This window comes from Antechinus flavipes, chromosome 5, assembly GCF_016432865.1.
Source record: "Antechinus flavipes isolate AdamAnt ecotype Samford, QLD, Australia chromosome 5, AdamAnt_v2, whole genome shotgun sequence".
In the NCBI taxonomy this organism is placed as follows: domain Eukaryota; kingdom Metazoa; phylum Chordata; class Mammalia; order Dasyuromorphia; family Dasyuridae; genus Antechinus; species Antechinus flavipes.
Genome location: NC_067402.1, coordinates 167,216,296 through 167,360,474, shown reverse-complemented (window position 1 = coordinate 167,360,474; position 144,179 = coordinate 167,216,296).

The window sequence follows — 144,179 nt, the reverse complement described above, 5'->3', positions numbered from 1 at the left end:
GGAAAAGATAGGAAACACGACATTAAAAAACAAACATTTTTTTTTTTTGTTATAAGATGAGATCAATCAATTAATTAGCAAGAAGTTATTAAGCAAAAACTAGATGCCAAGCACTGTGTTAGCTAACAGAAGCATACATACCAGATTAAAACAACCCTTGCTCTAAAGGAGCTTGTGTTCTAATTATGAAGGTTAAGCACTTTGAAAAGTATGTGTATATATATATTAAAGGATTAAATGCAAATATAAAGCATTTGATGAAAAGCAAATTTGGGAAGAGAGGGCATTAGCAATTGAGCATTTCAGGAAAAGTTTCATGTCAAAGGTAAAATTAAACTCAATCTCAGAGGAGGAGGCAAATTCTTTGTGGTAAAAGCAAAATAGGAGTGCATGCTAGTTTTAGGAATAAGTCAGTGCAAGGTACAGGCCTGAAGCATGGAGTACCATGAACACAAAAGGGTAGTTTAGCTGAATTCAGAGGATAGGAAGGCAGAAATATAAAATTTGACTATGAAAACAGATTGGGGGCCAGACTATGGAAGGCATAAAAAAGCTCAACAGAAGACTTTATGTTTGATTCTAGTAGCAATGAAAAAATACTAGAGTAGATTGATCAGAGTAGTGATGTGTTTAGAACTATACTTAAGGAAAATTAGTCACACAATAGTATATAGAATGTATTAGAGTTGTGAAACATGAGGAAAACAGAGCAATTAGGAGGCTATTACAATACTCTAGGCAAGAGGTAAGGAAAGCCTGAATTAAGGGGATGGCTATCTCAGTATCCCCAAAGCATAAAATCAATTATTATCCTTCTCTCTGGGCTTTCCCTCACTTGACATTTACATTTCTGTTAGAATATCACTGTCTTTGAATGAAATAGAAAAGTTAAAAAAAAAAAAGTTTTGGGACAAAGATGTGGAGTTCTCTTTTGGCCATGCTTTTTGTCTGGGCTGTAAGGCAGATGGTGGAAAGATAACTGACAAGTAAAGGTAACAAAAACATGAAGGATTTCTCTTCATATTCTTTAACAACTATTGCAGGTGACAAAGAAGTTTGGACTATAATAATATAATAAAAATGATGACACTACTGAAATTAATTTACAAGTTTAGTATAACACTATTCAAAGTACCACAGGGATACTTTGTAGAGCTACACAAGGTTATAACAAAATTCATTTGGAGAAACAAAAGGTTTAGAATCTCAAAGGAAATAAAATTAAAAAAAAAAAAGAAATGGAGAATAGTGCTTCTGGATCTCTTATAATAATATAAAAGATTAATGATTGCAAATATGTATTACTCAAAAAAGAAATGGTAATATCAGTGGAATAACTCAGATAGGGAAACATTAACATTAATTAAGCTCAATATTTTTTAATTTATATTTTTATGCATATATATATATATTTATGCAGATGATGCATAGCTCTGATAAGAGAAATACAACACATAAAACAAATAACAAATGTAGAAAACATATGAAATGGGAAGTTTTAATATTCTTGTCTTCCTCTTGCCACTTCCAAGCTCACCCTCTACTGTCATCACTTAGTAACCTCTCTCCTCCTTTCAGGTTCACCCAATCCATATCTATCAAAATTCAGCTATTTATTATTTGCCAAAATTTGGGACATTCCCCTTCTTTTTTACCAGTGAGTTCAGTGGCTGGTTCACAATCTTTCTTTCCTCAATTCATTCTTTGTGCAAACAGAAATGTTGTAGGGTGTGTGTGTGTGTGTGTGTGTGTATGTGTGTATGTTTGTGGGTGGGAGATGGGTGGAGATGGGACTAGAACATAGGAATAACCAGAATATTATGAAAAGTATCACAGATTTTAATTTGTATAATACTAGAAAAATAGAAAAATCAAGCTTAAGAAGTGAGAAATAAGGTTGTGCCTTGATATTTAAAAAAAAAAAAAAAAGCTTAGAAAGGAACAGTTTAAAATTTAAAAAAGAGTTTATGACTTTTCTAGAAATCATGAGTCAGAATCAGTTTACTCTAATCTTTTCCAATTTTTTTCCACTTAACCTACTTATAAATTTGCACATTTATTTGCTGTGGTATGTCTGGGTCCAAATGACTTCTTTAGGTACTTAATTTCAATCAAGAAATATCACTTATTATAGAAAAAATTAAAAGTATCTATCTTGGATGTCTGTGTTTTGGTCCATAGCATCTATTCTTGATAGTTAAAGATATTATGAAATCTACACCAAGAGCAGTGGTGTAGTAATCTTGAGTCAAATAACATGTTTTCTTTTTATCTACACATTATAACAAATTATCAATAAATGGAAGAAAAGTCTATGTCTGTTACAATCAGCATTATAGCCTTTTCCAAAAGATTTAGTATACTTTAAGTTTTAATAATCTTGAAACTTAATGATTTAGACTTACACCAAGAGTTTTTGGGATATACTATATTCTACGTTACATCCTAAATGAAAAGAGTATCAAATTGTACTGAACTTTTTTGAGTGATAGAAATTTTGGAGGGTATGGATCTCAAGTAACTGTGGTGATAAAGTAAGAAAACCAGAAAGAGGAAATAGAAATTTATGTTTCTGCAGTTACATCCTTTTTATAATTAAGTGATCCTGTAATTATGAATTCATTGACATCCTTAGATAAATGGAAATGGAAAACATAGCAAAATAGAGAAGTTAACAAAACTTGTGCAAATTTGAATTATATAAAAAAGAGCTAATCTAAAATCTAGGTAAGTCAGTTAAGTATATCATTTTATAGGATTTTCTTTAAAAAATATATATTCTAGCATCTCAGATTCATATGTGCTATAGTACATCTAGGATCACTGAAAATCAGATAAGAGTGTTAACTCTATGCCCACAAAGAAATTTTTATTTGAAGGTTTGTGTATTATGTGTGGGATATAAGGGATCATGGATATTGAAAATAATTTACTTTACTTATTAAACAACTTGTAGCAGTGAAAAGGGGGAAGGAAAAGAAAGAAGAATCAAAATAAGATAAAACAGTGATTACAAAAAGAAACATTTAGGGACGTTCAGAGAGCCCAAATTTCATGCCAAGCTCTTGGAGTCTTTGAAATTCATTGTCATATTAATGATCAAAATTTCTGAATTCTCTTTTTCATTATTATTATTATTGCTATTAATATTAGTGACAGCAATGGTGATGATAAATAAGCTACATATATATATATATATATATAATTTCCCATATAATTAAGTTAGATTCAGTTAGTTTGCCTATATCTTAGAAAGGTCAAATCATAATGATCATCTGCCTCCAATTTTTCCTTTTAATCGTGTGTCCTTATATATTATCAAAAATTGTAAATAAATCGAGGAGAAATATTTCTTCTTTTACGTGGTGTCCTTATGTAACTCTGGCAGATTAGCTGTCAACATTAAAATGGTAACATTTAAAACTTTGGGGGGGAATTTTGATTAATGTCTGTGCCAAATAAGTGTATCTTGGCAAGTCTGCTTTGGTTTCCATGGAGAAGAAAAATATAATCATCTGGGTACTTTTTCTCCAGTCTCCCCCTTCAATCTGTTTTGTCAAAGAGGAAGCATAGAAACCACCCCCTCCTATTGGCACTTGAAAATGGTGACTAACTAATACAATGAATACTTTCTGAGACTAAGCTGTTGGTTGAAAAGGAATATTTTTAGTATACCAGTATTAATAGCTTGTGAGTTGTTTTTCATCTTGTCTCTGAGATTTGAACAGATGATCTCAACTGTAACTATTACAGAAATCAGAGAGTCTACTGGAATGTTCATACAATGGAACAATCTGGAAGTAAGTACATAATCTGTGCTATAGCCTTGATAAAAAGAGAAGCATGAATTTATTAAAAATCTAAAATGTACAAGATACTGTGCCAAATTTTGGAGATACAAAGAAAAGGAAAAAAAAAAAAAAACTGTCCCTGCTCTCAATGATGGCACAATCAAATGGGGCAGACAATATTTAAACCATGTACAAACAAGATTTTACAAATATATAATATTGCTCTATTTTATAGATAATATATAGACACATATTCTGATACATATTATATATGTATCAGAGATAATCTCAGAGGGAAGGCACAATAATGAAGGAGGAATCAGAAAGGCTCTTTCAGAAAGTGGGACTATGGAATTATGAGGGCACCATTCCAAGAAAGCACCAAATGGAAAAATTGAATAAAGAATATGTATATATTCACAAACATACACACATATGAATAGATATATGTATATATAATATAAATTAACAACTATTGGCCCAGTTCAACAGGATTTTAATTCTTTAAAAATTTTGAAAAAAAAGTATTATTTTACAGAAGATAAACTCACATATATGCACATGTACACCCACCCACCCACACATACACACACACATACACACATTTCTAATTTATAATTATTTAAGTGATATATAATTCATAGTGAACAAGCCTTGGAGAAAGAAAGATCTTAGTTCAAATCCTGATTTGACATGTATGAGTTGCATTTTTATAATCAAGTCCAATGATCAAGGCAACTTTCTAAGTTTAATTTTTGATAAACTTCTCTTCTGTATCAAAGAATATATGTCAATGTTGACTTTTTATCAGAGAGGACTCATAAATGTTCTTAATACCAAATCCAAAGCATTTTGTCTCTTAAAAATATAAATCATGCCTTCTAATTTGAGAGAGAGAGGGAGGGAAAAAAGGAGGGAGGGAGAGAGAAAGAGAGAGACAGAGAGAGACAGAGGCAGAGACAGAGACAGAGAGACAGAGACAGAGACAGAAACAGACAGAGATAGTGTCAGAGACAGATAGAGAAAAACAGAGAGAGAGAGAAAGAGGGAGGGAAGGGGAGAGAGAGAGTGTTGTGGGAAAAGTAAAGACTGAATTATAAAAAGCATAAAAAATTAGGGACAAAGTTGGAAATTGTCACTCTTTAGAGTGATATTAGTAAGAATCAACACAAAATAGATGAACTTATCCATCTATGACAATCTTAGAAAATTAAAAACAACAATAACAAAAAACCAGTATAAGACTTGTTATTGTGATCTTGAATATCTAAGAGCATTTCTTGAAATTATATCTGGGAGACTAATGGGACAGAACTCTGGAGAAATATACTTGAAGCAAGGATTCTTACAACAAGGTGTTAACTCAATGGAATTGATAAGACAATGGTTATCTAGTTTAGCATGATGATTAATAGTTCTCTAGTTCAGTATGATTGTTTTAATCTTACAACAAATAATGGTTCCCTAATGATTGGCTTATACTCAGTGTGATGAATTAATTTAATTGTAATAAAGTATATAAATTGGGAACAAAGGGCCATGGAGGAGAAGACTTGACCAGCTTCATGGTGGCTCTCCTACCTTTATCTCTTCTAAGACCAAGGACTTGGGCTGGTCTTGAGATCCTCCAGAGAGATAGTCTGGACACTATATTTTAATCTATCCCAGTGTGGGGGCTCTAGAAAGCAATGGTATGTTTTGTCACTCCAATTTGGGGGCTCTAGAAAGCAAGGCATTACATTTGGATATATAGACTGCTGACTGGCTGATTGACTGAGATTGCTGATGCAGACTGGGAGACTGAAGGAGACAATAAAGACTTAGGATTTTATCCTTCACTATTGTCTTGGTTATTATTCTGCTGAGACCAAAGCTGGTTCACAGGACCTCCAGAAAGCTAACTAGAACATTACAGGAGATATCAATCCAGATGTGATTAATTTAAGATAAACTCTAATTTTGGAACTAGAACGTTTAATGACAGATATGAACACAAAGATAGTTGTTAGTGCTAAGTCTATAAATTGGAGAATGATGCTTTATGGCTATATTCAGTACCATCTGAAAAGGAAATTGATAATGTATTGGACTAAGAATAGAGTTCAGACTATTAGACCTATAGAAGAGTAAGAATTTTTTTCCCCTGAGGCAATTGAGGTTAAGTGACTTGCCCAGGGTCACACAACTAGGCAGTGTTAAGTACCTGAGCTCAGATTTGAACTCAGGTCCTCCTGACTTCAGGGCTGGTGCTCTATCCATTGCACCATCTAGCTTTCCCTAGAATTCTTTTTTCTTCTGTCACAACCTGAATAAAAATAATTGATAACTTTATAACAGTAATTAATAACAGAAACATGTAGAATGTAATGGATTGCAAAGTACTCTAAATATACACTTCCTTATTTTAATTATTAAATGCCTCTGTAAGGAAGGTACTTGTATAATTCATAATGAAATAGGTTATTGCTGACTAGGTTGATGTGTTTTTCTTTGTTGGATTAAAATAAAATAATCTTATCCAAAAGAGGTCTAATTATTTATAACAAGAAACTGATATTTAAAAAGAATATTCAGCAAGGACATTGTCTCAATGCAGTTGAACCTATGTTCATCTGTCTTCCTTGTTTTTCTATTGCCTATAATGTTTCCTGTATTAAAGAAAAGCCATATTTCCTTTTAGCTTTTTTTTTTTAATAGGTGACAATGAAACCACAAATTATAAGTCTTAAACAACTGAATCAATTAAAAGTTGAAAATAGTTTCAATACACTTTAAGTAAAAATTAACCTAACTTGCATGGTAAAGAGGAGTTGACCCTCAAGTTATTATCCCCACCATGCCACACACTGAAAGACAATATCCAAAGGGTCAGCTAGAGGACCTTGTACCCTTAAATTATTTTAGGACTTTTGATGGACAACAACAAAAATAAAACAACAACTAGCATTTGTATAACTACTACTACATGCCACTTGCTGTGCTAAACACTTTACAAATATATCATTACTATTATTATTCCCCTTTAGAGATAAGGAAACTAAAACAAACAGGTTAAATGAATTGCCCACAGTCACAGAGCTAGCAGATGTGAATCTGGATTTGAACACAGCTTTTCCTCACTCTAAGCTCAACACTCCATCCGCTTTGTCCCCTAACTTTCTACAAGCCTGATTCAGAATATATGAGAACCTGACCCTGGTGTATAGAAGGAGCTAAAACAAAATGCAGTAAACAATGTAATGGCCTCTGAAAGAGTGGGAAATCAAATATGAGAGATCAAAACCCAGAAATTCTGAGCTTCACCACTCTTCTGAAGTCCTGGAGCTAAAATTTATAACCCATAAAGTTGATAAGTTATATCTTTGAATTGCAGTGATTCCTCCCATGTAAAGAGGGAATCATGAGGAAGAGCATCACCAAAACAATCTGGGGGCATAGTAAAATCGATGACACTTCCTGTAATCCAATCTTTCTTATTATGGAATATGGCCATCTATATTAAGGAACCTAAAAATTCATTACCCTTTCAAATGTGGCTTATCCTACTGTCAGGATCAATATTAAAAAATTATTCCTCTCTTTCTCTCTTTCTCTCACTTTCTTCCAGGATACTTGGGTTGATATAGGTGACTTTGGCAATAATAGGAAGTTTAGCAGAGCTATAGGTTTAAAGGAGAAACTAATTAGTCATGTTTTGCAGTTTTGAGTTTCAGATATCTCTGAGATAGTGACTTTGAAAAACTTAATAATGGGAAATTTAGGATAGAACTTAGAAGATTGAGAAAGAATCTCCAGATGCATAAAAGGAAGTAATTATCATGAAAATTCAGAGAAAAGATAGAGTCTAGAAATAGAAGGAGGTCAGCAGTGACAAAATCTGCAAAGATGTCCAGCAAATGAAGCTAGAGAAGAGGACATTTTATTAAAACATCAGTCAAGACTTTGTAAAAAATAGTTTCATTTAAGTGCAAAATTTGAAATTCAGATTTTTTGGAGGGGAAAAAGAAGACCATTTGGGGGAAGGAAATGAAAGCACCAAGTATAGACATCTTTTAAAAAGATATTTGGCAGAGAAAGGCATCTATATATATATAATTGCTAACAGGAAAGATGTAATCTGATGGGGAATCTTTGAAGGAAGGAGTAGACATGAGAGGATGGATAGGCTGAAGAAAAGGAGTTAAGGAGACAGTGAAGATTAGAGGAAGGGATAAATGTGAAAGGAGGGAAATCTCTTAGAAAAATAGGGAGCAATGGAATCATCTTCTATGGCTTCAAATTTAGGAGTGGGCTTCAATGAAGAAGAGGGATATCAGGGGTTGAGAAAAGATGAAGAGAATGAGATTTTAAAAATTTTAATAGTATTTTATTTTTCCACATACACGCAAAGATAGTTTTCAACATTTGCCTTTTCAAATTCTGGTGTTCCATTTTTTTCTCCCTCTCCTTTCCCCTCTCTCTCCTGAAGACAACATGAGGAATTCTTCTAAATATATTTTCATATTTGTTATGTTGTGCATTAAAAAATAGTTCAAAAAGGAAAAAATACACAAGAAAGAAAAAAAAAAAAGCAAGCAAACAACAACAATAGCTGAGGTGAAAACTCTATGGGTTGATCCATATTAAATTTCCATAGTTCTCTTTCTGAATGTGAATGATCCATCACAAATATGTTATAATTGCATTGAATCACCTTATTGTTGAAGAGAGCCAAGTCCATTCTCGTTGATCATCACATAATCTTATTGTTTCTATGTCAATGTTCTCTTGGTTTTGCTCATTTCTCTTAGCACCAGTTTATTAATCTTTCCAGGCTTTTCTGAAATCAGCCTGCTCATTTCTTATTTAGTCATTTTCCAACCTATGAACATCCACTCAATTTCCAGTTCATTGACACTACAAAAAGGGCTACTATAAGCCTTTTTTGTTTTGTTTTGTTTTGTTTTGCATATATGGATTCTTTTCCTTCTTTTATGATTTCTTCGGAATAGAGACCCAGTAGAGACACTGTTAAATCAAAAGGTATGCAGTTTATAGCTCTTTGGGCATAGTTTCAGATTATTCTCCAGAATGGTTGAAATATTTCACAACTCCACCAACTATGGATTAGTGTCCCAATTTTGCTACATCCCCTACAACATTTATTATTATCTTTTCCTATTATCATAGTCCATCTGATAGGGGTAAGGTAGTACCTCAGAAGCGTTTTAATTTGTATTTCTCCACAGTGATTTAGAGTAGTTTTATATGGCTATAGACAGCTTTAATTTATTTATCTGAATTTTTTCCATGCATAACTTTTGACCACTTATCAATTGAGAAATGGCTTGTGAAAATGAGAACTGTTTTAAAGGAATTATGGCATTAGAAGAGGAGAAGAAAGAATTCATGATAAATGACCTCTATATTCACAGTGACTACTGAAGAATCAGGCAGAAGGCACCACTAGGAAATTGAAGAGAAAAGATGTTTAGAATAGTGTAATGTTCAGCTAGCTTTCTGGAGGATCTTGGGATCACCTGAGTCCTTGGTCTTAGTGGAGAAGTGATGAAGACAAAGAGAGCCACCATGAGGTTGGTCAAAAATGGAATGTCTCATTTCCAGTCCTTTCAGCCCTTAAATACCTTGATATGATTACATCATTACAGCACACTATGTATGTGTGAACTAGAGAACCATTACATCACCCTGCTAAGTACTAAGTTTATGTATACTAAAGAACCATCATCTCATCAATTCCACTGAGTTAACATCTTCTTGTAAGTATCCTTGTTTCAAGTATATTTTTCCAAAGTTCCTGCCCTTTATAGAATAGATTTTGTAGAGAGAGGGATAAAGAAATAGTGAGAAAGGAGAAGAATTGATGTTATGCAATGCATGCACAGTTGAGATTTGATAACAAAATATTTTATTAGAATCTGTAAGCATAGTTAGAAGATTTTCTCTAGTTCTGTTCTGCTGAAAGGGTACAGAAGTAAAAGGAGTTAATAATGGAGTAACCAATTTGGGGGCATGACAAAGTGTTTTAGGTGTATTAAGAATAGATAATAAGCCAAAATTAGCTAGTTCACAAAGATATTAAGATGGTATAGGAAGGTATAGATAGCCAGAATAAAGGTTAAGGATAGGAGGCATGAACATGTAAAAATATGAGAGCAAATAAAAATAAAAACTTGAAACTATCCCATATGCTATTTTCTTTTTATTATTACTTGATATTTTAAAGATATTCTGTCCTTAAAAGATGCAAATTCACAAGAGCTAACAATAAATTCTTAATACAAATAATTTACAAATAAATGTGTTGTCAGTGGTTTGTTTTTAAGAAATAGCTGTAATTTGGAACTAAAAGTACATTTATCCATAGGAACATTATAAATAGTATAAATGTATACACAATATTGTTGCACTAATAGCAAAAAAAAAAAAAAAAAAACCAAAATAAAGATTATTTAATTGAACTAGAGACAATAACAATGTTTTTATTGTCTATCTTGATTGCTATTTAAGAAAAACAGGTTTAATTAGAGAAGGAAGAGAACACACAGAGATTCATGAAGGATTCTGAAAAGAACTTCTGAGTATCTTCAAAGATTGTAGAAGTTGTTGATTATTTTGCTTAATTTTAGTTGAAAACTTATGAATTTCCTCTCACTTGGCATAGGCCTAACTATTAGGAAGTTTCTTATGCTTATAAGTTCTGGGAAGAATTGTTTTAGAGCTCAAAAAGGAATGAAAGAAGAAAGAGGTTATGATTGTTTGCAGTGGGACCAAAGAGAATCATATGTCAAAATGTTTAGTTGACATTCTCTAGTTTGATCCTTTACATTCAAGTTAGAATAAACAGAATAGAAAGTGAGAACAAAAGAAAAGGGAAGAATAGTGAAGTAACTTTTAGGTATGTTGAAAGAGGGGAAAGAAGTAGGCGACATGTAATTTGTCTTTATAAAGCACATTTCTAAATCTTCCATTCATAAATTAAAGGCCTTTCATATTGGAAGCAGGACCATTTTTACAGAGTGTATCTACATATCCCCTGCAGCACCCTGCATCAGCCTGATTGGTAAAATGTTATTGAATTGGTGTGCACTCTGCGGGACAGTCTGTATCATTCCTGTCCCCCACAAATTTGGAAATATTGCACCATACAGACCAGTGAATCATGATGAAAACAGGATGCAAAGAACTAGTAAAATATGTCTTTGTTTTTCTATGAGAGTTTCCACTGAACAAGCAACTAGACAACTTATTTGCAAAGTATTGTAAATGCCAGATTTTTCTTCTATGAAGGCAATTAAAAAACAGAACACCCATTTTACCTCACAGATCAAAATCAAATCAAAAATTTGTAACTTATCCCATTAATTTGTTGGTCCCAAGTATGTTCCCATCCCAACTTACTCTCAATTAAATTTTCCTAAAATATAGGTCTTATCACATTACCCACAACAACGTACACACACATCTCAAAAAGCTCTGACTTTACATTACTACTATGATCAAATAGAAACTCCTAGCATTGAAAACTCTTCCCAGCCTGATGATACCTTCTTAATGATGGGGTGAAAAAGACCCCAATAAAAGACCAGGTCCTTGGAAGATAGGTGAGACAAAGAGAAGGGATATTGGTGGGAGAGTGTCTTTGTGGAATTTAAGTGGGCCTGAAATGAACTTTTTTTGCAGTAGTCCTTAATTGAATTCCCACAGTTACTGTATAACAATCAGGAAATTTAGCTACTCTCTGAGGGAAGCTGATTGGGGCTTTGAAAGTATTATTATCTTGTCCTTAAGTGGGCCTTTATTGCAGTGGGCCATTGTTGAATTTTTTGCTTGTTCAGAATTATCTTGCCAGTATTATCCCACTGTATCAACATAGAGGCTAGACTATAGATGTCAACCCCCAAAGTTATTTCTCCTCTATATAAACCCCTCTCCTCCGCCTAATTAATGACTAGTTCTTTAGAAATTTAGTCTGCCTTATGGAGTCAGGTCATTTCTCTCATCTTTTCCCTTGTTGCTATCAAGTTCTTTAGGGACTTTGTCTGCTTACTAAGCATTGCAGTCTTGGGTTCATTAGGAACGTAGAATGTCTTTCCACTTGTTAATTGTGAACTCCCTTTTGAAACTTAGCCCACTACTAATAGTACATTAAAATCTTTGCCTCTTGATTTGGAGGTCTAAACCTAAAAATTATTTTGAGACACCTTGTGACATCAGTCCAGAATCCCAATATATATTTTTTTGGTTTAAATATTGTACCCTATCACTGCCTTTCTAGTCTGACACATAATGCTCCTTTATGAACTCATATTGTCATATTGGCCTATTTGTTGTTTTTCATACACTATTCTCTCTTTTTTAACTCCATGACCTTTGACTGGTTGCCTCTACTCCCATTCCTGCAAAATGTTCCTTCTTCATCTTTTCCTACTAGAAGCTCTGTCTTCCTGTAAGTTTTACTTCAAATGCCATTCTCTGCAAGAAATCTTTCTGCCCTATCTACCTGCCAGTGCTTCCCCAGGAAAGTGATCTTCCATTTGCTCTTTATATTTCATATGCCCATTTATGGACATGTCTCTCCCATTAATATGTAAGCACCTTGCTGGCAAGGACTATTTTTGAATTTTCTTGTATCTTTAGAACCTAAAATAAGTATGTGCTCAACAAAATGCTTATAAGATGATTTTTTTTTTTTAATGGAGAAATTTCCAATGGAAACCTCCCAAAGAACTATTCCTTAAAAACAAGTTTTAGAGAAAGATCAGAAAGGGACAAAAGCATCCTTTCCTATATGAAAGACAGACTAGATACCTTAATACTTCTTTTCAATCTCTATTTTTCATAATGATACTATTCTTAACAAACCAAATCTAAAAGAAACAGTCTGTAATCTAAACACCAGGTTCAGCAGGAACATTTAATTGCCTTTCATCCTTAGAAATGTATTTTTCAACAGTTTGTGATTAAAAGATACAATTAGAATGCTTATCTTTCTCTTTCTCAAAGAGAAGGTCATATTTCTGGCAGGGAGGAACTGTAATGATTTTGCTTTCCTTTGCATCTGTAGTATGTTTCACCTCCTACCGACATCTAATTGCAAACAAAGCTATCTTTGGAATGCATTATGGGCCAGAAAATTGGTTGGAACATGAATCCTCTTTGGTGATGACTGTATTCAAGGATAGCTGAGACCTCTGAGATATGTAGAAACAATGTTTAATAGGGAAATTTTTGCTGCAGTGTAGCATTTTGAAAATTAATACATGTTGTGGGCATGAATTTATTCAGTGTAGTTAAGTTTGTAATCCTGTAATATCTTATAATTTTTTGCCTCTGTTATTTTTAACATAATAATTTTTCATTTTTATTTTTAAGATGAGATAAATCAAACACAAAACAATTTTTTTTGCCTGAACAATTCACAATAAAAATTGGAAGAAAGAAAAAAATGTCTCAAAGAGCATAGATTGTGTGTGTGTGTGTGTGTGTGTGTGTGTGTGTGTGTGTGGTTGTAGTAGTAGCAGTAACAACAAAAACAACAATAAAAGATAATATAGGCAAGGGAATGTAGTTTATTTCTACAGCCAGTGTCCAAGGCAATGTAGTTGCACTCTTTTATTAACTGTTTCAGTAATAACAAAGCCAAACAATCTCCAATCTTTGTGCAGTTGGAATGTAGCTGGAATATCTTTTAAAACAAGAAGCAGACATCAAATGAGTAAAATCCTATATTTTAATGGATATTTATCCATTAATTCTTGTATTTATTTATTCATTTGTAAATTAATCTATTAATCTATGTAAAGAGAAATATGCTAAATCCTTCAGATTATATGTAGAGAATTAAGATATGAATCTTTTGCTCTGAAACAAAACAAAAAATACAATGAGAAAGGGATACAAATGACCATATGCAATGTTAGACAATAACTATATTTTTATATTTCAGAATTCTTACACCACCTATATGGATATTTCTTTCTCCAGCAGCTGTAAAAATCATGGTGGAAGATGTTTAATGAGTTATGAGTGAAAGAAAATCATGCTCTAATACAAATCTTCTAAACTCTCTGCCTCTTTTTTTGTTGTTGTTGAGTTAGTAGGTAACTAACCTCTGATCTACTCATGATTCTTCTTCACTCTCATTTTTCTAATAAATCTAATAAATGGCAAAATTTTGATTCTACTCATACATTGTAATGCCGGAGAAACTGAGGCAGGAGAGAGATTAGAGAGTTTTTAATATTTTATTAATGGGAGAGTAAGATTGACTGGACAGGACTCTCGTCTCAGATTATCCAGTCAGACAGAGATAAGTATACTGGGACCAAGGAATCCATATTGGTCCCAGGGCTGGAGGACCCAAAGAATCCAGCGTCCAGCATACAGCTGCCAGATGCCATTCTCCAGCAATGAATGGAGGAACAACAACTTCTTAAATACCTTTTTGGAGACAAAGAAGAGAAAGGAAGGGTCAGGGAGGGGAAGCCATAAAACCTAAAAATTCCAGAGACAAAGAAGTAAAGATATCATGGGTTGGTCTTGGAATATTCTAAAGGAATATTGTAAATCCATAAAAGAATCAGGAGAGCTACTCTTTTATCTTGCTAATTTACAACCCGAGAGCGAATAATCCTTAGTTTTACTGGGTCAGAGACAGAACAGTTAAGGTAACTGAGACAGGGAAACTGAGTCAGGACAGTTAAAGAGAACTGTGGCATAACAACATCTCTAGCATCTTTCTTTCTGTTTACATTCATGTGACAAGAAACCCAATTCCATTATTATTATCAGAAGCACTTTGTTTCCTTCTTCCCTTGATCATTATAAGGACTTTCTATTTGTTCCCCTGTAGACTCTCCTCTACAATGTACCTTCCACACAGCTGCCAAACCTATTTTCCTATAGCAGAGTTCTGATCATGTCAGTCCTCAGTTCAAAAAGTTTCAAAGTTCTTTTATTACCTCTTAAATAAAAAAAAACTGTTCCGTTTAAAGCAGTTTGCAATGGAACTCCACTTAATTTGCAAGACAAATTCACATTATTCACCACAATATGTTACACTTACATTATCTTTCTTATCAATAGTACACTTTTAATGAGGTCCTGGGTACCTAGGTGGAGTTAGCTGAGAAAGGCTCAAGTACTGATAAGATTATTCCCTGAGGGAAACAGGAAAGGGCAATAGGGAATTAGTTCAACCTAACAGTCCCATCTCTATGTAGGTTTTGGGTAACCCCACTTTACTGTATCCAATCAGAAAGGCAAGTTATGATGTCAGTCCCCCGAGGTTAAATATCCCCTATAAATTTTCCATAGTCTATGCCATCTTTGCTGAATCTTTGCTTACCTTTTGGGTAAGCCCAACAAAATTCTGCCTCATGGCATCTTTCTTCTTATTATAGCTAACTCTTTTAGGTATTAAATCCCTCTTAGAATTTAGTCTGCCAATAAAGGGCATATTCCTACCTCATAGTTTCTTCTCTTTCTCCTGGTTAATCATGAGTTCCACTGGGGAATTTGCTTTTTCCATTGTTAATTGTTAAAAACCCTTTCCTTACTAACTATATGCTCTACCAAATCTGTTTCATATTTACCCCTTCTAGAGTCTGTTTTACCTCTTCATTTTATCTGTCTCATAAATAAATCTATTTTTTAGCAAAGAGTAAAGTTATTGTGAGTTCTTCATATGTGAATTACTACCAGAACCTGTTATTTGGTGCCAATTGTTCTCTTCAATCTCATCTTTTGAGCCTCTCATGATATTTTACCATCTCTTATAGTATTCTTTCATTTCATGATTTCCTATTAAACCTATATATAGCATGTTTGTATATATTTGCTTTCTTATAGTTTTGCTATTAGATTATAAACTTTATGCTATCTCTAAGAAGCTATAAAACATGCATACATCTTGGACTAGCAATAACACTACGAGGCCTAGTTAAAAAAAAAAAAAAGGAACAGGATCTTTAATATAGCAGCTCTTTTCTGGGGCAAAGAATTAGAAGTTGAGAAGATGCCTATAAACTGGGGAATGACTGACGAATTGTAGTATATGAATATAATAGAATATTATTGTGCTATAAGAAATGATGAGCAAAATGCTCTCAAAAAAAAAAAAAAAAAACTTGGAAAGACTTCCATGTACTGATGCAAAGTGGTACAGTGTACCAAAGTAACACCAATATTGTAAAATAATCAGTGATGAATGACTTAGCTATTTTCAGCAATACAATGATCCAATGAAGGACTTATGATGAAAAGAGGTATCCATATCCAGAGAAAGAAGTGATGGTATCTGAATAGAGATTGAAGCATTTTTTTTTTAAAGATTGTGAGTTCCTTAGGGGCAGTAACTTTTTTTGGTTCTTTTTTATATCCCCAGTGCTTGGCACATATAGGTACTTAAAAATATTTATTGATTGTTTGTTTAGAGAACATCACTCATTTTTTATTGCTTTCTTTCTTTAACTATTATTATTTTCTAATTCTTTTTAAAATCTCATCTCAAATGCCACCTTTTATAATTTTTCAGATCCCCTTATATATCTATTAATGTTTTCTTCCTAAGGGAATGAGTGCAAATTTCTTGAGGACAGAAGCTATTTTTTTTTTTTTTTTACTTTGCATCACTAATCCCCAGCAAGTTGTCTGAGGCATAAAAGGCATTTAATAAATTCTTGTTGACTTGAAATGAGTCAAATAAGGGATAGTAGAGTCATACACTTAAATTGTATTATACATATTATAAATTAATGAGCAATGAGATCTGAAGGTTAGATCAGAAGGTTGAAAGTTGAAAATAACGTCAATTAATTTTCAAAGCAATTTTGGACCAGATATTTCAGTTCTCAATGCCTTGAATCATTCATGCATGAAACAAATCTCAAACCACTTACCTTTCTCCATAGGATGCTGAGAAATTTGCTTAATTAACAGTTATAAATCACTATTATATCTTTCTAAAATAGTCTATTGGAATGTTATTAGTAAAATAGATTTGATATTGAATGTTTTATGATTTCTTTAAAGTATTTCATCATTAAAAGAAAATTTATTCTGTAGCAAAATGTTTGAGTCTTCTCATTCTCGGGAATGATTTTTCTTAATCAGATTATCTCCCACTGTGTTTCCAAGATTTTAGGTTTTCTTACTGTGGGTATTCCTTGTATTAATATAGACTGAAGTCTTCAGGAATTACTATAGCCAAAAACTCATTCAATTGGCCCCAATCTGGTGAAGTGTTTTTTGTTTGTTTTTCTCCCTAAAATTAGTTAGAATAACTCTGTGATAAGAAACAAAATATTCTTCAAATTGTGTAAGACAAAAAGTTCTTAAGATAACAAAAATACAAAATAGTACATCTTATATTCTTTTAAAGAGAAATATATACATAGCAAGGGTTATCAAGAAAATAACACAGAATCTGGTAAGTTTTTTCCCCTATTGAATAGGATTACAGGTTGTTGTTATTTGTAAAGGGTTGATGTGATATGAAATGGATATAAGTCAGGGATTCTTGCTGAAGAATCTATAGGGCTTATTGGAAGGAAGGAGAAAGTAAAGGAGGCATGTTGAACTCTTTGGATTGGTCCCCAGTGACTGAGGTTTTATTAAAGATAATTGGTGGCTGAGAATCCAGGAGATAGATTTTGGATAGCACACTTGTCCCATTTGTCTAATATTGTCTTTGTACTAGACTTCCGTGAGGGTGAGATCAAGGCAGGAGATTACTACCAACCTTTCTAGGAGCAAAAGTGTTTTGCCCCAGAAAAATAAGGCAATTGAAGACATGATTTCCCCAATGGGCATAAGATTGGGGGCTCTAAATCTTATAGTTCTGACTGTCTTCTTCCTTTCTGTTTCCTTTTCCCACAGACCATTTTCTCTTAAAGGCATTTAGTTGACATTTTATGATTTTAGAAATTATTTTGTATTTATTTACTTATGGGCACATTGTTTCCCTCCTTCCCTCCCCCCCCAATAGTGATCATTTTGCTTCATTTTTGTTTGCAACTTCATCTCCTATAGTGCCTTGTATGTAGTGGATTCACTCTAAATAGTCATTGAATAAAGTAATGACATATTGCTGTCTCTCTCTATTCTAAACTCATACACATATTGCCAAAGATAACTAATTTCATTTTTTAAAGCATGATACAATATGCAAAGATTAATGGCATTAAATTCTGATAGGAAGTAGACTCTGCTTTAATCAGAATACATTAATTTGTAAATAATTTAGTATCTTTTTAGCCAAAAATAGAGTCTCCATGAGCTAGGGGACAAGAAATAATAATGCTATTCTAGAAATGGAACAATCAAATTAATAGAGAGATCAATTCAGAGACTGTAGGAAGAGGCTTGTTTTACAGTTGTATCCGACTTTTCTTAAACGCCTTTGGGATTTTCTTGGCAAATGTACTGGAATGGTTTATTTCCTTTTCCAGATGAGGAAACTAAGGCAAACTGGGTTAAGTGACCAATCCAGGGTAACACAGAAAGTAGTAAGTGCCTGAGATCATATTTGAAGGCAGGAAAATGAGCCTTTCAGAGTCTAAGACCAACATTCTATGCACTGTTCCACCTAATTGCCCAGAATAGTCTTGATGATGACTAATAAGAAACAGAACCAGGGTAGACAGTATGAAAAGAGAATACGAGTTGAATGTGAGAGACTTTGGGGAAGTAGAATTAAGAATTGTTGGAAATTTTCAATACAAAGTTTGAAGACAAGTCAGCCATAACTTGAAGTGTGTGACCCTCAATATCTGGAAAAAAATTAAAGTACATAATATACACTTACACACAAACATTTAGTTACTCTGAAATCTTTAATAATAGCTAACATTTATGTAATGGTTTAAAATTTGCAAGGCATTTTACATACATAATTTCATTTGATCCTCACATCATCAAATTTGTTCTTTCCAACAGTCATTACTCAGAATTTAGTTTCTTTTGGCAAAGGAGCAATCATCTATGTGGTCGAATACCAACAAGTAATGCTGCAAGTTTTGCCAATTTGCATGATGTGATAAAAATTTGATGGCTTTAGTAATTTTCCCTATGCTATGAAACAAGGGTAGTTGCTCTTTAATAGGTTTGTGCAGAAGCCACTTTTCATTCATTAAATACCTGAGCCAATGGTCTAAGAAAAAACCATGTAGCAATTTAGCCTACAAGCTGAGGTTTGCCCCTGGGATGACTGATCACATGAAAATGACTCCAGGATATAATATGTCTTTGTTTCTGTGTGCTTGTTTGTGAAAGGCCTATTACTGAAGCATATGCCAGTAATGCCTATTTTGTGGCGAGGTATATACTGGATTCCAGACCTTAAAAAAAAAACAGATGGTACAAATTTGGCTTTATTTCAGTTTGCTTAGAGGTAATTTGCAAATTAAAAGGCTAACCTGAATGTACCTTTTAGGGAAAATGATTTGTATTACTACATCAACCAAACAGAAAATTTCTCTGCAGTGTATAGATATTTCACTAACTTTTTTTTTTTTTTTGGCAAGGTGGTTAGGGTTAAGTGACTTGCCCAGGGTCATACAGCTAGTATGTGTTAAGTGTCTGAGGCTGGAGTTGAATTCAGGTCCACCTGACTCCAGGACTGATGCTCTACCCATTGCCCCATCCAGCTGTCCCTATTTTGCTAAATTTTATATACAGGAGAAAATTCCAGATATAATCAGATTATCTTAAAGAGATACTTTTGTTAATAATATGGGCTTGGTATCTATTGCCATAAGACTTGCATTGCCAATAAGGCCCTTTGGACAAATTTATCTTCATAGATTACCTCCAGAAACTTATCTATTATGTTGGACAAATCAAACTCCAGGATTTTGATAAGATGAAGATACCGTAACATAAAATACCCATACTAGTTGAAGAATAGGGAAAATTCATGATTCGATATTTATTTTCCTAATTCTATTTTGGACTGAACTTAAAAATAAATGTTATTACTTCATAGGTTACAAATATTCACTAAATTTCTATTAGAGTGAAAGACACTATGTTATATATAAGAAAGGATGGGGATGATATCCTGATTTTACAATCTTTCATTGTTGCTCAATGACTTCAGTCATGTTAAACTCTTCATGAACTAATTCAGGATTATATTGGTAAAGATACTATAAGAGTTTGCCATTTCTTTCTCCACTACATTTTACAGATAGGAAAACTGAAGCAAATAAGATTAAGTTGCCCATAGTCATGCAGCCAATAAGTCTCTGAGGTCACATTTGAACTTATGTCTCCTCACTCCCAGCCTGGTGCTTTATCCACTGTCACCTAGCTGCCCTTACAATGTCATTCAAGTTAATATAATGTATGTTGCTTGACAAACTTTAAATAGAGTTTATTCTAATCCCAATCTTAGTTCTTTTCCTGGATACAGATGGCTTAATTTTCTATCACCTACTTGTAGGTATCAGGCAGTGATTGGACTAGAAAAACTCTGAGACTCTTCTAATTCTGTCAGGTTAGGATCTAGTATATGCTATTGAATTGTTTCAGAACTTTCCCTGATTTGAAAGAAAGGCTCAAATCAGAGAAACCTGATTAAGTGGTTTTGTGTTCAAGTAGATTATGTTTGTCTGATATAAATCCAACCTAAAAAGAGTCAGTCCAACAGTCACTTGATTGAGAGACCCTTAAAATCTAACTAGGATTCTTTATTAAGAATTTATTAAGAATTGCACCTAGCATTTTAGAATTTCATTTGTAATTCTACCTACAGTAGGATTGTATGTAAAGCAAAAATATAAGTAAAGCTCTACCTCTTTCTTGTCTCTCTGAATCTTTCTCTCTCCTTCTCTCTCTTGCTTTCAAAAAGAACTAAATTGGATAATTAGACATGAATTCAAATCTCAGTTCTGCTACTTAACATTACCTATGGGGTCATGAAAAAGCCATATAGACACTCCAGATTTCCTTTTACTCATTTGTAAAATGATATTGGATTAGTCGACATCCAAGAGCTCTTTCAGGTCTATAACTATGATCCAATCATCTTTCAAAAACATAATTTCAATATTATATTCTGAAGTCTTTTGCAAAAAAGCCCCAGTGGCTCCTCAATTGTACCTGGCATTAGAAAAAGCTGAATTAAAACATGGCCTCAAAAACTGCCTGTATGACTGTTTTTGTCTGTTTGTTTCAATTTCCTTATATGTAATACCATGCCTATTACATAACAGACATATAAAATTTAGTTTCTAATTCTAATTCTTCTTCTTCTTCTTCTTCTTCTTCTTCTTCTTCTTCTTCTTCTTCTTCTTCTTCTTCCTTCTGCTTTTACTTCTTCTTCCATTTCTTCTTTCTCCTCTCCCTTCTATCTTCTCTTATATATATCAAACATTGGTTCCAGAACCTGATTATTTTTGTTGTTCCTCATTCATTCTTTCTCTTGCTTTCTCTTTTTTTAAATACATATTTCTTTATGAATCATGTTGATAGAAAAAAATCACAACAAAAGAAAAAAAAAAAAAAACAAGAGAGAGGAAACAAATAAACAAAAAAGTGAACAGAGCATGTGTCAATTTACATTCAATATCCTTACTTCTTTTCCTGGATACAGATGGCATTTTCTATCCAAAGTCTATTGGGATTGCTTTGACTACCAAACCACTGAGAAGAACCAAGTCTTTCATAGGCAATAACAGCACATTCTTGCTGTATTGTGTACAATGTATTTCTGATTATGCTTGTTTTGCTCAGCATCAGTTCATGTAAATCTTTCAAGGCCTTTTTATAATAAGCTTATTCATCATTTTTAATAGAACAATAATATTTCATTACTTTCATATACCACAATTTATTTAACCATGTCCCAATTGATGGGCATTTATTCAATTCTTTGCCACCACCGAAAGAGCTGCTACAAATATTTTTGCACATATAAATTGCATATATAAAATTTCCTTGGGATATAGATGCTGTCATGGCACTGCTGGGTCAAAGAGTTGGCACAAACTTATAGCTCTTTTGAAATAATTTCAAATTGCTCTCCAGAATGGTTGCATCATTTTGCAATGTATTAATATCCCAGTTTTCCCACATCCGCTCCAACATTTATCATTATCTTTTCCTGTCATCTTAGATAATCTGAGAGGTATGAAGGATTACTTCAGAATTCTTTTAATTCGTATTTCTCTAATCAGTAGTGACTTATAGCATTTTTTCATATGATTATAGATGGCTTTAATTTTGTCATCTAAAAATTATCTTTTCATATCCTTTGACCATTTATTAATTGGGGAATGACTTGAGTTCTTATAAATTTGAGACAATGAAATTTCTTTATATATTGTAGAAATAATAACTTGATGAGAAACACTGGCTATAATCCCCTCCCCCCACCAGCTTTGTACTTCTCTTTTAACCTTGTTTTTTTTGTGCAAAAACTTTTTAATATAATATAATCAAAACTGTCCATTTTGCATTTCCTAGTGTTCTCTAGTTCTTCTTTGGTAATACATTCCTCCCTTCTTCAAAGACCTGATAGATAAATTATTCTTTGCTCTCCATATTAGATAAAATTATTTTGGTATGAAGTGTGAGATTTAGGTCTACGCCAAGTTTCTGACATATTATTTTCCAGTTTGCCCAGCAATTTTTGTCAAATAGTGAGTTTTTATTCCACAAGCTGGAATTTGGGAGTTTATCAAATGTAAGAGTACTCTAGGCATTGATTATTGTTTTGTGAGTATCTAACCTATTCCCTGATCCACCATTCTATTTCTTTAAAGGCTTGTTCAATTTCTTTTTTTCTAAAATGGGACTATTTAAGTAATTTATTTCTTCTTCTGTTACCTGATTCTTTATTGTAGAAGCTGCCACATCCTAGGTATTCCTGACTGTTGCTCCCTGATACTTGAATTGCTTTGGTCTAGCAGATTGCAATATATTTCCTTGAGATTATAGTTCTAGAGTTTCACAGCAATGTTCCTTAGGATTTTTCTTGTGAGATCTTTTTTTCTGGAAGTGATTGATGGATTTTTTCAATAACTACTTCCCCTTTTGATTCAATTATGTCAGGGAAATTTTTCTTGGTGATCTCTTCAAGAATGTTGTAAAAGGTTTTTTTTTTTTTTTTTTTTTTTTTATTATGTCATTCAGGTAGACCAATCATTTTTCATTTGTCTCTTCTGGATCTATTTTTCAGGTTGGTTGTTTTTTCTTCCATTATTTCATTCTTTTTAGTTTCTTTGATTGATTCTTGTTGTCTTATTGAGTCATTTACCTCCATTTGTCCCATTCTAGCTTTGAATGTGTGATTTTCTTCAGAGATCAGTAACATATTGTTTCTTATTCTGACTTTTCACCATAGTGAAGTTAGCTTTTGAATTACTTTTTCTATTTCATTAATTTTACTTTTGAAGATGCTGTTTTCTTCAATGGATTTTTTTTTTTTTTTTACATTTGGTGAATTGTAATTTTTAAGGAATACCTTTTTTTTTCCAAGCTGTTGACTCTTGCATATTTCTGCTTTCTTTTTTTTTTTTTTTTTTTTCATTTTTTTTCTTCTCTCTTATTTGCCTTTTAAAGTCTTTTAGAAGCACTTCCAAGAAGCCTCTTTAGGCTTCAGACCAATTCATATATTACTCTTTGAGATTTCCCACTGTGAATATTTTACCCATTACTGAATTGGTTTTTTGGTCTTTCCTCTCACCATAAAAACTTTCTATGATCAAAGGTCTTTTCTGATTTTGCTTGTTTTCTTTTCTTTTCTTTTTGTATTTCCTCTTTTTTGGTTTTTGAAGTCAATCTCTGCTCCTGGATAAAGGGGGAGTTGTCCTCAGCTTCCTGGGCTTAAAGTTCTTAAAGTTCTTTCAATCTTGAGCTTGATAGTGGTTTCATTCCATCAGACTCTGTTCAGAGGCTTGGTTTCATGAGGTTTTCTAGGGAAAATGAGAGAGCTCAAGCAGTTTTCTGGCTTCACTCCATCATCTTGGCTCCAACCCAAATAGTCCTCCTCTTTCAATCTCAAACTACACCTTTTGACCTGACTAAAAAGGAATTGGGAAATTTTTTTTTTAAATAAATAAAAATATAATAGAACATAAATCATATTCATATGTAATTTTCTAAGTCAATATACAGCCAATAAGGTTGTTTGTGTATGATTTACTGAATCCTATTTCTATTTGAGCTTAATACCAGTGCTTTGCGCTAAAAGCAGATCTCCATCTTTTCTCAAGACTTGGAATACTTCCTAACTAAGCTGAGCTGAGTTTATGAGTAGAATTAAACTAGAAGCATAGATTACAAGGATGTTCTAATATGATACCCTAGAGAGAAAGGCATCCTATTTGGTAATTTGATGATTGCCATGATATGTGCCTAAGTAAAATATTTACTTCATTAATCTAGTAATTTGGAGGAGGGGGAAAGGACATAGACCCTGACATACAACAAACTGATAGTAACCAAAAAGGTTTACTAAGAGTAGACTGAAAAGTGATGGACTCCAGTTTCTTTCTAATTTCTGGAAGAAAAAAGAACTCAAGAATTTCAGCTCCTACTATGTGTTAGGTACTATACTAAATGGCTTACATATGTTATCTCATTTTATCCTTACAACAAATAGGTAGGTGTTATTATTACGCTCGTTTTACAATTGAGGAAAAACAAGGAAGTCAGGAGTTAAGAATTAAGGATCACATAGTAAGTTTCAGGATAGATTTGAACTCAGATCATTCTTCAGGCTCAATATTCTATTCATTGTATCATCTACATATTGTTTCTTATTCTGTGACTTCACCATAGTGAAAACAATGATTTACAAATATTGCTACATAAAGGAAATATAAACAAGTATTATTTTTTTTATTAATTGGAGTATGAAAGAGATGCTTAATCAAAATAATCAGCATTTTAATTATGATTTATGTAAGAAAACATCCTAAATATAGTCATTTAACAATTTGGTATTATGTCCAATTGTATGGGAATTCCTTCCCTCTATTTCACATCTACTGCTTATCTTCCAGTTCTTCTTCAGACCTGAAATAAAATATCAATATGATTTTAATAGTGTTTGAAATAAGTCTTAAAAATTCCATTGATTTCATATAGAAAACAACATGGTTTGGAATTTCACTTTCCAAATGACTTTTTCCATTATCTTTCCCAGTATTTTTAGAAAAATAATACATTGTTTTACATGTATATTGTCATCATTTCCCTCCCCTTCTTTTTGAATTTCTATGGAAAATAATGACATCTCCAAAGAAAGCCCAGAGAATCTCCAAAATAACCAAGAAGGAATATCTAAGTTTTTTTATAAGTCCTTATGAAAAAACATTTTTTTATTATTATAATTGATGGAAAGAATCTTTACTTGAGAATTAATTCTGCACCACTGTAAAACAGAGACAACTTCTCTATATGAAATAAAATGCAGACTGGACTAGGCCCAATAGAGTAAATGAGTAAATCTTGTATATTACAGCAACATTGATACATTAATATTGGGGGGTGTATATATATGTGTGTGTGTTAAATCTCATTAGCCCCTTATCTTATGGAGCACTTAAAGGTAATCAACAAAAGAAGAGGGTATTCTAATGCAATTAGTGGCTGTTAAATTTAGAGAAAATTACCAGGGCTACCTCTACTTCTAATCCATAGTCAACCTTGAGTCACATACTGAGGCTGAATGTTTTTGAACGCCTGGTTCATTAAGGAGAAACCCCCATGAGTATAGTTTTCCATGTTAAGATAAGAGCTCAGTTATTTTATGCCTCCAGGCAAAACGGTGAGCCATGAAGGCATTCTTTCCTTGAACCACACAGTTGGTTGGGTTTCTCATTTTCGTCTAACACCTAGAAGATGAGGGTTTAGACTTGTTATTAAGCATTTATGTAGTTTGAGATGTTTCTTAGGTGGTCTGCAATTATTTTTGTTGCCTTTCTTTACAACATTCTAATGAGGTGGATAAATACTGCAGTCCCTACTATATTTACCCAAGTAGTAAAACAAAGTAAAACAATAAGACAAAAAACTTTTGAGCTTTCTGAAATCATATATGGAAAAAAAAATTATAAAACAATTTCATTTGAAATTACTCTACAGACTCTGAGTCTTATGACCAGGTAAGCTCTTTTACTTCCCTAACTCTTGATTTCTTTAAAATAACAAATTTGGAGAAGATGGTCTCAAAGGTTCCCTTCTAGTTGTAGAGCTATAATTTTATGCATCTTCAAAAGGGACAAAGAAAGACAGACAATATATTGAGTTAACTTCCTTTGAAACACAGTTGGTGTGAAAAGGATCATGTCATCTTTTTTCACCCATTTTCCACAAGGGCAACAAAACTTTTTAGGGTCACTTTATGAGAAATAAATGGTCTGTCCATTTCCATTCAAGTTATACTTTATATTTCCAGTCAGACTTTGAGTTTAAAATTCCAAGGTTGGCTGCTTATTAATTATTCAAAAATGTTCATTTATTTGTGTTTTAGGTAGATTCATGTTTTCTTCTTCGTTTTTCTTCTTCAGTGATCTTAAATCATTTATTCCTCAGTATGATTGCCTATGAGCTATCAAAGAAGGGGAAATCAATACTAGATCAGCTAATTACTACTATATATTTAGTGATAATTATAAAGATTTGGTAAGAAAAGTGATTGATGTAAATAGTTGAATTAACTGTGTATCACAGATCATTGTTTAGAAAATAACATATGTCCAAAACAGATTTGTTATTTTTCCTATGAGTCCTAAATATTCTCTTAACCTCTTTACTCTTGTTAATGAAAATGTTTTTGTCTGTTTGCTCCACTTTTTTTTTTTCAGAATCAGAATCATCTTTGACTTTTTAATGTTTCTCACTACTCACCTACATGCAATCAGTTACCCAAGTTTTCTCAATTCTATCTTCATAATGCCCTTTACGTATATCCATTTTTTTCTACACATGAAGTTACCACCCTAATGCAGGTCTATTAAGCCTTAATTATTATCTCTGTATTGCAACTAGAATCTTATATCTGGCCATAAAATTTCCATCAAATATTTACAGTGGTTCTTTTGTTTTTTGTTTTTTTTTTTCCTTAAATTATTGTATTTGACATTTAATATCCTTGCAAATATAACTTTAACTTATTTCATTACTGCCACTCCTATAAGTTGCCAAGCTTCTCTTACCTTTTCGGGCTTTGTTTTCCTCCTCTGAAAATTAAAATGTTAGAAATATTAACTTCAAGATTCCTTATAATTCTAAATCAATTAATTAAAGATGCCATGATTCTGTCTTTCTAGAATGATTTTACGTTATTCCTTCTCACTCACTCTAGTCTCTGGCTGAATTGCTGCTGGTAAGACAATCCATTATTTTCCTCCCATATAAAATAGGCCTATGCCTTTACCCTCACTTCTTCCCTTATGCATTAGGCACACTGTTGAGAACCTCAGCAACTTCTCCATCAAATGAAGGAGCCCCAGGGAAGTTCAAAAACTCCCCAGTCCCCCATTTGAAAAAAAACAACAACGATGGCTGAAATTTCCTTTCTTGCTTGTGGGGAGTTGGAATATCATTTCATTCAGAGCTATAATCCTTATCCACGCTATCCTACTCTTCACCGGCATGAAGCACCATTAATCTCCAGGCTCCTAGATTCTCACTTTTGCTCAATACTAGGTACTACTTAATGCAAATAAAAGTAAATGCTTTTCAATGTCTAAAATTATTTTCATTTCTGATATTTAGAAGATATTTAATAAATATTTGTTGAACTGAACTGAATTGACTATAATTATTATTGACATGATATTTTTGAAATTATGAGAAAAAGAGGGAAAAATAGGCAAGACATCTATGTCCAGAACCTCTGTACTTTCCAGCTATCTCTTATCACCACAATCCTTTACAATCTTGATTCTGCATCTGGTTCTTTCGAAGGAAAATTCACTCTAAAGTTTCTGGTGATCTTCTAATTATCTAATTTACTTGTGTTTTGTTTTAGTCACTTTTGAATCTTTGATTTAGAGTTTGACATGATTATACTGATGAGGATGATGATGATGATGATGACAAGGATAATAGCATTTACATAGTTTCAAGATTTGCAAAGCAATATACACACATACAGTGATATCTCAGCATTTGTCTACTTCTATGAGGAAAAAAAAAATGCTTCAGCACTTGATATTTGCCTGGTACTCAATGCACTTAGTTGTCTTGTGTGAGCAGTAAAGATTGGCCAGACATACAACCCAGCCCCCAATGCTGTTGTTATGCCATCAGTCTTGGGCAGCTCCTACCCAGTGAAGACAGTGGTACCCAGGATTGTTAGGGTGGAGCCAGGATGTTGAGGCTGTGCACATCACAGGCAGGTGTCCTGCCAATTACTGCAGGATTTTGTGGCTGCAGCATATAATCTCCTGGCTCCCAAAACAATAATCCCAGAAAGGGTACAAAGCAACTGGTAAAATTAACAGGAGGAGAAGTAGTGGGAGTAGTGGTTAGTAGCACAAGCATCAGGAGTGGGAGCCCAGGAGGAGGTAGAGGAGGCTGCTGCAGCTGAGGACCCTGAACCCCTACATAGTAGTCTGAGCCCAGGAAGTTTGGATGGGATGGGAGGACAGTATAAAGGTAGTGGTTCCTCCAGAAAGTGAGTGGGGTCAAGAAAGGAGGAACCAGGCTGGGCTGGATTGAGATAGGATGACTTGTTTCTCTTTAGCTAGAGGACCCACTTTTCCCCTTGGAAAACTGGGTCAGGAGGGATGATTAAGCTATGGACTGGAGATATACTCCTTGTGGGAAAAAATCATTCAGTTTTAGTCATTTTTGTCATTCCAGATGCCTTCTGGAACCAATTAATGACAACTACCAAGAGAGGTGTGTATATGTTTGTGTGTGTGTGTGTGTATACACAATGACCAAAATATAGTAGCTGTCTCAAAAATACTTGTGAACTTCACTTGACTTCTTGACTATAAGTCATTGAGCTATTTAGCTACTGTCCTCAATGATTCCATGTTCTTCTGTTGTCCTGTTACCCTTAACTAGTAAGGATCATTGAATCCCTGCTGGGGATTCCCATTCATACACAATTTCTAGGAAAACTTGCTTCTTCATTTTAATTACTCATGAAACTCTTGAAATTATTCAAAGGATGGTGTATAAGCATTTAGAAATGATTGCTAAGACTTAGCATTGCATAAAGAACAGAAATTTCTAGGTTGACCCTTTTTTATTACTTCCTCCAAAATCTTGTTATTAGCTCAATAGATTAGGAAAATTCCAATTAGTCATTTGGCAAACTCATTTTATCCTTGTGGGGAAAAAAGAGGCACTGCTTAGATAATTGTGCAATCAAGTTCCTTAATAACTAGTTGAATCCTGGACATTAAAGACAATTATTAAGGAACACCTGTCAGTTCAAAGGAAAATAGGTTTTAGAAAAACTGAAGAATCTTTGAAAAGGCTTGTGAAGCTTAGTATTTTTTATGAAAGAATTGAAGAAAGTTTACTAGGTATGCTTATTTAATTTGTGGCTGGACAGTGACCCAGCTGGGTAAACTAATATTTGTGAATAGAATTAGGATCCAAAAAGATCTCACACATATTTTACTGGAATCACATAAAAATAAATTTAGTAGGGATCAATGAAATAAATTAAATCAACTGTAATTAAATCAACTTCACAAATACAGATGGAGGCAAAATGGCTAAGGATGAAAAAAAAAAGATCTGGGAATTTTCTCAGATTGTAAACTCAATGTGAGTGAACAGAATGTTTGAAAATCCCCAAATCCAAATGTCCCATATTTAATGAATTAAATAATACAAGTGATCTTTCTCATATATACTGTATAAGATAAACAAACAATTACAAACTCAAAGCAAAACAAAACTAATAACATCAACAACAATAAAGCACAACCTAGAGACCATATCATATAATCACTGGGAACAAAGACTGTAAATAACTAATCAAGAGGAGCAGAGATGGAGGGATATGAAAAATGTCTTAAGGAATGTAAAGGTTTGAAGTAAAACAAAACTTCTTTAAAAATTATGTGTCTAAAAATGAAATAAACCACTACTAGAAGTCTTTAAACAAAACAAAACAAAAAAAAAAATAGGAGTAAACACTTTTTAAAGAATATTGCAAATGGGATCCTTTTATAAATATAGATTTATGGCACCTAGGGTCTCTTACTACTTAGATTCTTGGAATTCAGAATCTGATTCTAAAACTAATGTTTTTGCACTAGACCCTCAAGAGAAGGTTAGTTTCACAAGGCTATGGACTTTTTAGGTTTTGTCATGAAATTCTCAGGGCTTACCACAGTGTCATTCCTAACTTCTTAACATTCCCAATATACACTCCCTTCTCTCTAACAACCAACAGTTTGGTGCATCACATATACAGCCTGTGGCTAAAGAGTATGGCTTGGCATCCTTGCATGTCAATTTTTTTCTTCCCATGCCAATTCATCTTCTCTTCAGAGGGGAAATTTATCTTCTTTAAGGAAGATCTGATCATGTCACCTTCACATCTATCCAATAAACTCTAGTGCTTAGTTTATGTTTGTGTTCAAACTTGATTATATACAAATATAACATGTTCATATGCAAATATTAAATCCGGTTTGGCTTTTAAAGTTCTTTATAACTTGGTTCCCTTCCTACCTTTCCAGCTGTCTTACATCTTACTCTCCTCCATTAACTTCCTTGCTTTTCCTCTAATATGATAATCCTGACTTTGTAGTGACTGTTTCCGATGCCTAGAACTCTGCCTCTCTTCAGTTCCTCTTCCTAAATGGACAAACAGAAAGACAGTGAGTTAATTGTTTGCATATTATTTCTCCCATTAGACTGTGAGACCTTTGAAAGAAGTTACTGTTCTTCTACTTTCTATGCCTCTTGAGTACTATATGTCTGACACATAGCAGGTGGTCAATAATTGTTAGTTGGCTTTTTTTTTTTTTTTTGAAATTTTTGAAATTAAATTTAATTGAAATCATGGCTACCTCTTCATGGCTGTGCAGGAATCAAATATAATTTGTAATTACACTTTTCTCCTAACCAGGTTTCACCACTCTTTCCTAAAGACTGATGACAAAATATATAAAGCTTTCTGCTCTGGTCAGGAAGATTCAAGTTCAAATACTACCTCAGATACTTAACTAGTTTTATGTTGCTAGGCAAGTTGTAATTGTTGTCTCCCTTTGTTTCCTTAACTATAAAAAAAGAAGCATAATTGTACTTCTCTCCAAGGTTTGTTGAGAGGATCAAATGAGATAAAATTCGTTAAGTATTTAGCCTATTACCTGACTCATATTTAGTGCTTAGTAAATATTTCCTTCCTTCCTTCCTTCTTTCCTCCCTAATTTCCCTCATTTTTTTCTTTTCTACTGACCTCTTAATAGCTTCATAATAACATCTCTTCTTCCTTGCCTTCTTCTTTTCTCCCTCCTTATCTCTCTCTGTCTGTCTCTCTTTTTCTGTCTCTTTCCTCCCTTACTCACTCCTTTCTCTCCTTCAATTTATCCTTCCTTCCTTTTATCCTTTCTTCCATCTTCTTTCCTTCATTCTTTTCTTCCTTCTTTCCCCTGCCTAGTACTTTATCATAAAGGCAGAGATTGACTGCATGTCTACTTACAAATCATTCAATTTTATCATCAGGGGACATTTCTACCCAATCTGATAGGCATACAACAGTTTCAAAACACTGTCTCTCCCTTTCGGTATATTTATTTCCTTAGGTAATGTCAGATTTTGTTGGCATGAGTGCTGATAGAGTGTTGACAGCAAACTCTGTATTATGTCCAATATCTTCAGTGAGGAGAGATAGATACTTCTTCAGTACTGTCAGTGTTTTGGCAGTTGCCATGCCACATTTGCTCTCCTTAATAGGTAAAGGATCTGCTGCAAAAGTCTTGCCAACTAGGTTGCTTGCAGGTTTGGAAGCAAAACTAAAAACTGTGGTAAGCAAGGTTTTCTTTCCATCAGTTTTGCTAATACAAGAACTGATGAAGCATAATTTTAATTTAATAATTAAATTTAGTGAGCATTTATAAGTGCCTACTACATGTTAGGAACTCAAAAATATGAGAATTACAAAATCTTAACATTTCTTAGTTCCATGCTCGTTAAATTCACTTAACTGAATAGAAAATAATATGACTGAATATAGCATGCTGGGTAAACATTTCTCTAAATCAATTTTACTAATAGTAGAAAAACTAGGGAGTTCTTTCCATAATTACAGGAAAATAGAAGGTGACTTTTATTATGCACCTACTTTGTGCTTGGCACTATACTAAATGCCTTTGAAGTTCTCTCCTATGATTCTCACAATAACTCTGGAAAGTAGTCATAGGCCCAATTCTATATAAAATTACAAATATAAAAGTAAGTATTTTCATCAGATTCAGTGTTCTTTAGTCAATGCAAGCTCATTCCCTTGAGTTCATCATGAAATACTTGATAAAGACTGATTTCTGGGGAAAGGTCAGATACATCTAAAAGAAAATAAACAATCTTCCTGTTTTTTTTTTTTTTTAGTTTGATGAATAAAACAAACAAACAAAAATGTCCTATGTGATTGAGTATTTGGCAAAGATTTGGTTTAAAAAAATGAAATTCTCTAGGTCCACACCCTAATTAAAGCTATATCTTGCACATACCTTTGAATACTTATAAAATACCTGGCTATTCTTAGAATGTGGTACAAATGTCTATTGCCATCATTGTCATCATCATTTTCTCATCTTATGGTCAATGAAGTTCATATAGTCTTAGCACAAGTCACTATATTTATATTATTCTTTTATATTAAATGGTTTTTCTACTATTATAAATTTCTTTCTGGCTTCCAAAGTTCCAGAATATAATCAATTATTATATTAATAATTATTCTGGTGCTAAAGAAATTCCAGGACTTATGAAAACAGGTACTGATATTTAAATTGGAAATTCTCAGTCTATTATCAAATCAGAGATTAATCCTGTCTTATCAGGAGATAAGATTTCATCAAAAATATATATTAATTCATTCGAAGTTAAAGCTGGCCTCTGAATTTTTGTGGTGTCATAGAAAGCTGTTACTATGATTGGTTGGGACTTGTGATTTTGATTGCATAAGAAACTTCCTGCATAAAGGCAGATTTGTAGCTGATGTGAAACTTGTGATCTTAAAGAATTTTCAGAGGTTACTGAGAGATCAATTGACTTGATCAATCACACAATCAATGTATGTAAGACACAGGACTTGACCCTTGAACATAGCAGGGGCTTAATAAATGTTTGTTGATTAATTAAAGGGATCAAGAACCAAATTATGATCAAGAGTGAATTAATGCAAGTATAAACTATGCTCTTGTGACAAAGTAAATAGAGGATTGTCCTCAATATCAAGACCATCTGAGTTGAGTTCTATGTCTGACAATATATATGTGTACTAAGCACTAGGGATTCAAAGAGAAGTAGAGTGGCAGTCCTTGCCTTTACAGAGCTTATAATCCATAGAACCCAAATCAATCTCTGCTTGCTTATTTCTACTGAATGAAGCACCATAATTTTCATGTTGTTTTTCTTGAGGCTATTTGGGCAAGGGTTGCAAGCTACATTACTTTATTTATTTATTTTTCCTTGAGGGTCATATCAAATAATAGTTGTTGAAAGATGGGAACACTGCAGAAATGTTCTCTCCACTTTGTCATCTCCAGGTGTACTCAAGGTTTCTCAGGATAAACAGTTGATAAGAGAGGATTGAGAGAACTGGCTGAAAATATTTTTAGTGAGAAAATTTGTGGAGATGTGGAGTATTGGCAATTTTAGTTACATTTAAAGGTCAAATTTCTGTATCAGGTAAATAGAAACTAAAGATATGTGACCTGGAAGATAGGAAGATAGTCCTAGAAAGTTCAGGAAATAATGCTGAGTCACATTTCAGGAATCTTAAAGGAATCAGCAAAGATATCTAGGATTCATGTAGGTAATTAAACTGTAATGGGCCAGAACTCTGAAAACCAGGATTCTTAAAAAGTATTAACTAAGTGGAATTGATAAGACAAGGGGATTATCTAGTTTAATATGGTGATTAATAGTTCTCTAGTTCATTACATGTACTTAGTACTTAATATAATACTAAAAGCTTCACATCTATGATGATGTAATTATAATAAGTGTATATAAGCTGGGACAAAATCAGGCAGAGATATTCATTCCATCCCCCATCTTTGTGTGGCTGGAGGCTGGAGCACAAGCTCCCGGATTCAGACGTTCATTCCATCTCCCACCACTGTGGGACTGGAACAGACTCAGGGAAGACAGAGGACTGGAGCCTGGACACAAACTCCTGGGGTAAGGGAGACTTCAAGACAGAGACTGTCGTGGTGGTCCTCCTGCCTCCTCCACAGAAACCAAGTCACCTTCCAGAGGATCTCTAGCAAGCTAGCCCAGACCCCAGGCAAGGAGACAAGACTGTGAAAGAGACAATAACGGTTTTTGGATTTATCTCTGGCTATTCTCGTGGTGATTACTCTGCTGAAACAAAGACTGGTCCAGAGACCTCCAGAAAACCAACCAGAACACTACATACTACTGCATTTTTTCTAGTGTTAAGGGAGAAACTACATTTCTAAATCTGGTTTAGATTGCTAACATTTTCAATACTGAGCAGATACAAACAAGGAAATATTCTAACGCTCAGATGACATGAATTAATTAGGAAGAGATTAAGGCAAGAGCTCTAAATTTTTGGTTACAACTGGACAGCTTCAGCTATGACTATGTATACATATACACTCATACACACACACTACACACACATATATAGAGACATACACACACATACATATACATGTTCATGTATACATAAGTATCATTTACATCTATATTCAAATCCATCCATTTATTTTTGTATATGTTGATTCAAAGTCATTCCCTAATAAATAGTCAATTAATAGAAACAAACATTTCAAAAAATGATAATTTTACATGCTAAATAATCATATAAAAAGATAAGAAAATAACTATTTATATAAGAAATGCAAATTTAAATAAATTTAGGATTTCATTTTATAACCAGCAAAATAGAAACAACAACAGATAGAAATAACTGGTGTTGGAAGAGATGCATACTAGTGAAAGAGAGGCACACTAGTACTAGTGAATCAGTACAATCAATTTAAAAATTGAAATTATGCAACAAATGACTAAAATTCCCAAATAGTTCATTACTAGATATAATATGTACAAGGAGATCAAAGGTAAAAGGAAAATTCCCATATGCTCTTAGAGTAACACTGACTGTATTAAGAAAAAAAATAAAATAAATTTTCATCAAATAGGGAATGGGAAAGAAATTGTTATAACTCTATATATGAAATTACTATATTCTGTTATATTAAATGACAAAATTATAAGTACAGAGAAGCATATAAAGACATGAACTGATACAGATTAAAGTAAGCAGAGCTAAGAAAGCAATATATATATATATATATATATAAAATGCATATAATAATTTAAATGGAAGAAAGAACTAATTATAAAATAGTTGAAAGCTATCATTGACAAATAACAATTCTCAAAGAAAACATGTGAAAAGACATTCCCTCCCAACACTTTTACAGAGGTGAAAGGTCCATGGGTATAGAGCACTGTAGATTTTCAGACTTTTTAATGTATGGATTTACTTTGTTGATTTTTTTTTTTTTACTCTTCCATTTTTTCCTTTAATTTTCTTTTACAATTTTGTTTGTGGAATGGCTTTCTGAAAAAGGGAAAGATACATTGAGAAAGAAGCAATAGAAAACAAAGATGTGTATGTGTGTGTGTGTGTGTGTGTGTGTGTATACAGTATACATATATATCCATACAAAATAGTATGTGTATATGTGTAATTAATTTATTATTATATACCATTATATTAGATCACAGATGGCCCTCCCATCTCCAAGAAAGGATAGAAAGGTCTTCTCATATTTTTTCATTTGAGACCCATTTGACCTTTACAATTTTAATACATTTACATTTTTTTTTTTTTGATGTGTGTCATCATCCTTTCCGTTAACATTGCTATGGTTTCTATGTATATTGTTTCTTGGCTCCTCCTTACTTCCTTCTTTATCATTTTATATAGATCTTCCAGTGCTTCTCTTTATTTATTATATACATCATTTCTAACAACCCAATAAATATTCCCTTACATTCTTATGTCAAAATTGGTTTAGCTATTACACCAATTGATAGGCATTTATTCTTTTTCCAATTTTTAACAATCACAAAAAGTGTTGACACATATTTTTGAGTATATAGGACATTTTTCTTATTGATAGCTTTCTTGCCATTTAAATCCAGAATGGGTGTTGATAAAAAGAATATGAACATTTTAGTCACTTTGCACAATTCCAAACTGCTTTACATCAATCAATATTTAAATCAATTCAGGCTATTTAATGGAAGTTCAAATACTGAGGTAGAAGCTTATATATTTTAGTCACTTGTGAATGAGAAAGGAATCCATAGAGAAGACTAATATTGGGGAGGTTGAAGACAAAAGAAAAAAAAAAACAACAAAGAAAGGAGGAGTTGGATAGCTAGTGTTGTTATGAAGCAATGAACATGATTTGGATAGACTGTGAAAGTCCTAGGAGGACTTGGTGTGCTGTGGTCCATGGGATCACAATGAACTGGACATAACTGAACTACAACAACAAAACTGTTTTATCAAATGGTTGTAGCATTTCACAATTCCACCAATTATTTAATATGCTTACATGTCTATAACTTGTACAATATTTGGTTATTTTTTTTCCAATGTGCATGTTATGAGATTAAACCTTGGGGCTTTTTGATTTTCATGCCTCTCTCTCTCTCTCTCTCTCTCTCTCTCTCTCTCTCTCTCTATCTATCTATATATACACACAAATATGTAAATATCTACGTGTGAATGATATGATATGATATGAATGACAACTTAAATACCAAAACCCTCATCAGAAAAATTTGATAGAAAGAGTTTTTTTTTAACCCTTATTTGACTACTTCCCTTCTTATCATGTAAAGATGCATTATTTTCTGTATCGTTTTGGGGTTTTAAAGTTACTTACTTTGATTTTGGAAATTTTATCTAGCTCTTGTTTGATTAAGAAAACATTTCCCCCTCAGACATCTAAGAGACAGATGATTTATTTATCATCATATATGAAGAGAAGCTATAGGTATAATGGACAGAGAGTAACTAGATGAACCAAATTTAAGCCTCTCTTTTGGCGACATAATAGCTGTATGACGCTGGGTAAGTCACATAAAATCCAGGGCTGTAGGTAGTTAAACTGCATTTGCCAAGAAATTGTTGACCTTAATTGGCAGGGATATTTCAACATCTGGGAGTTATCTTTATCAATAAAATCATAGGTCCAATCTCTATCCCTTTTATAATAAAGTATGTTTTGATAAACTAAACATTAAATGGGTCTTGAATAAAAAGATATTTGAAAATCATCTATGACAATATTTGAAATATAAACCACTAATAGGGGAATTAAAGAGAAGTAAAAGAGACTAGTTTGAAGGATTTACTTCCTTTTGCCTTTGATTGTGCATGCATATTGCTTCCTAGAGAGCATTGGATTCCATTCAGCTTTGACTTAGGGGATAAATGGTTTTAAAGAATGGGAGGAATGTGTTGTTTTTCCCCTCCAGTTCAAATCAGGAGATTGTAAAGTTTTTGCAGCTGTGTTTCTTTGTTTAAATTAATTCCTATTGAAAAAACATTAACAGGATTTATAAGTCTAATGACAGAGGTTTGACTTCCCAAGGATGACTTTTGACTAGAGGAATTACAGCTGTGGAATTCCAGGATGTATGGAAATGGCTTAGAGAAAAGATGGAATGACGCATACAATACTAGTGAGAACTGTTTGGCATGCCAACTTGGAAGTTTGCATTTTCCCATCTGGATTATAGGCCAAAAGGGAAGACAGCTATATCCTTCTCTTCAGGATATTGATGGTACTTTGGCTGTTCATCAAATGTACTGTTTACAAGATTACCAGATGGCGAGAAGAAATCTATGTAGTTGTTTATGTATTACCTATAGAAAATTTCATATTTTATACTCAATTTATTAAATTTCTTCTTTAACAATTCAGAGATAGAGGTACCACTAGATTCTTGAGCCTATGACAATAAAGCACAATCTCTCGTATGTTCTTTTAACCTAGAGTGATTTGAGTATGAGTCTGACTGTACTCAAATACTTAGATAGATAAGTGATCTTATCAATGTGGACTTTATTTCCACTGATGCAGCTTGCATACCATGATCTCTACATATCTTATGCAATTATTTTCCATGTAAATTTTCCATGGTGAAGGCTTGAGGAAATGATCAATTTATTCTAAGAGGAGTTTCCCTCAATTTCTTTATATCATCATGAAAACAACAAAAAATGTTTAGTTGCATGTTAGCTAACCTTTTCTCTCGCAATATCAGAAAATCTTTTTGATAATGTATTTGATAGTATTCTTTATCCCAGTTCTCATTTGTAATTATTTGTTATGTTTTGCACCTTACCATTGTCCACTATGTATCTCTTCATTGTCCTCTTAGTGGTACCAATTTTTAATTCTTCAGAATTGTTGTGGTATAGTAATACTAATAGAGCAGGAAAAATTTAAAATGGACCTATTATTTTTAGTTTTTTCACTTTTTACCTTAAAACTAATGAACTAATTTGTAACCATATATGACTCATTCATATAGCTGTGGAGTGTCTAGAGAGATAGTGGGGGTTGAGTAGGAAAGGACAGAAAAGAAAAGACAAAAAAGTTGTTAGATAAGATTTTCACCCTCCAAAGAAGGGAAGAATTCAGGAGTGCCAGAAGGAAGATGATACCCAACATCATACACTAAGGGTAGAAACAAATGTGATTCAAGAGGACTTGATTCCATGCTTTTAGAGAAGGAAGATTGGTGTGGAAAGGTACAAGTGATATCTAATGGTGACAGATGTGTAAAAATACTAGAAATAGATTAAAATGGCAAGGTTGGGAAAATTTAAATGCCAAGCAGAAGAATTAATAATGAGAGCCTTTTGAGATCAGGGACTAAAATTTTGTTCTTCATTCTCCATAGCTTGGCACACTATATAGAAGCCACTGAAATTCTTTCACTCTTCTATTAATACACATACCATAATTAGGAAGAGTGAATCTCTATGTACATAGAGGTACAAATAGGAAACATGTATGACCAGGATGCAAGCATAGATAGGACAGTTCATGTCTCCCACTCAGTAGCTTTGTTGTCAAGGCAATTTTTGTACTTTTGCTCCTACCAGGTTTTCTCCTAGCTCGTTTTATATCATCAGTATTCTCTACTGATTATGTGATCTCTGGTGGGCATTGTTCATCAATCTTAGTCTTCCTCCCTTGTTCTTTTGATTGCTACTGGTGGCTAACAGGTATGACTCATTGGGCATGTGGTTGTAAAAAATCATTGCTTCCAGCTTCTGGCTTTGAGTAGAGAGCTTTCTGGTGTGCTCTTTCTTCTTCACACAAGGGTAAGTGGACTTTGCCATGCCTGAGTTTAAAGCTCCAAAGATTTATTTGCTCCATGCCTGAGTTTAAAGCTCCAAAGATTTATTTGCTACTACAATAGAGTAGGACAGGAGTTTCTAACCTTGATGTTTAGTTTTAACAAAAGTTATTCTGATTATGATTTCAATATAAGAGTTTTCTTTTGTAATCTATGAATTTTATTTGTTCTAAGAAGAATCCATGGGCCTCACAAAATTGTCAAAAGTCTGTAAGATGGACAAAACATTTAAGAACCTTTTGACTAAAGGGGAAAAACATTTCCTGAGACATGGATGGAGGGATGGGGACTTTCTTAGATTTTTTCCAATTAGATTCATAAGATAAGAGGCTTAGTGAGAACTTGACCTAAGAGATTATTTATATCAACTTTCATTTGCAGAGAAGGAATGGAGACCAAGTGATGTTAATTAATTTATTCAAAATCTGACATTCAAATCTTGGGTTTCAGTGGCATATCTCTTTTCAAAAAGATATAAAGTAGAGCCCATTTCCTCCCTCAACCCCTTCTTTCTCCCCATCCCCTAATGTTTCTTACTTCCTAAATTCTATAATTTTATTGAGAAAAATCCTTCCAGGCCCCCAAGGCTTACAAATTAGAATCCTCCTTTATCCTTCTTAATTTTTCACATCCCATGCTTGATCAGGTGTGAAGTCTTATCAATTCTCTTTGCATAATATACATATGAATTTCACATTTATCACCTTTCCACTTTCCAAAGTACCACCCTTTCCTACCCTCATCACTTCTTTCCTTGACTAATTGTTGTACCAGTCTCTCCCTCTGTAATTAATTCTCCATAGAGCTGACAAAATTAGTGTTTCCAAAGCACAGGTCTAACCATATCAATTTCCTCAAGATGCTTCTTCTTGCCTTCAGAATAAAATACAAATTCTTCTTTTCAGTGTTTAAATCCCTTAATAATATACTTCCAGTCTATCTTTTCCAACTTTTTAGATACCATTTAACTTTACATCCTCTATGTTCCAAGCAAACTGGTATGCCTACTGCTCCCCATATATAATATTTAATCTTTAATAACCATGCCTTTTCAAATTCTGTTCTATATGCCTAGAATTTACTCCTCCTGTATATATTTCCATTTTTAAAAAGCTTTTTATTTTCAAAACATATATGCATGGATCATTTTTCAACACTGACCCTTGCAAAAGCTTGTGCTCCAAATTTTCCCCTCCTTTTTCCCATCCCCTTCCCTAGATGGATAGCAATCCAATATATATTAAACATGTTAAAATATATATTAAATCCAATATATATATATACATATTTCCACAAATATGTTGCACAAGAAAAATCAGATTAAAAAAATGAAAAAGAAAACAAAATGCAAGTAAACAGCAAGAGTGAAAATACTATGCTGTGATCCACACTCAGTTCCCACTATTCTCTCTCTGGGTGAAGATAGCTTTCTTTATAACAAGACCATTGGAATTAATCTGAATAACCTCATTGTTGATGATAGCCACATCCTTAGAATTGATCATCATATAATCTTGCTGTTGCCATGTATAATGATCTCCTGGTTTTGCTCATTTCACTTATCATCAGTTCATGTAAGTCTCTTCAGACCTCTCTGGAATCTTCCTGCTGATCATTTCTTATAGAAGAATAATATTTAATAATATTTATATACCATAACTTGTTCAGCCATTCTTCAACTGATGGGTATCCACTCAGTTTCTCTCCTTTGTGATCTCTTTAGGATACAAGCTCAATAGAAACACTGTTGGATCAAAGAGTATGCACAGTTTGATAGCCCTTTGAGCATAGGTCCAAATTGTTTTTCAAAATGTTTGAATCCATTCACAACTCCACCAACAATGTATTAGTGTCCCAATTTTCTCATTTTCTCTCCAACATTCGTCATTATCTTTTTTTGTCATTTTAGACAATCTAAGAGGTAAGTTATCTGAGAGTTGTCTTAATTTGCATTTCTCTGATCAATAATGATTTAGAGCACCTTTTCATATGACTAGAAATGATTTTAATTTCTTCATCTAAAATTTTCTATTCATATTCTTTGACTATTTATCAATTGGAGAATGGCTTGAATTCTTATAAATTTGAGTGAATTCTCTGTATATTTTAGAAATGATGCCTTTATCAGAATGCTTGAATGTAAAAAATGTTACCTCTTTATTACTTCCCTTCTAATTTTGTCTGCATTAATTTTATTTTTCAAAAACTTTTAACTTAATATAATCAAAATTATCCATTTTGTATTTGATAATGTACTCAACTTCTTCTTTGGCCACAAATTTCTTCTTTCTCCACAGATCTGAAAGGTAAACTATTCTTTGTTCTTCTAATTTGCTTATAATATCTCTCTTTATTTCTAAATCATGAACCTATTTCAATCTTATCTTGGTATAGGATATTAGATGTGGGTCAATGCCTCATTTCTGTCATACTAATTTTCAATTTGCCCAGGAGTTTTTGTCAAACTGTGAGTTCTTATCCTAAAAGCTGGGGTCTTTGGCTTTGTGAAACACTAGATTACTATAGTCATTGACTATTTTGTCCTGTGAACCTAATCTACTCCATTGATAGATTACTCTATTTGTAATCCAGTACCAGATGATTTTGATGACTGTTGCTTTATAATATAGTTTTAGGTCTGGTACAGCTAGACCACCTTCATTTGCATTTTGTTTCATTAATTCCCTTGAAATTCTTCACCTTTTATTTTTCCAGATGAACATTGTTCTTATTTTTTTCTAGTTCTGTGAAGTAATTTCTTGGAAATTTGATTGGCATGGCACTGAATAAGTAGATTAATTTAAGTAGTATTGTCATTTTTATTATATCAGCTTGGCCTACCCATGAACATTTGATATTTTCCCAAGAGATTAGATTAGATTTGACTTTATTTGTGTGGGAAGTGTTTTGTAATTGTGTTCACATAGTTCTCGATTTTTCCTTGGCAAGTAGACACTCAAATATTTTATGTTATCTACAGTTATTTTTAATGGAATGTCTCTTTGTATCTCTTGCTGTTGGATTTTGTTAGTAATATTTAAAAATGCTGATGATTTATGTGGATTTATTTTGTATCCTGCAACTTTGCTAAACCAAATGTAAATAGTTAATAGTACTCAGTGCTATCTCTTCCCCCAGAAGTTACTATAAATAAATTACTATAATTGAACTCTCTATTATTGAACTCTGTAATAATTTATGGGTATGTTATTTTAACCACAACAAAATTAAATCTTCTTGATGACAGGAACAAGTTTGTTTTTTTTTTTGGGGGGGGTCTTTATATACCTGACCACTAGCCCAATGCTTGGCACAGAATAGACACTTAATAGATGCTTATTGACTAGAAATTAATTGAATTTCCTCTCCAGGAAAATATTTTTTTTATCTTGGATGCCAAATATTTTGAAATAGGAATAGACACACTCCTGGTAGACTAGTGCATTCAAATAAGTTAAATTTTTTGAACTCTTTTATAATGTCATTGAGACCTGTATCGCTGCTGGAAAATTGCCTTGCAGTCATTCTGTCTGTCTGTCTGTTTCTATCTATCTCCTTCTCTTGGTCTTTGTCTCTTTCCCTTTATTCCCCATTCTCGGTCTTTGTCTTCATTTTCTTTTCTCTTTTCTGTCTCTTTGTGTGACTCTGTCTCTTTCTGTCTCTCAATCTCTATCTCTTTCTTTCTGTCTCTGTCTTTTGCTCCCTTTCTGTCTCTCTTCTCCCTCTTTGTCTCTATTTTTCTCTCTTTGTTTCTCTTTATCTCTTTCCATCTCTGTCTTCATTTCTATCTCTGTCTCTGTGTATACACACACACACACACACACACACACACACAAATGCACATATCTTGGCATCTCTTTCTTTTCTCTCTTATTTAGGGATAGAAAGTATATGTATTTCCCTGTTTAATTCCCCAATGGGGTTCCTATACTCTTAACTTCATCCAAGGGAAATTCTGCTGCAGCAACATCACAGATATGTATGGGTCCTTCCATTAACTTTAGGAAGCTAAAATACTTTGTGCCACCCATTCAAATAAATTCAAGAAACAACCTGAATAAGTAATCCCCTGGGATTATCTGTGGATATATATAACAAGTTCTTGGGTTTTATACTTGCTAGAAAAAAATCTTTTCAATCTTTGAAGTTCTCTTATATTGATATCATTATGATTTCCCTTTTACTTTAAACAATGTTAATGTTCCTTCAGATACAATATCTTTCCTAGGTTGTTAATAAATTGAGTTTTTGTCCTTTGTACTATATTGCCTACAATTTGTTATAATTTTCCAGAGATGATTACCGTCTTTTGTTATCAAGTTAAATTAAAACGTTTATTAACCTTTTACTGAATTGAAATGAAATCCTAATTTAATAAAATAAATAAAATCCTGTTTACTTAAACAAGTAAGACTTATTTCTAGAAATTCTTACATAAATAAATAACCACCTACTATGCCAGGCACTTTACTAGCAACTGGGGATAAAAAGAAAGACAAAAAAAAGTATATGTCCTCAAGGATCTTGCAATTTAATGGAAGAGACAAAATGCAAGGAAATATATTATAGAAATAAAATTATATAGGGCAAATTGAAGATAACCTCAGAGGAAAGGCCCTAAATTTGAAGGGTTTAATAAAGGGCTTCTTGCAGAAAGTTGACTTTTACCTAAAACATGAAGGAAACCAGGGATCCAAGAAGGTGGAAATGATGAGAAGAGAATTCCAGGCATAAGAACAAGCCAGAGGAAAAACAAAGTTGCAAGATGCATCCTCAGAAGAACAAGTTGGTCAATATTATTGGATTTTAGAGGAAATAGAGGGTACTAAGGTATGAGAAGATTACAAAGGTAGGAAAGGGAGAAGTTAAAAAAAGTTTTAAAAGCCAGACATAGGGTTTTATTAATGATCTTTAATAAGTTACCAGTGGAGTTTATTGAAAATGAACAGAGGCATGGTTTAAGACCATTTTTATGACAGTGGAAAATGAGCTGAAAAGTGTAGATCCTTAAGACAAAGAGACCAAACAACAGACAATAGCACTAGTCCAGCTGATGAGGTTCCCTACAATAATGTTAGAATTATCAGGGGGAAAGGTTCCTATACAAGAGCTATTGAGAAGATAGAATCAGAAGAATTTAGCTAAAGATTAGACATGTTGGGAATGAGAGAGTAATGAATAAGAGATCATATGTAGGCTATTATCTTCATTTGATTCAGAAAATGTTGTGATCCTGATAGTAATAAATAACTTAAGAAGAAGAGCAAATTTTGGGAAACAGATAATGAGTCTATTTTAAGATGTCTATAGGAAATATCCAAATAGGAAATATCCAAAACATAGTAGGAGATGAAAGATAAGAGATCAGTAAAAAGGTTGGATTCAGAAATATAGGAATCATTTACGTAGAAATAATTGAATCTATGAAATCTGATAAGATCAACAAGCAAAATAGTAGAGTGAAAGCAAAGAAGTATTTGACAGAAAGGATAGTGTCAAAAGTTGCAGAGAAGTCAAGGGAAATAAGAATTAAGAAAAGGTCCATAGATTTTCCTTGAAAAGTCCTTAAAAACCTCCCAGAAGTGAGAAACTTAAAAATAATTAGAAATACATAATAGAGAAGTGTACTTAGCCTTCCACAGGCATATGTAGATAATCAGATTAAGTGCCTACTAAGTTGTTACCTGGGAGAAATAAGCCTAATGTGCTTCCTTGGGAAAGTTCAGTTGATTATTAGGATAAATAAAGTTCAATGTGATCACTTTGATTCTTGCTTATGCCATACTGACATTAAAATATGGCTAACAAATTCCTTATCAATCTACTATTAGGTATCACTTAATACTTTCTTTTTGTTGATAACATTTTCTCCAAGTACAGGGAAAAGTGCAAAAAGCGAGCTTATAATTTGTTAGAAAATCCTATTACTTGCTCATATTGGAGAAATAATTTTAAAATTAAATTTATTCTACTTTCACTTATAAAATTTTTTACCTCTCCTCTTTACTTTCATTTTATCCTCCCTTTGAAACTTAACATATGTACCAGGTTTGCTTTGTATACTGATTCATTAACATTTCCTTCCACCATTAAGAAATATCATTAACATCAACACAATTTTGCATTGGAGACACCAAGTCTTTACTTTTTATTTGTTTGTTCATAAGGGAATGATGTCTTGACTCATGTATGAATTGGATTTAAGCTAGGTAGAATTGTAAAAAGTTGTCAACCTCATTCTCTTTTCCAGAGTTATCACAGTCCAATAATGAGGTAAAAGTCATGATAATTGGTGATGGCCTGGGATGGCAGATCCCAGCAGATGATCTTTGAAATTTAACCGAGGCTCCATAGTGCCTGCTTCAGCTGCCTTTATAGCTATTGGAAAAAAAAAAAATCTCATTCATCCATTTTTCTGGGAGATGTCTTCATATATTTGGGATAGATGCTCCCTTAACTCACTGTTAGATATTGTGAGGGATGTAGAAGACCCTTACCCAAAATGGCTACTCAGAGATCACTCAGTAGAAGGCAGAAAAGTTGTTTATTGAAAACCTCTGGAGGATGAGCCGTCCTATCTCAAGATAAGAAAGAGAAAGCTCGCAAGCTCGTGGAAGGAGGGCTAAAGAAGTAGTAAAGATACATAGCTTTTATACAAGAAATTACATCACAAGTAAGAGAGCATTGAGAAGGGGAGGGGGAGGCAGCTAATTGGTTGTTGCTATTTGGGGAGATTGGAATGGAAGGTTTCTGTTTCCCTGAAATCTCCTGATTTCTAGGAAACAGAAAGTCAGGCCTTCAGGCTTAATCAAGCAGACAGTGGTCCAGCTAATAGACTAAATATTGATAAATGTCAAATACCAATAAATGTCATCAGTTCAGGTTAAGTAAATATGTTTCTAGCTGGCCAAGGCTCAAGTAGATATGAGCCTGCACATATTATACAGGTCATAGGGGAGACACAGAAATAATAAAATACAGAAAAAGAATTCATACATTCCTGTAAGTTCTTCACCTTATCTATTCCCCACAATATGAAGGCTGGCAATTACCCTCAGTGTGGGTTAGCCTAGTTGCTGAAATAATTTACCAATGTATGGTCCTTGTATTTCCTGGAGCTACAGATGAGAGTTAAGTGTCAGGTAGATGCCAAAAGTAGATGAGCAATCCTGAAAAAGAACTCAAGAAGTTTCACTTCAGAGTTGCTAGTTCTACTTGGGCACCCCATACATCTTTTTTATCATATGGAAAAGCAAATTAGAGACTTCAATAATAGAAGATAGATTGAAAACAATGTGTCCTAGTATTTATAAAAAATGTGATATCTTTTTTTCCCCAGGAAGAAACATTAGAATAAATAACAAAGGCTTCACAGTTCAAGGAGAAGGATTAGAAACACTCTCATTGGCTTATTGAGTCAAATGAATGAGATTTGAATGCTTAAGGAAATTCTCTAAGTCTAGTATCTCTAATGAAGAGATATCAAAGAGTATGATTTTCAGGAAGAACTCCAGGACCTCTTCAAATTGCCACAAGAGTAATTTAAAAATATATTTTCCTCCTTCACAACTGAATATCAACTGCTGCTATATAAATATTAAAATTCTGAAAGAAAAAAAAAACTATCATGGGACTGTACTTTCATAACCTTGAGAATAATGCAAATTATTGCATTAATTAACCTCAATGTTCCCCAGTTTCCTCATCTGTATAATGAGTTTGTACAGGGTTGTTGTAAGGTTCCTGTGAAATGTCCTGAGGATCTTATATGGAATCTGGTCAAATTCCTTAACTGCTTGGTACTTTAGGTATTTCTCTGTAAAGTATCCAGAGTTGTGAATCTGAAATTTCAGGTCTTATCCTGTCTTCCATTTTGTTTTGTTCCACTTCCCTTTCTTCTTCCTTATTCTTCTCCTTTCTCCCTTTCTCTTCTTTTTGCCTTTACTCTTCCCTTCTTTTCTCTCTTTTATTCTGTTCTTTTGAGTGAGTCTCCTTATCTTCCTGGAGAAACAGTAACTACTTAAAATTTCATTACATGGCTAATCTTCATTGAAATTTTAACCTATTTCCAAGTTGAGCTGATTTACCCTTCCATATATATCCTGGTGGGAGGCAGCCAGGAACTTTAGTATCTAGAGATTTGGGCCTATAGTTAAGAAGACCTTAGTTTAAATCTTGCCTCAGTTTCCTCAACTATTAAATAGGATAATAGTTCTTCTCTCTCAGGGTTCTTGTAAAGATCAAATGAGAAAAAAAATATTTTAAATTGGATGGCACATAGTAGATATTATATAAATGTTTCTCCCCTGTTTTCACTTTTAAGCTATATCTATTCTCTAATGCCACACTATCTTCCTGGGAAGTTCTAAAAATTGAAGAAAGTATATACCTCTCAATGATCACTTAAAGTAAAATAAGCTTTTGATTGAACTAAATGCTTGGCATAAAATAGACTGTTCAAATCCAGAAATGTCTTTAGAACTGAATGCAGAGAAAAAAAGATTGGCACAATTAAATCATTTAGGGTCTCATACAAAAGAGCTTTGACTTTTATCACTACTAGTCATGATGTTTTTCTGTCTCTTTTGAGAGCTACCACAATAAATAAATGTCCCCTGCATAAATGTTATTATCTTTAATGTGTCCCTTATATTTAATAATAATTATGTTAGCTGTTTAATGGAAACTAAAATAAGATCACTGGACCAAAATCTTCTCCAAAGAATCCTATTACTATCAATATTAATAGTATATACATCTTGAAATATGAAGATCGAATCTTTATACAAAATTATTGATAAAAACTTCCTCTCCCCTTGCCCCCAACAAAAGTCCTAATGATGTCAAGAGCAAAGACATAAAAAGCACCTTTCCTTCTCACCCATCCAGGCAAGTCTACAATTTTTAAAATATTTGACTATCATATTTCCCCCACACATTGAGATCATATTTTAGTTCTAATCTACTTATCAATGGCCTAAGAAAAATTGCTGCTAGTATATTTCTGCTGCCACCTCAAACATACCAGTCCAAAAGACAATCTACCATTTTGCCATTCTAGCTTTCTTGCTTCTTGTGATTGTAATTCTAAAATCTCCATATATCATAATCAGTCTATAACTTCAAATCTTACTTTATTAAGAAGGCCTGAGTTTATCTGCATGTTTATCTGCATGATCCCTTTCATTGTGCTTACACATCTCTTTTTTCTCTTCTCCTCTTCTCTCTTCTCTTCTCTTCTCTTCTTTTCTCTTCTTTTCATTTCCAACTTGAGCTGATTTACTCTTCTGTGTACCTCTTCTCCTAGGGCTCATCATATTGTGCTCATTCCTCCATTTCTCATCCTACCTTTTTCCCTTTCTCCTCTCTCTCTCTCTCTCTCTCATTTTCTCTGAGTTAAGCAGGTAGAGAACTTCATTAAAAAACAACAACCTTAAAACACTAGACTGCATCAGACAAGACTGAAGAAATACCAGGCAATTGCATGATGAAGAACCAACCAAAATTTTCAACATTCTACACATCTACCTCTAGCAGAAATCCTTATTCTTTTATATTCCACTAGTATTTAGTTTCTAATGGTTAACCCAACAAAGCAAGAAATGGATTTTTATAGAGTAATGGTGCTGATCATATCACAAGATAAATTTTGAGATTATAAGAAGTTTGCTAACTAGCATAGATTCACCAAAGATAGCCAAAAAGGAGAACTGAATGGAGTAGACATTTTTAGGGAAAAGATATATATATATATATATATATATTCATGGTTCAATGTTTTGTTCTGCTTCCTTTTGGCTACTTATTGGCTGATTTTTATTGTATGTTTTCACTAGTCATGCTGATCTGCTGTTGTTATAATGATTTCCATGGGGCTTGGAGCTGTGGGCAACAATTAGAATCCCATAAGATGACATATATTCTATATCAAAACCAAGTTTTTGTCACATGTTCAGGGTCATAGAACTAACAAAAATGTGAAGCAGGATTTAAACTTTGATATTCATGATTCCATGATTTCATAGTGATATTCACTTTGTAACCCATCAGCTAAGGGAGAAGGCTTTTTTAAAAAGTCTGACATACATTTTAGATTTTGAAAAAGCTGATTTCAAAGAGTGCAAAAAAAAAAAAACCGCATAGATAGGAGTCTATGGACTGAATTTCTCTAGGGGAAGTTCTTTTCAGGTGAAATCAGAAAATCAAGAACAATAACCTCCAAGCAGAAAAGGGAAAAAAAAAACTTTTGAAAAGGAAAAATATGAGTTGTCTGAAGATATTGATCCAAATGCTCATCATTCCTCTTTCTATAGTAAAGAATTTATATTTTAAAACTTTTATGTGTACAGAAGATAAAAGCAAAATCAAATAAGAAGAGTGTATCTATGTGATGGTTCTATAATATTTACATAGAATTTTAAGGTTTTCAAAGTGCTTATGAATATTATTTCATTGTGTCCTGACAAAAATTCTGGGAAGTAGATGTTATTTTTATCCTTATATAATAGATGAGGAAAGGTGAAGCTTGACTTATCCAGAGTCAAACAGATAGTGGAAATGTGAGATTGGATTTAAACTCAGTGTTTCCAACTTTAGGTCCAAGGATATATAGCTGCCCTCAATATGAAAAATAGTATCATAAATTCTAAAACTCAGAGAAAGTTGAAGTTCACAAAAAAAAAAAAAAAAAAAAAAAAGCCAAGAACAAATAGGCTGCTTTTTTGTTATTAAACAATGTTGAGAGAAAGGAGTAAAATCAAAGTAAGGATGAGACCACTCTTTGAAGAGAATGAAATGACAATAATCAATACCACAGAAAGATACTCATTATTTTAACTATTTTTTTCTATTAAAGAAAAATACTTTTCTTTTGATCTTTGATCTTAGAAATGAAGAAATAGAAATGATGATTAGGGAATTGATAACAAAAATAAATAGGGAGAATAAGAAAGTTTCTTTTTTTCTTGATGATTTAGTCACTAGATTCACAAAAAAAGCATCTTATAATACTGAAATAACTAGTTAAATACGATTTTGAGCCATGTAGGTAAGAAAAAATACATTTCGATTGCTAGGAAAATTATGTAATAATTTACAAAAAGGAATAGTTGTATAAATAGCCATAATGGTTTCATCAAGAACAAGTGATTTCAGATTAAACTTGCTCCTTCCATCCCTTTTTTAAGTAGTTAGATCTCAGGACACATTGGCTATAGTTAATCTACATTTTAGAAAAAAAATGTTTGATAAAGAATATTTTTGTGGGAGAAAGGAAGAAGCATAAACAGGAAATGATATAGTTATGTGCTACTTGACCTAATTTAGTAGTTGAACTTAAAAAAAAAAAAATCATTGGTACCATGTCAACTTGAAAGGAAGTTTATAATTGAGTACCACAAAGATCTGTTTTTGTTCCTCCAAATTCTATTCTGGTCAAATTGTGTCTGCAGTATTATATTCAATTCTGAGTGATATAATTCTAAAAGTGCATTGATAGGCTGGAAAGCATGCAGAAAATAGAAGTCAAGAGAGAAAACATCAAGGATATTGGGTAAATATTTAATAACCAACTTTTTCAGAAAAAAATGAAATAATGTAAACAAAACTCATTCTTAAGTTAAATCTGCTTCATTAATATTTTATTCATTACTTTATTGTTGAGCCAATCAACAAAACATGAAGTAGATCCCTATTTTGTAGTATTTTCTAATTTTAAATTTATAAGTGTTTACACTGAAAATTTATCAGTCAGGTCATATTAACATGTTCCAGATGAATTCCCCATGCTCTTGAGTAAGCATTTTGATTCTCCGTCATATGAAGATGTACTGAAGGAACCTGGAGTGTTTAACTTTTGAGATAAGAACAATTCAGAGGAACATAATTAGCTACATTTGAAAAGCTATAATAAGAATGAAGGATTTACTTTTTTGGTTATTTTCCCGTGGATTATTTCCCAAAAGGAATGAGAATACATGGTGGTTACAGGGGAAAAAAAAAATAGGTTTCATGTTAAAAAAAAAAAAAAAAAAAAACAACTTTCATACATTAGAGCTACCGATAAATGAAATAGGGAGTTACTTTGAGAAGTTGTGGGTTTCCCTCTCTGGAGGTCTCTAATAAGAGCCTGTATAACCATTTATTGGATTTTAAGTGTGTTGTGGAATAAATGAATTAAATGATCCCTTTCAAATTCAGGGATTCTTTGATGATATTTCAGGCAGTTAGAAAAAATATATTAGGAACATTAGTTCCTGTGAGCCTTGGACTGGCTTTTCTGGGAACTATATGTTCTAAAATAGTTCTAGCTGCTTTTTTTGTGATGACAAGAACTGAAAATTCCAGCTCACCCTCACTCTCTTTGACTACTCTTTCTTTAAAATTCATTTAAAGTGCCATATCTTACATGAAGCCATCCATGATCTATCTTGTCAGTAAGAATCTTTTCCCTAAGATATCACAAATTTCTGTTTTGTCAGTATAAAATGCATATTTCAAATGAGTATCAATGTTAATAGTCTTCCTCCACCCAAGATCAAAAAGAAAGGGCTTGACTCATAAAATCTCCGCCACCACCCCTTTCCATTCTCTCAAAAATTATTAGCACAAGGCAAGAGGAGCCAAGAAACTTTACCAATTCTTACCCTTTACTTGTTTTGAAGTTTTGTCCTTGGTTCATTTCTACTGGATTTCCTATCTCTTAAATGTCAACTAGGCTTCCAGGACTACATTTCTGCCCTAATCTCATTACTAAAAGGAGAAAAAATTAATTTGGGCTCTAGTCTATGAGGTCATCACTAATAGGGAGATGGAAGAAGAAGAATATTTTTAAATATTTAGCATACAAACATAAATCTGTCATAAAACAGGCAATTTTATTCCTAAATGTATAAATCAGAATACTAAGCAAAAAATATATATATATATATATATATGGAGTAATCACAATCAGGTAAGAAGCTCTGGAGATCATTTCTAAGACTTTCCTCTATGTTCTGCTTATTTAGGAAAGTGTTATGAAGGTAGTAAATCATTTATATATTTTTTTAAATGAAGGAATAAGGAACTGTGAAATAAAATCAAAAAGATGAAATTTCAATAAAGAGATTGTAATATCCTGTCCCTGAGTTTTTTTTATTTAAAAATCTGTAGCTCAATGGTGACAACTGTGTGTTTTTATGCATGTTTTCAATTTCTGAATGCTTAAGAAGAACCAAAATTGTGACATGATTGGCAAAAAAATAATAATTTAATTTTCATTGGGTTTGCACTTATAATTTTATTGACCTAAGACCTTCAGTGAGGGAACTTTATCTTTTTAAAAAATGAAGATCAGCAACATATTTGTCATTTTCCTTTTCAATCACTTTAGCCAAATTGATAAGTATAAAATTATCTACCATTTGCTAAAGTTGTTAATTGTTTCTAGCAATTTTTAAATTGTTTTTCTAGGATTTCCTAAGTATACCATCATATCATCTGCAAAGAGTGATAATTTGGTTTTCTCATTACCTATTCTAATTCCTTTAATTTCTTTTTCTCTTCTTATTGCTAAAGCTCACATTTTTAGAACAATATTGAATAGTAATGGTTAGAGTAGGAATCTTGTTTCACCCTGATCTTATTGAGAATGCTTCTGCTTTATCTCTATAACATATGATGTTTGCTGATGGTTTTAAATAGATGCTACTGATACTTTTAAGGAAAAGTCCATTTATTCCTATAGATATATGCATGCACACACACACACACACACACACATAAACATTCCTAGTGTTTTTAATAGGAATGAGTATTGGATTTTGTCAAATGCTTTTTCTGCATCTATTGAAATAATCATATGATTTCTGTTAGTTTGATTAATGATATAGTAAATCATGCTAATAGTTTTCCTTATATTGTACCTACCCTGTTTTCCTGGTATAAATCCTATTTTGTTATGGCATATTATCCTGGTGATAACTTGCTGTAATCTCTTTGCTAATCTTTTATTTAAGATTTTTGCAACAATATTCATTAGAAAAATTGGTCTATGATTTTCTTTCTCTGTCTTGACCCTACCTGATTTTGATAAAAGCCCCATATCTGTGTCATAAAAGAAATTTGGAAGAACTCCTTCTTTCTCTATTTTTCCAAATAGTGTGCATAGTATTGGAATTAATTGCTCTTTAAATGTTTGGTAGAATTCACATATAAATCTATCTTGACCTGGAGATTTTTTCTTAGGGAGCTGACTAATAGTTTGTTCAATTTCTTTTTCTAAAAGGCGACTATTTAAGCAACTTATTTCCTCCTCTGTTAAGCTGGGCAATCTATATTTTTATAATTATTCATCCATTTCACTTAGATTATCAGATTTATTGGCTTACAGTTGGGCAAAACACCTCCTGATTATTGCTCTTGTGTCTTCTTCATTGGTTCATTTTTTGTTTTTGATTTTATTTTTGATATTAACAATTTGATTTTCTTCTTTCCTTTAATCAAATTAGCAAAAGGTTTACATATTTTGTTGGTGTTTTCATAAAACCAATTCTCAATTTTCTTTATTAGTTCAATAGTTTACTTCCTTTCAATTTTATTAATTTCCCCTTTTATTTTCAGAATTTAATTGGAGATTTTTAATTTGTTCTGTTTCTAGCTTTTTTAGTTGCATTCCCAGTTCATTGATCTTCTCTTTATTTTTTGCAATTAAGCATCTAGCGCTATAAAACTTCCCCTAAGAACTGCTTTGGCTGCATCTCATAAAATTTGGTATGTTGTCTCATTGTTGTCATTCTCTTGGATGAAATTATTGATTGTATCTATGATTTGTTGTTTCACCCACTAATTGCTTAGGATTAGATTACTTAGTTTCCAATTACTTTTTTGTTATTTTTCCCTTGGCCCTTTATTACATGTAATTTTTATTGCATCATGATCTGAAAAAAAAAAAGATGCATTTACTATTTCTTCTTTTCTGTATTTGATTTTTAGGCACATGGTCAGTTTTTGTGTAGGTTCCTTTCTATCTCCATTCAATTCTCTTCAAAGATCTACCATGCCTAACTAAAATTCTATTTAGCTTCTTAACTTATTTCTTATTTATTTGGGGTTTTGATTTGTCTAGTTCTGATAGAATAAGATTGAGATTCCCCAGTATTACAGTTCTGCTGTTTAATTCGTTCAACTCTCATAACTCCTCCTCTAAGAATCTGGATGATGCACTATTTGGTACATATTTTCTGTGGTACCTTTTAGCAAAATTTAGTTTCCTTCCTTATCTCTGTTAATTATATCTATTTTTGCTTTTTCTTGATTCCAGCTAATTTTACATATGAGCAAAATGAGGCACACAAGGTCAAGTGACTTGTCCAAGGTCATTCAGTTAGGAAGTGTGTGAGGCAAGATTTAAATACCTTAAAATTAATCTTTCTCTTTCCAAGCTTAATGCTCTATCCACTGTGCCACCTCTTTAGTTTATAGCATATTACTTTTACATTGATATTGTCCTAAAATGCAATTCTTATTCAATAAACTCCAACAGCTCTTTATCACCACTAGAATCAAATATAAAATTCTCTGTTCAGCTCTTAAACCTTTTCCTATCCTGGTTCCTTCCTACCTTTTCAGTCTTTTTATTCCTTACTTCAATTATTTAATCCAATGACTGTTCATTGATTATCTCCCATGCCTGAGACTCTGACATTTTTTGTCTCTGTTTCTCTGTTTTTCGGTTTGTTTTTCTCTGTCTCTGTCTGTTTCTGGCCCTCTCTCTTCCTTTTCATTTCTGCCTCAGAGCCTCTCTGACTTACTTCAAGTTTTATCTTCCAATCTCACCTCAGGTAAGAAGTTTTTCCCACTTCTTTATCTTACTGTCATCTCTCATCACTACACACACAGAAACACACACAGAAACACACTCACACATATTACACATACATGTATGTATGTATATTATTACTCAATAATTTTTTGGATGAGTAAACTAAGGCCTATAAAATATAAATAACTTATACGAAGGCACAAAGATAGTACATAACAAGAGACAAGATTTAAATTCAAACTCTTTGTAATCATCTAAAAAATTAGGGTGTAAGATTCAATGGTCTGGAAGAGAATTGTTTCTTTCCAATTATTCTCTTTTGTCTCCATAACTCTTTTGCTGTGGACTATATATGGATATTCACAGTTCTGTTCAGTTGAACCCCATCAGTGGATTAAAAATATATCATCCACAAAGAAATGCTTAATAACTCAAAAAAGTTGGTAGCCATTCCTCTGCTTCCCATCATATAATTATATTTTATCTCCTAACCTGAAAATAAACACTACAATTTAGCTATGTTTTCTAGGGAGGAGATATTAAAAGATGTGGATAATAATTGATTGGGACTAAAAGAAGTATAAATGGGAGCAGTTAGTTGGTGAAGTGGTTAAAGCACCAGTCCTGAAGAGGATTTGAGTTCAAATTTGGCCTCAGACACTTAACACTTCTTAGCTATGTGACCCTGGGCAAGTCACTTAACCCCAGTTGCCTCAGTCATAATAATAATAATAAAGTAAGTATAAAGGTTTACAGTTTATACTAGTAGATATAGTATAGATGGAAAAACTATTTAAATTGGTAGTACATATAGATAGAATAACAGATTTATGAAAATAATGAGGAGACTATTATTTGATACAGTGGATGGAATGTCAGACTTGGAATCAGGAAGAACTGAGTTTAAATGCTATATCAGACACTAGGTGTGTGATGCTTGTCAAATCATTTCATCATTCAGCTTCAGTTTCCTTATCTGTAAAGTAGTGATAACAACAGTACAAAACTCAGAAGAGTATTATTAGAATCCAACAAGATAATATGTGTAAAGTGCTTTGCAAACTTTGAAATATTATATAAATGCTAATTGTCTTCCTCCCCCCAGCACTTCCTCATCTTCATCATCATCATTGTTACAAACTTGCACCTGGGACAGAATATTGGCAATTGGATAGATTTTAGTTGACATTTAAAAAATATTTTTTTATTACAGGCTCTGGGACAGAGCAATTCATTCATTACTAGGAAGAATGAAACTAATATGATAAAAATGAAACATTTTTATTCAAGGCTGTACATTATACATTATATATAATTTTGTATTAAAAAATTGGTATTTGTTCTAAAGTGGTTTCATATTATTAAAAGATGTTTTTCATTATTGGGGAAAAATTGCATGTTATATTTCAACAAAAAGCATGAACTTGCCTGGAAACATAACTAGCTATGAGATAACTAAAATATATTCTGAGTTTCAGACTCAGAAATAATTGAGAGAAGACAATTTAATTATTTCATGTCTAACAAGAATTGAAGTATGAGAATTTTCAGGATGGTTCATAAGAGCTAAGCTAAGCTTGTGGAGGTTATCTTTGAACTCAAAAGATTTTCCCTAAGTGTGTGTCCTGATTCATCTGGTTTTTGGTCATCTTGAATGTCCAATTCCCCTTGCCTGACCAGGCTCCAATTAAATTGTTTTGGATTGGTCTCTGTGCTCTGCTTTCTCAAAGAATTTTGGGTCCTTACTTGAATCCAAAATGCAGAAGAAATGTCTGTAGCTTCGATGTTTCAAAGACATACTTGAGAAGGAAACAGAAAATCCAAAGAAACTTATAATGCTAATTAATATTCCTGTTCTACCCAACCCTGATTTATTTTGAATCTCAATTTATTATTCTATAATGATCAGTATGATAATTCCTTGTACATAGTCTGTTCTACCTGATTTTAATCCATTCTATCAGAAAAATAAAGGATCTTTGTAGACATACAAATTGCCAGTTAAATAGTAGGAGTCAAGAGACTAGGATTCTAATTGTGGCTTTCTTTTATTTATTTATTTTCTATGTTAATGACCTTAAACACTAAAACTCTCAATTTTATAATTTTTAAAACAGGAATTCATGCTTGACTGAGTTGAGAGAGGGTCTCCACCTATGGGCTGATCCCAACCCAATGATAGGAAAAGTCACTTTGTCTCTTGATACTTCTCTTAAGTTCACTTTGCTCTCATAGTTTTAACCAATGAACACATGGAAATATACACATCTGATGCTGATGAGGAGTAATTCAATACAGTGAAGTTTATAGCAAAATAAATGAAAATACCAGAAATGGATGTCAATTGTAGATAGTCTAAGGATTATGGATTGGATATAATTTAGTTGATCAGAACTTTGATCAAAGTAATTTTTGTCTATCTCTCCTTGTTTTGTCTTTCTCTGGCAAAGTCTGAAAAGGAAAAAAAAATAAAACAAAACAAAACAAAACAAAACAAAAAAAAAAAACACTGCACTGCTTTCTTTTCAAACTGCTGTCCATTTTCACTACTCTTATAACATTACATCCTTCTTGATCTGTTAATCATAGCCTGGAGCCAAGAGCTAGGAATCTTTCTTGACCTGACTAGTGAAGTGAACAATAACTACAAATCCTAATCTGTTTAGACAAAGTCTTAACTACTTCCTTCTTGAATTTCTTAGCATAGTCCTGTTCATCTATATGATTCAAAAAACAACTATAATAGGCAATAGAAAGATTAGTACATAAATATAAACATTATATAAAGAGAGACAGAATAGATGGAATAGGTAGATATTTATATTGTATTAAAAAACAAAAAAGATGAGGTCATAGTAGACAGAGAGTAGGACCTGAAGTCAGGAAGATATCTTCCTGAGTTTAAATCTAGCTTCAGATATTTACTAGTTATGTGACCCCATATAGGTCACTTAATCCTGTTTCCCTCAGTTTCCTCATTTGTAAAATAAATTTGAAAAAGAAATGTCAAACTACTCCAGCCTTCATCAAGAAAACCCCAAATGAGGTCACAAAGAGTCAGATATGACTGAACAACAATTGTAAAGTAATAAACACACATATTATGTAAACATATATACATATATATATACACACACATATATGTGGATAATTACATATATATAAACACGTCCTCAATACTTAAGTAGATACATAGATATAAGCATATTCACATATGTACATGCATGCAATCATATGAAGGGAAATGCCCTAGAGAATTTTTGCTTAAAACTTGATATTGTGGTAACATAATGCAATCTGTAGATATTATATAGTCAATCATTGTAATAATTTCATACTCAAAGTGATGTTACAAAGTAAATTTTGTCTGCCATTCTATGCCTCCTGGATCACTTTGAAAATTACTTTTTCCTCTTGCATACTTTTGATGCAATAGGAATTATGCCCCCCTGATCTTTTTTTTTTTTTTTTGGGAGGGGGTGTCTTGTAATGACAGAGAAACTGAGGCAGGATAGAGGTTAGAGAACAATTTAATAATTTATTTAAAAGGGAGAGATTTACTGGGACCAAATGGATCCATGGTTTGGTTCCATGGTTGAATGAGATTATTGTTTCCAAGAATCCAGCAGCCAAAGTCGATACAAGATTCTTTTATAGAGTAACAAGAACAATGACATAATGGGGGAGGTACCTGAAATGGGCATGACCTAATGGGGGGAGGCACCTAGGATGACATAATGGAGGGAGGTACCAGAGAGGCTCCTTATATTCTAATGATTTCTAAAATGATTAAAGATCTTTATCCCATCAAACATTAAGAGGGAATGATTACAGCCTAAGGTCTAAGATCTAAGACCTTTTTCTATCAAACATTAAGAGGGGATAGTTATAACCTGAGGCAGAGTAATTGAATAGGACAATTAAAGAAGCTGCTTCAGGACATTAAAAGGGAACTGTGGCACAACAACCTGGGTTGGAAAAACCCTAAATCTCAGCCCTTCCAAACCTTTGGAAGCATCCCAACCCTCCTACTTGATTCCCAGGAGAAATTTCCACAATGATCCCCACCTACAATTCATTTGGAAATCTTGGCCTGGGGCTTAATTACCACCCATTATTGATCTGGAAATTATTTCCTCAATTCATCTGGAGAAAGCTCCCCAGACTTTGATCTTAGAAACCTAAATATAATCAAGGCTGTGTATCCCGATCTTTGCTAATTTTTATCAGAATCTGGACCATTGAGTGGCTACTCTGTATAAATAAACCCATTTTTTGCCCAAAAAAAAAACCTCACCTGGAGATTGGGACAGCAAATTCTTTCACAAAAACCTGCAAAACCAGCCTAGGGACCTCATTGTTATTAGATTATTTCTCATCCCTCTTTTTTTACCCCTCAACACGTTCCAATGTAAATTTACAGATAATCTGTCAGCCTTATGCAAATCTCTAGTTAGGCATTCTGTTTGGTCTCAAGAGCTTAAAAATGCCCCTCCTTCCCGCTTCCTCCCCCCTTTCTCCCCATCCTGGCATTCAAATATTAAAATCTGAGGAAATATATTTTATAATTCCATTCTATCTGTATGGAAAATGCGTTTAACATAACCTTCCTGAGGAGATTATGCTATCTAATGCAAATGAGGAGACTGAAGGAAAAGCATTTACATAGTTCCTCTTTTGCTCCAGACACCATGCTAAGTGTTCTACAAATTTCAATTTAAGCTCTGTTATGATCCTTATTTTATTGAGGAAATTGAGACAAAGATTAAGTGACTTGTCCAAGGTCATATAGCTATGAAGAGTCTAAGGCTGAATTTGAACTTAGATCTTCACAACTTCAGGCCCAGAATTCTATCCACTATCATTCCCAGGTGCTTCTAAATTCAGTAGGAGCAGTTTTATGTCTTAGTGTTTGTCAGGAGTCGATATACTTTGAAAATGATTTCCTATCTTTCTTTCCTCCTTCTAATATTTGTTGCATTGACTTTGTATAAAATCTCTTTAATTTAATGTAATTAAATTATATATTTTGCATTTCATTATGTTCTCTATTCGTTGTCTGATCATAAAATCTTCCCTTCTCCATAGATCTATTCCTTGCTATTCTAATTTGCTTATTATATCACTCTTAGTGTCTAAGTAATGTACCCATTTCAACATTTTCTTGATATAGTGTGTGAAATGTTGGTCTTAGCCTAATTTCTGCCACTTTATTTCCTAGTTTTATAGGTACTGTTATCTATTTTATTATATTAGCTCTGTTTTCTTATGATTAATTGATATTTTTCAAGATTGTTAACGATTCCTATATTTGTGTGGAAAACTGTTTTATAATTATTTTCATATAATTCCCAGGTTTTTCTTGGCAGGTAGATACCCAAATATTTTATATGTTCTAGAGTTATTTTAAATGGAACTTCTCTTTCTATTTCTTGCTGCTCATCTTTGTTGATAATTGTTATGGGAGCAACCTGCTAGTGGCTGAGAGAGATCTAATTCTGATCCTTTCATGTAAGAGGATGACAATAATACAAGGAGACTAAGAGGCAGTTGCATTCTCTGACCTCTCTCCTCTTCCCTCTTGCCTCGAATTTATTTCATTCCCAATTCACAAGCAACATCTGTGTCAGTAAAGGCTGATTCTTTCAGTTGTATTATGATTCACAGCTGTGGGAGCTTTCAGAAAATCAACCTGCCCCTTAACACCTAGGCATAGTCCTTAACAGATAATATGTAGAAATGACAATGGTTATGTATATTTATATCCTGCAAGTTTGGCAAAGTTATTAATTATTTCAAATAATTTTGGTTTTGGTTGATTCTTTAGAATTCTCTATACCATCATGTCATCTGCAAAGAAAATTTGTCTCCTCACTCTCCATTCTAATTCCTTCAATTTCTTTTTTCTTTTCTTATTATGAAAGCTAGCATTGACAGCACAATACAAAATAGTTGAAATAATCCACTGATTAACTTTAGAACTACCAAGTTAAGGGGAAAATATTAAAAGCAGCCAGAAAAAAAAAATTTAAATTTAACACACGATTTAGCAACTTTTACATTAAAGAATGTGAGGATTTGGAATATAATATCCAGAGGGCAAAGTCTTCAAATGCAAGTCATAAGCATAAGAAGGTAAACAGGAAAGGGAAATCATAAGGGATTTAATAAAATTTTTTCTTGCCTTTTTTATGTGAGATAATTTACCCTATTATACTTCTGGGTAAAGAAATCTATCTTGCTCTATAGGAAAGTAAGAGGGGTGGGGACTAAAAGAAAGGAAGGCAGATTGGAGAAGCAAGTAATCAGAAGCAGTGAACTTTTAAAGAGGAAAAACTTGAAAAGAGAAAGAGAATTGAATAAATTGTGGGGATGGGGGTGGAATAGGATGAAGGGAAATACAGTTGGCAATAGTAACTGAGAAAAACTGAAGCAAATTTCTCTGATAGAGGCCTCATTTATCAAAAATATAGAGAACTGAGTCAAATTTATAAAAGTACCATTTCCAGTTGACAAATGATATAAAAATGTAAACAGTTTTCAAATGAAGTAATCAAAACTATCTAGATCCATATAAAAATGCTCTAACTTACTATTAATTGGAGAAATACAAATTAAAACAATTCTGAAATACTAGCTCATAGTCATTAGATTGAACAGAAAAAAGAAAATCACAAACATTGGAGGGGTTGTTGGAAAAATGAGACACTAGTGCTTTATTTGTGGAGCTGTGAATTGATTCAACCACTATGTAGATCAATTTGAAACAATATCCAAAATAGCTATAAAACCTGATAACCCAATTCATCATTTCTTATAGCAAAATAATATTTCATTTCAATCATATACCACAAACATATCCAGTCATTCCCTAATTGATTAGCTTCTCCTCAATTTCCAATTCTTTGGCACAACTATAAAAATGACTATATTTTTGGATGTATAGGCCTTTTTCTTATTGTTTATCTCTTTGGGATACAGATCTAGTAGTAGTAGTGATAGGTCAAAACCATAGACATGGTTTTGTAGCCCTTTGAGAAAAGATCCAAATTGTTTTAGAAAATGGCTAAATCAGTTCACGTGTCTACCAACATGCATGAGTATCTAGTTTTCCCATATTCTCTCCAATATTCCTTATGTTCCTTTTCTGTCATATTTATCAAATTGTGAGATGTGATCTAGTACTTCAAATTTGTTTTCATTTTTGTTTATCTTATCAATAATTATTTAGATTTTTTTCAAAAGACTATAACTTTACATTATCTGAAAACTACTTGTTCATATCCTTTGGCCATTTATCAATTGGAGAATGTCATTTTTGTTTTGTAAATTTAACTCGGCTCTCTATTTTTATTTGTTTGTAAAATATTATTTTAATAATGTAAAGTTTTTCATTTATTTGTTTAATTTATTTTTATTATTTATTTTATTGATGTTATTCATATTAACATGATTTATTATTTTGAATGAATTAATAAATATTTCTATTATGGTGAATATTGACATACTACTGACATAAACAAAAGCTTTTTGGAGTTCTGACGTATAAGTATGTAAAGACTCCTGAGATTTAAAAATTTGTGAACAGCTGGAGTAGAAAAAGAAAGAGAAGGGAATACACATTGATATAATCAATATGTGCTACTATATGATCCTGGACAAGTCACTCAATTCTGCTTGTCTTAGTTTCCTCATCTGCAAAATTAACTGGAGCAGGAAATGGCATACCATTTTAGTATCTTGGCCAAGAAACCTCCAAATGGGGTCACAAAGAGTCAAAAATGACTGAATGAAATCCACCACTACTTTATGCTAGACAATGCAAAGCACTTTTTACAAATGTACTCTCATTTGAATCTTACAACTACACTGGAAGGTAAATGCTGTTATTATCCTCATTTTATAATTGGGGTATCAGTTCTCTATTTTGAAGAATGAGGCTTCCTTTGTATTACTGTCCACTATAAAAAGTCTTTTATTTCTCTTTTATGTGAAATTGTTTATTTCTACCTTGTTTTCCCCCTTCTATGAATTTTTGCTAAACAAATAAATAATATCTTTAATTTTTATGATGTCTATGTATTTCCCATCCTATTTTCTCCCCTATTTATCTTACTCTCTCTTCTTTCACCCTATCTATAATCAAAAGTGTTTTCATTTTGGCTACCACCTCCCACATTTTGCCTTCCCTTCTGTCAACCACTTTCTCTTATGGTGGGGGATTTCCTTCTACTCACTTGTAATGGAAAATAGATTTTTATAGCTAACTGAGTTTATTTATTTATTTATTTTTGTCTTTGAACCAATTTTCTTGAGACTAAGGCTGGCATTTTTCCCCTTCACCTCCCTCGTGTAATTTTCCATTATAGAAGTTCTTTTGTTCCTCTTTTATGTGAAATGATTTATTCCTTTCAACCTTATCCTTGTTTCTTCCAAAAATTCTTCTTTCTCACCCTTAATTGTTTTTTCAGATATCATATTATCATAGTCATCTCACACCCATATCCTCAATCCATGTTTATTCTTTCTAAGGATACTAATAATGAAAAAGTTCTTAGGAGTAACAAGTGTCTTTTTTCCCATGTAGGGATATAAGCACTTTAACCTTTTTAAGTGGCATGTGGTTTCCCTTTCTTGTTTTCCTTTTTATGCTTCTTTTGCATCTCATATTTGAAAGTAAAAATTTTAATTCAGTCTTTTCACCAGGAAGACTATAAAATTCTCTATTTCACCAAATGTTTATTTTTTCCCCTAAAGGAATTTTTTGGGGTAATTTTAATCCTACCTTCTTTGCCATCTGGAATATCAATTTTCAAGCCACCTTATCTTTTAAGATAGAAGTTGCTGAATCTTTTGTTTTCTTGATTCCATGATATTTGAATTGTTCTGATGACTTGCTATGTTTTCTCTTTGAACTTTTATTTCTAGAATTTGGTTATTATATTTCTAGTCATTTTCATTTGGGGATTGTCTTTAGGAGGTGATTGGTGGATTATTTCTCTTTCTTTTTTATCCTCATATTCTAGAAGGTCAGTTTTCCTTGAAAATTTTTGAAAGATTATTTTTAAGCTCTATTTTTGATCTTGGCTTTCAATAGTCCAATAATTATTAAGTTGTCTTTCCTTGCTCCATTTTTCATATCAGTTCTTTTTTTAATGAGATAATTTATATTCTCAATTTTTTATTCTTTTGAGTTTGTTTCCTTGTTTCCCGGTGTCTGGTGGATTAACTCCCAGTTGTCCAATTCAGATTTGGAAGAAATTATTTTCTTGAATGAGATTTTGTACCTTTTTTCCATGTGGCCAATTCTGCTTTCTAAGTTTTCTTCAGTGAATTTTTATGCTTCCTTTACTATTTCATCTATTCCTTTTTTAATGTGTTATTTTCCTCGCTATTTTTTGTCTCTTACCTAGTTGTTGATACTTTTTAGTCATGATTTTCTTGTATTTGTCTAATTTCCACAATTTTTTCTTCCAACACTCGTATTTGATTTTAAAAATATTTTTGGCTCTTCCAGGAATTCTTTTGGCCTGAGAACAATTCATATTTTTCTATGCAGAACTTGTGGCATTGCTGTTTTCTCCTCAGTGTGTATTTTAATATTCCTTGTCACCATAGAAACTTTTTGTGGTCAAGCTGTTTTTCCATGTTTGCTTTTCTTCCACTCTATTTAATGAATGATAACTTTATGTCAAAGTGGACTCTGTTCCTGGTGGGCAGGTGGCTAAGTTCTAAGCTTCAGGCCTTTCTAATTGATCTTACAGCTAGTTCTGGAGATCTGAAAGTTTTCAATCTTTTTGAGTTAATAAGATCTAAGAAGATATGAATTTACTACTTTTTTATACTCTAGTCTGTGAAGAACCATAAGCACTTTGTCAGCCTAGAATTGTGACTAAGGTCCCCTCTCCCCTTGTGTCTCAAACTCTGCTGTGGTAGTGTTCCTCTTCAACCTTAGACTTTGAAGACTGAGATGTCCACATATGAGCAAAGCAATAGATTTCTGAACTCAGATCTAGCAAAGGGAACCTTGTAATCTCCTGACTTCTTGTCTGATCCCCTTACCAAATGTGGTCTGAGAGTTCTAAAAATGGTTGATGTTCCCACTTATTTAAACTTTTCTCTTGTTTTCTGTGGCCCATTTTAATCTGACATAGTCTTTGTTGTACAGTGTTTCATTTTCACCCCAGTGTGACAAATCTTTTCAGGCAATCTTTTAAGTTGTTTTGGACTAAAAGCTATTTCAATCCATACCTTTGTGGTTTCTGCTGTTCTAGAATTCATTTTGACACATTATTTAAAATTGTTTGGAGGTGAATTTGGTAATGTCCAAGTGAGTCCCTATCTCTTTTCTTCCATCTTGGCTCTACCCTATAATGCTGCTATTTTCAATGAATTAAAAATTAACATTATACAGAGACCTGCAGAGAGGTGCATAAGGAATATGAACATCCTGTAATATAGAACTAATGATTTGTATCTTCTGAGTTTAGCATGATATTTGGCATATTTTCAGTCAAGTCACATTCTTCATTATTCCAATCGGGGTTTTTTTTGGCAAAGACACTGAAGCAGTTTGCCATTTCCTTCTCCAGCTGATTTTGCAGATGATGAAACTGAGGCAAACAGCATTAAGTGATTTGGCCAGGATCACTAGTTTGTGGTTTCTGAGGCCAGATTTGAACTCAGAAAAATGAACCTTTCTGGCTACAGGTCCAAAATTCTATCCGCTGGGCCATTCAGCTACTTGTTTGGGATATAGTAAATGCTTTTAAATTTATTAAATTTGTTAATTTTCTAAGAAATCCATTTTCAAGACATCTAAAAAAAGGAAGTTTCCAAAACAATTGAGATTACAGGCTATACTTTCTCCCTGAGATATTAAAACAATTATTAAGGGTTATCTTGTATAATGGGACTTTAGGTCTTCCAAGCACCCATGAAATTATACCACATACTCTATACCTAGTTAAAAATTGTAAATCTGAGAAACACATTTCTAGGAGAGAAAAGATTATTACCTATCTGGCTTGGCTCAAGAGTTCCGGAAAATATTCCAGTGTCATAAAATATTATTCCTCACTTACTAATTATGTTTAAAATTCTACCAACATAGTTTAAGTATAAAGCTTTACTTCCTTTAAAAAATGTGGTTCTTTTACGTAGGTAAGCCCTTTTGAGTCAAGCTGTTACTTATTTCTAAAAGTAAATGAAGTTTCTAAAAAGGGGTTTTTACCATATATTGTATCTAGGATATACTGCAACATATCCAACATATAAAGGACTGCTTGCCATCTAGGGGAGGGGGTGGAGGGAGGGAGGGAAAAAAAAAAATCGGAACAAAAACGAATGTCAATATAAAGTAATTATTAAATAAAAATTAAATAAAACCAAAAAAAAAAAAAAAAAAAGAAGGGGTTTTTACAATTGATAAGAAAGATATCATAAAGATACAGGCTAAATGAGGGATATCACCGAGTGGGAAAATATCCTTATTTATAAAATTTCTATATAATGATTCTAGATATGTCCAATGGCAAGTTAAGAGTCCAAGCATTATAGATGCTGTTTTACCCATTTGCTTTTCTTCTCAGTAAAATGTGTGCTGTATTCTTACAATAAATATCATATACTTCTCCACAGAAGCTGGATTGATTCTGTATTTCATAATTTTCATTTGTCTTGTGTGTATTGTTTATGAAATGTTCCTCAGGAATTCATTCTACCTTTATCAGCTGGCCTTTGCTAGAGAGACTAAGTGATTTCCTTATTCGGCTATTGTCATTCTATTCTCAGTTATCATATAATTAACAAAACTTAATTCTTGGGAATCCTGCCTGCTGAAGATATGGATGGATGATCCTATGTTTATCCCTTAGTCACAATGCACTATTTTTCTATTCTTGCTCAAAGGTCTATTTTGTATTATAAAGCCAAAGAAAGGTTAGGCGGTTATGCATATAAAGCTGAGAACTGTGCTTAGTAGCAAGCCATTTTCATTGTTACTTGGAAACCATTAAAATATTGAAATGTCTACAAAAGCAATAAAATGATCACAGGAGTATGTGGTGATATTTAATTTTTGTACAAGTTAAATATCACTGATAATTAACTGTTAGAAGTTTATTTTGAAATGACATTTTACTGGAATACCAGACCTTTACAATATAATTAAAGGTTTTCTCATTGTAATGGTGCCCTATTGCTGATGTGAAACAGCTCTTTAAAATTTTGTGTCTGCTTCATAAATTATATATAGATATATACAATCACATCCAAGCCATTTTTAAAAATTGTTGTTCTGTTATAAAATAGCCATCCCAAGACTTTTAGGAGTAACATTTTTCTCTCTTTGAATGTCATAATTGCTAAAGCTAAAAAACAAGAATTTGAGAAAGCAGTCGGATCAGTGTTTGTTGGCTCTAAGCTCAAGCAGATAAATGAACATTTCATTCATTCTTTGAGAGCCTAATTAAGTGTGCTCAACAGTTGCATTTATAAGAGGATAATGCTTTGTCTTATGTACTCAAGTAGGATTCTCAGTGGGTGAACGAGGCTGACATTTACATGATAGGAAGAGAAGAATTCTCTGCTTTTCCAAAATCTTTCCCTGCAATGTTTTGGGGGAAGAAATTCCTTTAGGGGAAGTAGAAATCTCATACTTTCATTACATAAGTAGAGATAAGACAAGCATCTCTCTAGAAAAGGTTGGGTTTCTAGGAAATTATTGGGTACCACTTGAAAATGAAAGGGCTAGCATATTTAGGAATGTGATAAAAAGAAAAAAAAAGTTGAGATATAAGAAGAAAAATTCCTTTACTTCATGATAATATCTTTGACTAATGTTATAACCAAAATATATTGTGATTAATATCATCAAATTTAATACCAATAAACTTTTTTCCCTAAGGAAGATTCACCAGAAACCATTACACTGAGAGAGAGTATTTAAACAGAGGTGTTGATTGAAAGCAAAAGAAGTTACTTTCTGAAGTAGAAGAGATTATTGGGGGAAAAAAAATATTTCTTTTAAAAATATCTGATCCTTTCTTATGACTGTTATTTTTACTATGATATTTTCACATTTTATGAATTGAGTCCAGATAAAAATAATTTTAAGACAAGTCTCTATCTTATTATTTTCTTTAATATATATTACTACATATGCACATATCTATTTAATTTTCCATTAAATACAATACAAATTGATAAAATAGGATGTAAACTCATTTTATGTGAGTTGATTTAAAATATCTTTATTTATTCAAAATTAAGTACAAAATAATTTTAAAAAATAGAAATGAAAGACTGAAAAAGGAAAATAAAAATAAAACAAAACATTATGTACCTAGCTGAACATCAGGGAAAAATATATATAATAATCAATTTCAATTGCAAGATGCACATATAACCATAGAAGATAGTATATTCATCATTTTCCACTTTTTTCTTTGCTTACTAGTAGATTTGGTCTATGTGACATTTTTTACTTCTTTTTTTCCCTTTTATCTCCCCACTTCCTACAAACAAGCTACAATTACATATGTGTGTATGTATATATATATGTATTCATACTCCAACTCCTATCTCTCTCTCTATGCATGCACAAACACATAGACACATATTTGCCCACAGAAGTATATATATTCACATACACCATTATATCCATATATGTATATGAATATATACACACATAGTTACACATATATCTGTATGTATACATATACATATACACATTGCATTTACATTTTATATATATATATATATATATATATATATATGCATCTAAAACAATATTAACATGGCTAACATACAATACAGATTTCTGTTGGTTGAATCTTTAAATTTGACTTTGTGATTAATGATTATTAGGCCTACTTATTTTTCTAATAAATTCTACTCCTAATCCTTGTTATTGTGTTTGTGTATATCTCTTACATCCTTTTCCTCCTACTCTTCTCCTTTAGTTCAGCTCCTTAATTTGCTTGCTATTACTTAAACTTCCCTCTTCCAAGGATCCTTCCCTTATTGTTTCCCTTCTCCCTTTCCCTTTCATCTGTTTATCTCATTCCCATTAATCCTCATGCCTTATTCCACTCCTATTAATTTGAGCTCCTATTTCACCTTATCCTGTGCTACTCTCTTCCTCCCTTTTTAGTCTTTTCCACACCTTTTAACACTACTCTAAATTTTTATATCCTTCTATACCCACCTTATCCTGTTCCTTTTCCCCCTTATCTCTTTATAGATGTTGGTGGGTACTGGGATCTTTTTGAGGTGGTGATTGGTGGATTTTTTTTCTATGTCTACTTTTCCCTATTGTTCTATCACTTCAGGATAATTTTCTTTGACTATTTCTTGCAATATAGTGTCAATGTTTTTCTTTTGGTGACTTAAAACATCTTTAAAACAACTGCAAACAACTTATTTAGGATGACCAAAATTATATAAACTTTAACCTTATCCCAACATATTATAGAATTCTTATGCTCTTTTTGTTGAAAACTTTTGTTTTTACCTAAATAGTTTGGACCTTTTGAGTATTTTGTGTGGTAATATATGTTGAAAATGTCATTAAATCATTATGAAATATTCAAGTGATCCAGGGCAACAAGTTTGTATGTGTTAATAGTTCATTTCTAATATATCTTAAGAATACATCTCATGGATGTTTTTAAGTATTTATAATACAATGATTTTACGTGCATTAATTTATAAAAGATAAAAAAAAATTTATAATGTGTAATTCTATCCATTACAGTGAATCTCAATAGAGATGTTATAGCTATTATTCCCCACACTAACTTTTCTTGCATCATGATGATGTAACACTTTCTTGACTATCATTCATCCAATGTACATTTTCACTTGCCAATTGGAGCTCTTACAAAATATCTGTTACTATTACATGGATTCTATGGATAACCTTATGTATCTTTCAAAACTCTAGTTTGTAAGACCCTATTGATGTGCTTCCCCTAAATAATTAACCTATTGCATATCTTTAGCAAAGTAGATCTTTAGCAAAGTCAAATGACAAATCAAAAAGAGTAATTACAAATGATTCCTCAACCCCCCATCCCATGGCACACTTTCCCACAAATAAGAATCTAAAAGAGGAAAGAACAAGCAGGAACTCAAAGAATAATGGTAGTAAAGAAGTGTGTAGGTCATATTCATGACCAAGGCAAAATTCAACTCCTAATGAAGGGTAAATGAAATTACCACAATATGTGAAAATAAATGATATGATGATATCATACGATATGATGAAGTTGAATTTATTCCAGGAACCCAGGTTTGGTTCAATATTAAGAAAATAAGCAGTATGTTTTAATATTAAAATGATGAAAATATTTAGTTTTTTTTTTAAAAAATCTTTTGACAACATGAAACACACATTTTTGATTTTTAAATTGAAAATATAGAATTACATAGATTTTTAAAAATATCTAAGTAGTATTTATGTAAAAGCAAGAGCCAGAATTAGATGTAATGGTGATAATGTGTACTTTCCAATAAGCTCAACGATGAATTAAGGCTATTGTCACATCCATTTAATATAATATTTTAAATGCTAGATAGAAAAAATAGTCAAAAAAAAAAGAAATGCAATATAAGTATAAATTTTAAATCTAAATTATCACTCTTGTAGATATTATTTACTTAGAAAATTAGGTAAATTTTAATTGAAATAATTAAAAACTACAGGAAAGAAATAGAATATGCAATTTTTCCATTAATATTATTAATATTTCTTATATTACAAAAACATAGCTGGAAAAAGTAGAAATATAAAATTACATTTAAAAGAATTACAGAAAATAGAAAAACTCGAAATGTACTTACCAAGATATAGGAAGCATATGAGTATTTATATCTATTATCTATTTATGAAAAAAGATAATAGATATAAATACTCATATACTTATTATATCTTGGTAAGTACATTTCGAGTTTTTCTATTTTCTGTAATTCTTTTAAATGTAATTTTATATTTCTACTTTTTCCAGCTATGTTTTTGTAATATAAGAAATATTAATAATTTTTTTCATAAAAAAACATATAACATATATGAGTATAGTTATATGTTTTTTTTCATAAATAGAAACCAAAATAAATCAGAAAATATTAGTTCCATATTTGAAAAACATGACAATATAATATCGTTATAGTATTCCTAAAATAATTTCATAATTCACTGTCATATAAATATAACTATCAAAGTATTATTTGAGCTAGCTGAAAGAAGAAATAAATCTAAAGAGTAATTTGGAACAATGTTCACTGAAATTATACTCTTGATCCAACAATGCCAATATTAGGTTAATACTGTCAAAGAAATGAAAAAAAGAGGAAAAGTATCCATGTGTATAAAAACATTTCAGTAGCTTCTTTCTTCCTTTCTTTTTTTTTTTTTTTTGTTAGTAGCAAAGAACTAAAAATAGTGGGGACACATCATTTGGGGATGGCCAAACAAAATATAGGAATTTAATGAAATGTCAATGAATCAAGCGAAGGGATAGTTTCAGACAAAAATGGAGAGACTTGTATGAATTGATGCATAATAAAATAAGCAGAACTGAAACTTAGACAATAATAAGAAATCATAAAAGATACAAGAGACAATTTTAATTATGTAAATTAAAAAAGCTTTTTCAGTGAATAGAGAATTAGGAAATTGGAATGGAAGTTAGGAAAGTAATTGTTCATAAGTACTATATAAATTGTTAAAAAAAATAAATAAATTACTTTTGATTTGAAAGATTTGAAAAGTACAAATATCCAAATGTAAATTTGCTTCAAATAACTGATACTAAGAGATAAACAATTAAAATAAAAGAGGCTTCATTGCAATCTATGAACATGAGGGGGGAGGGGCAAATTAATTTTAGAATTATTGTAGAAAAACAATCATATTGATATGCTGTTAATATGGCTTAAACATTCTGAATTTCTATTTGGATTTTTGCAAGAAGAATTATTAAATGGTCATAATTTTTTTATGCAATAATTCCCCCCACTAGGCATAATCCCTAAGGAAGAAAAACAGAAAGAAAGAAGATGGGAAGGAAGGAAGAAAGGAAAGAGAGAAGGTAGGAAGGAAGGAAGGAAGGAAGGAAGAATGAAAAATCTAACCTATATCACATTCCAAGGTATTTATAGTAGCATTAATTTTAATAGGAAGTAATTAAATCAAAGCATTTGCTAATTGATTGAGAAGTAGTTTAAAACATCAATGATAATAGTTAGGATTTGTATAGTTGCTTAAGATCTATAGAATACTTTACAAATGTTATATCATTCAATCTTTGACAGCTGCGTGAGATAAAAATATTACATTATTGCAATATTTTTAGGTGAAGACATTGAAGCTGACAGCATTCAGGATTAAAATTCTGATTTTTCTGATAGCAAGCCAATACTATGTAATAATATATATTGTGTTACTTAACATATTCTAGATTATTAATTATTTTAATTTTTTCCCTTCAAAACTGCCAGCATATCTCTTTGAGAATTTGGCAGTTGGAGAATGACTTCCACTTTAAAAATAAATCTGACTCAGTTTCCTATATATTTGAGAAATGAGATCTTTGACAGAGAAACTTGCAGCAAAAATTTTCCTCACTTTCTATTTTTTTCTTTTAATTTTGTCTCCAATGGTTTTGTTTATGCAAATTTTTAAACTTTGTAAATTAAAAATTTTTAAATTTACTGAATCAAGATATTAAGAGACACTGTTTTTCAGACATAAGGTCCATCAAACAAGCAATACTTGGCACAACAACAATCCTTTTTGCTTATCATCTGGGTGATCTTAGCTGCAGCAATATCTCAGATTATTTTCATACCAGTATCATGTAGTCTCTAAATTTGAACAAGCATATTTAGTATGTTACAATTCTTAAGCTCTGCTATATATCCAATTTGTCTCATGTTGCAGTTGCCCCTCATTGTCAGGGTCATAGCTAATTGCATTGCCATACGTATAAGTATTAAGATATCCCCATACTGCCTCACATTTTTTCTAATGGGGTGGGATTGTACCACATGTACTCTTACTTATAAGTCATTTTCCTCACTTTAAAATTCAACTTCTGTTTGTGTTTTGCCTGATTCTGATATTTCATGATTGCCTTGTTTGCATCTGGTCATTCTCAGGCAAGAGGACTATTCCATCCAAGATTACAAAAATTTGTATTAGAAGTGAGATTGGACACACAAGTAGGTCTTTGGGCTCTCTGGTACCAGTGTGAGTAGATTAAGCACTCTTTGAAATTTATTTCTCTGGAATCAAACACCTTTTCCTATCCCCCACTTTATCTGGTAAGTCTTCTATTTTTGTTCCTTCTCTAGTTTCTGGTCTCCCCACTTGACATTCTTTTTTGGGGAAAACTCTAAAGCCTCTCCCCAACCTAGTTCTTCCTGGATTTCTTTGGTACATATCTTTACCAAAATTAATGGCACACATCTCTTAATTAGCCTCTCTGTACACCTCTGTGGACTTGGGGTCTCTCTGGGCATCTCTGAAAATTGAAACCATGTGTTTAACTACACACTTCAGCAACTTGTGTGCCTGTATCAAACACCAAATCAGTTCTGTTCATATCTGTGTTATTGATCTGTGCCTGTGTTTGTGTAAAATGTAAAATGTGTGTTGCATTGGCATTATGTTGTGTTCTTTTACTTTGAAAGATTTAAAATTTAGGCAATCAGAAAAACTTAAGAGTTTAGAAAAATGGGAAAGATGAATGAACTTTCATACATAAAGCAATAGTCTGAGTAAGCAGAATTTACCCACATTTTAAGTTTTCCATAAAAAATTAAGTTATTAAAAAAAGAAAAAAAATCTTCTAAGACACTCCCCTCCCATCATTTTAAAAGTGAAGTTTGTAGAACCACTAAAAACATATGGGAAACAAAGAAGTTTTAAGATTAATTATTGCATATCAATAATAATATTTTATATTTTATAATATATTATTGCAATTATATATTAATTAATAATATTTAAAGATTGCAGGAGAAAACTCCTGAGATTTGGGGGTAATTTCAGGATATCATTCTTTTCTGAAATATTTTACTAAGTTTTGAGGTATCACTCTGTAGGATTTGTTTTAAGAAAAATAAAGATTAAATTTTATAAAAGTTTAAAAAATAAATGATAAGATAAATAGCTTCATTATTCTATGAGAAAACCAGATAGTTTGGGAGTAATTTCAAAGTGAGGAAAGGAAAAAAAAGATTTACATTTTATAGCAGTTAGCAGTCTCTTGTTAAACTTTTCTTGAAGTTTCAGGGGGTTTTATGCTCTTAATTATCTTTACCTGTTTATTTGTAAATAAATTAAGCTAGCTATTTCTGATTGGCAGCATTCTGACATTGAGTGACTTCTCAATACCACATCACAGTGGGCAGTCACTCTACCAGAGGAGGATAAAATTAGTAAGAAAGTACTCAGAGAGGCTGAAAAATGGAAAGCACCCCAGAAAATATTGAGGTATTCTCTTCACAACCTGCTCAGCATGATATAAAAGCAAGAAGAGGGGCGTTACAAGTAGGGAAATTCATACATTGCCTATCATCCCCATGACTCCTGTTGGAGATGTGTCCTTGATCATACAGGAGTAAGAGATGTGCACCTTTGTTACACTGGTATCATACTTTAGGTTTTAAATCCCTCTGCCTTCCTCATCCTCCACTCTCCCCCCTTCCCCCCCCCCCCCACGTCCCGCCCCGCCCCCAAGTGATGAGTTTATCTCTGTTGTGGAGATTGCTAACATGACTATTATAGTCAATGTCTCAAAGACCCTTTCCTCATTTTATTGGAGGATTAGTGCATTTTATTCCTTTGTCTTTGTCCCTGAGGTCCCTAATCATTTATTAGGGCATGGTTTAATCCATAAATTACAAACCATTATTTAATTTGATCTAAAGAAACACCTTTTTTTTGTGCCTTTTGTCCCAAATACACAATACCTCTGAAAGTGTCTTGTCAAAGATGGTTTGCTTCTCTCTATTAACTTCTCTTGTTCCAGATCAAATTCACAAATATAAATCCTGAAAAAAAAGAGTGTTGAACAAATTTAAGGAAACTTGAGTTATGCTCTATGATACCTGGTGCAGGGTGGAGCAGCAGCTGCAGTGGGACCCCACACTGGCAGTAATTCTAATGGCCCTGTATCCCACATCTTGCGGCTTGCTCCTCCAGGAAAGTGTAGCATCATCATGCAGGTGTACTACATCCTGCCCATCCTGTTCCAGCAACTGGAGGTAGTCCCAACCCCAGACGTATACGGACCCAACTGCTGTTCATTGTTATCAGGAACTACCCCCAATGGGAAGGTCCTGGTAATAGTCCCTAAGACAAGGTGAGGAGCCAGGCAAACTCTGCCTTTAATTAGCCCACCCTTATCTATTCTAGTCTCATTGTAATCTTAGGCAAGTTATCTTATCTTTGCCCAAGTTTTTAGATCGGTAAAAAGAAAATTACTGCTACCCACTATCCAGGATTTTGTGAGATTAAAATAATATAATGATTTTGAAATATTTAACATAATGACTGATATACGGAGCACCATGTTATTATTATTTCATTAACTGAATATAATTTTCCCATACCTGATAACACTAAAGTGGTTTTAAAATGTCAACGATAATAAAATTAGTAATTTTTATATGGACTAATTTGGAAATGAAATCAATGTTATCTAAAGTTTACTGTTTATATTATTATTGCAGTACTCAATTCTCATATTCTGAAATTTGAGTGATTGATTACTGCAACCAAAATGTTGTTAGACAAAAAAAAATTTTTTTTCTGGATGCTATTAGATCATAAATTGAGCTTTTTAAAAGGTGTGATTAAAAATAGATGTTTGAAAACTCTTAGATATTTAATGAGATATATTTTATTATAAAAATAAAAATGAACATAATGGCAATATTTACTTTAGTAGTGAATTTTCATTGTAAAATTTTTGGATGTTAAAAAGTGCATAAGGTAGTTTAAAAATATAGCTTTCAACATATTAATGATTAGTCAACTATCAGACATATGCTTTATGTCTGAATCCCCATAATATGAGCAGTTTTAATTTATAAGTAAAGGATAAATAAAATATTAAATATCAGGAAATATATTCAAGCTATAAGTTATGAGTGGTGAAATTATTTTGCTATTTGAGGTAAAAATTATTGTGTCTATAATTTACTACTATTTTGAACTTTGATTTACAGAGATAGTTGTCTGAATTGTCATGAAGTCAATAGTAGAAAATTTCATGTGATGCAATCTGGGAACTGCTAAAGGTGGATGTCTATGTCCAGAAAAATTGGGGGGAATGACTTATGCACAGCCTAGGTATGATCCTCATAACTCCAATTCCCCATTGTGCTATTTCCTTGCTGAAAAGGAACATTTCTAATTGGTTAATCCTGAATGTTGCATTTAAAACTCTGTGATTACATGATTGGCTGTCAATTATGATTCATGTCTCAAATCAAATAGGGTTAAGGGAATTTTTTCCTTCTGTTATGATATATGACATTGTTTCAATTATGTCCCTCCTTTTCCTTTCCTGAAAATTTCTATGATCAAAAAGTCTTATAAGTACAATATTAAGTCTATTAAATAGTATATCAATATTGGAACATTTTTGAATTATTGTAATAGAATGCAAATATGACATCTTACAATTTAAAACTATGTTTATGATCAAATTATAAAACAGAATAATATCTTCCAAAAGGAGAATGATTAGATAAGATAATACAACAAAGTTGCAATGTAAAAGTTTTTTTTTTAAATAAATAGCATACTAAATTTGAGAAAGCAACATTATTAGACTATTTGCTCTATAATTCCACAAAAAGTATGCAGCAGTGATAATATTTCTCTTTCTTATTTGAATCCTGAATCTGAGTTTTTCAGCAGCATGAACCAACCATTTTCTTCAAGAACTATTTATATGTCTATATGATTTGCTTCCAAATTTTTTTGATTGTGAAAATTCAGGCTTTGAATATATTTTAGCAATAAATACTTAAATTGCATTAAGTATTTATTAATGAAGCATTAAGGATTTTACAAAACAATATTGTTCTGTATTCATTTCCATATATAATATGTATCTAATCTATTACATTGACTAGCTATTCCATTTCTTATCTACACCAATTTTTTTTTTTTGGTGGTTAATAAATATTAATTGCAGTATTTTTATGTAATGATCGTGTATTTAAAATCAGCCGGAATCAGGAACTCAGGTTAAGGGAAAAATCTTCAGTCTTTATTCAAGTGAAGAGGTGAAAAAAGATTGCAATAGCAATATGGGCAGCTGCGACAGGAAGCCAGCTAACAGAGAGCGATCTGACATGAGCAAACCGTTGCGTCTCTCCTTCCCCTTCCTTTTCCACACCCCTGCCTCCACCCACCAAAATCATCATTTCCTATACAACACATCAGGACTTGCACAAAGAGTGGGCGGGGGCCATTCTTTCTCCAAGCTTATATATCAACAGATTATGATCCAATTACTACTTAGCCTCATGTGCTTTGGACCTCAGTGCATCAACTCAAGCCTCAGCCCATTACATTTTTATATTATTGTATAGTATGTATACTATTGTATATTATTGTATAGTGTGTATGTATGTATAATATGTATAATTATAGTATAAATTATAGCATAATTTGAGATTTGGAACAGGTAGACCTTCTTTCTTCATATTTTTTTTTCATTGATTCCTTTGATATTCTTGACCATTTGTTCCTCTCAATAAATTTTGATATTTTGATTTTGTATGGTTTGCTTGGTTTGGATTGGTTTGGATTTGTTTGGTTGGTTTGGAACTCTTTTTTAGGATAACATTATTTAATCTTCAGCTGAGTATCATTTTTCATATTTTCATTTTATGTCATCAATTTTTGAATTAATCAATCATTTTATGCCTTAAAACAATTAATTTTTGTAAGGATGCTGTTGATGTTAAGAAATAGTTATACTTTTTATTGTTTCCATTAAATAATTGCCTAAAGTCTAATATGTATATATATATTTATTTTAAATCATTTTATTTTCAACATATATGCATAGTTGTGAAACCTTGTGTAATAAATTTTTTTTCTCCCTTCCTTCTCCTTCCCTAGACAATGAGTAATTCAATATATGTTAAACATGTACAATTCTTCTATACATATTTCAACAATTATCATACTGCACAAGAAAAATCAAATCAAAAATTAAAAAAAAAAAAGAGAAGGAAAACAAAACTCAAGCAAACAACAACAAAATAGTGAAAATACTATGTTGTGATGCACACTGAGTCCCTATCATCCTCTCTTTTGGTACAGATGGTTCTTTTCATTTACAAGATCATTGTAACTGACTTGAATCACCTCACTGTGTTTTTTTTTTTTTTTACCCATGCCAGGGTAATTTTTTTACAATATTATCCCTTGCACTCACTTCTGTTCAGATTTTTCCCCTCCCTCCCTCCACCCCTCCCCTAGATGGCAAGCAGTCCTATATATGTTAAATATGTTGCAGTATATCTTAGATACAATATATGTTTGCAGAACCAAACAGTTCTCTTGTTGCACAGGGAGAATTGGATTCAAAAGGTAAAAATAACCCTGGAAGAAAAACAAAAATGCAAATAGTTTACATTCATTTCCCAGTGTTCTTTCTTTGGATGTAGCTGCTTCTGTCCATCATTTATCAGTTGAAATGGAGTTAGGTCTCTTTGTCAAAGAAATCCATTTCCATCAAAATACATCCTCATACAATATCATTGTTGAAGTGTATAATAATCTCCTAGTTCTGCTCATTTCACTTAGCATCAGTTCATGTAAGTCTTGCCAAGCCTCTCTGTATTCATCCTGCTGGTCATTTCTTACAAAACAATAATATTCCATAACGTTCATATACCACAATTTACCCAGCCATTCTCCAATTGATGGGCATCCATTCAATTTCCAGTTTCTAGCCACTACAAACAGGGCTGCCACAAACATTTTGGCACATTCAGGTCCCTTTCCCTTCTTTAGTATTCCTTTGGGATATAAGCCCAGAAGTAACACTGCTGGATCAAAGGGTATGCACAGTTTGATAACTTTTTGGGCATAATTCCAGATTGCTCTCCAGAATGGTTGGCTTCGTTCACAACTCCACCAACAATGTATCAGTGTCCCAGTTTTCCCACATCCCCTCCAACATTCATCATTATTTTTTCCTGTCATCTTAGCCAATCTGACAGGTATGTAGTGGTATCTCAGAGTTGTCTTAATTTGCATTTCTCTGATCAATAGGAATCACCTCACTGTTGAAAAGAACAATGCTCATCAGAACTAATCATTATAATTTTATTTTTGCTGTGTACAGTGATTTTTTGGGTCCACTCACTGCACTTAGCATTAATTCATCTAAGTCTCTCCAGGTCTTTCTAAAATCATCCTGCTGATAATTTCTTATAAAACAATAATATTCCATAATATTTATGTACTATAACTTATTTAGCCATTCTCCAGCAGATGGGTATCCACTGCTTCCAATTCCTTGGAACTACAAAATGGGCTACTTCAAACATTTTTGCACATGTGGATTGCTTTCTTCTTTTTTTTTAATGATCTCTTAAGGATACAGACCCAGTAGAGATGCTACTGGATCAAAGGCTATGCCCTTTCGGCATAGTTCCATATCAGTCTCCAGAATTGTTCTTTCAGTTCATAACTCCTCCAACAATGTATTAGCATCTCAGTTTTCCCAAATCACCTCCACTTTATCATTATCTTTTCTTGTCATCCTAGCCAATCTAAAAGGTATTTAGTGGTCCCTCAGAGTTGTCTTAATTTTCATTTTCCCAACAAATAGTTATTTAGAGCAATTTTCATATGACTAGAAATAGTTTTAATTTTTTCATCTGAAAATTTTCTGTTCATATTCTTTGACTGTTTATCAATTATAGAATGGCTTGTATTATTATAAGTCAATTCTCTCTACATTTAAAAAATGAGGTAATTATCAGAATTCTTGGATGTAAAAAAAGTTTACTAGTTTACTGCATCTCTTCTAATCTTGTCCATGTTGGGGTTTTTGGAAAAAAACTTTTTAAGTGAATATAATCAAAATTATTTTGCATTCCATAACTTACTCTAGTTCTTCTTTGGCCACAAATTTCTTCCTTCTTCACAGATCTGAGAGGTAGACTATCCTTTGTACTTCTAATTTGCTTATAGTATCACTCTTTTAGTCTAAATCATGAACTCATTTTGATCTTATCTTAGTACAGGGTGTTAGGTGTGACTCAATGCCTAATTTCTGCCATATTAATTTCCAATTTCACCAGAAATTTTTGTCAGATAATGAGTTCTTATTCCAGAAGCAATGGTCTTTGGGCTTATCAAATCATAGATTACTAGAATCATTGACTATTGTGTTTTCTGAATCTAACCTATAACACTAATTGACTACTCAATTTTTTAGACAGTACCAAAGGGTTTTGATGACTGATACTTTATAATATTGTTTTAGTTCTTGTAAAGCTAGGCATTTATTTATTTGCATTTTTTTCATTAATTCCATTGAAATGCTTGACTTTTTCTTCTCAATTAAGTTTGTTATTATTTTTTCTAGCTCTGTTAAACAATTTCCTGGGAATTTGATTGGCATGGCCAGAAATAAATAGATTAGTTTAGGTAGAATTGTCATTTTTATTATATTAGCTAAGCCTATCCATGTGCACTTGATATTCTTCCAATTGAATAAATCTGACTGGATTTGTGGGGAAAGTGTTTTGTAATTGTGTTCCTGACTACCTTGGCAGGTAGATTCCTAAATGTTTATATCATCTACAATTATTTTAAGTGAAGTTTTTTTGGATATCACTTGTTGCTGGAATTTGTTGGTAACCTAAAAATGCTAATCATTTATGCAGATTTATTTTGTATTATGGGCCTGTACTCTGAAGTTGAAACAAGGATTCTTACAAGGTGCTGTCAGTGGAACTGATGAGACAATGGTTATCTAGTTTAGCATGGTGCTTAATAGTTCTCTATTTCAGTACATGTACTTAGTACTTAATATAGTTCTACAAGATTCACACCTATGATAAGAGAACATATAAGCTCAGACAAACTCAGCCAGATTTGGAGCCAGAAAAGACAAAATACTGGAGACAGGAACTCAAACTCTTGGAACCAAGGAGAAAGATTCATTTGATCTTTGGTCAGGCTCCTGGTGGCAGGCTCTCCTCCTGCACTTCTCCACTGAAACCAAGACTCTGGAAAGCCTTTAAGAAAACTAGCCAAGAACCAGGAAATCATTACATACTTCACCAACGATACTGTATGAGGATATATTCTGATGGAAGTGGATCTCTTCAATAAAGAGACCTAACTCAGTTTCAATTAATCAAGGATGGACAGAAGCAGCTACACCCAAAGAAAGAACACTGGGAAATGAATATAAACTGCTTGCATTTTTTGTTTTTCTTCCCGGGTTATTTCTACCTTCTGAATCCAATTCTCCCTGTGCAACAAGAGAACTGTTCAGTTCTGCACACATATATTGTATCTAGGATATACTGTAACCTATTTAACATGTATAGGACTGCTTGCCATCTGGGGGAGGGGGTGGAGGGAGGGAGGGGAAAAATCAGAACAGAAGAGAGTGCAAGGGATAATGCTGTAAAAAATTACCCTGGCATGGGTTCTGTCAATAAAAAGTTATTTAAAAAAAAAAAAAAGAAAGAAAACTAGCCAAGCCCCAAGTGAAGAAGATAGGACTTTGAAAGAGATAATAAAGGAGTTGGATTTTAACTCCTGGCTACTCTTGTGGTGATTACTGAACTGAAACGAAGGCTGCTTCCAGAGACTCCCAAGGAAATCAAATCAAAGAACTTTACAATTTTGTATCCTGCAACTTTGCTAACATTGTGAATTGTTTGAATTCCACTTATTCTTGTACTCTCTAATGTTATTAATAGGAATGAGTGTTGGATTTTATCAAATGATTTTTCTGCATCTGTTGAAATAATCATATGATTTTGTTAGTTTAGTTACCAATATAGTCAATTAGGCTAATAGCTTTCCTAATATTGAATCAGCCCTGTATTACTGGTATAAATTCTATGTGGTTATGGTGTATTATCCTGGGTTGTTATAATCTCTTTGTTAATATTTTATTTAAAATTTTTTCATCAATATTCATTAGGGATATTGGTTTATAATTTTATTTGTTTTTGTTTTGACCCTACCTGCTTTAGGTATCAGGATCATATCTGTATCCTAAAAGGAATTTGGTAGGACAACTTCTTTCCCTATTTTTCCTAATAGTTTGCATAGTATTGGAATTAAGTGTTCTTTAAATGTTTGTTAGAATTCACATGTAAATCCATTTTCCCTGGTGACTTTTTCTTAGGGAGTTGATTAATAACTTGTTCCATTTCTTTTTCTTAAATGGAACTCCTAAGTAATTTATATCCTCTTCTGCTAATCCAGGCAATCTCTATTTTGTAAGTATTCATCCATTTCATTTACATTATTGGCATGCAGTTGGGGAACACAGCTCCCATTTATTGCTCTAATTTCCTCTTCACTGGTGGAAGATACTAACAAATTTATTTTCATTTTTGATACTAACAAATTTATTTTCTTCTTTCTTTTTTCTCATCAAATTAACTAAAGATTTCTTTATTTTGTTGTTTTTTTCATAAAACCAAATTTTACTGTTGCTTATTAGTTTGATAGTTTTCTTACTTTTGATATTATTAATCTGCCCAATTTTTTTTCAGAATTTCCAATTTCGTATTTAGTTGGAAGTTTTTAATTTGTTTTGTCTTATCTTTTTTAGTTGCAAGCCCAATTCAATGATCTTCTCTTTCTCTACTTCATATCTAGAAATATACAATTTCCCCTAAGAACTGCTTTTTTAATTAAGAACTAAGTTTTACTATGTTGTCTCATGATTGTAATTGTCTTGGATGAAATTATCAATTATATCTATGATTCATGTTTCACCCACTCATTCTTTAGGATTAGATTATTTCATTTCTATTTATTTCAATTCTTCTTATAGTTCTTTGACATTTGGATATACCACTTGGGGTATATATGTTTAGCATTGATATTATGTCATTATCCAGGGTACCCTTTAACAAGATGTATATTAGAGACTTTCCTTCTAAGAATTGTCACGTATGCCATGCCAGCTGGTAGGGTGGACCCAGGAGGTAAAAGGGGGCTTGACCTCTGAGGCAGGAGGTTGTGTCTTACAAGTGTTTCCTCCAGATGGTGAGGGGTGTGTCCTTTTGCTAGATCTTTTCTGAGGACACAGCACTAACTTCAGGTGTCTCCCTTCTGTGAATCCACCAATGCAGTGCTGAGTGGGCTGGGCACAGGGTAATCCCAGAGGAGAGCAAATATAAATGGCCAGCTTTGAGGCCATAGGCAAAGAAGGATGCAGAGAGAAGTAGAGAGAGGCAGAGATGTGGAGAGATTCAGGGATGCTGAAAGAGATGCTGAGACATACATACACCTGCTCTTGCTTCCTGCTAATGCCTGCTGAGATTGCCAATAAAGAAAGGCTGTTTGGCACTTTAACATCCGCTCTTCTTCCTGTCTATCCGGTAAGATTGGTATGTATGGCCCTGGCCATCATTAACCGGAGTGAGAGGTTACAAATGGTGCCTGAAGAACAGGGACGGGATTATCCAGGGCCTCATCAGTTTGGCTGGTTCAATCGTGGGAAGGAAGACAAGATTACCAAGACTGATAATGCAAGCCAAAAGTAGGTGTGACATCACAGGAAGAGGCAGTGGGGAAAGAAGAAAGTAGACAGATTTACAGTCAGAATTAGGACTTATGTTACAGAAGGCAGCAAATGAGGAGAGCCAGGAAGCAATAATTTGGCGTATTTGATAGCCCCCAGGAAAGAATGCTGGCCCCATTAGAGTGGAAGAAATTTAAGGAATTGATAAAGGCAGTTAACAATTGCTTGGTTGAATCCCCATATGTTAAGGAGCTGCTGGCTTCCTAGCCTCCAGCAATAGAACCTCTCCCTAATTTTGTGGTTCATCTACAGGTGGCTGTTGAGAGGTTAGTAGGTAAAGGAGAAGCAGCTGTTCTTCTTATCCAGAACTTAGCTAGAGAGAACACTAACACCAATTGACAGAAAGCCATATGCTCCTTAGATAAGGACACAAGCCTTGAGGAAATGATAAAAAAGATGTGAAAATGATGGCTCCAGTGCCTCAAACCTCAGCTCGCAAGCTCCTGTGTCCCGGTGCTCTGTTGAACAAGAACTACTGCTTGATGAGGCAGCTGCTGGAGATGTCCAAAGGCCTGGGATTAGGCATGCTGGCAATCAGTAATCTCAGATGGAGAGGTTACAAGTAAGGATTGCCAGGCCCCACAAGGGAAGGTTCAACAGCCTCACTGAGAGATGGGAAGGCAAGAATGTATAATGGGTCAGGGTATACATTTGCCCAGGATTGTGCTGGTGACACAGCTGTAGTATATAAATTAGAGAGCCAGATGGATGAATGTGGCTAAAGTCTTACAGGATAGAAAACTAGATCCTATGAAAACAGGGCTTCAAGTGTTAAGAGAACGTCCTTTGAAAGGACAAGGAAGGACATTGGCAAGGTCCAACCTTAGTACTTGGGAGAGGGCTGGGATATTTATGTCTTGGAGATCTTGATGGGGAAGGCCACTAGATTTCAAAAGAAAAAACAAGGAAAGTTGATTATTTCATACTCTGAATCATGAAATACCAACCACTTGGTCAACCTGAAATTATCTTAGACCTGATCTTGACATTTGGTTCCAGATGCTGCTGCTGCTGCTGCCTACAAGTCACTCATCTTCCCTCTTCAGTCTGGACACCCTTGGTCAGAGCCAGCTCTATGCCCCTTGTCAGACTGAAGTAGTTCCAGATGATGAGACCTTCATCCTTTTGCCACAGATGAATCTGAGTCTGACTGCTTGAGGTGGCCTCTTATAGAAAACTTGGGGAAATTCTTCTATAGCTTTGGTACCAACACCTGATTGAACATACTTCCCCTCTCATCCCCTTTTATTGCATCTTTGTACTTTTTCTACTTTAAGTCTATGTTTTATATGTAGATATATATTTTATATTTTTAATATCAAACCTGTTTTATGAGTGGTCCCCGATAAACAGAAAGGGGGATATGTTAGGGACTTTCCTACTTAGAATTGCATGTATGCCTTCTCAGCTGGTAGGGTAGACCCAGGAGGTAGAAGGGGGCTGGCCTCTGAGGCAGGAGGTTGTGTCTTACAGATGTTTCCTTGAGATGTCAAGGGGTGTATCCTCTTGCTAGATCTTTTCTTAGGAGCAGCATTAACTCTAGGTGTTCCCTTCTGTGGATCCACCTATGCAGTGCTGAGTGGGCTAGGCAGAAGGTAATAACAGAGGAGAGTAAATATAAATGGCCAGCTTTGCCATAGGCGAGGGGATTCGGAGAGAAGTAGAGAGAGGCAGAGAAGTAGAGAGATTCAGGGATGCAGAGAAAGAGACACAAAGACATACACACACTTGATCTTGCTTCCTGCTAACCCCTGCTGAGATTACCAATAAAGAGAGGCTGTTTGGCCCCTTAACATCAGCTTGTCTTTATGTGTTTCCAAGGAAGATTGATATGTATGGCCTAGCAATCAATAGCCTTGGTGGGAGGTTACAAATGTAGTTTCCTTCATTATTTCTTTTGATTAGATCTGTTTTTGCTTTTGTTTTATCTGGGATCAGGATTGCTTTTTTTTTTTTTTTTTTTTTTTTTTTTAAATCACCTGAAGCACAATAGACTCTGCTCCAGCCTTTATTCTGTGTGTATCTCTCTACTTTAAATATGTTTTTTGTAAACAAACAAACAAAAAAATGTAGAATATTGACTTTTAATCCAGGGTTTTCAGTTTCCTTTTTATGGGAGAATTTATCCCATTCACTTTCACAGATGAAATTACTACTAACTGTATTTCCCATCCTCTTATTTTGCCCAAGTTATATATATTTTTCTCTTTTCTCCTTTTCCTCCTCCACAATGTTTTGCTTCTGACCACCATCTTCCTCAATCCTCCCTCTTTTGTATTCCCTTTTATCCTTTTTTCCCCTATCCTCTTCTCCTTCTGTTTTCCTTTCAATTACCTTCCATTATAATTCTGTTTCCCCTTCTCCTCCTACTTCCCTGTAGAGTGAGACAAGGTTCTATATTAAATTAAATATGTTTGATATTCCCTCTTTTTTTCACCAGATCTGAATAGATTAAGATTCACACTATGCTCATTCCCTCCCCTTCTTTACTTCAGCTGTAATAGATCTTTTTTGCCTCTTAATTTGATGTAATTTATCCCATTTCCCTCCCCTTTCCTGTTCTTCCACTACAATTTCTATTCCACTTGTAGCTTCTTTTTTTATATTATCACAATAGTTAAATTATACCTGTAAACTCTAAGTATACTTCTATCAAAGATACAGTTCTCAAGAATGAAACATGTCATCTTCCCATATATATAGCTGTAAACATTTTAGCCTTTAAAAACAGGATTTTTTTCCCCCATTTTACCTTTTTGTGTTTCTCTTGAGTTCTGTATTTGACTATCAAATTTCCTTTTCAATTCTGGTCTTTTGATCAAAAATAAATGAAAATTTCCTATTTTGTTGAACATCCATCTTTTACTCTGAAATATTATCTTATTTTTACTGAATAGTTGATTATTGGCTGCAGTCTAAGTTCTTTAGCTCTCCAGAATATCTTATTGCAAGCCCTTTGATCTTTTAAAATGGAAGCTCTTAGTCCAGGGTAATCCTGATTATGGCTCCTCAATTTGTGAACTGTTTCTAACATTGCAATATTTTCTTTTAGATTTCATAATTTTGAAATTTAGGTACAATATTCCTGGGACTTTTCATTTTCTGGTCTTTCAGGAGGTCACTGGTAGATTCTTTCAATGGCTATTTTACCCTATGGTTCTAGCACATCAGGGAAGTTTTCCTTGATGATTTCATGAAATATGTTGTCTAGGCTCTTTTTTTTTTCCTTAGGAAAAATGACATACATGTGCAAAAATATTTATTGTAACCCTTTTTATAGTGGCAAGAGACTGGAAATTGAGTGGATACTCATCAGTTGGAGGTTGGCTGAATAAATTATGGTATATGAATGTTATGGAATATTATTGTTTTATGAGAAACAATCAGCAGGATTAATTCAGTGAGGCCTGGAGAGACTTACATGAACTAATGCTAAATGATGTAAGTAAATCCAAGAGAACACTGTACACAGCAATAATCAACACTATTTAATGATCATGTTTGATGGATGTGGCACTTTTCAGCAGTTAAATGATTGAGGCCATTTCCAATGGTCTTGTGACAAAGAGAACCATCTGTACCCAGAGAGAGTATGGTGGGAACTGAATGTGGATCACAACATGGCATTTTCACTTTTGTATTGTCATTTGCTTGCATTTTGTTCCCTTTCTCAAAATTTTCCATTTTGATCTGACTTTTTGGTGCAGAATTATAATTGTAGAAAAATGTACAGAATAATTGCACATGTTTAACATATTGGATTACTTGCTATTTAGGGCAGGGATGGGGGGAAGGAAGAGAAAACAATCTGGTTCATACTAATTCAGAAGAAACATTTATTGAGAGAAAAACAAAACAGAATCACTCTATTAAATAACCAATTCATTAATTATAAGATCAAAAATATAATTGGAAGCCAACTTACAAACCATCAAATACAATGCTTTCATTTTACAACTGAGGAAAGTAAGATGTGGAATAGTTATGTAACTTGTCCAGGGATATTCAGTAAGTAAATGTCTGAGGCAGGATTTGAACCCAGATCTTCTTGATTCCAAGTGCACTTTCTTTTCCATTTTGCCATACTCATAGACATATGTGTATTTATGTGTATATATGTATAATACTGACTCATAGATACATATATAGACACACATATGAATGTATATGTATATACACATATATATACACACATACAAACATATATAGTATATGTATATTTAATGCTCCTCACCAAGCATCCATAGGAAATCAGAGACAGAATGGAGACCAGTAATCCCAGAATTGTCTTTTCCCTTCTGAGAGTATCTAAATGATATATTTTATCCAGTATATACTCACATAAAATACCTCTCTCAGTTTTAGATCTATGTTCAAAGACTTGATTAACTTTTGGCCATTTAAGTGAATTTCTTTTCCTTTCTTTGGCTCCTTCACATTCAACAGCTTCATATTCCTGGGTTTTAGAACAATTAAATCATTCTCTTCTTTCAGTATTATCAGTTTCTTACTGTATAGATACCTCTTTTTAAAAATTCAATCAATAATTCAATAGTTTCTCCAAAATAAGTTCTATACAAAATAATAACCTGTGTTAACTTGATGATGTCAAAAATTCAGCATATTTTCATAAGAAAGCTATCTTTCAATCCAACAGCCCTCTTTACCTATGTACTGCATCTTTTCCTAGTTTCTTATTCAAAACAAAATATTCTCTATTCTTTCACTGTGATAGTCTGTGCAAAGTCCCTAATTTGCTTCTGTGTCCTTTCATCCATTGTTCTCTCTCTTTTCATATTATAATTCTCTACTGCCTTACCTCCTTATTATACTATTTGACCTCCTCACATTGGTGGATTAGACTTATTATGCAAGTGGGATTCATAGCAATTACTGCTTTGAGTGTTAATAATTATTTATCCTGATTTTATTAGGAATAATGGTTTGAAGTTGAATTATAGAAATGTGCGAATTAGTAATGGGACTCATAAAACAAAGATTCTCAAAGTATTGCCAGAAGCAAGAGTAAACAAAGCTGGCTTTTTACAAAATGCTTTGCCAAAATAAACATTTATAGGTTGTTAAATAAAAGCACTTCTAACCTTCAGCCATATTTTTTCACCTACTGTGCCTGAGAATTAGAATTGGGAGGAGAAATATATGTGTGAGTGACCTTAACATTTTCTGCTAGATGGAAGCTGATTTAAGAACTCAGAAACTCACTTTTTTTTTTTTTTTTGGTTGTTTTACTCTAAATGAATGTTCCATAACCTTAGAAAAGAACTTCCATGATTCTTTTTAATTCCCCAGGAGATGCTAGACAAATGGCTGTAACAGACAGAAGTAGTTTGTAACATGACCCAAGGCCATGATCAGAAACATTGACTACCAACGGGGTCATGGGGATATGCAGGTGTTAGACTGTTACGTCTTATATGTGAATAACAATTGCTCTCAAAATCAATACCATGCCCACTTGGTGACAAAGGTGATGAATCCAGGATAAAATAATATGATGACTGACTGTAGAACAAGTGAGCCATCGTATATGAGTTTTTCTCCAAATGAAGTCTTTATTATTTGGAAGTCTAGTTAAGTCCCAGGATGCAAAGATTTATTTGTCAATAGAGATATAACTTGTTTCCAAAGATTAGGCTAGTTTGAAAGAAGAAAAAAAAAGATAAAAGGAATCTATAGAGTCTATGAAATTGGCACAGCACTGAACTGGATATTGATATTGGTTAAATATCCTGAGATGGAAGAACAGAATTTTGTCTCTGATTTACGGTAGAGTCCTTAGTGAGATGCTTTAAACTCTCTGCCCCTCTATTTCTTCATTTGAAAGATGGAAATCAAGGTACTAAATCATTCCTAAGGACTGATAATTAACTCACTTGTATGAAATACTTTGAGGAGAGGCAACTACATAAGGGCAAAACATTTAATGTAAATGTATAGATAGCTCCTGTGTAAGCAGTCTTTCTAAAAACTGTGGACAACCTTCAATGAGTCAGAGACAGCCTGAGGTTGTAAGAGAGGCTGATAGAATTTAAAATAATGACTGTAGTCATGGAACAGAATTGCTAAGAATTCACAATATCTAATTATCATGATTCCAGTCATCAAAGGGTTGTGTTACAACCCAATAACTTTTATCTAATCCTGTTTTTCAATAACTTAACCCCCACATACACAGAAAGAAATAGAATAAAAGATCAGCCAGTCAATCAACAGTGATAAAAACCCACAGCTCCCCACCCCAACAATGGACCTGAGAATCAGAAAAGGATTATACAGATGGAAGAAGACTAAAGGTTATCTGAAAGACAACTAAGAAATGGATATCAAGGCAGAATACAAAAATGTGTGGAAGATCCTGGACTGGAATAAAATCACTATGAAAATGAAAAATTTAATTAAACCAAAACAGAGAACATTATACTATTATCTTTTTTTCCTGTCTTTTCTTTCTCTTTTGATTAGGAATATATATTTTTCTTTTGATTATTTGACTAGGAATATATATTTGTCTTTTGATTATTATACTAAAATTATCAAGGTAACTAATCAAACACATTTAATATGCTTAGAAAAGTCCATGTAGAAATCCTGAATAAAAAAACAAAAATCTCTCCAACCTATCTGAAATTATTCCTTCTTAACTATATTTAAAATACATAAGGATAAGGGTTCCTAATTTATCAAACATCATCTGCTAATCAATCTAATAAACTTAATTGTAGCCTTTTTTTTTTTTTTCAAACAATCTATTCTGACCTATATTTCACTAGTGGAGTTTTTTGTTTTTTGTTTTATTTTGTTTTTTAAATCCAAGTAGAGAGTATTATATTTTTCTTCATTAAACTTTTCCCCAAGAGGTGTCTGTGGAATCTGAAAGATCTGAATTCAAGTCTTACTACTGGCTAATAGATATATAACAAATTTGTGACCATGGAGCAAGTTATCTAATCTCTCACTGTCCCAACAACTCTCTAAGGAGTTAGAGGCTATGATCTGCATTGGTAAATAGAGTTTACAAGGAAGAAATCAAGGGCCTTACTTTCTGCACTCCTTCCTCCTGTAAAGCAGGATTATGAATCCAAACAGTAAGTGGACTTACATTTTGAAATGGATGTAATCAAATTTTAAAAATCAAAACTTTGAGTGATACCTTCTCAGAATAAATCACCAACACATACTTTTAGTGGTCCAATAAATTTGTTTTCATGCCAGATTCAACCAGGTTTCCTCTCTGCCTAGCCAGAGGCTATGCATCAACTTGACATAATCATCTGGCAAGTCTCCATAAGTCTTTGTCAGCCAATTAGTACTTCCCTTCAGCCAATACAGATTTATTCAGGTCTCAAGGGTAGGGAACTATAGGAGCCAGCTCTGGTTATATCCTTGGAACAAGCTGATGACTGCATGGATTTTATATTTTTAGCTATAGGTGTTTCTAAATTATTTACTGCACACTTAATTGTCAGTTTACTTCAGAATTATTGATAAAGTTCTTTATAATAACTTTCCATTGGTTACCTGTATTATTAGAAAGCCCATGCTTGTTTATTTCTTAAGCATAAAACATATTGCTCACTATGTCGTATCACAAAAAGGTTCCTCTTATTATTAAAATAATAATAATAAGAGGGCAGCTAGATGGTGTAGTGGAAAGTGCACCAACCCTGAGAGTCAGGAGGACTTGAACTCAAATCTGGCCTCAGACACTTAACCCTTTCTAGCTGTGTGACCTGGGCATGTCAACTCCAATCGCCTCAACAAAATAATAATAGTAATAGATACTCAAAACAACTTAATCACAAAAAATACAGGTTTAAAATTTTTAAAAAGTAATGAAATGCTCTTGATGACATGTTCTTGATGAAGCCATATAGCTTTTAGTAACCTTTGTTAAATATGGTAGATCATGTTTTTCATGTGTTCTACATTTTGATCAAGAATAGAAATCATCAGAGCTATGGTTCAAACTATAGATCTCATAGCTAGAAATTTATATGCTATAAAGTTTGCACAAAAAAGCAAATAGGTGATCTCTTACTATATTTTCATTTATCTTGGGTTTTATCTATCAGACATTTATGTTTTCTTTCTCAGAGATATTTCTAATGTCAATGATCAGAGTTCTTTCAAGATTGAATGATATTTCACTTACTAAAAGGAGGAAGATTAGGACAATAAATAGAAACTATACCTGCTTCACAAAGCCTAGGGCCACCCTAGAAGATATATTGGAGAAAGCATATCATTTCCTTCTTTATGAAACCCCAAAGTCACAAGCAGCACTTTTCTTTTTGTATAAAATAAATACTTTATGAGTTTAGACTGCTTTCCATGCCAGAACAGTATTCAACTACCATTTACCAGGGCTCATATCCTTACCATGGTGTTCTAATTCTTTTTCTTGCTACTGGTTATGGTTTAATGACTGCAGTGAATTTTATTTGATCACCATGACAGTGCTAGTTAACTGATTAAAAAAAATTCAGATTTATCTATTAATGTACTCAGAACCCTCCTTTTATTTTAGTTTTCATTTATATTCAGATAACAAATACTTACTGTAAGCTGACAGGTTGTAAGAGCACAGTATCAGAATTTTGTGAGCACATGGCAAAGATTAGCTATTGCTCTACTTATGTTCCTTTCCTCCCTCTTCCAGTTTGGTTATAAAAGGAATGAAAGAGATAGAATTTTTCTTGAACAGATGACAAAGTAAAGGTTTTTTGTTTGTTTGATTTACCCCCGGAAAATGGGGAGGTTTAAGAATATGTGTAGTGAGAGAGAGAGAGACAGAAAGAGAGAGAGAGAGAGAGAGAGAGAGAGAGAGAGAGAGAGAGAGAGAGAGAGAGAGAGAGAGAGAGAGGAAAATAAAAGAGAGAATGGGAGGTTGTAATGATTGTCTTGGTAAATATTTTAATAATTCGTATTTCCCAAGAAATGTACTCAGTGCTTGGAATACATAGAGAAAAATTGTAATAATAATAAAAATAAAAACTTGTCCCTATCTTCAATGAGTTTATATTATTTTGATGAAAATAATATATATTCTCATAATTTTATGCAGATAAAGATTTATAGAGCTATAGATATATGTGTGAGTGTTTGTGTATATGTGTATAATTACACAAAGTAAATAGAAGGTAATTTCTCATGAGAGGCACTTGCCACTGGAAGAATCAGTAAAAGTCATATGTAAGAGGTTATCTCTGGGAGAACTTTAAGGGAAGCTAGTAATTACCAAATACAGTAGTGAAATGCATGTCTTCTAGTCTAGGGGGACAACACATGCAACAGCTCAGAGATGAGAGAAGCAATGTTATGTGAGGAAAACCAAGAAGACTGCTTTGGCTTGGTTGTAAAATCTGATACATACACACACACACACACACACACACACACACACACACACACACACTATCTCTCTGCTTGGTTCCAAGAGCTCCCTCCGAATGTCACCAAATCCAAAGGTTTTGTCCTTCAGTCTCTGCCTCTGCTTTCTTCAGCCTCCAACCAGCACAGAGATGGAATGAATTTCTTGTCTCCTTCACTTGGGGCTCGGCTAGCTTTCTGGTGAGTCTTTCAGACCAGCTTGGTCTCAGTGGGGGGAGTGCAGGAGCCCAGCCACCAACTACAGTGGTGTGAGATGAAGATGAATCTGGTTGTCCACTGAACTCTCGACTCGTAGCTTCTTCCTCTGAAAACTCTTCTTCTGCCACCAGCCAGCCAAGTGGAAAATATTCTGCCTTGCCTCGGAGAGAGGGCTTCTGGCGTAATTCCGCTGAAATCTCGACTTGTAGCTTCTTCATTCTGAAAAACTTCTTCGACTGGCCCATTGAAGCTCTATTTATGCTCCTTCAAGAGAGGGATTGTGGGTTTTCTCCCATAGTGCTCTCTGGCCCAAAGAGCTTCTAGGAAGGTGTGAATTCACAAAGGTACAAAGTTTACTTTGTGAATCTGGCAAACTTGTGAACTCCAATAAGTTCACAATCTGATACACACACAGCATATATATATATATATATATATATTATATATATATATATATATATATGCTGTGTGTGTATCAGATTCTACAATACAGATATACATATTATATATATAAAATACATATATAGTACATATACCTGTGATATATATATGTATAAATATATATATATTTATACATATATATATATACACACACATATACACACTATAAATATATATTAAAAGTAAAATAAGATGGAATTTGTTCTTTAAATGCCAAACACAGAGATATTATTTGGTAATGGAGACAATAGGAAAACCTTAGAACCAATTCGAGCAAAATGGGTCAAACTTTAATTTATCAGTATAAGAATGTCACATTAGAATGTGGAAAATGGTTTGAAAAAGAGGGGAGAAACTGAAGCAGACATTTCAATTCAAGGACTGTATTCTGGAAAGAAATGATGAAGGTTTAAATTAAGGTATGTAAGGGGAAATGATCAATTCTTGGTAAGTAATTAGATATGAGATGTGAAGAAAACTGAGAACTGAAGGTTTAGAATAAAGAGGAGAGCACTCATGTTGAATAGCTTCAGTTTACTGTACAAAGAAAATTTAAAAATGATTCAGTACCAGGAGAGATGAAGATGAAGATGAAGAAATGCAGGACCTGAGGGAAGGGAAGGAGAGAGGGAAAAAGGAGAAGGAAAGAGGGAGAGAGGAGAAAGACAGAGGAAGAGAGGGAAGGGGGAGAGAGAAGAAGAGAAGAAGTGGGAGAGAGACAGAGACAGAGAGAAAGAGGCAGAGAGAAAGACAGACAAACATAGAGATAGACATAGCGAGTAGAAGAAGAGAAGGAGAGATGGACATACATACAGACAGAGGGACAGAGAGAAAGAGAAACAGAGACAGGGACAGAACACATGGAATAACTATTGGGGGGATTATAATTGTTTGCAATAAATTGAGGCTCTCAGTCTCTAGAAAAACAATCAGTTTATATCTCACTCTTCACAGTAGTTTGAACACACTGAACAACTGTGAACTTTAATAATATAACAGTAACAAGTTATGGTCACTGTGACAAAAATGATGATGACGAAAATGTGTTCCTTTTCTGCTAACACATCTCTTTGATGCCCTACTTTAAATTACTTCTCTAAGGAAAATCTTTATTGGTAACATGTTGGGGGCTATTCGGATTCAATCTGTACCTTTCTGTTATGTATTAGAAATTGCCTAATATAATTATTAAAAAAGGAGGAGTAGTCAAGGATAAGTAAAATTAAAAATAGGAATTAAAGAAAGAGGAATTCTTCAGTGGAAAGAATGCTGGATTTGGAGTTCAGGGAAATGATTTCAATTTCTTGTTCTGTCACTTGTTATTTATATGAACTAGGATAAATCACAATTTTCTGGTTTCAATCTCTCAATTAGGAGATCAGTAAATATTTATTAAGGGTCTACTATGTGGCAAGCATTGTGCTAAGCACTCCCTGCCTTCACTGAATTCAGATTCTAAAAGAGGAAAACTGGGCACATAAAAATATATCCAGAATATATAAAAAATAAATATAAGGCATTTTTGAAAAGGAGAGTTCTATTATCTCAGTGATCAGAAAAGGTTTTTTATAGAAAAATGTTAGACATAAATCTTGAATGATACAAGAAAATAATTGTCATTATTGAAGGTAGAAGTCATTATATGAAGATGATGAAGGATTATTTGTAAGGGAGAACAGAAGGTCTAGTTTGCCTATGAGAAATCCAATTGAAAAATGTCCAATATGTTTGTAGCATAGTACTAGAGTTTAAAAAAGAGACAATTGCTGGATCATAGAAACATAAGTCATCTGGACTGAGAGGATAATTGAACCTATGGAAACTGATGTGGTCACCAAGTGAGGGAAAGTAGTATAAAAAGAAAAAAAGGACCATAACAGAGACTGAGAATTTATCCACAGAAAGTACAATGGCAAGTACTGTCACTGACAATCACTATTTTGTTCAACTATTTAAGCAAACTACACATTGGTTTTGTTCTGTTTCTATTTTTGTTTGTTGGCTATGCTACAAAAGAGAAAGCAAAACTCAGAGGCACATTTAATGTCTTTATTCATTCCTAAAGACTTTCCAGAGTGTTACTGATTGACAGCATCTCCTTTCTTGATTAGCTCTAAAATATGTCATATACCACTCATCTTGCAAATTGCAGCATAGAGAAAAGAACATTAGTTTAGGGATTTAATATCAGCCCTGCTACTTACTAAAACTAGGACTTTAGGAAATATACTTTATTTCTTTGGCTTCAATTTCTTTATTTATATTATGAGATGGCTAGATGAAATGATTTCTAATACTTTAAAAACCTACAAACTGATGTAAAAGAACATCAGTTATTTCCAGTACCATTACATGAACTTCATGTAATGAATCACATGGTGATCACATCGTGGCTTCAGGGAAGAGATATAGAACACTGAGTAAATCATCCAATAAATCATCCCCTTTTCTTTGACCTCTAGGAGTAGTATTTTTGGATCTAAAAGAGATTCACATCTTTACAGCCCTTTGAGCATGGTTCCAAATTGTTCTACAGAGTGGTAAGATTAATTTACAAATCCACCAACAGTGCATTAATGTGCCATTTTTCATTTTTCTTTTCTGTCCTATTAACCAATCTGATAAGTGTAAGGTGATATCTCAAAGCTGTTTTTAACAGTATAGTCCAGTTTTTCCAGTAGCAAATATATGACTTTGACAGTTGGACTATATGGAAAGCTGAGCACCATAGAATTGAAGCTTTCAAACTGTGGTGTTGGAAAAGTTTTTTGAGAATCTCTTGGACAGCAAGGAGATCAAATCAATTAGTACTTAAAGAAATTAATTCAGGCTATTCCCTGGATGATCAAATACTGAAGCTGAAATTTAAATACTTTGGAAAAATTGCTGACATTGGAAAAGATTGAAAAACAAAAGGAAAAGGGAATGGGAGAGAGTGAGAAGCACAGAAAAATATCATAGAAAAAATGAATATAAACTTGGACAAATTTTTAAGAGATTGTGGAAGACAGAAGACTTTGACATGCTTTAAGATCCATGGGATCATGAAGAGACAGACATTACTGAGTGGCTGAATAATCACAATAATAAATATTGATTTAGAGAATATTTTTTCCAAGTGACTTGATGACTTTAATTTCTTCTTCTGAATACTGCCTGTTAAGATCCTTTGATCACTTGTCAAATACTCAGTGGCTTATACATTTTTTTAAAATTTGGCTCATTCCTTTATATTTGAGAAATAATCTCTTTATCTGAGATTATAATTTTTTTTTCTGGTTTCTTGTTTTCCTTCCATTTTTAGGTGCACTGTTTTTCTTTGTGTAAAAACTTTTCTTAAAAAAATCATGGATTCAAAATTATTTACTTCTCATTGTCCTCTTTATTTTTTGTTTGGTCACATACTCTTCTCTTATCTATAAATTTAACAGGCAAATTGTTTTCCATGTTCTCATCACTTATGATATTAAATTTTTGTCTAAAGCATTTATTCATTTTGACCTTATCTTGGAATAGGGTGTCAGATGTTTGTCTATGCCTAGTTTCTCTCAGACTGATTTCCAGTTTTCCTATCAATTTCTGTCAAATGGTGATTTTTATTCCAAAAGGTTGGATCTTTGGATTTATCAAGCATTAGATTTCTATGATCCTTTATTATTGTTTGGTGTTCATCTATTCTACTGAACTACTATTATATATTTTTTAACCAGTACCAAATGTTTTCATGATTACCACTTTGTAATACTTTGAAATCCTGCATTACTGGGCTTCCTTCCATCACACTAAGAATCGATTTCCTTGATAATATTGATTTTTTTTCTTCTAGATGAACTTCTTAAAATTAGTTTTCTAGTTTTATAAAATAATTATTTGCAAGTTTAATTGGTATGACCCTGATATGTTACTTACATTAGATGGAATTATTTTTTATTATATTGGCTCCAGCTACCCATGAACAATTAATATTTCTCCAATTTTATAGATTTGTTTTTAATTTTATGAAGAATATTTTGGAATTGTGTTTCTCTAGTTTCTAGGTTTATTTTTGCAGATAGATTCCCCATGTATTTTGTGTTGTATTTGGTTATTTAATAGTAAATTTCTCTTTTTTTGGCTGTTTTTTTTGGGGGGGTAGTACATAGAAATGCTTGTGATTTCTGTGGATTTTTTTTACATTATGCAACTTTGCTAAGCTTGTTAATTTTTTCAACTAGCTTTTTAATTGTTTCTCTAGGATTCTTAAGTATAACACTATATCATCCCTATAACATATATATATCAAAGAGTAATACTGTTGTTTCCTCACTGCCTATTTTTATTCCATCATTTTCTTGTCTTTTTTTTTTAACCATAGCTAGCATTTCTAGTATAATATTGAATAATAATGATGATAATTAACATCTTTACTTCACATTTGATCTTATTGGGAATGCTTTGAGTTTATCCTCATTTTGTATAATTCTTGGTTTTAGACAGGCATCACTTTTGATGTGAAGAAAAGCTCTACTGATTTCCCCGATTACAGTGTTCTTAATAAGAACTGTTATTATATTTTAAAAAAAAAAAAACTGTTCTGCATCCATTTCATGATATGGAAGCATTTTGCTATTGATATGGTCAATTGTGTTGACAATTTTCATAATACTGAATCATTCCACCTAGTTAGAGTATATGATCTTTATGATATATTACTGCAATCCCTTTGTTAATATTTTATTTAAATTTTTTACATTGGTATTCATTAAAATAGGTCTATAGGTTTTTTTGTTTGTTTGTTTGTTTTTACCCATCTGTGTTTGCTCTCCATGGTTTAGGCATCAACACCATATTTGTATAATAAATGGAGTCTATAGAAGAATTTTCTTATTTTTTAAAAGTTTATATATGAGTAAGAATAATTTTCCCTTAAGCATTTGGTAAAATTCACATGTAAACTCATCTAGTTCAAGGAATTTTTCCATACAGATCTCATTTATGAGGTCTTCAATTTCTTTTGTCGAAGATAGGATTATTGAAAGGATTATTATATTCCCTTTTCTGTTAATCTTGACAATTTTTAGTGTTGTGGATATTCAAATATTTTACTTATTTTCTCGGTTTTACTGGCAAATGACACAGCTAAATATCTCCTAATAAATGCTTTAATTTTATCTTCATTGATTTTAAATCTACCCTTTTCATTTTTTGAATATTTAATTTACTTTCTTCTTTCTCTTCAGTTTTCATCATTGGCTGGTTGGAACATTTGGATAAATATATGATCTCAGGAAGCTTTAGCTAGGCAAGAGGGTAGATATAACCACCTATCAACAAACCAATATACCAAGATCTATGATTTCTTCTGGGTAGTGGCAATGAAGATTATATTATATATCTATAATTGGGACAATAAGCTTTAGAGTATTTTGTGAGGCTAGAGTAGTTTTAACATGTACACAGATACACAACTTGTCATTTTCAGAAGGATTTTAATTTCTAACTCCAAGTTCAACCTCTGTACCATATTATATTGCCTTTGGTCATAATAAAACTAAAAGGACAATTTCTTTAGACCTGAGTCTAGAGAACTATTTATTAATTTTGCCATAGATAGTTATCATAGCATATCCAAATTTAATTATAACACAGGATAAATGTTTTCACCTCCTGAATAATTCTTTCTACCAGATCTGAAGTTATCAAGTTAGAGAAGCTATTTTCCTATTCCCTTTTTTGAGGACCTTCCAAAGCTTAATCTTAACCTTGAACTCTGATCTGAAATTATCTACTCTGTATTTGTAAGTTTTTTTTAATATATTTATTTTCATTGATGTTTCCTGTTTTTATATTCAACTCCTCTTTTAATATCATTCTTTCTTCTGTTCAGATTTGTTTTTAAAATGAAATTTGGCAGCTTCAGCTAATAATCTCAAAAAACCCCCAAAAAACAAAAAACTAGTCTATATCTGCAGAAATGAGAGAGTATTCCAAGAATGGCACTAAATCTGTCACAGAATCTACCATGTAGGTTAAAAGATATGGCCAATGACTGAAAAAGCCATTATAGTTTTTTTCCAGAATAATATTTTGCTCTGAGATCCTGAATGCCAAAATTTGTGATTTGCTGTCTCTCTCAATTCAATTTTTCATCCTAATTTCCCCCATATTCCCTGTTACCTCGGTGCCATAGAAAGTTCATTAGGATCACCTCCTGGAATTGGGGTGACAAAATGACTTAGTGAGGAAAAAATTATGATCACAATTTTCTATGAGTCAATATCATTGTTATACATAGCACTGAAATGAATAAAGTTTCTATGTACTCAGGTCTAATAACATTTCTCACTTAAGGTTAACTTCTTATTTTCAACCTTTCCCATAGTTTTTTTCTGACTTTATGCTCTAGGATTTTAATCTAATTCAACAAACATTTATTATGCACATTGTGATTTGAGAATGCTATATTGGGGGCCAATCAAGATAATACAAAGTTAGATGAAGGCATGGTGTCTCCATATCAGTCAACTTTTCCTTAATTCCCAATCTATAGATTACTTGAGGTTAAAAAAAATCATGAAAATATTAACATTTACTGTTTGTAGTACCTTGATAAAATTTGTTTCATTAAAGTAAATTGTTTTTATTGTTTGTGTCTATCATGATTAGGTGTTTTGTACCTTCATGATGGGCTTGACAGTTTCTCTAGGGCTGCTTCAATTTTCAAATATTCCCTAATGATCACTTCATAATTCTTTTCTGCCAGTATTAATTGGTATAAATTGTAGGCCAGGGGCAATCAAACAGCTCTTTCTGTGATATATTTTATTACCATTGATGCATCAGTCTCTACACAAATATGAGCAGCTGGGGTACTGTAACAACAGGGTTTTCATAGTTGTCTTCTTCAAGATCCTGCATGACCTGTTAACATAGTCACACAGCCAAGACAGTTGAGTGGCAGAAGCAGCAAGACAAGAACTGCTGCCAGTAGACCTAATGAGGGCACAAGCCTCTCTACATCTCTGAGGCTGCCTGAAGGCAAGAGATAAAAGTAGACAGCCAGAACCTATGAGCTGGTATTAGTTAAAGACTATTCCTATTGAACAGCAGTTATAGAACTGTTTGTCTTAGATGGGGAATGAAAGATGCATTGCTAGCACAATTACTGAGGCAAGCCAATTGGTCTTTGAGGACAAGAACACAACAGCTCTGGCCAGCAGCCTTGACATCCTCTGATCATTGCCACTGTGAAGCTGCCTGTAAATAGGAGATAAAAACAGGAAGCGCCAAATCCTCTGGCTTGGTGTTTGCTATAGGCCACCATTTTATACTATGGGCATAGAATTAGGTATCTGGGAAAAAATTCAGGTAACACCTCTATATGATAGAACAATGGTGGCCTTGAAGATCTTTTTTTTTCCTTTAGTGCCTTCTTTTTTGCAGATTATTTCTTCCTTTGTATAATGTATAGTATATATATAGTGTGTATATATATATAATAGAAGAATATTGTTTGTGAACTCTGCTGAAGGTTATTCTATTTCTTAAATAAGCGAACTAAATTAGGATTTGAGAAATGGTGGTTCCATCACAAAGTCATCAATAGCTTTTTTTCCCCCTCATCTCTGCCTTTTTAGATATGTCAGTATCATAGATGGAGGAAATCTATAAAATAAATGGAATTAAATCATCTTTTTTTTTTTTAAAGGCAGGAAAGAGATCCTAGAAGTTATAAGTAAATTAGATTAATCTAAAATTTTATACCCCCAGAAAGTATTAGAAGGCGTAGCTTTTAACCTATCTGGCCATAGGATGAACTTTAAAAAGTGTCTCCTGAGTTTGATAGAAGTCATATTGTTTTCTGGCTTTTAATGAAAACTGTTACAGAATAATGACATTCACCTTTCTCATACCTGAGAGATATATTATTATTCATGACAGGAAATAATCAGGTTATCATCCAAATCCAAGAGATCTACAAAAACTAAATATTTAGGCATTAATTAGCTTGAATGATATAATCTGTTATGTATATCTACATCATGGACAAAAGTCCTAATTTATTTATTCCAATCTGAATTTTAATATTGTACTAATCAAAGATCCTTGGATCCTATTTAGGATGCTTGAAATCAAGGATAGCAGGTTAATTTTTAGTTACCACTATAATTGTGTGTTATTCATATAGGTTATATATTTGTCTACATAGGTTTGTCTAAATTTAGACATGGAAAGGCTTTGAATAACTATCTCTGGAGTCTCTCCAAGATTGATTTTGATTTTTCCCTAAAGGAGTTCAAGAGAAGGATTCATGAGCATGGCTGTTTTGTTCTTTCAGAAGAAATATTAGGCTATAAATTAATCTTCCTGACCATCTTTTCTAAATATTGCTAGTATATGGAAAAATATTTTATCTTGGGATCAAACTGCTTTCTTGGTCACTCTCAAAGGAGAAGGAACATCCTAAGTTAATATCCACAAACTTAGTCCCTTCCCACCAAATACTGATTAGGTTACATAAAGGACTGTCACAATTAATGAATAACACATAAACTCATTTTTCCAAACAGCAATTTTAAAAGTTATACCAAGAAATGTCAAAGAATATATTAGACAGTATAAAATACACAGACTGAATGAGGTCTCCCATAGTGTGAGATATTTCCACTAAACTGGATATGTGCTATAAACCAAGGAGAGAATTTCCCAAAATTTCTAAAGGAGCAAGAAGAGAAATCAGGGACATTTTGAAGCAAAGGATCTTTTACATGACTATCTTTTAGAATTTATTCTCTATTTCTCTAGTTTTCGCTTTGTAAAAGGTGTCGTATTATATGTATCTGCTTTCACAGGAGTAGAGAGAGTTATGTCTTTTTTCTTCTAAACTATCCAAATAATTCTTTTGTACATATAATAACAAAGCATTGAATCATCATCATTTAAGCAATGAGGAAAACCATGCAAATGTTACAAGTTTGAATCCAGGATTATACCATTGTTTCATTACAATCCCAGGAATTAATAGGACAGAGTTCTCACCATTCATATAAAAGAACAAAAAACACAAATTGATGCCCCTGAAGTTTCATGTAGATTCTACTGAATAAATATTAAATCTTTCTTCTGTTTCAACTATTAATCAATTATTAAAAATTACCTCTATTTTCCTCTACACTATGTGTCCAAAGCTGAACTCATTTTATTTTCTCTCAGTCATCTCCAGTTTCTAGTGTGCTTTTGCTTTTAAAGAAAACAAAAATATGAACAACTTAACTTGCTTAATAAATATTTATATTTAATTATTTTAACATATAAAGTATCATGACCATTTCTATTACTCTCCCCTAGCCATCATTGGAAATTATTCTGGCCAATTCATTCCAATTCACTTTTTTTCCTTTTGTATATGATCAGAGCATGTATCCCATCCTTCTAAGTTTGCTTTTATAAAAAAGAAAATGTGAAAGATTTTTTGTATGATTTTTATCTACTTTATATGTACTCCTATTTACTGTGAATTCTAACCTTTTGTGGGGATAGCATCAGTAGATAATGACACCATGTCAAAAACAATGTTGATACATTGAACCTTTGTGGTTTTCACATATTAGGTATTAGGTAGTCACAATCACCTGAGACTGTAATCTTTGCTGCAGATTACATTTCTCCATAAAAAAAATTATTACAAAACATTAATTCTGATACCATGCATCTTTCTTAATGCAGTAACCATGAAATAACCCATAAAATGCATTTAACAAAATAAAATTGTTAACATGAAAAACATTTTTCCTTTCTAGTAATTCCCTAAGAATTCTGAGAACTTTTGTGTTAATGTGTCAAATTAAAAAACACAAATTTTAGATGGCAATTACTTATTATGACATATGAAATATATATTACCATAAATATTATACAGCAAATACATTTCTTAAAACTAAATCATTTTTAACCTGAATTTTACTGTGTCAGATGTCAGTATGACAGATTTGTTCTGTATACTATATGTCTATAAAATTTTCTCCCTTGGCTGTTTTGTGAAAATCAAGGGAGAAACTCTTAGGACTTTAGTTAATGCTGTCAGAAGATGCAAATGCTTCAACACTCTCCTTCAAAGGTAGTGAATCACATTGGAGTTTATGAAGGATACTCCTTTGACATAAGTAATATATCTACTTCACACCATTTGAGATTCTTAAGGGTATAAATGTATAGGTAAGGTGAGTTGACCTTTAACCTTTAAGCTGCAACTGATGATGGGGATCAGCAGACTATATGTCTCTAGCTAGTAAGTCAAATAGGTAAACAGTGAATGAAGATATTCCTAAAGGAAGTTTATCTAAAACTTTTATTTTCTTATTAAACTGCATTATTGACTTTGCATATTTTGTTTTAGAGACTTGCAATGCTCATTAGAGGTATTTGCAAAACTTGAGGTTTAAAAGCAAATCATGAAAATGTGCGACAAATACATGAGTTGCACTACCTAACAGTAATGTGAATAAGACCCATGAAACACCTAGTAATATAACAGCCATTCTATAATTTTGCTTACATTTCATCTCTCACTTTTTTTCCTCTACTACACAAAGCCAGCAATGTACCTGTTTGCCAATAAGGAAGTAAAAATAAGGTTATTAATAAAATCACATGAATATTTGAAGAAACCCAAATATTAACCATGAGAATTTTGAGAATAACTATAATTGAAATATAATTACATTTCATGAATGTGCCACAAATTGTTTAACCAATTCTTTATGGTTAGACAGTTAGATTATTTTCATGTTTCAGTTTTACTTATCTAATTATATATAAAGTTAATATAAAAATCTTTAAACAGATAGTTTTGTTTTTGATAATTTTAGAATATTTTTTAATAATATAATTAAGCTAATGAATATCTATTTTGATAACTTTTTTTTGTCATATTGCTCTCCCCAAAATGATTAAACATTTTAAATTCTACCCTCAATGTATAAATGCACTTATTTTTCTGTAATCATTTGAATTAAGGTAGTTGTATTTATTTTTGCAAATTTGACAAATAGAACCTCAATTTTAATTCACTTGTCTGATTGCTAGAGAGTTTGAAGATTTTTCAAATGATAATTAATAATTTGCTTTTCCTGTTGGAAATTGTCTGTTTATATCTTTGTCCATTGATTCATTGTGGCCTGAGAACTACCACTGTGACTGCTTAACAGTTCTTCATATTTTAGATTTTTTTTTCCTGTCACATTTGCCAAAAATGTTTTTCCCTGCAATCTGTTGTTATTCTTTCCTCTTTATTTGGCATTGCATATATTTCTTTCTTTTTTTTTTTAAATTTTGCATAGCCCAGCTGTTATTTCTGTCCCTTGCAGGGGGTATCTGATTACATATGTCCTCTGATGATTATCTTTATGACATATTACACCCAAATCAGAAATCCCAATTAGCTTAATAATACCACAACTAAGAGACTATGGTATCATTTTGATTTTCATATCTGTAGGCTGTGGGTTACCCAACCCATCTCCCACACCCTCTCTGTGTTTTCAGTTATGATTCAGACCCCTCCTCTCATCCAGATGGTTGCTGATCTAAACTATCAGGTTTATTAATTCGACTAAGTTCTGGGGAAAACAAAATTCGGTCAAGTCAATCTTGAAATTCTTCACTTAATTCTCTTCCAGCCTATCTCAATCAATACCATCTTTTTTTCTGTCCAGAATAGCTCTAAACTTTAAAAAAATTATTGATATATGTAATAGTAATAATATCAATTAAAATCTTCCCAGGCAGATATACTTCTTTCTTTTAAATTAAAACTTTTTATTTTCAAAACATATACATGGATAATTTTTTTTTTTAACAATGACATTTGCAATACCTTGTGCTTCAGATTTCCTCCCTTTCCCCACTCCCTCCCCTACAAATAATGTAATAAATGTTAAACATGTGCAATTCTTCTATATATATTTCCACAATCATCCTGGTGTACAAGAAAAGTCTGATATATTTCTAATGCAGAAACTGATAAAAGTATACTTTCTATAAAAATAACAAAAATAAAAAATAAAAGAAACAGAAAAAGTAAGAAAAAAAGAACAGAAACATCATCTACCCCAGGTACTTCTCAATCAAGTGTGGCTACATTTGTTTTCTTATTGATATATGCCATATTTGCTTAATCTATCATAAAAATGAGAATAGAATCATTTCTCTCTGTCCTTGGAATGGAATAGGATAAAATTACTGTGTCAGACATAGAGGGCAAGAGGGCTGTCAGAACATGACCAAGTAATGCTTGTTTACGTCTCATGCAATCAATCAACAAACTTTCATTGAACATGTACTATGCACAAGACAAGCAACTGGGTGTTAGAGTGGATAGCATGCTGGGCCTGGAGTCAAGAAGGCTCATCTTCCTGAATCCAAACCTGTTTTCAGACATTTACTAGTGACCCTGGAAAAATTATTTAAGCCTGCTTGCCTCAGTTCTTTATCTGTTTTTTTTTTTTTTTAATAGCTTTTTATATACAAAACATATGAATGGGTAATTTTTCAACATTGACCTTTGTAAAAACTTCTGTTTCAACTTTTCCCCTCCTTCCCTCCACCTCCTCCTCTAAATAACAGTTAGTCCCATACATGTTAAATATGTTAAAATATATGTTAAATACAATACATGTATACATATTTATACAGTTATTTTGCTGCATAAGAAAGATTGGATTTAGAAAAAAAGGTAAAAATAACCCAAGAAGAAAAAACAAAAATGCAAGCAAACAATAACAGAAAGAGTGGAAGTGTTATGTTGTGGTCCATACTCATTTCCCAGTGTTCTTTCTCTAGGTGTAGCTGGTTCTGTACATTACAGATCTATCGGCAGTTCCTTATCTGTCAAAAAGCTAGAGAAGGATATAGAAAACTGTTCCAATATCTTGCTATAACTATTCAAATGGAATTATGAAGAGATGGACATGACTGAACAACAAGGCATTAGCAATTAAAGCTTATATTCCTTGGGACTGCTCCCTTGGCTTTTGTATAAAGTATAATAGTAAGGCCAATAGCTTATGTTCACACCAATGCATTATTGGTGAAACTACAAATTAATCCAAACATTCTCAAAAGCAACCTATGAAAGAAATGTAAGGCAGCTAAGTTGCAGGAGATAGAGTAATGGACATGGAGTCAGGAAGATTGCTGTTAAAATCCAACCTCAGAGATTTACTAGCTATGTGATCCTGAACAAATAACTTGCCATTTTTTTTTCCAAGTTTCATCATCTGTGAAAATTAGAGTAATAATAATACCTACCTTTCAGAGTTGTTATGTGAACATTTGTAAAGTACTTTAAAAACTTTTGAAGTGCTATATACATGTTAGCTAGCATTAACAAAGATCAAACGGCAAATCCATTTGATTCATTTGAGAATCACTACTAGGCTTATACCACAAATTAGTCAAAAATAGAAAAGACCCCATATATACCTAAATATTCATAATTACAGGCTTTTTGATAAGTCCAATCCAAAGAACTAGAAATAACATAAATGTCTATCAATTAGGGAATATTTAAACATGCTATGAAACATGAATTCAAGGAATTAGGAGTATGAAGATCCAAATCATGCGAAGACTTACATAAAATGATGTACAATGAAGTATAATGAGAGTGATTAGAAAATAGCCTCTAACTCCCTCTGCACATGCATTCTGAGTCTTCTTAAAGTGTTGGGTGGGGGAATTTTGCTCAAGTATTTTGACACCAAAAACTATTAGTTTTTGCTTAGATAACTCCATTCTGACAAGGTAATACATTCCCAGAGAAATGACCAATACCCAGTGACACCAATTTAAGAAATTTTAAAGAGAAAGATAATTTCTATTTTCACTATTATTTTCCTCTCTCCTCAATGTATGGTTTGTGACTCTGATAGCTCTTCCTTAAAATTCCAATAGTGATCTCTGGGGCTTCTAATGTGGCTGCTCCTATAGGGCAGTAAATATATAGATAAGATTGAAATTGGGTCTCAACATTTTGGTTGCCTCTCATATTTCATGTTTCTTTCCTTGAGTTCATTTGACTAAAGTATCTTTACTTCATGTTTCCATGACAATTACCATACAAACTCAAAAATCCTATAGTCATTTAAGGATCTGAGTGACTGGAAGATTAAAAGATTCTGAGATTTTCAAGAACATGATGGTTCTAACCAGGAAGATGGCCCAGTTTGCTGAAGACATGGACCTTGATGGAGTTGGTCAGACAACGTAGAATTAAAGTGAAGGTGAAAAGGCTGTGTAACAGTCCCACAAAAAAACTTACATGCATGCAAGCCCACACATTCACAAGCAGATAAGTGTCCAGGACCCCCAAATCACCAGCACGTGGAGTAAAATAAACAGATACATAAAGCATTTAAATAACATTAAATAACAATAAAAAAAACTATTGTAATTGCTGAAAAGGTATATAAAGCCAAACGAGAACAAAAGAAAACACATCAAAAAGGATGGTTGGAAGAATTGAGGAGGAAGACTGGGAAATGTAGCAGGATGGAGCCATAGCAGAGAGATTACAGGAAGTGGCGTCCTACTTCCTGTATAGATACTCCAAAAAGCTGATTTGTGGAGTTTTAAGAGTAGGAAGACATCGGAGTTGAGTTAATTTCCAGTGAAGTGGAGATGGTATCAGAGAATGAGGCCAGTGAGGGGACACTTAAATCCTCTTGTTGCTATGCCAGTAGAGTGCCTATCTCATCTCACAGTATGTTTTCAATAAACTTTGTGAATTGATTACCATAAAATCATTAAAGCAATCTGGTTCCTAAATTTTACTCAATTTTTACAATTTTTTTGCAGTAGTAGCTGAATATTGACTAGTTTAAAGACATCAGCAGCGCTTATTTTTCTTAAATAGTACTTGACATTCCTTTCTAGGAGCAGAGGTGAAAACATCTGGGAAATGTTCATTTTCGGGCAAGAAACTTTTTTTTGGATTTTGAACATTCATTTGAAATGTTCAAAGTCCAAAAAAAAGTTTCTTGCCCGAAAAGTTAGTTTCATTCCTTATGTGACTCTGGATCTAGAGAAATACCTGATAAAAAAGTAGATGCTTAATATCTGTTGATTGATTTCTATTGTCAGTTCTTACCATTGTCTTCCTTTTGCTCGGTTGACAACAATATATGAATATATTTCTTCTCCTTTTGACTGACTTTTCCATTAATTTATCCTGTGGAAAATTGAATGCTCAGAATGTGAAACACAGATTTTCACTAGTAAAGGGAGGAGTTGATAGATCTGAGAGAAGAAACAAACTTAGGGATCCATAAGAAGAAACAAGGAAAAGATAGGAAGAAAATAACAGGAATGGAAAAATGATGAAGAAAAGAACTTAACAATTAACAGAAATTTTAAAAGAATCTGTGAGCTCAGTACTGTGTTAGCACAGGGGACATTAGAAAAAAATCCAGAGATCCTCTCAGGGAATCTACAAGGTATACCATTTATAATACAGACAAAGGGTCCTCTACTCTCACCTGCTGAATGCTGCAGCCTAATATTTATGTATATATATCCTTCTAGAAAGAAGTACCAGAACAGACAAGTGGAAAGAAAATTGTATCTTGGGTGGTAGAATATATTCTGGAGAAAGGGGCTATAAGTATATTCATAAGTATTCTTCATTATCAAGATAGATGTAGCATTTCTAACCATTTAGAAGAACTGGAAAAAATGGTAATGCAGCAGGTTTGTCTGTTTGTTTCCTTCCATCATATGCAATCTGTATCTGTGGCTATGTATTGGTTACCTAGGAAACTGCTGCAGAACGAAAGTGGATTGGCTAGATGTGGGGCTTGATTGGCAGACTCTTTAGGGATATGGGTTCATGGGTGAATGTGATGTGCAAACAAGTAAATACTGAACAACCAAACTGATTTGATTTTGTAATATAAGAGAGAACCTAAATTGATATTAAGGTGGCCAATACAAAGTTTTCGATAGAACTATGCATTATACTAGCTAGAAAATAGCCAGAAAAAGATTTTATTACTGCAAGAAGAGAGTCCAAAAATGTACTTTAAATAGCTTGTCTGTTCAAAATCAGATATAGTTGGCATTATTATAAGCCTTTTATAAAACAGCTTTCAGAGACCATGGATATACTTTATTTTCCCCAAGGAATATATAATAATGAATATAAAACCATAAAATTTTAGAGTTAGAATAAATCTACATATCAAATCATAGACCATCAAATTGTTTTATAGATCAATCCAATAGATCAGAGTATTTAAACTAAACTACCAATTGAATAATCTTGATTGCAAAGAAATTAGTTTATCCCTAAATCCCAAGTAATTATACTAGGCACATGCTTGCTGCTCAATTGATGATTTAAAAGTGGAGTCACTTAGCTTCTCAGAGGCTTCATATTTAAAACAAGGATATAGCTTTGGGATGAAGGAATAATATAAGGCATTTATTAAAACCATATCATTTTATAACACATATGCTAAGTGCAATCAACACAATCAAACAAGACAATCCTTGTTTGCCTTCAATAATAATGAGGTAAATGAGATCTAAAATTACTTGGGCAGCAAAAAACTTAGTCTCAGAGATTCATAATTCTTCTCAGACACTAGGTGGATAAAACACTTGATTCTTGGGTAAAGTCTGTCCCAGGGAATTCTTGAAGTATGGGATAATTCTAAGATAATTTGTACATTTTGAGCAAGTCAGATAGATTTTGAGGCAGGGGAGAGTGAACAAGAGCACGGAGAAATAGTTTAGGCATAGTAAGAAGTTAGATAATCCTATTCTTCCTTCTATCCTCACTCCCCCACTCATACATCCAGCAACATGTTGTTGTTTATTAGTTTAGCTATGTGACAACTGGGTTTCTTACTCCCAAGGACTTCTTTTTTAAGTCCTATTGGATCTATGTTACTCCTTGTCAGGAAAATCCCTCGATTCCATTTTCTGAAGAGAGACTTATTGAGTTTGTTCTAAATTTATCTTCATTTAATTAAATCATATTGCCCATTGTTTATGTGTTGTAGAGCAGGAAAGAATTAATTTGCATCCTACCACCTTTTTTTCTGATTGATAAATAGATCAAGTCTCTTTGATTTTCAATTTTCATAGCTGACAATGCTACAAATATATACATATATAACTATGATTTAGGATTATGGTAAAATGCTGTTTCAGCATTCATTACTCTTTTTTAACCTTTTCCATTTCTTCTCTGTTATTATACTTAAAGATATAAAATAAGACAGAAAGCATCACATGATGATAAGTATTTCTGCTCTGTTATTATACTTAAAAGATATAAAATGATAGAAAGTATCACATAATGATAAATATACATTTTAATTTCAAAAGTACTTTATAATTTTCAGATTATGTGTCATGCATCTATGTATTAATGTTTTTATCAATTAATAGATAAATATTAAAAAGATAATTATTTTTTTATTTTATATGAATATGTTTAATTGATAGTCTTACCATTTCTAGTCTCATTTTCTATGAGGTTTTAGCTCTCCAATTTCTATACAAAATCACAATTCTCTCATAAATCTCAGATCTGCATAAGCAGGTAGCTTCATAGTAATTTTCCTATTTAGATATTGCATTAGCAACTCACTATGCTGAGGTAAATAGCTTCATATTCTCTTCATAAATATTATGAGTTTTGAAGTAGATTTATTAAGACTTATAGAATAATCCTACTGATAGTTTGTAAGTCATTTTCATAATATTATATATATTTTAAATATAATTGTTGACCCATTTAAAAATGTAAAATAATTGTGAATTTCTCTGGATTAAATTCTCTTGATTTTATCAATGTGCAGTTACATGAAAATAGTGATTAGGAATAGAATACCCTTCTATAATCAGGTGGTTTTCAAAATGTATTAGTTTCAATATTCACCTTGTGAAATACATGGATTGGTCTTATTAGTGATGATTTTTTTCTCCACTATCATCTTCTATTTGCAAACCATATGCACACTGATTTAAGTAACAGTTATTTCTCTAAATAAAAATAGTATATTCTCAAAATACTACTTGTATTGAATTAATTTATGTATATGAAAAATAATAAAAAGAAATGGTATGGGTCTAATCAACTAAAATAATGAATATAATGGAGGCAGCATTAAGCAGAAGGATGAATTTTCAGCAATAAACAAAACACACAACCTTGATTTTTACTATTTCAATAGACTATGCTAAAGACTTAAATAGTACAGAGAATGAATCTGTGGCAATAGTTTACACTGATATCGTTTTTCAAAATATTAATGATAAGCATCTATGTTATACATAGAGGGAGCTGTTGGCAAAGGTTTAGTAAGCTAATCATAGGACCTACAGTGGAAATTTCCCACTGTTGTTATCAAGCAATTAAAAAGAAAAACAAAACAAAACTTTGTTTCTAAGACAAGGGTTGATCTTAAAACTATCAAATGTGTAATAAAAATAATATGATTAAATATCATGATTTCTTTTTTTTGGATGAAAATTGTGATGGGAATCAATTTCTCTCTATTTTTATTCCTCTTTCACTTTTTTTTTTTTTTTTGCTATAGCTCTCATACTTAAACATGTATGTTGCATGCACACACATACAATTTGGTGGAAAAGAAGATTTTATGATCCCCAAAAAAGCACCATTTCAGTAGAATGAAACAAGAGTGTGTGTGGGGGGGAACATAGCATGGAATATTTTGATTTACTCTTCTTTCAGTGAATCAAAAGAACTTTGGTAAACTAATATGAGACTTGACAGTGAAATTAAAAGAGAACAAATATAATATAGATATATTGACATATTCATGTGTAAAAGCAAATCAAGTAGGAAAACAGTGAAAATATATCATATAGAATGTGATTTCCTAGCCATGTTATTATGGTAGGAAGTTGTGGTTCAATTTGCAGATAATAAATCATTTTAAATGATATCATGTTTAGTCTATTTGAGAGGTAGGGAATGCCAGATTAAACATAAAAAGCAAGGAGTACATGGAGATTCAAGATAGCATTCTTTACTCAAAATAGAAGCACAAGTATTTCAAGGATATAACAAAAGTTCATTTGGTTGACAACAGTTCTAGGAGATGCTGAGAAACTAGTAAAACAATCAAACATATAATCTGAGGTTACATTAACTAAGACTACTGCAAATTATCCCAACTGGGATAACTGTGCTTGCTAAAATGATGCTTTCTGAATTATTATTCACTTATAGATTGTTAAATAATTTTTCAGAATCTTAGAAGTAAAAATTTAAAAATGGTTTTGCAAATTAACCATTCATCTAGAGCCATAAAACTGAACTAGTAAATTATGGGACATTTTAAAAATTGTGGGGGGTGTATGCGTGTGTGTGTGTGCGTGTATTTAACTGTTAATTACTCATAAATACTTAAAATATATGATGAAAGTAATGCATAATTCAAGGTAGTCTCATTTAGCAGAAATACCATGGAAATCAATTTTAAAAAAGACAACCATGAGATTGTCTTAAATTCTGCATGTTTATACCCATAGATCACAAGCACTCTAAAATTCTATAAGCTGGAAATTTTTTAATATAGGCTCTAGAAAAAAAAATATTTCTATCATATGGGTCCTAAGAAGTCCATCCAAGTTCTGTTTATCATATGAAAAATTTATTTTGACACAGCAACACAAGAAGACAATGTACTATAGAGAGGGAATTATCATCTGTGTTAGCAAAGAGAATAATCACAGGGATGACATTACACATATTTTAATATTGAAGCAATGGCTACATGACTATTATTTTAGGTGTGCAATAAAAAAGAGACTCTTTTATAGGGTATGTTAGACAAGAAGGATACTGAGATTTCCTCTAACTTAGATCTTCTATTATTCTTGTAGTTGTTTAAGCTTTATTCTTTTTTTTTTTTTCTGGTCAATTTATTTATTTTTAATACACATTGCTTTACAAATCAAGTTGGGAGAGAAAAATCAGAACAAAAGCGAAAAACCATGAGAGAGACAAAAAAAAAAAAAAAACAGGAAAAAGAAATGATTATAGCCTATTTCAGACTCCTTAGTTCTTTTTCTAGATGCAGATGCATTTTCTGTCCAAATTCTATTGGGATTGCTTTGAATCAATGAGAAGAAGTAACTCTTTCAAAATTCATCATCGCACATTCTTACTGTTATTGTGACAATATATTCCTATTTCTGCTTTTTCCCCTTAGTATCAGTTCTTGTAAATCTTTCCAGGCCTTTCAAAAATCAGCTCGTTCATAATTTTATATAGAACAATAATATTCCATTATCTTCATATAACACAACTTATTCAGCCATTCCCCAGTTGATGGACACCTACTCATTTTCCAGTTTTGCCGCTACAAAAAGAGCTGCTACAAACATATTTGTACATGTGGGTCTTTTCCCATTTTTTATGATTTTCTAGGGATACAGACCCAGTGGTGTCACTGCTGGATCAAATGGTATGCACAGTTTCATAGCCCTTTGGGCACAATTCCAAATTGCTCTTCAGAAAGGTTGAATCATTTCACTACTCCACCAATAATGTGTTAGTTTCCCCACATCCACTCCAATATTTATGATTATCTTTTTCTGTTGTCTTAGCAAATCTAAAAGATGTTAGGTGGTACCTTAGAGTTGTTTTAATTTGCATTTCTCTAATCAATAGAGATTTAGAGCATTTTTTCCTATGACTATAGATGACTTTAATTTTATCATCTGAAAATTTGTCTGACCATTTATTAAGTGGGAAATGACTTGTATGCTTATAAATTTGACATAGTTCTTGATATATCTTAGAAATAAGACCTTTATCAGAAACACTGGTAGTAAAGATTTTTTTCTCAATGATTTATACCCCTTTTAATCTTGTTTCTGTTGGGTTTGTTTATGTAAAACATATTTAATGTAATCAAAGTTGCCCTTTTTACCTTTGCAATGCTCTCTAGTTTTTTGGTCATAAATTCCTTCCTTTTCTAAAGATCTGATAGGTAAACTATCCATTCTACTCCCAATTTATTTATGATATCATCTTTTATGCTCAAATCATGTATCTATTTTGACCTTAGTTTGGTATAGGGTGTGTGATGTAAGTCTAAACTGAGTTTCTGATATTATTTTTCATTTTTTTCAGCAATTTTTGTCACATCATGAGTTTTTATTCCAGAAGCTAGAGTTTGGGTGTTTATCAAATACTAGTTTACTATAGGCTTTGATTATTGCATTGTATGTATATAATTTATTCCACTGATCCACTACTTTATTTCTTTACCAGTACCAGATTATTGTTATGACTGTTGATTTGTAACATAGTTTTAGGTTTGGTACAGCTAAGCCATCATCCTTTTCATTTTTTTCATTAATTCCCTTGATATTCTTGATCTCTTATTTTTCCAGATGAATTTTGTTATTATTTTTTCTAGTTCCATAAAATATTTTTTATTATATTAGCTTGCTCTACTACTATTATAGTACTTGGTCTACATGAGCAATTGATATTTTTCCAATTGTTTTTAGATCTGACTTTTATTGCTTGGGAAGTGTTTTGTAATTGTTTTCATATAGTTCTTGGGTTTGTCTTGACAGGTAGACACCCGAGTATTTTATTTTATCTACAGTTATTTTAAATGGAATTTCGCTTTCTATCTCTTGCTGATGGGCTTTGCCAGTAATATATAGAATTGCTAATGATTTATGTGCAACTTTGCTAAAGCTATGAATTGTTTCCAGTAGTTTTGGGGTAAGTTTCTATAATTCTCTAAATACATCATCATATCAATTACCAAGAATAATATTTTTATTTCCTTATTGCTTATTCTAATTCCTTTCATTTCTTTTTCTTTTTTTATTGCTAACATTTCTAGTATAATGTTGAATAATAGTGATGATAATAGGCATCCTCATTTTATCCCTGTCAACCTTCGTTCTTGAAGATAACCAGTGATATCAGGGAGTGATAGTTTGACTTGTGCATGAATTAGAATTAAGTGAGATATAGCTGCACAAAGTCATCAGCCCTATTCTTTTTTCCAGAGACATCAAAATCCAGTGAAAAGAAAAAAATCAAAATGATTAGTGGTGGCCCAGAATGCAGTAGATGTCTGGCCAAACTTTAAGCATTTTGTTTCAGCCACCTTCATGGCCATTGGAACAAATTGTTTTCATCCACCAGTTCCACTGGGGAAACTCTTGATATGCTTTGGGGTAGACACCCCTCTAACTCACCAATAAATTTGAGGCATACTGATTGTCTTCAACTTCATTTAGAGTGTCTGCAAAAACAGTTTTAGTGGGGTATGGCCATTGCACATGCTATAGCTTCTTGGAGATACAGGTGAGAGTTAGATGATAGGTAAAAACTAAAGTTAGATGAGCAGCTCTAAAAAGGGATATACAAATCCTAATACCATATAGGATAGTCATTCTTGAATACTTCATCAATTTCTTCTGTTATTCTAATATTCTAATGTAAGAAATTACCCTGGCAGATACATATGATATTGCACAAGTTATCTGTCCTTCAGTTTTTTTTTTATCCATACAATGTGGAAAATGATTTGTCTTGCCTACCTTAAAAGGTTGATGTGGTGATCAAAATAAAGAATTTATGTAAAATTGTTTATAAACTATAAAATTTATATACATTTCACTTAATATTATATTGTGCTATATACAATATGAGCTCCATGAGACAATGGATTGTTTTTATGTTTGTCTTTGAATTCCAAGAGCATTGCAAAATTTCTGGTATGTTCAAAGACAGAGACAGAGAGAGAGACAGAGACAGATAGTTAGAGACAGAGAAACACAGAGATAGACAGACAGAGACAAAGAGATACACACATATACACAGCCCTTTTGAAATTTCTGTTGAGACTTGGTCTATGGTTTCAATAGGGAGCTCCCATTTGAAGAAACTCACATGTGAATACACACACACTACACACACACACACACACACACACACACACACACACATATTGTATGATAATACATCAAAGAGATTCATGCAAAATACTAGGGAAAAAGAAGTCATTATTAGCTAAATAATCAAGACAGATTTGTGGAGGAAGTCATATTTAAATTGAGTTTTTAGGATGAGTAGATAGATATTCAACAGGCAGATTGAAAGAAGTACATTACAAGCATTCAGAATAGAGTGAGCAAAGGCCTGGATGTGGAAAAGCATATGTGCATATATGTTTATACACATATAGATCTAAATATAAATTCAGATAGATGTATTTATGGAATATAGCTAACGGCAGCAATTTGGATTGAACAGAGTTTAAGCAAAGAAGTAATATGAAATAGGGCTAGAATAGCAATATAGAAGCAGTTTATAGAGGCATTTGAATGGCAAAGAAATTTGAGCTTTATTCACCACCTTAGTTACATAGAAGTGTTGTTATTGTTCTGTAAAAAGAACATGAGGAAAAAATGTTTGGCCACAATGTAAAGAACAAATAAACCATTGTAATAGCCCAAGTAAGGTGATAATGAAGACCTAAGCTGAGATATTATCAGTGGTGTCTACTCTAGTTAATTAAATGTTATTTATTTATTAAATTGAAGAAATCTCTTTTCCCATAAAGAGCTACTCATGTCTCTCTCTGTGTGAAAACCTATTCTCCTAAGCTTAAATAAACATTTAAGTTAATGACTACATAATTTAACAGTCTCTTACCAGATTCACTCCTCAAGTTTTTCTTTTTAATATATCTTTATAAAATAACTGTTGTGATCTAGTTCAGATGGATCTGAATCGGTCCCTGTTCGGGCGCCAAAATGTTGTGAGCTTTTTCTTCTCAAAACTCCTTTACAGTTTGTAAAAGTTCAGATCTTTTATTATCTCCAATATAGCCCGGTTAGCTTAGAGACCTATCTCTCTGCTTGGTTCCAAGAGCTCTCTCCGAATGTCGCCAAATCCAAAGGTCTGGTCCTTCAGCCTCTGCCTCTGCTTTCTTCAGCCTCCAGCCAGCTCCACTCTTCATGTCATTCCGGTGAAATCTCGACTTGTAGCTTCTTCACTCTGAAGAACTTCCTCGACTGGCCCATTGAAGCTCTATTTATGCTCAAGAGAGGGATTGTGGTTTTTCTCCCATGGTGCTCTCTGGCCCAAAGAGCTTCAAGGGAGGTGTGAACTCATTGAACTCCAATGAGTAAAGGTGTGAACACAAGCCTTGTATTAATTAGTTCTACTTAGTACCTTGTTTCAGGTTCTGCCCAAAACATCTTCTTGTAAGATTAGATCAACTCTAATTAGTTAGCAGTTAGTAAGGATTCCAACAAATAACCATGAAAAATATTCTCTCAAATATATTTTGGTCAAGATGGTGGAATACGAAGAAATATAGCCCAGCTCATTCATCAAAACTCCTCCACAAAGAACTAGAAAATACACAAGACTAAAATAAAATTGAAAAATCCAAGAAAATGCCATAGAGTAATTTTTCCATCTCAAAAAGGCTTAGAAGGCAGCTAAAGTGGTCTGCATTATAGGGGAATGGGAACTGTCCAGAACCACATTGCCCAGCCTGAAAAAGAGCAAAAACTGGGCACCAAGACAAGAAACGTCTCGGAAGGAAGAGTTCCTAGGAGACTCCAAAACTATCATAAAATGTACAGGATGAATCTGATAGACCTATCATTCACTTCTCAGTTCTAGTTCACAAATCCAGAGCAGAGCACATCATTTCCAAAGGAGCAGTAGCTAGTTGATGCCAAATCAAGGAACACATTCCAGGAGCAAACAGTTGTTGTTATGGCTTTGAAAACAGAACCAGAGTAGGGAGATCCTAGTCTGTGGTCCAGGTTGGAAGACTGCAATGGAATAACCAAAATAAAACTCCCAGATAAATGGGGAGTCTGTAGTTCAGTCACTGAAACTGCAGGGGTTCCCAGATAAATCATAGCTGCTGAGTCTCGCAGTAGTCTACTGAAACTCCCAACTAGGTACAAGACAACAAATACAAACCTTGGTCATGAATTACAGAGACTAAATCAGAGGATCAGAGAGCTGATTTTGGGAGGGGTGAAGGATTTGAGATGCTTAGGTTGAGCTGATAGAAGCTCAGGCCAGACATTTCCTCTAGATGTGTATAGAGCCTAAGAGTAATAAAATCCACAGTCAAGAAGTACATTTGAAAAATAAATAAGCAAATATAGAACCCCACTTTAAAGAGCAATTATGTCTAGAAAAAAGCTTAAAATAGAAGCTCAGAAGAGAATTACTTGAAAATATAAAGAGAAATTTTTCCCCATCCTCTTTCTGTGTTTTCTCCACAATTTTTCTTTCTCCCTTTCCTTCTCCCAGCCTCCCTTTCTCCTTCTGTCTTTCTCTCCCTCTCTCCTTCTCACTCTCTCTCTCCCTCATAATATATTATATATAAATATATATAATTATGTTATTATAGTATATAGTAGGATACATATTATAGCCATGCTAATTTATGTATATGAGATATACATATGCACACATGCAAATATATAACACATGTATGTATAATACACACATGCACATATATGTATATATATGTTGCACCATGCTACCTCAAGTTTGATCCTTATTATGGCTCTTTAGTACTTTTTTTCTGGCTGTTAGCAATTATATTTTTTCCTGACCTGGGAGCTCTGAATTTTGACTATTTTCTTCCAAGGAGTTTTCATTTTAGAGTTTCTTTTAATGAGTAGGATGATGAAAAAATTCAGCCCCAGTTGTCAAATCTAAAACATTTCATTTGGCTCATAAAAATACAGTGAGATTAACCACAGCTTCTGTAGAAGAGATTGTGAAATAGGGATTACATGTCACATATACAAAAATATACACATATAGTCATTTGTATTATATGAAGTTATTTTGGACATCCCACTATAGATATTATAAAAATGTGAAGTGCACTAAAGATACACAAGTTGAATTCTTTCCACTTGGGTAGAGTTTTTTCTCCTTAATCTCTCAGGGAATATAGTTAGATCACAAGATTTTGAGGAGTGGAGAATAACTCCCAATAATATGCTAACTCCATTTGCCTTAAAAGATGATGAGAAAGAGAAACTAGGAAACAAGATATCTGAGAAAACTGGAATATGGAAGTACCAAAAATGTTTGTTAGCCCTGAACTTGGGAATAAGTGGTATATTCAAATAATGTACAAGACATATAGCAAGTAGTACACTTAAATCAATCAAAATTCCAGAGACCAGAGCTTCCTTCTTTTTCTTCTTCCTCATTTTCTCTCTTTGCAGAGAGGGAAGGAGGCTAGTCCCTTTCTCAAGTATATGTAAGATTTAATTTGTTTCCCAAAGTATTTTAAAAAACCCTTTAGTTTACTTTGTTTCTAAAGATGACAACTGTGATAAGCAATGTGAACCAGTGCATTGTTAATATATGTGTATCATTGCGCAAACACTGCAGAAAGGGGCAATAAGAGAGTTCCAAGGAGGAGAGAGACAAGGAGAGACAGTTTTAAAACTATGCTATTTTGATAAAACCATTTTTATGACGGGACTCAGCATAAAGTACTATAAATTTATTTTTACAGCTACATAACAAAGAGGTAACATTTATACGGAGATCCTTCCTGATAACGAGTAAGAAAGAATGGCTTGGATTGCACAATTAGCTGGGCTTATATTGAGTTAGGAATTTTCCATTTTTCTTCTTATTATTTCTCAAAACCATTTTGAAAGGAAAGCCATACTTTCAAAGAGTGAAGGCCTAGAAGGGTGGCTAAAAGAGGGATGGGAAAGTCATGAGCATATACAATTCCTAAATAATTGTCCTTAAATGGACATTCCAAATCCTGGTAGTTGCCTCATGAATTTTTGAGGTCCAAAGCAATTGAGTGGTCTCAGGGATTGCCTACAAGAGTTTCTCCTTTACAGCTTCTATAATGTTTTTAAAAGCATATAACTACCACCAGTAGCTGAGTTCAAACTATGATGTACCTTGCTAAAATATGCATCTTGAGGGAGTCAGTTAGACAATGAGAAATGAGGTAAATCTAACAGCTCTGCTTACCAATAAAATATTGCACTTCTTCCTTTACACTCCACTTTCCCTTTCTTTTATAAACACACACCTACATTTTATATACACTATATGTATATATACATATGTATATACACATAAATATATGCATACATTGTCTGCATTCCATCATTCTGTCATGACCCTGTGTACCATATTATCTTTAAGGTTTTCTTGATAAAAATACTTTTCATTTCCTTCTCCAATAGGTTATTTAACCATAATCATGGTTAAATGACTTGCCAGTTAGTAAGTGTCTGAGCCTAAAACTCCTGACTCCAGAATCAGTATTCTATCCACTGAGCTATCTGTCTGCCCCTATACATACATAGATACACACTAATGCACATAATATATATTTTAATATTCCCTTTTTAAGCAGAGAATATTAGATTTAATGTATCCCTTTCCAGGTGACTCAGGATCTTTCATACATTCTATAATTATTTATTCTTTTGTAATTTAGTAATGTTCTCAAGCGTTATTGTGGTACAAAAGGCTGTTTTGTCCCTATGCATTCTAAAATAGACCAAGACTTTTGCACTTTTTTATATACTTGTGTCTGATTCTTTTTCTGTTTTCTTTCATACTGCAAGCTGTCAGAGATTGCTTCTTGTTTCTGTCAGAGTACCTTCTTCAAGCAAATATTCCCCCTTTCCCATGATTTTCTGTTGTTTTAAATGTATTGTGGACTGAAAAAAAACATCTGTTTTCTAGAGTCCTACATAAAACAAAAGTAAATAGGCTATGAGTAAAAGCCTAAGCCACTATTTTGTTCTAGGCAGGACTTAAATTATTTTTTACTTGCAACCTCTTTTTACCAGAGAAATTTGTACATGATCTTGGGTATATTGGTATATAAATTAGGCATACTAATCAAACATTATAAGTCATAATTTCATGCGATCTCATGTGGTGTTGTGATCCATAATTTAAGAAACTGGACTCTAGAGAATGTGGGCTTTGTTAGGCCCATTTTGCTTACCTGTATTTCAGCTGAGTAATAGTAAAATGGACAGTAAAATTAAATAAAACTTTTGAACTGTTATTTAGTAGTATTGCTTTATTTCAAAAGAATGCTACTGATAATTATCATCTGAATACCCAAATGCTATTAACAAGACCAATGTGGGACCTCCATTTCTTTCTTCATTAAAAATGTTGGAAGCTATGATTAGCTTCCGTATTTGCTCTCCAGTCACTGTCATTTGGGGAAGCTTTTAGAATATAAGTTGGCCTGAAATATTTCTTCTGACAGAATAATTCTTATCAACTATAGTGATGTTGCATTGCCTTGGTCTATAATTCAACATACTCTTTGAATATGATCCTTTAAGTAGACCCATACTGAAATATGCATGACTTCAATAATTTTTTTTATTCTCACTCATTATTAGGACTTCTGAGATGTATAGATGAAATTGATAAATAATAATAATAGTTATTATTTATAGAGCATCTAATATATGCAAGGCACTCTAACAAGAATTTATACTTATTTGCTCATTTGATCCTGAGAGGTAGGTAATATTATTATCTCTACTTTATAGATGAGGAAACCAATTAAACAACTTGCTCAGGGTCATACAGCTAGTAAGTGACAGGTTGGATTCAGATTCAGGTTTTCTTAATTGTGTGAAATGATTCTAGTATTCTGATTGAATGTATTTGCATGTTTTTGCGGGTTTTCATGAAGTGTTAGACAAATAAAGAAAACAGTGAAAATAGGCTAGACAACTAGTTTTTATTAAGTGCCTACTGTGTGCTGGGGACTTTACTAAGCTCTGGGGGCAAGATACAAAGCAAAGCAAACAAAAACAAAACAAAAGAAAAAGAAAAAAAAGGGCTCCTTGCTCCAAAGGATCTCAGTCTAATGGGGACACAGACTGCAAACAACTATGTACAAACAATCTCTATACAGGATAAATTGGAGAGAATCCCAGAAGGAAAACATTAGAATTAAAGAGGACTTGGAAAGACTTCTTGTAGAACCTAAATCTTTAGCTGAGAATTGATGAAAGCCAGGATTTAGAGATGTTTGGAGCATAGGAGTTAGCCAATGAAAAGTTAGTGAGGTGTCAGAATTTGTACAGATATATCTATCTATCTATCTATCTATCTATCTATCTATATATATATGTATATATATATATATATATATATATATATATTTCTGAATAGCTAGAAAGTCATTGTAAACAGATTAAGAAGATAAGAAAGGGAGAAAATGGGTCATGTTTTGAAGAGCTTCAAAAGCCAAAAAAAAAAAAAAAAAAAAAACTCTCATATTTGATCCTAGAAGAGTAAAGACCTGTTTGATTTTTTTGAGTGAGAGCTTAATATAATTAGATTTTCATATTTTAGATGTGGATATAGCAACAGATCTTGAGAGAACCAGTTCTTTCCTAGGAAAGAGAACCAGTAGAAAGGATTTCACAAAAAACAGAAGAGGAAAGAATATTAAAGAGAAGAGAGTAATCAGCAATCTTAAAGGCTAAAATAAGATCAATAAGGATGAAGATTGAGAAAAACAAAAATAGTGAGAGTAAAAGATTTCACAAGGATTTTAGCCAAGAAAAAAGGAGAGAAATGAGACATAAACTAAAGTGTTAGATGGATCAAATGGAGGATTTTTTGAGAATGAGGGAGATATGAGCATGTTTGGAGACAGGAGGGAAAAGTAACCAGAAAGTAATTTAAGATTGTATCCTAGAACAAATTACTTAAGATCTTTACATATCAGAATAAAATATTGAGGCTAGGTTCAAATTGCTTTTAACCTATAAATTTTACATAACTAAAATTTTATATTGTTTTTGCTTCAGAAAATAATTCTTTTATTTATTCTGAAAATTTTAATGTCAACAAAACATTTATATATTGGATCAATAAGGTTCAGCTTGGAATAATTAACTATATAAATTTGAGTATTATAAACAACAATAATAATATTTTGGATTAATGCTACTTTTTATCTTTCATCTATTATCTTCAAATTTATTATCATCAAACTATTAAATAGTTTATCATCCCAATTTTGAGTCATGAAACTAAAAACTGAATTTTTATGCCAACTTTGTCATGAAACTATAACTTATTTGTATGATTTGAAACATCACTTAACTTCTCTTTATTTCAATTTCTTTACTGATAAAAGGAGGTGCTAAAATAAAATGCTCATTAATTTTATACTATGTTTGAAGTTAATATACTTTAGGAGAAGATTATAGAAGATTTTGTTCCCTTTTATTTTTAATTTTTCATTTTAACAGAACTCTACAAATTAAATCTGGGTATCTCTTGATCCTTCTTAACAATATAATAAATTTTGTCAAAAATTGCTGAAATATATGAAAGATAGATCTATTTCATTCCTACATTCTTTTCCTTGGCATTTGATTAGCTCAATAATCAAACTAAAGTAAAATGCAATACTTCTTAATTCAATTCAATTAACAGTTTATAAAACACTCACTGTGTGCTAGAAGCAGGAGATACAATTATACAAAAAAAAATTGTTCTTTTTTCATTAAAGTTAAATTCTGCTTCTGGGGAATAGAGGGAGGATTAAATGTGCACACAAATAAAGATAGTGCCAGGTCATTTGATGAGGGAGAAAGCCCAATGGCAATGGGAAATCATAAATGTTCCATAGAGAAGGTAGGATCTGAGCTGAAGCTTGAAAGAAAATAAGGAAACTGAGAAACAGAAAGAAAATGGATTCAGTGTATTCTAGATATAGAACACAGATGTATCTATACTCATTCTTTCATTCAACAGTGCTTGTTAATGCATGCCTTTCCTAGGCTAAAATGTACAACCTTGTCACCTTTAACTCTCAGAATTCATAATTTCCTTAAAAATTAATTTCACATGCCACCTCTTATATGAGACTTCTCCTGATTCTCCTGATCCTCAGCTAGAGCTACTCTACCTCCATTTTATTTTGTATATACTTGCAGGCATTCCTGTTATCTTCCTTAATAGATTATCAGCTCATAAATGAAAAGAACTGTTTTGGTTATGTCTTTATAACCTCAGGGTCTAGCACAAGTCTGAATACCTAATAGTTGCTTAATAAATGCTTATCCATTGTTTAATACTATTTGAAACATAAAATACAATATGTAATAACTTTACCCTGAGAAGCTTTAGATCTAATACAAAATATTAAAACAAATAAATTATTTTCCATTTCTATTTCCTCCCCCAATAAAGGAGAGTTCAAAATGTAGGCTGGATGGTCAAGTCTACAGTGTCAGAGAATGGGATTTAGATTATTTTTTTAGCCCAAAGATCAGGATGTTAAAAAAATGATAGGCTCCTGACTAATGATGTCTGGCATTTAATGGAACAGGTTACTCTATAGCCTTGAATACTGAGCCTTTTAAACAAACAAACAAAAAAATTGAGCAAGGGGGAAGGGACACTTCCAATGATTACATAACGATGATGACTGCTAAACTAATAAATAGCTGGTATGGAATATAAATTAGAATAGCAAAGGAGAGGCCCATTAACTTATGGGAAATTAAATTGGTGGTGTGTTATTAGAACTTTGTCATTGTTATTCTTTAGTCATTTTTAGTTGTGTCTGACCCTCCATGATCCCATTTGCAGTTTTCCTGGCAAAGACACTGGAATGCTATGCCATTCTCAGATCATTTTTATAAATGAAGAACCTGAGGCAAATAGGGCTAAGTAACTTGCTTAGAGTCACACAGTTTAATGTCTAATGACAGATTTGAATTCAGGAAGATGAGTCTTTATATAATTTACTTTTATTTTGAGTGCATCTTCACAGAGCAGAGAAATTATAGTAAATTATAGCAAAATTATAATTATGTTTTTCATTTTATATCAATTGACATAACTGGTCCTTCTTGTCTTAAAAGTACAATTCAAAGAATAAGTAATGCTATAACACTGAGGTACATGTGTGTTGGTAAATAATAACAAAATTTCTGGGGGAAAACTGTGTCTATGACACACCCTAATTTTTATTCTTAATTATTAACAATTTTTTCACTTCCTTAAGTCTAGACAATTATAAAACAAAACAATAACAACAAAACCCCTCAATAAACCAAGTTATAATTTTTTGCAATTTCTGATGTCTAATGGTTAAATATTCATACTCAAAATTTGCTAGTTGACTCAGCTTTGAACTGGCTACAATACATGCCAGAAATACCACATAGATTAAAATGAAAATGTTATATTCAAATCTGGACATCATTTTAAATATTTCCCCCCATACATTAGGAACACTAAGAGGTTTTAATCAGCATGGTTTTACCCTATATTCTCATAAGTAAGAATTAACTAAAAACAAATATTTTATCTAGAGAAGAAGAGATTTTGGAGGGGAGGGTAGTTGTCTTCATGTGTTAGATAATATTTTGTGAAAGCAGATTTAGACCTATTTTTCATGCCTTAAGACAGAGTTAGGAGCAATGTCTGTGGCAGTATTTTCCTATAACTCAGGTTATCTAAAAGAGGTAGTGAGTTCTCCTTCAGGAAAGATCTTTCAGTGCAGGCAAGATGTCAGGGATAATTTTGCTATGAATATCACTCAGATAAAATTTGTTTCAGGTGATCTCTGTCATCCCTTTGATCTCTGGGATTTGTGATTCTGTGATTCTACAAAGCTATCCTAATATAATTCAAATCCTTGAGATTCTAAAATTAAGGCCATAAAGAACTATGGAAAAATATTTCACAGAACCACAGAACTGAGAGTCAGAAGGGACTTCAGTTGTCATCACATCCATCAGTGAGGGAATCCTCAAGGGAATATACTTAACAAATGGCTGTCCAGATTTCTCTTAAAGACCTCTGAGAACAGGGATCTCATCACTTCTCAAGACAAGCCATTCCACTTTCAGACAGTTGTAATTGTAAGGAATCTTTTCTGATATCCTAAACTTTCCAGGTTGCAATTTCTATGCATTACTCTTGGTTCTGCCCTCTGGAGCCAAATAAAATAAATGTAATCCCTCTTCCACACATTTGACCTTTAATTATTTGACCAAAGCTGTCAACCCCAACTTCTTGCCTCTCCATCCTATCCACATTCATATACTCCCTCTCACTCCCATATAAACTGATCCAGATCCTTCAGTTAATTTTCATGTCGTGAACTCCAGGCTCCTTACCATCATGATCAAAGTCCTCTGGTTACTCTATCATTTGTCAATATCCTTGTTAAACCATGGCACTTAGAACTGAACACCATCTTTCCAAAGGCCAAAGAGTATACTATATTCTAATAGAAATAGGCATCCTTACTCCCTATTTGTAGGAGCTATGCCTTCCTAATGCAGTCTAAGATTTCTATTGCATGTTTTTTTCAGTAATGTCTGACTCTGTGACCCTACCAAGATTTTCTTGGTAAAAATACTACAGTGGTTTGCCATTTTATTCTCTAGATCACTTTACTTGTTAGGAAACAGGGGCAATATAGTTAACTGACTTGTGCAGGATCACACAACTACTAAGTTTCCAAAGATAGATTTAGGCCTAGAAAGATGGGTCTTTCCTGACTGTGCTACCTAGCTGCCAGAATAAATGTACATTACCTTTTTGGGCTGCCACCGTATTCTTATTAAATGTAAACAGAGGTGTTTTTTTTTTTTTTTTTGCTTTGATTCTTCTTTCACAACATGACTACTATAGAAATATATTTAACATGAATATAAATGTGTAATTTATATCAGATCGCCTGCCATGTTAAGGAAAATGGAAGGGAAGAAGGAGAAAAGAAGAAATATTTGGAGCTCAAAATTTTATAAAAATGAATGTTGAAAACTGTTTTATAAGTAATTGAAAAATATTAAGCAGAAAAAACGGTAAACAATATGAATATTTCATTTGAATGCCGAGAAAAGGAAGGTTCATGTCATTAAGAAATATGCATTTAAAATAATACAGTACTCGTGACTGAAACTTTCTCTTGTCAGTTTTTTTTTTAATTTTGCCTCATTTTTGCCACTTCTACAACTTCTTACTGTTACACATTTATTTCTTACATTCTTATTTAGGACAGCTAGGTGGCACAATGGTTAGAGCACTGGACTTGGAATCAAGAAGATTCCTTTTTTTTTTTTTAAATTTCAAATCCAGCCTCAGACACTTACTTAGCTGTATGACCCTGAACACGCCACTTAAACTCAATTTGCCTCAATTTTTTCATCTATAAAGATGAGTTGGGGGAAAATGGCAAATCACTCCCTTATCTTTGACAAGAAAATTCAAAAATGGGGTGACAAAGAATTGGACATGACTGAAGATTAATAAAAACAGGGCAATTGGCCGACCTCAGCTTTTTCATTTTTATAACAAATGTTCATTCTGTCTGTTTCTGAAGTCTGTTTCACATAAAAATTTGTGATGAATGAATTCATGGAAAATCATATATTCAACTAATTAATAAATATTTTTTAAATATCCGCAATATTTTTAAGGATAGAATTAGAAAGATGAGACAATCCCTTCTTTCTAGAAACTTTTTTTCCTAATAGGAGAGTGTTAACTCTATTGAAGAATAATAGTCAGGTAACGAGTGGGTCCACATGGCAGCAATTTGTCATTAGCTTTTCAGTAATGTGTCATATCGATTTTGTTATTATTGTTAAAGCTAGAGAATGGAGGAGTGGAGATTAGGGAGGGAAAGGAAAAATACAACTTGGCTGTCATGATAGATGATAAATGTCATTATAGGACTCCATTTTGTGGTTTATTTTTTCAATGTGGGTTATGTATGTATATAAGTGAATTAGGTAAGTGATTTTCCACATAATCACCAAAGACAATAACTCAGTCTTTAAAGTAAAATTCCAGAATTTTAAAAGATTATCCACTATTTATTCCTCCCCACCACCATAGCCTCTAGAAGTCAGGTTTTGCATATGACTGTCCTATTATATTTGAAATTAAATTATTAAGAAATGTATTTGCCACCTATTTGTAAGTGACTTAGTGAGGATATAGATGCCACACATAAGAACCTTCAACAAAATTTTGCAAAGAGTCATCTAATTGCTACTCCTAGAATGCATTTTTCAGCATGGCCCCCCATTGAATTTCTAATGCAAGCGATTTGAAGATGCTGGCAGGGGAGGAGTGAACACACATGAAAATGATTTAATTTCATTTTTAATTCAAGGAGGCAGAATTTACTCAAAAAAATGATCCCCGGAGTAAAATTTTGCAGTTGAGAAATACCTTTAAATCCTTCCCATTTTGCTGTTAACATTCCTTAAAGCAAGAGATAAGCAGCTTGCTTCAGTTCTTGTTTTAGTCACATCTGGGGATGAAATTCTCACAGATAATACCACCTTTCTGTCTTTCCTAATATCTCTATCACAGTCTCTAATAGTGCTCTCTAACCAGATGGATATTCTAGTCCATTTTTCTTAGGGCTATACCTTGCCCTCAATCCTCATGTAGCTCTTTCACTGAACTCAATGGGAGCTGAATGCATGAATCAAGGGTAAAATATATGGCCCTAAGGGTTTGCATACAAATTTAAAACCTTTGAAAGAAAATAGGATAGAGTCATAATAATAAAGGGGGAAAGTATGATAAAATGGCCACAACTGAAACTTGGAAGGGAATTAAGGGTACCACATGGAGAATTATTAGAGTATCAAGTAGTTTGTCTGAAAGGACAGATAAGATAATAAATGTAACCCCAGTTATAAAGCAAGATGGGTATAGGACCACAAAACCTATTATGAATGGGAGTTGGAGGTCTTTCCAGATATTAAACTTGGATAGATTTAACAGCTAGACAAATGGTATGAATTAGGACACATTCAACAAAGTACATGAGGGTGGTGCATAGGGCTTTTTATTTATCTAGATATTATATTTCCAAAGCTCTTATCATTCTCTTATCTAAGTGCACAGAACAATAACCCAGATTCTCATTTTTCTGATCCGTTCCATGTGCTGACCTCCCAAGCGAATGCAGAAGCAGATTTGGTCTTTTTGACCTTGTACAAATTACTTAACCTTTCTGGGCTACAAATTTATCTTCCTGGAAATAGGGACAGCAATTTGACTACCTCACAGGTGTGTTTGGGAGATTATCTTGATTGATGTTTGTAAAGAGTTTTTCCTATCTGTGTGAAAGGTAGGTACAGGATACTGCTATTTTCTAGCATATTTTTCTAAGCATTACTTATCCTTCATCTGTACAATAAGGCTAGCATTAAAAGACCATATTCCACATAACCCTTTAAAAGGAAATCACTTTTCTTTTTAAAGAACTTGAAAGAGGTGGGGGTATTGTGGTGTTGAAAAGCAAATCAGTATAGTTTAGCAAAGAAATAAAATATAAAAAAATGTTCAGCAATTGACAAAATTACTTTTGAAATCCATCCCTGCTTGCCATATAACTCAGGAAACTTTAAATATAATCTGTGATTTAGGTTTTAATTGTGTTTTTTCTCATTCTATGCATCAGTAATGTATTGAATAAGAATCAGAAGGCAGAAAGAGTTTCTCTAGCAAAGTTGTGTGGTCATTTTCAGCTGTGTACAACATTTTGTGATTCCTTTTGTGTATTCTTGACAAAGATACTGGATTGGTTTGCTATTTCCTTCTCCAGCCATTTTATAGATAAGAAAACTGAGACAAACACAGCTAAATGATTAGCTCTGAGATCACACATCCTAGTATGTTGCTTAGCTCAGATCTGAATTCAGGAAGATGAATTTTTCTGTCTCTACGCCCAATACTCTATCCACTGAGCTACCTAGATCCCTTTTCTAACAAAGAGGAGGCTGTACAGAAGCTATACTCATGCTCTTGACTTTTTGAATAAGATAGATCAGTAGATACAGAGCTGATTTAGAGTCAAGAAAATTTGTGTTCAAATTGTTCAAAAAGTTTGTGAAATCTATACATTAAAAATTGGGTAAAATAAAAAGATCTACCTCTTAGGATTGCTGTGAGGCTAAATGAGATATTTGTAAAGCACTTGGCAAACCTAAAGCACTATATAAATGGTAACTATTATTATTGTTGAATTATTAAGTAATTCTACCTATTGACATCAGATGAAAACATATTTTACAAATACTCTTTATTGTCTATAAACCTCTTTAATTTTGGAGCCTTGACCAATACTGGTGGCTTTCTTGCTTGAGTTAAATGAAGTTTTATCTTAAGCAGGACTTTTAACCTGGGGTCCATAAGTAATGTGTGTTTTAATAAATTACTATAACTCTATTTTAATATAACTAGTTTCTTTTGTAATCCTGTGGTTGTCATTTATTTAAAAAAAAGTTTTTTTCTGATATAGGGTCCATAAACCTCACCAGATTGAAAAATAAAGAATCCTTAATTTAAAGCTTTTTACTAATACTGAAAAGCAGCTACTACAAGCATACATATTTTACTGATGCAGAGGTACAGACAAAGAGGAAAAAGATAAAGATATAATTAAAGAGAGAGACAGAAACAGAGACAGAGAATTCAGGATTTCTTAAATTTTTTTTTAGTCCTGATTGTTTTTTCACATCGAAAATTTTTATGTGACCCTAGCTATATGGATACAAACAATAAGTATAGAAATAAAACATTTACTCATATTAAATCATAATTTTGTGACCTCCACATTCAGTTAAGAGTTCCCATATCAAGTCACAAACTACAATTTAAAAAAACCTGGGACTTCCGGTTAAGATGGCGGAGAGGAGGCACACAGCTGCATAAGCTCCACGCTTTCTCTCACTATCCATTTCATTACAAGCCTCTGAATCAATGCTTGACTGAAAAAAACCCACAAATAGTTACCAAGAGAAGCCATCCTTGAGATCCACCAAGAAAGGTCTGTCTTTACTGGAGGGCTGGGGCGGTTTTAGATCGGGCGCAGGCGGCGGGCAGCGGCAGTGAGAGCACGGGAGCAGACTGGAGAGGGGGTGGGGAGTGATCGTAGCCGTCTCCGCGGGGAGAGCTTCGCTACAGGTTTGAAACCTGCAGCAAGTCAACAGCCCAGCAGAGAAGCTAAAAACACCAGGGCTGAAGAACACAACCGCAAACAGCTGGAGTCTCTCAGGACCTGCCGCCGCCCCCCCCTTCCCCCCCCTCAGTGACTCAGCACGCTTTGGGATCTCAGAGCGCAGGCGCAGCACAGTCCTGCTAGTGCCTCACTGCTGCCCCCTGCAGTCTGTAGAGGAAGCGCGATAACACACCCAGCCCCCCCCCCCCCCAAAGAAAGACTCCAGTTTTTTCTGTTTTTCTTTGGTAGTTTGTCTCTGATTAATAGACAGAATGAGCAAGAAGCTGAAGAGGACTTTAACCCTAGACAGCTTCTACACAGATAGAGAGCAGACTCTAAATCCTGAGGAGACTAAAAACAGGCAGTCCCCAGGTGAATCCCCAAAGGAGGAGATCGTCTGTTCCTCAGCACAGATGAACCTCATAGAAATGATTAAAAAGGCTCTCACAAGGGAGCTAGAAGAAAAATGGGGAAAGCAGAGTGAGGCTTGGCAAAAGGAGAAGGAAGCTTGGGAAAAGGAGAGGGAGGCTTGGGAAAAGGAGAGGGAGGCCTGGCAAAAGAGCCTGGAGAAGTCAGTTAAAGAGAGAGTGGATAAAGAAGTAAAATCCTTGAAAAATAGGATTAGTGAACTGGAAAACAAAATTGGCGAAATGGAAAAAAATTCCACAGAACAAAAGAACTCAATTGGACAATTAGAGAAAGATTTTAAAAAAGTGAGTGAAGAGAATACTTCACTGAAAATCAGAATTGAACAAGTGGAATTGAATGACTCGAGGAGACAAGAAGAATCAGTCAAGCAAATCCAAAAAAATCAAACAATGGAGAAAAATGTGAAATACCTTCTGGAAAGACAACAGACCTGGAAAACAGATCCAGGAGAGACAATCTGAGAATCATTGGACTCCCAGAAAAACATGATGAAAAAAAGAGCCTGGACACTGTCTTCCAGGAAATTATCAAAGAGAACTGCCCAGAAGTCATAGGAACAGAGGAAAAAATAAACATTGAAAGGATTCATCGATCACCCACTGAAAGGGATCCTAAAATCAAAACACCAAGGAATATAGTGGCCAAATGCCAGAACCCTCAGATGAAAGAAAAAATATTGCAAGCGGCTAGAAAAACCCAATTCAAGTATCAAGGAGCCACAATAAGGATCACCCAGGATCTGGCAGCATCCACATAAAAGGATCAAAGGGCCTGGAATATGATATTCCGAAAGGCTAAGGAACTTGGTATGCAACCAAAAATAACTTACCCAGCGAGAATGAGCATCTTTTTCCAGGGAAGAAGATGGACATTCAACGAAGTAAGTGAATTTCATCTATTTCTGATGAAAAAACCAGAACTTAACAAAAAGTTTGATCTACAAATATAGAACTCAAGAGAAATCTAAAAAGGTAAAGATTAATCTTGGGAACTATATTTTGACTATATAGATGCATAAAGAATACATGTATACCTTGTTCTAGAAATTGATGTGGAAAGGACATTGTACCAGAAAAAGGGTAAAGTGGGGGTAGTACATCTCATGAAGAGGCATAGGAAACCTATTATATCTGAGAGAAAGAATGGAGGGGGATGAATATAGTGGGTATCTTACTGCCTTCAGAATTGGCTTTAAGTGAAAAATCTTAAGACATATTCAATCTATGGTGAAACTTCTCCCATCTCATTGAAAAGTGAGAAGGGAAAAGTGGAAAGGGAAGGAATAAGCTAAGCGGAAGGGAATACGGGAACTGGGAGGGAAAGGGGTAAGATAGGGGGAGGAACTCTAAGGCGGGGGGAGGGACACTAAAAAGGGAGGGCTGTGAGAAACAAGGGTGCTCACAAGCTTAATACTTGGAAGGGGGGAAAGGGGAAAGAAGGGAGGAAAGCATAAACCGGGGTTAACAAGATGGCAAGTAATACAGAATTGGTCATTCTAACCATAAATGTGAACGGGGTAAACTCCCCCATAAAGAGGAAGCGGTTAGCAGAATGGATTAAAAGCCAGAATCCTACAATATGTTGTTTACAGGAAACACACCTGAAGCGGGGAGATACATGCAGGTTAAAGGTAAAAGGTTGGAGCAAAATCTACTATGCTTCAGGTGAAGTCAAAAAAGCAGGGGTAGCCATCCTGATCTCAGATCAAGCTAAAGCAAAAATTGACATAATTAAAAGAGATAAGGAAGGACACTATATCTTGCTAAAGGGTAGCATGGATAATGAAGCACTATCTATATTAAACATATATGCACCAAGTGGGGTAGCATCTAAATTCTTAAAAGAGAAACTAAGAGAGCTGCAAGAAGAAATAGACAGTAAAACTATAATAGTGGGAGATCTTAACCTTGCACTCTCAGAATTAGATAAATCAAACCAGAAAATAAATAAGAAAGAAGTCAAAGAGGTAAACAGAATACTAGAAAAGCTAGATATGATAGATCTCTGGAGAAAATGTAATGGAGACAGAAAGGAATACACTTTCTTTTCAGCAGTTCATGGAACCTATACAAAAATTGACCATATATTAGGACATAAAAACCTCAAACTCAAATGTAGTAAGGCAGAAATAGTAAATGCATCCTTTTCAGACCACGATGCAATGAAAATTACATTCAACAAAAAAGCAGGGGGAAGTAGACCAAAAAATAATTGGAAACTAAATAATCTCATACTAAAGAATGATTGGGTAAAACAGCAAATCATAGACATAATTAATAACTTCACCCAAGAAAACGATAATAATGAGACATCATACCAAAATGTATGGGATGCAGCCAAAGCGGTAATAAGGGGAAATTTCATATCTCTAGAGGCCTATTTGTATAAAATAGAGAAAGAGAAGGTCAATGAATTGGGTTTGCAATTAAAAATGCTAGAAAAGGAACAAATTAAAAACCCCCAGTCAAACACTAAACTTGAAATTCTAAAAGTAAAAGGTGAGATCAATAAAATTGAAAGTAAAAAAACTATTGAATTGATTAATAAAACTAAGAGTTGGTTCTATGAAAAAACCAACAAAATAGACAAACCCTTAGTAAATCTGATTAAAAAAAGGAAAGAGGAAAATCAAATTGTTAGTCTTAAAAATGAAAAGGGAGAACTCACCACTAACGAAGAGGAAATTAGAGCAATAATTAGGAGTTACTTTGCCCAACTTTATGCCAATAAATTCGACAACTTAAATGAAATAGAAAAATACCTCCAAAAATACAGCTTGCCCAAACTAACAGAGGAAGAAGTAAATATCCTAAACAGTCCCATCTCAGAAAAAGAAATAGAACAAACTATCAATCAACTCCCTAAGAAAAAATCCCCAGGACCAGATGGATTTACATGTGAATTCTACCAAACATTTAAAGAACAATTAACTCCAATGTTATATAAACTATTTGAAAAAATAGGGATTGAAGGAGTCCTACCAAACTCCTTTTATGACACAGATATGGTACTGATACCTAAACCAGGTAGGCTGAAAACAGAGAAAGAAAATTATAGACCAATCTCCCTAATGAATATTGATGCTAAAATCTTAAATAAAATATTAGCAAAAAGATTACAGAAAATTGTCACCAGGATAATACACTATGACCAAGTAGGATTTATACCAGGAATGCAGGGCTGGTTCAATATTAGGAAAACTATTAGCATAATTGACTATATCAATAACCAAACAAACAAAAACCACATGATCATCTCAATAGATGCAGAAAAAGCATTTGATAAAATCCAACATCCATTCCTAATAAAAACACTTGAGAGCATAGGAATAAATGGACTTTTCCTTAAAATAGTCAGGAGCATATATTTAAAACCATCAGTAAGCATCATATGCAATGGGGAAAAACTGGAACCTTTCCCAGTAAGATCTGGAGTGAAGCAAGGTTGCCCACTATCACCATTATTATTTAATATCGTATTAGAAACACTAGCCTCGGCAATAAGAGTCGAGAAAGATATAAAAGGAATTAGAGTAGGCAATGAGGAAACCAAACTATCACTCTTTGCAGATGATATGATGGTATACCTAGAGAACCCCAGAGATTCTACCAAAAAGCTATTGGAAATAATTCATAATTTTAGCAAAGTAGCTGGCTACAAAATAAATCCCCATAAATCCTCAGCATTTTTATACATCACCAACAAAACCCAACAGCAAGAGATACAAAGAGAAATTCCATTCAGAATAACTGTTGATACCATAAAATATTTGGGAATCTATCTACCAAAAGAAAGTCAGGAATTATATGAGCAAAATTATAAAAAAGTCTCCACACAAATAAAGTCAGACTTAAATAATTGGAAAAATATTAAGTGCTCTTGGATCGGCCGAGCGAACATAATAAAGATGACAATACTCCCTAAACTAATCTATTTATTTAGTGCTATACCAATCAGACTTCCAAGAAAATATTTTATTGATCTAGAAAAAATAACAACAAAATTCATATGGAACAATAAAAAGTCGAGAATCTCAAGGGAACTAATGAAAAAAAAATCAAATGAAGGTGGCCTAGCTGTACCTGATCTAAAATTATATTATAAAGCAGCAGTCACCAAAACCATTTGGTATTGGCTAAGAAATAGATTAGTGGATCAGTGGAAAAGGCTAGGCTCACAAGACAGAATAGTCAATTATAGCAATCTAGTGTTTGACAAGCCCAAAGCCCCTAACTTCTGGGAAAAGAATTCAATATTTGATAAAAACTGCTGGGATAATTGGAAATTAGTATGGCAGAAATTAGGCATGGACCCACACTTAACACCATATACCAAGATAAGATCAAAATGGGTCTATGACCTAGGCATAAAGAACGAGACTATAAATAAATTAGAGGAACATAGAATAGTTTATCTCTCAGACTTGTGGAGGAGAAAGAAATTTGTGACCAAAGATGAACTAGAGACCATTACTGATCACAGAATAGAAAATTTCGATTACATCAAATTAAAAAGCCTTTGTACAAATAAAACTAATGCAAACAAGATTAGAAGGGAAGCAACAAACTGGGAAAACATTTTCACAGTTAAAGGTTCTGATAAAGGCCTCATTTCCAAAATATATAGAGAACAGACTCAAATTTATAAAAAATCAAGCCATTCTCCAATTGATAAATGGTCAAAGGATATGAACAGACAATTCTCAGAGGATGAGATTGAAACTATTACCACTCATATGAAAGAGTGTTCCAAATCATTATTGATCAGAGAAATGCAAATTAAGACAACTCTGAGATACCACTACACACCTGTCAGATTGGCTAAGATGACAGGAAAAAATAATGATGAATGTTGGAGGGGATGCGGGAAAACTGGGACACTAATGCATTGTTGGTGGAGTTGTGAACGAATCCAACCATTCTGGAGAGCAATCTGGAATTATGCCCAAAAAATTATCAAAATGTGCATATCCTTTGATCCAGCAGTGTTTCTATTGGGCTTATATCCCAAAGAAATACTAAAGAAGGGAAAGGGACCTGTATGTGCCAAAATGTTTGTAGCAGCCCTGTTTGTAGTGGCTAGAAACTGGAAAATGAATGGATGCCCATCAATTGGAGAATGGCTGGGTAAATTGTGGTATATGAATGTTATGGAATATTATTGTTCTGTAAGAAATGACCAGCAGGATGAATACAGAGAGGCTTGGAGAGACCTTCATGAACTGATGCTAAGTGAAATGAGCAGAACCAGGAGATCATTATACACTTCGACAACGATATTGTATGAGGACATATTTTGATGGAAGTGGATTTCTTTGACAAAGAGACCTGAGTTTCAATTGATAAATGACGGACAAAAGCAGCTACACCCAAAGAAAGAACACTGGGAAACGAATGTGAACTATCTGCATTTTTGTTTCTCTTCCCGGATTATTTATACCTTCTGAATCCAATTCTCCCTAAGCAACAAGAGAACTGTTCGGTTCTGCAAACATATATTGTATCTAGGATATACTGCAACATATCCAACATATAAAGGACTGCTTGCCATCTAGGGGAGGGGGTGGAGGGAGGGAGGGGAAAAAAATCGGAACAGAAATGAGTGTCAATATAATGTAATTATTAAATAAAAAATTAAAAAAAAAAAAAAAGAAAAAGAAAAAAAAAATAAAAAAACCTGGCCTCCAAATTATCCTCCAAATAATGCTCTAGGTTAGAAAATGGAAGTCTGCAATCAGTAATATTCCTTTGCCAGACTTGTGATGTTTCCCAGATTCCTCAGTGATCCATAGCAGTATATACCAATGGCAGTAATTTTGTTTTTTCTTTCTTTGAGTTTCATTCAAATTCTAGTTCTATCAGTACTGACCTTTGTGATCCTGGGAAAGATATTTACTATCTTTGAGCCTCAGAAATCTATAAAATGGGAGAGTAGTATTAAATGACTTCTGAATTTCCCTCTAACTTTAGATTTATGCTATCATAAGAAAGTTCTTATACAGATATTAAATTCACAGATCATTCTTTTGTTCGTGTTAGGGAAAAGGTAACTTACCCAAAGGTCATCTCTCCTCATAGCAAAATAAATAAATAAATTTCCTTGATTAGTTGGCCAATAAAGGAGCTGAATGAAGATAGAGAAAATGTTATCTGAAACAAATTCCCGAATAAATATAATTTGACACTAATTGATGGTTCTCTGACCTTTTTTCCCCCTGTTTAGTTTTATAGTGAATTCACAATAGTTATTTGAATTTGTGAATTTAGCATCATGATATACTGGAAAATCAAATTGGGAATAAACACTGGTTTAGGGACAAATAAATTGGAATTTATAGATAGCCTTTGGCAATAAACTATGACTATATATCTAAATGTCATTGAATAGATTAATTTATATAATATATTTTGAAAGCAAAAGTGTTCAAATGACGAGTGAGAGTGTGAGGTAGCATAATTAAAAACCTACCCCTCCTCCCAGTCATTTCACTGTTTAGCAAAAGTGAGATGCTTCAGGAAATAGCAAATTTAATTGTGGGGAAAGCAAAGGTTCCAGGAAAGGGACAAGTAATCTTTGGGACTTATTCACTGAGAAATTATAGTGTAGCTAATGCTCAGAGCTCTAGTCTTTTATGATTTCACTTAGGATATTGCAGTCATTATATTGTTTTCTTGTTTTTGATTGTTTATTCTACGTTCATTTAATATGATTTCTAATGATTCCCAGGATTGCTAATATTCATGACTTTAGAGTCATGAATTTGTATACTACAATGTATTTAGACATTGGCATTTTTCCCTCCTTGGAGAGGAGATCTTATCATTTGGATGGATCAAGAAAGTTCTTATGTAGACAACTTTTCTTTTGCTTGAACTAAGCTTTCAACAAAATTAGATATTTTAAAAGATAAATAAGAATGAATTTTGGATCCCAATTGCAAGATGTGCAAAGGTGTTGAGATGAGAAATGTAATGTCATTACCATCAGGGGTGAAGAATGAAAGAAGGTCAATTGACCTGTATCAAAATGCATGAAGCAGAGCAGCGTAAAGCCATGGTAGCTTACTTGATTGTTGAATTAGTAGAGGAAGAGAAAAGAGAGGAAAGGATTCTATAGAAGTGCCTGTTTTGTAACTTTGCACAGAGTAGATCCTCATTCTCTATTGATTTTATTTAGAATGTGAACATTAACAAAAACAGCAGAAGAATAAAAGACATGTTCAGAAGATAGTGTATAAACTGATTACTTAGTCTAATGACATTGATTCACTGAAAAATTCCCACAATTAGAGTCTTTTAGAACTATAAGGTTTCTGAGTAATCACATGTGCTCATTTGATAGAAACATACAAATGGTGGTGGTGGGAGACTTAGAGTATTTACATCTAAGGTATTTAGTAGTCTGGGATACAGGGTGGTATAACACTATTTTACAGATCTTATATCTGCCTCTACCTGTTAAGAGCAAAAATCTTTTCACTTCATACCTTTAGATGAAGACCAATTTCTTTTGAACATATATTGATATCAGACATGTGTTTAGTACATCAAATACATTGTCTTATTTGATCCTCATAACTACTGCATGAGTTGTTATTCCCATTTTACAAATAAAGAAAGTGAGACAGAGAGAGTAAGAGGCTTGTTCTAGCTCAACCTCATTAACAAATAGAAGAGACAATATCTGATCCAGGTTTCTTCCAATTTGGGGTCTATTTCCATCAGACCTTGATACCTTTCTACACAAACTTTCTCCTGATCAGATACAGTTTTGGAACTCAGTGACTGGATCTTATTTCTGTGAAAAATCTACAATGTGAGCCTGCCTCAGCACATTTTTTAAACCATATTCACTCCTCTACATTTTACACTCCCTGGAGGATGCAAGATAGTTATTCATTACAAGTAAATTTTAGTACACTTTTCTGATTTAAGCACCAGATGGCATTTATAAAAAACATTAGCAAGCCCATAACTCAAAAGTTTCTATAAATCCTCAGCACTTAGACAACATGATGTTATTGTAAGAACAAGATACCAGGCCATTCTGTTCCCCTTTTTCTGTCCAAAAAGGTATTACCTAGCATATAGCATATTTCTTCCCTATCTGCACCCTGTCACCTCAAGTGGCTATCATTCTTTCTTCTTTTGCAAACAGGGAATTTTGTCAGACCAAGAAAGGATTCAAAGGGAAAAAATGAGAATGGAATGAATTGCTCTTTAGATATGTTTAATTCCCTCTTCCAATATACATACTTAGTGCATATTTTACTTGCATATTGTCATATTATGTAATGTGGAATTTTTTTTTAAAGCAAACTGCAGGGAAACTTGCATTTAATAGTTTTTACTTCACTCAAACAAACCATGCTTGCATGATGGGAGCAGAAGGAAATGAGTTTCCTTGAAGAAAATACTATAACTACCATGTTACATCCAGGGTCAATAATATTATCTGTAATGATGAAAGTTGAAATTTTCTTTGTCTTTTCATACTAGGGATAATGATGTTTATGATGAGGGAAGGAAAGCAGTTTCCTAAATAACTTTCTCTGACTTGGAAGACATGAGAAAGTATGTGATGATTGTTCAGACTTCTATGTGTCATGCAGCTAGAAAACACCTTACATCTCTTTTAATCTTCTTTTATTTGAGTGGTTTGTTTTGTGACTATTATAATGTTACTTCAATTTTGCATTTCACAAATCTGACAATCAAGGAAATCAAATAAATTGATCATGATCTGTCAATCAATCAACCATCAGTGAAAGACTTTCGCTGTTCCAGATAATGATTGTTTCTGAGGATATAAAGACAAAATCAAATCAGTCCTTGGCCTGAAGAAGCTTACTTACTAGCAGAGGGAAATAAAGTAATGTTACATAGGTACATACAAAATAGGTACCAGACAGATAAAAGGCATCACACTATAGCAATAGTACTGGATTGCTGAGTCAAACTCAGTTCTTTGACTTCAAATGAGACTTTCTTTGAACCATAAAACCAAGTGAATAAGAAATTCATTGATTACAGCAATTTGCCCCAAATTTGCATATATGAAACGCATCAGGATTACAGATTGGATTGGAAGGCCAAAATTCCTTCCAATTCTAAATCTTCTGATTCTATGAAATTGCATGGTTGATACCATTATTTTAGCCACAGTTATTCTTTGCTAGTTGACAAGTAAACTTTTAGTTCATTGGCCATGCTATGTTATCCACAACAGAAATATGTTAATGAACAATGACAAGGGCCAGACCATATAATACAATTTTTCAAGCAGCCTATGCTTGCATAGTGTATAAAATCTTGTGGAGTATGGAAGTAATGTCTTCCTACCCACCTTGCCCTCATGTGTTCTTCAATCTAATGACACTGGCTTCTTTGCTATTTTCTGTATAAGACATTTATGACCCAGGCATTTATTTTGGTTGTCCCCCAGATCTGAAATGCTTTATTTTACATTTCATTGTCATAATTCAGTTCTCAACTAAAATCCTTTTTATAGGAAAATCTTTTTTATAGGAAATTTCTCTTAATCTCTCTTAATTCTAGTACCTTAACTTAGTTAAATATTTTCTAATAATTTATCCTGTATATAGCTTTTTGTACCTATTTATTTGCTCACAGTCTCCCCATTAAATTGTGAGTTCCTTAAGTGGGAGACTGATTTTTACCCTTTGTATCTCGAGCTTAGCACAGTTTCTGGCTTATGTTGTTTAGTCATATTTCAGTTTTGTCTGATGTTTCCTAACTTCTTTTACAGGGGCAAAGATAAGGGAGTGATTTGTCATTTCCTTCTGTAGCTCATTTCATAAATGAGAAAACAGAGGCAAACAGGATTAAGTGACTTGCTCAGGGCCACACAGTTATAATAAGGCCATATTTAAACTAAGGAAGATAATTCTTCCTTACTCCAGGCCCAGTGCTCTTCTACTTTTCCACCTAGCCATCTTACACACATGCACTTAATTGACTGAAATAATAACATGATCTCAGACTTAAAGATTGATAGATTGGTAAAATGAGCTGTTATTTAGGCAGAATTTAGGCAGAAAGAGATAACATATATAATTGAAACATAGAGGCAATCTCCAAATTTCTTTTTGGTAATCTTTCTCAAACCCTGAAACAATGACTTGCTGACAATTAGTAGAAATATTAACCAGTCAAAGAGCTCTGAAATATCTGGTAAGTATGGGTTGAGGGCTAGAGAAGTGAATGGGAAAGGGAAAGAGATTATAGAAGTTAGGTAGATAACCCATAATCTTAATATCCAGATATCCTTCTTTGCAACGATGTTTATGAGGTTTTAATGAATCAGAACTTTAAGGCACATGCAGTAAACAGGAGAAAAAGGAATTAATAATTGTGGAATTGCCCAGTTTGAAACTTTTAAGTTTCAAAGCAAGGAGGAAATGAAAAAAAAAAAAAAGCAGTAATAACAATAAAATAAAATAAACTCAAAAAACCAAAGTATTAGGTGAATAAACTACATGTAAAGATCAAAGAAAGGTAATTCTAGTGGAAAACACACACAACCACACACACACACACACACACACACACACACACACACACACACACACATAACTTAGTCCAATGATGAGGCAATTGTCTCATGCTTCATTTCTTCTTGTCTTTCTCTCCTATATTGGTACAAGGTGCCTGAATGACTAGGCAGAATTTTCATTCAGTTTTCCAGCTATTACCTACATGGAAGCCCCTAGCCATGCTGCGTTCAGAATCATTATCTGCTGATCCAAAAAATGGAAATCAACTCAGTTTGGAAAATTACTCCAGTGTAACCGCTGTAATAACATTCAGATAACAGTAATGATACCTTCCATTGAAAGAATCAGTGAGGTTCAAACTCTTGAATAAGTGGGATGGTAGCTGCTTTTATTATGCTTTGCTCAAAATATTCATGTTTTATAATCCCTGAAAATTCAGTAAAGAGAACCAAAAAAGCTATTAATACCACATGAGAGCTAAACACTGATATGAATTGTAGTGATTTTGATTATAACCACTATGAATTCTTGAAGCTTTATAAATTAAGTCTCAGTGACAAAGGCAGAAATTTATTTTCTAAGGGGTGGAGATGGGTAGAAGACACAGGTATTCAATGTCCATTTTAGATTTTTTGGAATTGGTCTTTGCAGATATCAACTAAAATTGAAATAATAAATTTATGTTTTGGTCAAAGGTATGATAAGAAATTCTTTAATCTGGAGTAAATTCAGTTTGGGAAATGGGTTAATAGATACTCTACACATAAAATATGCATTTTAGGCCTATTCTAAATTTTCTGTGACATGGCCAAGAATCTTTGACTTTCATTTCCATTTCTCTCCCTCTTCCTCAATCATTTTGGCATTTTGTTAAAAAAAATTATAATGATTAGTAACAATTAAGGTAAGATTCAGAGTCTATGATTGTTGTGAATTTAGATCATATAATTCTACAAATGCATATTAAATAATTTTGAGAGGTAGTTCTCGTGAATATTTTCATTTATTTTAAGCACATGTTGTTTTTGCTTTTCAACATAGTAGTTTCTGGAAATCTGAATGTCATAAACTGAATCACCATAAAACAGACTATAGTTTTGCATA